The sequence below is a fragment of the Dama dama genome, chromosome 5 (genome assembly GCF_033118175.1).
Source record: "Dama dama isolate Ldn47 chromosome 5, ASM3311817v1, whole genome shotgun sequence".
In the NCBI taxonomy this organism is placed as follows: Eukaryota; Metazoa; Chordata; class Mammalia; order Artiodactyla; family Cervidae; genus Dama; species Dama dama.
In genome coordinates this window covers 115219832-115363050 of record NC_083685.1, presented here as the reverse complement: position 1 = coordinate 115363050, position 143219 = coordinate 115219832, and the positions used below count along the sequence as shown (strand labels likewise).

Sequence of the window (143219 nt, the reverse complement as noted above, 5' to 3'; positions counted from 1 at the left end):
TGAAGTGACATAGCAAGCACACACACACATTTGTATATATACACTGAGAAATGTATGGCTTTATTGGGCTTTCCCTTCACATCTATGAAATCGTAACTTTTACTTTGGAAAAGTTTTCACTTTTGTTCATGTGGATGGAGTGCATTCTTTTTACCTGCTGTATAGTATTTCATGGCTAGAAGAACTATATCATTTAACCTTTCCTCTTGGGTATTTGGGTTGTCCCTGGTTATTAGAAATAGGACTGTGGTCAATACCACTGGACAAGCCTCTTGGAATACAAATGCAAGGTTTTGGTAAATACTAAGCTGTGAAATTCCTGGAACCAGGGGGAGGCAGACACCATGAAGTTTTAATCGATGCTGCCAAAGTGCTCTCCAGAAAGCATGTGTCAGATCACCTTCCCACCAACAGTACATGTTACAGCCTGCTTCTCAGCACCACCACCTCCAATGCTGGGTCTTATTCGTCTTTATAATTTTTGTCACTGTGCTGGGATGACAGTGATATCTGTATTATGGTTGTTATGCATGTGTGTGCCTGATAAGTTACTTCAGTTGTGTCCAACTCTTTGCGATCCTATGGACCTCAGCCCACCAGGCTCCTCTGTCCATGGGATTCTCCAGGCATGAATACTAGTGTGAGTTGCTATGCCCTCCTCCAGGGAATCTTCCCTACTTGGGGATTGAACCTGCATCTTTTATATCTCCTGCACCTGGCAGGTGGATTCTTTACCAACAGCGCCAGCTGGGAAACCCACTGTTGTTATAGTAGTAGTTATTTACCTTTTAATTTTATTTTTGTTATTATTTTTTGGCTACACTGTGAGGCTTATGGGATCTTATGTCCCTGACCCTGGGCCCCCTGCAGTGGAAGTTTGGAGTCCTAAGCACTGGGCCATCTGGGAAATTCCCTATCTTTTTATTTTGAATGAGTTTAGGCTAATAGGAAAGTTGTGAAAATACAGAGTTCTCATAGTCCCTTCCCCTGGTTTCTCCTCCTTCAGCATCTGATATAACTGTATACAGTGGTCAAAATTAAGACATTAACATTGGTACAAAGCTGTTAACTAAACTGCAGATTTTCTCAGATATCACCAGTTTCTCCACTCATGTTCTGGTTGTTTTAAGTTTTGTTTCCCTAATTACTAGAAAGATCGAGCATCTTTCTGTAATTTTTTTTTTGCCATCTGTGTTTCTTCTGAAAAATACTGGTTCAAAATTCTTTGCCCATTTCCCCCGCCTTGAATTGACTGTCTTTTTCTAATGATTTGCAGGGGTTCTTTAAAAACTCTCCTAAGCTCACACAGCTAATTAACTAGTGAAATAAAAACCCAAGTCTAACCTGATTGCCTATTTCCAGTACAAATGCCCAGTCCTCAGTTCTCCTGCCTCTCTCTTGCTCCCCTTCTCCCCGGTCCATGCTCTGTACTCCCCAGCAGGGAGTATTTCTCAGTGAAGCCCAGTGGGGCTAAGGCTGCTTATTCACTCCTCATTTTACTCATCATCTCTGGGCTAATGACATTAGAGGCCGTCTGGGATGTGCCCTTTCTGGACACCAGCTTGCTTTCTCTGAAGTCTCATCTCCCTTGGCCCTGAGGCAGGCTGCAGAGAACGCCAGCTGCTGAGATCCAAGAATGTGCCATTTGGCTGACTGTCCTCTTCTTAATTGTTGTCCTGGCAATCGTGAAACCTCTTGCACTGGCAGAACGGAAGCTGCAGAAGGGATGGTATGTGTGTCTTGGGATCACTGGGGGCCCTGCAATTCCTAGAACACCAGCCAGGGTGCTCTGACCGCCTCTCAGGTCACTCTCTTGTCTTCCAGCTGCTGCTCCAGAAATTGACAGAACATTGCAGGCAGGGGTGGGCACTGCTGTGGGTGGGACTGCTCTGGTTCTACCCAACCATCTGTTCCTTGAGGAGAGGGGCTGTGTCTTGGTATTCTTCTCCCTCTGGCTCTAAAGTGGAGCTAAGCAGAAATCTTGTCATTTGTAGTTACTCTGGATAAGGGAGGAGATGTGGTGGAGACACTACTATTTGTCCCTAGGCTGGTCCCAAATATTTGGCAGGGACAGTGCTGTGAGGTGGTGGTGCCCTCCTTCCTAACTATAGGTCCACCCCAAACCTGTGAATGTGACCTAATTTGGAAAAGGGGTCTTTGAAGATGTAACTATTAAGAATCTCAAGATGAGGCCCTCCTGGGACTTCCCTGAGACCCCAAGGGGGTAGTCCAGTGGGGTCCAGTGGTGGACAGGTGGTCCAGTGGCTAAGACTCCGCACTCCAAATACAGGGGGCCTGGGTTTGATTCCTGGTCAGGGAACTAGATCCCAGATGCCACAACTAAAGATCGTGCATGCTGTGACTAAGAGCTGGCACAACCAAATAAATAAATAAGTATTCTTTAGATGATGAGGTCATTCTAGGTTACTGAGGTGGTCCCTACACCCAATGACAAGTGTTCTCATATGATAAAGATGGAGAGAGATCAGAGATACACAGAGGAGAGGAGAAGGCCATGTGGAAGCAGAGACTGGAGTCATTTAGCCACAAGCAAGGAAGGCTTTGCCCTAGGGCCTTCGGAGGGAGCATGATCCTGAATTCCATCCTCCAGACTGTGAAAAAATAAACTTCTTTGTTTTAAGCTGCCTGGTTTGTGGTAATTTGTTACAGCAGCCACAGGAAACTAATAGATTGGAACCAGTTAGGTCATTAAAACCCATAGTCCTTGAGGGGACTACAGACATCATCAGTTGTTGCCTGAGTAGGGGAACGAGGACCACAGGGAGGGATGACCTGCCTCTGACCAGCACAAATGAGCATCAGTCTCTTTCATTCATATACGACAGCCTGTGAGGGAGCATCTCTCTACCAGCCCCACAGGTGACAGGTGAAGAGCAAGGCGCTGGCTCTTCACCGTGGAAAGACGGTGGGAATTTTCTCTGGAAAACGGAGGGCGGGGGCAGGGCTCCCTTTGAGAACTGTGTGACGTGCCCAGCTCCTTCCCAGGCACCCCCGCCAGGCCCTGGGGTGGGGGCGTCTCAGAATTTGCATTTCTTTTGTTTGTTTGGTTAAGAAGGCATGGATGATTTTTGGGGGGTTTGGGGTGCTGTTCTGAGTCTTCATTGCCAGGCTCTGACTTTCTCTAGTTGCGGCAAGCAGGGGCTGCTTGCTAGTTGCAGTGCATGAGCTTCTCATTGGGGTGTCTTCTCTTGTTGCAGAGCATGGGTTCCAGAGTGGGGAGGGGGATTGGGGGCTTCAGCTGTTGTAGCACTTCGGCTCAGTTGCCCCAAGGCTTTGTGGGATCTTAGTTCCCAGACCAGGGATCAAACCTGCATCTCCTGCATTAGTAGGCGGATGCTTAACCACTGGACCACCAGGGAAGTCCCTAGATGATCTTCTTTTTAATTGAAGTATAGTTGATTCAGAAGTTGCATTTCTGACACATTCTAAGGGAAGCCTCATGCTGCTGGATCAGGGATTGCTCTTTGAGAACCCTTGCTCTAAAGCAATGCTTCTTAGACCTTAATAAGGATAGGCATCATCCAGGGAATCATGTCATAATTCAGATTCTGTTAACCCTTTGTGTGTGCTATCTGACCCTACCCTTCCTGCCATTCATCTCCAGCCATAGCCGATTTGACTAGAGGTAGATGCTGAGTCATAGAGAAGGAAATGGCAACCCACTCCAGTGTTCTTGCCTGGAGAATCCCAGGGATGGGGGAGCCTGGTGGGCTGCCGTCTATGGGGTCGCACAGAGTCGGACATGACTGAAGCGACTTAGCAGCAGCAGCAGATGCTGAGTCAAAGGCCCATGGGCTCACCAACAGCCAATGACAAGACCCTGATCACAGACAGTAAATCTAAGCCCAGTGAAGCTCCTCTCTTGAAAATCAGAATGGTGTCTGAATAGAGACCATTGCCCACTGGTAGTGATCCCTGAGCTGAGACCACGGTGCAGAGTTGCGGCCAGTGCCACGATGAGCCAAGAGGAAAATGAGCTTGCAAAGGCAGCTGGCTCAGGAGCCTGGCAGCCTGGAGAGGCAGAGGGTGTCTTTGCTTTCTGACAGTTCTCTAATCCCCAACTCCCATGAGCCCCAACTGGGCTGTTTGCCCTGGTGTTCTGAGAAACCCCTTGTCCTTCCAATAAGCTCCTCTTTTTGCTTGAGATGCTTTGAACGGGTTCTTGTTCCTTGAAGCCAAAGGACCTGAATTAATCAGAATGCTTGAATCTTTACCCTCATCCACCCGCTCCCGATGGTGAAACCCTCTGAATCATGAACTGCATCTGTGTCCTGCTTGTATCCAGGACCTTGGACAGGGCCCTGAACAGTGGGTGCTGGAGAGTGTGGCCTATCTCTGGATACAATCAATGTGCACAGGTGTTAGGGGAAGGTGCAAGGGCACATTCCAAGTGAGTGGAAGGCAGAGGAGAGGCGTGGAGCTGGGTGAGCACATGTGGAGGACTACAGGCGCAGGGTGGCTGGGGGCTGTAGCAGGCAAGAGTGGCTGTCGGAAGGCTGATCACAGACAGCCTTAAACACCAAGGCTGGTCATGGACACCTTAAACACCAAGCTGAGGAACTGGGGTTGGTTCGACAGGCAGTAGGAAGGCATCCAAGGTCTTTCAGCCAGAAGGACAGGACCAAGAACAGTTGTCCTCTTTTCTTTCACAAGGATCCTATTGGCCTCTCATCACCAGGTGAGAGGTGACATTTTGAAATAAGCCTGTAAAAAATGGAAAGAAGGAGAAAATGGATCCCAGAGATTTTCCTAGCAGAGAATCAACAGGAAATTGTAATTGATTGCACTTTGTGCAAAGCCCAGGGACAGAGAATATTCCATTAATAAACCAGCATATGGAAATAAAAGTCCAACCTCACTACTAAGTAGAGACCTGCAAATTGAAAGTGATATTATTTTTCACCACAGCAAATTGGAAAAGATGCTGTAGAGGGTGTGGTGAAATGGTTACTTCTATAGTTTCCAGCACACACAGAGGATAAATTGACACACACATAATTTGGAAAGTAATTTAGCAAAATGCATTACCATCTTTAAAGATGTTCATACCCTTAGTTTCTCAGAGGTAAAATTACTAGATCTATCTCACAGAAATCTCCTAAAATATGCAAAGAAATTTACTGCCAAAGATATTCCTCCTGCTGCTGTGGGAAAGAGATAAAACATCCAATAAAGAGAATGTGAAGTCTAGAAGTTATATCTGCTATAGAATATTACATAGCCCAGTCCAAATAAAAGTTCAAAGGGTACCCAGAATATTCATAGCAGAATGCCAATGTAAATATCCATTTTTTGCTATGACTTTGTAATTGAAACTCACAAATAAAAAATCCATGAATGGGCACTTCCTTGGTGGTCCAGTGGCTAAGACTCTGCTCCAAATGCTGGGGTCAGGATTGGGGGTGCGAGGGGAGGGGCAGGGCTAGGGTTCCATCCCTGATCCAGTTCCATCAGGGAACTAGATCCCACAGATTGCAACTGAGAGTTCACAGGCCACCACTAAGAATTCTGCATGCCACAACAAAGACTTGGCACAGCGAAATAAATATTTAAAAAAATAAAAGATTAAAAAAAAAAAGTATGAATGGGGGAAAAATGAATGAATGGAAATATACCAAAGTTTAAGAGTAATTGTGCTTTTTTTCTACTTTTCTGTGCTCTCTACTTTTTCTCCAAAGCACAATAAATTAGTGATGGAAAGAAATCCCTGGAGCCTGATAAAGCAGCCTGAATAGGGGAACACTTCTTGGCTGTTGTAACTGAGACCACCAACTCCTGTCTCTCTTTCAATGACTGCCCTGTGAATAGCTCTCCCAGCAGAAAGGACTAGCAGTGTTGCTGTGGGGCTGTGCCTTTCTCTTGTCTGCTCTGTGAGATGTTTAATTCTCAAGCACAGTGCTTGGTACTCAGTGATAGCCCCTGCTCACCACAACTAGAGAAAACCTGCATGCAGCAATGAAGACCAAGTGCAGCTAAAATTAAACAAATATTTTTTTAAAAATGCAGCATTAAAAAATATTCTCAGAACTGTCTCCAGGACACCTTCTTGTCCTCACAATCAGTTCTAAAGAGTTAATCTTAGGCCCAGTATGGGTTTCAGAACTTTTCTGATGGGTACTTTATATTTGTTGAATACCACCCATCTCAAAATTCTCCAAGCCAGACTTCAGCAATACGTGAACCATGAACTTCCAGATGTTCAAGCTGGTTTTAGAAAAGGCAGAGGAACCAGAGATCAAATTGCCAATATCCGTTGGATCATTGAAAAGCAAGAGAGTTTCAGGAAAACATCTATTTCTGCTTTATTGACTATGCCAAAGCCTTTGACTGTGTGGATCACCACAAACTGTGGAAAGTTCTGAAAGAGATGGGAATACCAGACCACTTGACCTGTCTCTTGAGAAATCTGTATGCGGGTCAGGAAGCAACAGTTAGAACTGGACATGGAACAACAGACTGGTTCCAAATAGGAAAAGGAGTAAGTCAAGTACGTCAACCCTGCTTATTTAACTTACATGCAGAGTACATCATGAGAAACACTGGGCTGGATGAAGCATAAGCTGGTATCAACATTGCTGGGAGAAATATCAATAACCTCATATATGCAGATGACATCACCCTTATGGCAGAAAAAGAAGAGGAACTAAAAAGCTTCTTGATGAAAGTGAAAGAGGAGAGTGAAAACGTTGGCTTAAAGCTCAACATTCAGAAAACGAAGATCATGGCATCTGGTCCCATCACCTCATGGGAAATAGATGGGGAAACAGTAGACACAGTGGCTGACTTTATTTTTTTGGGTCCAAAATCACTGCAGATGGTAACTGCAGCCATGAAATTAAAAGACGCTTAACTCCTTGGAAGGAAAGTTATGACCAACCTAGACAGCATATTAAAAATCAGAGACATTACTTTGCCAACAAAGGTTCATCTAGTCAAGGCTATGGTTTTTCCAGTAGTTATGTATGGACTTGAGAGTTGGACTATAAAGAAGACTGAGTGCTGAAGAATGGATGCTTTTGAACTGTGGTGTTGGAGAAGACTCTTGAGAGTCCCTTGGACTGCAAGGAGATCCAACCAGTCCATCCTAAAGGAGATCAGTCCTGGGTGTTCATTGGAAGGACTGAGGCTGAAGCTGAAACTCCAATCCTTTGGCCACCTGATGTAAAGAGCTGACTCATTGGAAAAGACCCTGATGCTGGGAAAGATTGAGGTCAGGAGGAGAAGGGGATGACAGAGAATGAGATGGTTGGATGGCATCACCGACATGAGTTTGGGTAAACTCTGGGAGTTGGTGGTGGACAGGGAGGCCTGGGGTGCTGTGGTTCATGGGGTTGCAAAGAGTCGGACACGACTGAGTGACTGAATTGAATTTCAGTTCACTGAACCCCTCGCTGTAACTATTTCAAAGTTTCCTGATGGAATGCGCCAGCCCTTAGGGCGTGAGCCCGCCTGCCCTTATATCACTGACCAGCAGATGGCAGCAGAGGAGCATGCAATGCTCAACACTGCAGGAAAAAAGAGGCACAAAACCTCCCACCCTCCAGTCTAACTGCTGAGGGTTCTCTCTTCTGGCTCTGCGGTGGTGCCCCTGCTCACTGCCAGGCACCCACCCCCACACCACATCCCCCTGGGCATGGCTGGGCATCCTCATTCCAAGGGGAGAGGATGACTCCACTTCTGAGAGCTCATCCAGGAGGAATTGTAAGCTGATTTGGGAAGGATGACATATGGAGGTGTGCCAAGTGCTATCCTGGAAACTTTCCTTTTGAAACCTGGGCATCAGGTAACAAGATAACATGTGTATCTAGCCTGTCATTAGTGCTTAGCATATGTTAGCCACGTGCACACATACCTTACCTCATTTAACCCTTATGACAAACCCACAATGTAAGTCTTTGCAGCCCATTTCACAGATGAGGATATCAAGGCACAGAGAGGGTGGCCCCAGTGGTCCAGCATCACAGCCAAGTGAATGTCAGTGCTGAGCTTTGACTCCAAGTCTCAATGACTCAGAGCCCAGCTGTGTCCTCCTGTGCTAGCCAAGGAGATGCTTCTTGGTGAACCAAAACCTTATACACACAATTACTTCTCAAAGAGAATGGAGGCTGAATCTCCTGGTGGGGGGGGGGGGTGGGCACAGGGCAAAGGCATGGGTAGACCCAGGGTTTTCCTAGTGGAGGCATATGTTGCAGGTCAGAGAGTGCAGAGAGGAGGGGTGTTGAGGATGGAAGCTGATCCCGGCTGCTGGGCTAAGAGATAGAAGACCAGAGCTGTGTTCTATTTCTGCTGTCCCATTGCTGCGTGACATCAGGCAGTTCCTGGGCCCCTCTGGGCTTTCCTTCCCTCATCTGTGGAATAGAGCATCTCTCAGTCCTTGCTGGTTCTCACTGTCAAGGGAAGCCAGAAGCTCCAGCACCAAACTTCTCATTAACTAAAAAATTCCTAGGCTGTGACTGTTGGTTCTTTCTGGGTAACCTGAGCACAGCCCAGCCCCTGAGCAGGGACTGGCCACATGGAGCCCTGGACATGGCTCAGGAGTTCATTCTTGCTCTGGTCCTATCTTAACTTTTAAAAAATGAGTGAATTTATTTGTGGCTGCACTGGGTCTTCGTTGCTGCACGTGGGCTTTCTCTAGTTGCAGCGAGCAGGGGCTACTCTTCGTTGTGGTGTGCAGGCTTCTCGTTGCAGTGGTTTCTCTTGTTGTCGAGCACAGGCTCCAGGGCACGCAGGCTTCAGTACTAGTGGCACACATGCTTAGTCGCTCCGCAGCATGTAGGATCTTCCTGGACCAGGGATGGAACCTGTGTCCCCTGCACTGGCAGATGGTCTCTTAACCACTGGACCACCAGGGAAATCCCTTTAATATGCTTTTGTTTGTTTTTGTGGGATCTTAGTTCCTGGACTGGGAGTCAATCCTGGGCCCTCAGCAGTGGAAGTATGAACTCCTAACTACTGAACTGCCAGGGAATTCCCCCTATTTTAGGTTTGACTTGTCACAGGCTGGGCTCTGCAGATGCTGAGATGGAGTTCAGAGGGTGAAAGGAAAAGAGGAGGAGCCAGGTGAGGGCAGAAGAGCCATCAGACCGGGGTGCAGGCCTGCCTGCCACCTCTCTGCCAGCCCAGGTAGAGCTGGCCAGGCCCTGGTCCCACTGTCTTGCTCTATCATTATCTGCCTGAGGGTGCAGGATGGATGTGTGTGTATGTTTATGTGCATATACGCGTGTGTGTGTGTGTGTGTGTGTGTGTGTGTGAGTGTACGGTAACATGTGCAGTATCCTGTGTCCCTCAGGTACTCAGGTGGGAGCTGCCGGCTCTGGGCACCTCTTGACAGGTGACAGCTTGGTCCAGCCACTGGATTCAACCCAATCCCTGGGAAGCGGGCTGGCAAAGGGAAGCAGAGCCTGCAGCTAAAAAAGGATCCTGGCCCTGGGGTCAGGGCAGGAGCAGGGGATACAGCAGCCCCGAAAGGTTTCTGGAGCCCAGGCTCAGCTCCTGCCCTGGAGGGTTTAACACTTAGCACAGTGCCCCGAGGTAGGTAGTGTCATTCTCCCCATTTTATAGACAAAATGTTCTCTAAATGCTTGCCTCTGCTGGGTGGAACAGTGAGAACAGGATCAGACTCATTCTTGCCCGAATCTTTTTGGACATAGCTGGGGGGGGGGCGGGGTTGGGGGGCTTCCCTCCTCAGATCTACCCCTTGAGAATCTTCTCCTTGGAGGCAGGCATCACCCTGCTGCAGGGAGCTCTGAACCAGCATCCTCAGAGCCACCCTGACTGCAAGTTCCCGGTACAGAGGAGCTCTCTTGACCATCCCCCAGTCTAGGTGGTGAGAGGGACCAAGAGCCCTCCGCTCTGCCAGCCTTCCCCATTGGGCCTGGCAGAGGGGTGCAGACTACCCTTGGCAGGTCCAGTGACGCAGGTAGGCAGCGGGGAGGCAGCCTCGGCTGGGGGGGTGCCAGAGCCTGCAGAGGCCCCTCTGTCCAGGCCAGATGGCCGCTGACTCCAGCGGGAGGGGCTGCCAACACCTCCGGTCGGTGTCCTGGCCCATGTTCCTCGCTCTGCCCTTGTCAAGGCCTGGCCTTCAGGTGCTGTTTGATGAGGAGCTATGCTTCCTCCCCAGTGAGTGGGGCTTTCTGTGAGATGCCGTTTGCCTGGCCCTCTTCCTCCCCAACCCCAGGGTGCAACCAGACCCCTCAGAGTCTCATCTCCACACTGCCCAAGGCTCTGCAGGACCCCACGGAGGAGGCCTGAGGTCTTCATTCAGGTTCATGCATGTCTGCTAAGTTGTGTCCAACTCTTGGCGACCCCATGGACTGAAGCTCCTCTGTCCATGGGATTCTACAGGTAAGAAGTGGAATGGGTTGCCATTTCCTCTTCCAGGAGATCCTCCTGATCCAAGGATAGAACCTGCATCTCCTGCTTTGGCAGGAGGATTCTTCACCACTGTGCCACCTCTTCATGCTGGATCAACCCATTCATTCATTTGTTACAACAGCTTTAAGAATTAAGTGAGGTGGGTTGAGAACACACCCATCTCGGCTCACACTCTTGCGGTTGCAGAAGGGGATGGCCTGGATGACAACCTGGACTGTGATGGGTGAGGATTCCCAGGAGGGCTGCCTCGCTTGCACAGATTCACTTCATTGTCTGGGTCAAAACTGCAGGCAATGGCCAGGCTTTGCCCAGGATTCACTGATTCATCCATTCAATGATTTATTCATTCATTCCTCCAACAAACATAAATCAAGCATGTGCTACATATAAGCCCCTGTTCCACACAGATGAATAAGGCAGAAGGCCCCCGCCCTCACCAAGTTGATGTGACTGGGATAGACAAGAAAACTCATGAACCGGGTATAGGGTGATGTGATTAGGGCCGGCGTATGCTTTAGGAAAGGTCATCAGGGATCTCCCTGGTGATCCAGTGGCTAAGACTCTGAGCTCCTAATGCACGGGACCTGGGGGTTCGATTCCTGGTCAGGGAACTAGATTCCACATGTTGCAACTAAGACCCAGTACAGCCGGATAAATAAATAAATATTAAAAAAAATTTTTTTTTTTAAAAAAGAAAGGTCATCAAGGAAGGCCTCCCTGAGGCTGGGGCTGGAAGGACAAGAAACTGGTTAGACTTGATTCTGGGGGAGGGAGGAGTAGAAAGGTGCATGTAGAGGACCCAGCAGGTGGGAAGGTCCTGGGGAGAGAAGGAAGATGTGTGTGGTGGAGGCTGGTGTGTGCACCCTGGTGGTGGTCAGGGCAGGCATGCTGGGTGTGGAGGGGAGGAAATTGACACCAGAATTCAAAGGCTTGTAGGAGTTGGGTTTGACTGTTTCTGCTACTTTCACAAAAGGGCATAATATAAAAAGAGTTAACATTTACATCACTCTCCCTACATGCACTGCATTAGTGCTCTTATGTAAGCCAATGCAGTCAGACTTCCCCCAAACCATGGTAGGTCCTATTATTATCCCATTCAACAGGTGAAGAAACTGAGGCACCATGAGTTTAAATCACTTGCTCAGTGACACAGATCAGTGGAATTTCTGGTAGGCTGCTGGCTCCCGAACTCTAACCACTGCCTTTTCCCACACTACCCTTCCCATATAGACTCCTCCGCAAGACTTCCCTCACCTCAGAGTTTGTTTCCTCTGCTTAAGCAACATTTAAACATACTCTAAAGCTTAAGGAATTGTGGGGTCCTCAAGAGGTCATCTTGTCCATGCTCCTGCCTCCAGATACACGGTATTATAAGTCTCATGTTGAGGATGAGACTCCTAAGCCCCAAAGGGTTTAAGAGACCAGTTCATTATCCAAGGTCAGTGAAGGAAGTGGGGGAACTAGAGCCGTGGTCTCCTAAATTCTTTCACTCCGGCTCCAACCTCTCCATCCCCATTTTGAGATGATTCTAAAGTTGTTTCTTATCTGTTCTCCATCCCCCACCACCCTTCCCCCAGCTGGATAGCAGACTCCCTCTGTGCCCACCAACAGGGTGGGGTACACAGCAGCTGCATACTTGATGTCTGTGAATGCAACAGGTGGATGACAGCAGACACACACTGGGTGTGATGCTGCTGTCCAGGATGCTTATAGAGCAAGAATGCTTAGCAGGAAGGGTGGATGTGAGCTGACGCTGGAAGGCTGCTTAGAAATGTTTCATCTGGGCTTCAGCATTTCTGTCTGGGGTGGGAAGGGTTTCTCAGCTAAAGGAAACAGCATGTGCAAAGAGACAAGGAGAGGACATGGCATAATCAAGGAACAGTAATGGTTTGATTGGACGTGAGCATGAGAAAAAGATGGGCAATGAGGTTGGGGTTAGGCTGCAGGGACAGACAGATGTGATCTGTCCCAAGGACCCTGCAGGCTCTACATTAACTGATTCCATGGTCACTGCTTCCTTACAGTCCTACCAAACAAAGAGGCTCCGTGGGGTAGATACAGAATATCTTTAATGCCCCAATTTATTTTTGTCACACGTGGCTTTGCTCTGTGATAGTCTAGAGGCACATGTCCCAGGGCTCCTGGTTCACAAGGGAGCTTGGGTCGACATGCTCTTCTTTACCTTAAGGCCATTCCTCTTGTGGAGGCCAGTCCAGGGCAGGCTGGCCTCGTGGGCGTGGGCCTGGGCCTGGGCCTGGATGTGGCCCAGCTCCCAGGGCGGCGGCCTGAGCGGTATCAGCATAGCTGTTGGCATCAGCTCCTCTGAGGCCCCAGAAGGGGTACTCGACAGGTCATTGGGCTCCAGGTTGGCATCGCTCCAACCCTCAGAGCTGTCACTGTGGCCTTCTGGGCTGGTGGCTTCATCCTCAGATATGGTGACAGTCTCAGCCGTGCCCTCTCCAAGGCTGCTGTCTAAGTCTCCTGCCAGGGTAGAGATGGTGGCCCCCTCGAGCTCCCAGGCTCTGTGGGTGTCTGCTGCATGCTCCCGCTTCTGCTCAGAACCAACGGAAGGGGCACTGCAGAGCCCTGGCACAGGCCGGGTGAGGGCCTTGGCTCTCACCTGGCCTGTCCAGAAGAGGGCGAGCTCTTGGCGGCAGGCGGCCACGGCCAGGCTGGTGAGTAGGGTGCTAGACACCAAGTATAGTAGGGCAGGCTGGCCCATCTGCATGAGGGCCATGGCCAAGAAGGTGACCAGCAGGCCCGCAGCGTAGGCCGCTGTGCAGGCCGCGAAGTAGACCTGCCGCGAGCGGATCTGCACGTCAAAGCGGTGACAGTAGGCCACCAGGAAGCCGGGGACCACGATGTCGCCGAAGCCGAGGATGGAGAAGGGCTGGTCACACAGGGTCAAGGCCGAGAAGCTCAGCCGGGGCACCTTGAGGACCATGGGCAGCCTCTCATGGCTCAAGGAATCTGCCGGGCCCGAGGCCACCCCAACCATGATGCTCTCGCCGGTCCTGGTGAGCAGGGGTGTGATGAAGACGAAGAAGACGTCGAAGACTAGCAGGGCCAGCAGGAAGGAGGCGCAGCTCTGGAGGGTGGGCAGGCGCATGCGCCGCAGGACGAAGAGGCAGTAGGCCACGCCCAGCGTGTCCTGCAGCAGCCACGCCCAGCCGTCCTCGTTCCGGTAGGCGACCCAGAGGGCCGTCACCACCAGGCACAGGCCAGCCAGCAGCAGCAGGGGCAGCTGCAGGCGGGCCCGGCGGCCGGGCAGGGGCCGCTGGTCCCGCCACACGGGCAGGTGGCGCACCACGGGCACCAAGCAGCTGTAGAGGCCGGTGCCCGCGCCCAGCCCGAAGATGGCGATCATGACGTAGACAAAGCAGTCGTAGAAGAAATAGAGCAGCAGCATGATGGAGCAGGACATGGTGACCACCGCGCCCGTCATGGCCGGCGTGAAGTCCACCGGCGCGTCCTCGTCGTCGACTTCGGGCCCCCGCCGGGCCGCCAGGGCTCCCTGCGGAGGGTGACCGCCGGGCCCCCCGCCCCCTCGCGCCCGGCGCCGCTGCAGCCTTTCAGCCTCAGTCACGCCGGCCCAGTAGCCGCCCACGGCCACGGTGCCCACGGCCAGGAGGAAGATGACCACCATGTTGTAGTCGAGGATGGGCTCCGGGGGCGCGTACAAGGCCACGCGGACCCCGTTGCCTCCGTGGGTGTGGCTGAGGATGTCGAGCATGTCGGTGTAGCGGAGCACGGCCACGGGGATGGTGAGGTCTGGGAGGGGCTTGCGGGGGTTCTGGGCCACCGGGGTGATGTCTGAGCACTGTTGGCCGCTGACCCGGCTCACGATGAGCAACCCGTGGGCGCCTCGGCCCTGAGCCAGCCAGCCTTTGTCGTAGAAGCTGCAGTTGCCCCTCATGACCATGGCGGTGGTCCGATGGAGGGGCCGCTGGCTGGCGGAGCCGTCGGGGTGGGCCTGGTGGGAGGAGTCCTGGCCTGGGCACCAGGGCGTGCCCGTGCCGTCGTGCAGGGGCAGGAGCGGGGCGTGCTGCAGGTCCCGGGGCAGGGTGACGTAGTCGGAGCGGAAGAGGATGCAGTAGTCCTTGCTCCAGTTGTCCGACACCACGTGGACCACGCCGTACTCCCCCTGGGCCGCGGTGCTGGCCAGGAGGAAGAGGAGGAGGAAAAAGAGGAGGAAACCCAGGCACGCCATCCTCCTCAGGCACCTACCGCTGCGTCCCAGTGTGGCAGCTGCCCACGGCCCCTGACCCCTCCCAGGGCTGGGTGTGGCCCGCTGTCACAGAGCGGCTGCTTGGCCGACAGTCCAGGAAACCAGGGCCACACCTACCTAGTCACAAAGCTGGGCAGCCTCTGGGGATCCTGTCCCCCATCCCTGCCTCCAGGTGGAGAGGTCATCTTCCTAGGAGGAACTGGACCAGGTCATTTGAAACAAGAGGTGGGGGAGATGGGCTTGAGGATCCCAGGCAGGATTTGGGACCAACCTTGCCCTTTACAGATGGGGCAGGTGCCTGGCCCTCTCTGCCTATTTCTGTAACTTCGAGAAATGAGGACATTAGACCAGACGGTTTCCTGGGCCCCTGGGATCCCTGAGCTCAGCGATGTACATTTTTATCCAGCTCTTCCTGAGTGCCAGGTACTTTTTCTGCAATTGCAGCCTCCTGCAAGAGGGTATTACTACACCCATCCAGCGCGAAGCTGTGAGCCCTCCTTCAAATGATGCCCCTTTGCACAGGCGCGTGACCGGAACTTCGTTCCCAGAGTGACCAGGATTTAGGAAAGGCCATGTGGCCATTTCTCGCCATTGGAATTGAGCAGAAATGAAATGAGTCCCTCAGGAACCTGGACAGAGACCATGGGGCTCCTTGTCCTTCTCTTTCTTTTTCTCACAAGTCACTCGTGGACAGGCCATCATCTGTGGAGAGGGGGGCGATGTCCTAAGAGATGGGGAGAAAGGGAGTGAAGGAACCAGGTCCCCGGATGCTTGCATGGAGTATGGGATACTCATCGTGGACTGTTAACGTATATTATCTTCCTTAAGCCACAGGCTTCTTGTGAGTCTGTTACAGCAGCTTTGTTGTTGTTCAGTCAGTAAATGGTGTGTGACTCTTTGCGACCCCAGGGACTGCAATGTGCCAGCCTTCCCTGTCCTTCACTATCTCCTGGAGTTTGCTCAAACTCATGTTCATGGAGTCAGTGATGCCATCCAACCATCTCATCCTCTGTCATCCCCCTCTCCTCCTGCCCTCAATCTTTCCCAGCATCAAGGGTCTTTTCCAATGAGTTGGCTCTTTGCATCAGGTGGCCAAAGTATTGGAGCTTCAGCTTTAGCACCAGTCCTTCCAATGAATATTCAGTGTTGATTTCCTTTAAGATTGACTGGTTTGATCTCCTTGCTGTCCAAGGGACTCCCAAGAGTCTTCTCCAGCACCACAGTTTGGCTGAACCTTACCCAAATACATCCACTTTGTGGATGAGTACAGTGAGGCTCAGAAAAACCCACCCTGTAGGCCCTAATCCCAGCCCCCAGATCCAGCTCTCACTCTAGACACATGTCGCTTAGGTGTTGCCCTGTGCTGGGAACTGCCCTGGGTCAGCCCGGCTCCCTGACTGCTTGACTGCAGCTCTAATCTCTGCCCCAAGGCCTTCCACACTGCCCATTCTTGACCTTCAGGCCCTGCCTCCAAGGACAGCACCACCACAACATCCAGGAGACCAGAGGCCCATCCTTAACATGTCGTGATCACAATTCAGATTATCTTTTCTCTTCTGTTTTTTTTGGTCACGCCTCGTGGCTTCTGAGATATTAGTTCCCTGACCAGGGATTGAACCCATCCCCATGATAGTGAAAGTGCTGAGTCCTAACCACTGGACCACCAGGGAATTCCCAAGCCTTACTTTCCTCATTCCCTGGAGGAGAGGATGGTAACCCACTCCAGTGCTCTTGCCTGGAGACTCCCCTGGACAGAGGAGCCTGGCGGGCTGCAGTCCATGGGGTCGCAAAGGGTCGGACAGGAATGAAGCGACTTGGTATGCACCCACCTCGTGAACTCCACATCAGTGGGACGGCAAATCTCCAACACCCAGCTTTGGGTGCCTTGTGGAGGGTGAGCTTAAGGGACCTTTGCCAAGAGGTTGATGAGCAGAACCTTTTGGACTCTGACAGTCCCCTCCCACCCAGTGGGTGACATTTGTCTCACCCACACCTGACTTGACAGGTGTCAGATATTCTGTATGATTCAGATTGTGTCTTTCAAAGCATCAACTGCGTTTTTGTAAGAAATAACAACCCTGCTTGTTTGTGCATTTCTGTTTTATCCATTCATATAACATTTAATTAGATTACAAATAGTAATTACAATGACAAATTAACTGTCAGAAACACTTTAGGGAACAGAGACAACTGACTGCTGAGCAGATCCCCAGCCAGTGAAGGTGAAGTGTCAGGGCCAGTGGAGGAAGCTGCCAGCTGCCCCTCCCTGGGCTCCCCTTGCAGAGAGAGGACAGATGTATCAGTCAGGGGCTGATAGGCAAGGGACGGTCGGCTTGTGTAGTTCTTATGAGTGGAGCAGTGTCTAGACTGGGCTCACCTCTCTGCATCTGAGCACCCAGATGCTTGGTAAAGCAGGGCTGTGATAATAGAAATCTCTCCAAAGGCCCCCCCTCCCAACCCCAGCCCCACCTTCCCGCCCCAGCTACCGATGTTTAGCTAGACTCTACCTCAGGTAGAGTCCTGGGTCTTATAAAACCAAAGACTAAAATGCTTACTGGGCGTAGCTGTTATAAAAATAACAAAACAGATAATAGCAAGTTTTGGGGACTTGCCTGGCGGTCCAGTGGTTGAAACTCCAGGCTTCCACTGCAGGGGGTGCAGTTTCAGTCCTTGACTGAGGATCAAGATCTGTGCAGAGCAGCCAAAAAATAAATAAATAAATAAAATAAAAAGTAATTTAAAAATGGAAAAAAACCCACCAGATTTTGGCATGTATGTGGAGAAATTAGGATTCTCATACGTTGCTGGTGAGGATACTGTAAATGGTACAGCCGCTGTAGAAGACACTTGGTGGTTCTATGGTAGATTATAAACAGAAATTTATCACAAGACCCAGCAGTTCCACTCCTGGCGTATACCCCAAAGAACGGAAAACAGCTGTTCAAACAAAAAATTGTACTTGAATGTTTGTAGCAGCACTCTTCATAATGACTTGGAGTAGATGAAAAGAACCAGACATCCTTCAGCTGATGGATGGCTAAAGAAAGTGTGGTGCCCCCATAAGATGCAGCATCATTCTGCCCTACAAAGGGATGAAGTTCTGATCACGCTACAATGTAGACGGACCTTGAGAACATTAAGCAAGGGAAAGAAGCCAGACACAGGAGGACAGATCCTGCACAACTCCACTTTTATGAAATATCCAGAACAGGCAGATCATCAAGACAGAAAGCAGGTGGTGGTGGCTGGAGGGAAGGAGAGTTGGGGGTCTGGGGTTTCATCAGAGAGATGAAAAAGTTCTGGAGCTGGATGGTGACAATGGTTTTATAACATCATGAGTGTCTTTAATATGCTGAATTGTACACTTGGTTGAAATGGTAAGTTTGATGCTGTGTGTATTTTACTGTAATTTCGTTTTTATTTTTAATTTATTTGGTTTTTGGGCTGCGCTGGGTCTTCGTTGCTGCGTGCGGGCTCTTCTCCAGTTGCGGTGTGTGGGCTTCTCACTGCAGTGGCTTCTCGTTGAGGAGCCTGTGCTCTAGGGCAGTTGCAGGCTTCAGTAGTTGTGGCTCACAGGCTTAGTTGCTCCTTGGCAGATGGTATCTTCCTGGACCATGAATCGAACACATGTTCCCTGCACTGGCAGGCAGATTCTTAACCACTGGACAACCAGGGAAGTCCCCCAGTTTTCTAAAGAACAAAACAAGGAGCAACTTCAGTCCCCCCCCCCCCGCCCCAAGAGCACTGTGCTCAGGATAGGCCTTGTTGTACCTGTCCTGGAGTTCATCAGACCAGCATGTGCCCTGATGTGGGGTTCAGAAAACACCCCCCGAAACCCGAAACAGAGGCTGCTCCTGCCTCCCGCTCCGCCATCTACCCTTGGGCTCCTGGCAGCCATGGGATCAAAGGAATTCTCTGGACTCATTTCCTCCTCAGCTCTCGCCAGGACCCAACTCATGGAGGCTTTCAGGCATCTTGTCTAATTGCTGCTTCCCCAGATCCCCCATCTTGCCTCCCAGCCCCAGCATCAGCCCCCAGTCCTGGATTGGCTCCTCTCCATGGCCACTCTGTGCCCCTACAGACCCCTGCAGGAGGCCTGGTAGGGGCAGTCACATGAATGGCTGATGCCCACTCCCCAGCCTATGTTTCTGCTTCAAGACTCTGCAGCACCCTCTCCCCCCATGCCCCCCAGATTTCACCCCTTTCCTTGCGGGCATCCCGCTGGTCTCCAGCTTCTGGTCCCTCCCGGCTGCCTCCCCTTAGCTATGGCCTGGACTCTCAGGGTTGCCGCCCAGGGCAGGCTGGGACAGTGTCCCTGCCTTCTGTTTGGGGACTTAGGTGGTGCCTGGAGTTATTTCCAAGTGATGGTCATCGGTGTTTCTAGTACGCCGAGAGCTCTGAGAAATATACTTGGTCCAGGCCTCTCTTGACCTGAGTCTGCCCAGCAGCATCTGCAGGGGGTGTGGGAAAATAGAAGGAAAAGAATAAGAGGCGATGCTCTGAAATGAAATGGAGCTGGGACAGGGCTGGGGACTCGGGGAGGGTGGGCTGGTTCAGGGAGAGGGCCACGGGAGGCCCATGGCTTTACAGGCACAAACTCCTGCATCCAGCTTCGTCTCTGAACCCTGTTTGTCCACAAACTGGAGAAACTGGAGAATTTCCTTAGAAGAGGGTTGGCAGGAGCAGTGGGGCAGGGAGGGGAACTCCACAAGAAATTCTGCTGTTTAGGGTTTAAACACCATGGGGGCCGAGTGAGGCCGGCCGGGGTTCACATCTAGCTGGGCCACTGCTGGGCGCTCCCAGGCACATCCTTTAACCTCTCTGGGCGTCACTTCCCCCATCTGTTAAACGGGGATAACAGATCTTGCCTCATAGGGTGGTATGAAGGGTAGATGAGATCGGTGTGTGGGGGGCTTAGCAGAGGGGCTCCGGGTGAGCACTCACTGATGGTACTGCTTATGGAAAACTGCAGGGAGCACCCCTTCTGTTTGAACCAAAGGTGGGAAGGTGAGTTTGAAGTCAGGGGGCTGCATGAGGGAACCCCGAGCTGCAGGCCAGCGGCACCCTCACATGGGCTGGGCATGGAGACCCTCAGAGGCTTCTGGTGGATGTGGGCTGTACTGTTTGCAGTTAAGCATCATTTTAAGGAGTGGAGGGGTGCGGGATGTTGGGAAGGAGTTGCTGGATGTAGAGAACCCTCATGGCTCTCACCCAGTTGGGCTCAGCAGCCCGACACTGGCTGGGCCATCTCTGGGCCGGGCTGGTATTTGCCTGGGACTTATCCCCCATCAGACAGTCTGAAACCCCTAGTCCTCCTCGCCCTCCCCTCCCCCCAGAACCGCTTTATCAGTCCTGGCCTCCCTAAACCCAAGCCCAGTGACTCCAGTTAACTGACGGGGTGGAAGGAGACCTGGATTTGGAGGAGACCTTTGATTTCAGAGTCCACTTGGCCTCAGTTTTCTCAGCAGGAAAATGGGCTGATTCCATTTTCTCTTAATATTATAAAGGATTTTGTGGATTGCAAAGCAATCTACAAATGCCCACAATTATTGTCTGGATTCTAAAACCTCCCTTCCTCCTTGATCTGCACCCTCTGCCCTCTTCGGGTTCTGGGGTGTCTGTTGGGGTCCCACGCTGGATCCTAATAGCAGCAGCAGGGGGCTGAACAGGCCTGGAGAAGCCGGGGACCCCAAAGCAGGGGCTATGCTGTTGCACTCAGGGAGGTGGGGAGCCAGAACTGGAAAACCCAAACCCCAGGGTGGTTTTTGCTCCACTGGTGATCTGAGCCCGCGAGGGAGGGTCTCAAGGAGAAAAGGGCTCAGGTGGGGGAATTGGAGGGAACTGCAGCCTCTGGGTGCGGCATGGAGAAAAATTCTTCCCGGTTTCATAGAGGGGCCTGTCCCGCAGTGACTCCCACCCTGCAGCTGCCCGGCCCTTTCCCACAGTGTGGTGATGGCATGTCTCCTGGCCCATCACACCTCCCACAGCCCCAAGGGACCTCCCTTCCCACCCACACACAAGCCAGTGCTCCGAGCAGAACGACCCTCAGAAACCCCATTGGAGGGCTTGCCTTGAGCCCAGCTCTGGAGCCCGTGGAAGGGTTAAACACCGCACACCTGCCTCTGGCTGTTCTTTGCAGCCCAGATGTTCCCAGCTGTGCCCTAGCAGCCCCTCCACCCTTTACAGTGTCTGAACAAGAGGGATCTTGAGGTCATCTGGACCAGCCCCCTGCCTGCCCGGGGACCCCCTGCAACTTCTGTGATGACTGCCAGCCTCACTTGGATGTCCTCCCATGACCTTCCAGCATTGGCAGCTCTAAACTTTGCAGCCTGTTGCTGGCATATGTCCTGGGGCTGCCACTCGCCTCCCCACCTCACAAAGGGCTGAGTGCACAGCAGGTGTGTGAATGGCTCCCATCAGCTAAAACAGCCAGGAGGGGGACTTCCCTGGTGGTTCAGTTGCTAAGACTCTTGAGGTCCCAATGCAGGAGGCCCAGGTTCAATCCCTGGTCAGGGAACTAGATCCCACATGCTGCACCTAAGGATCCCACATGCCACAATGAAGAGCAGAGATCCTGAGTGCTGCCACTAAGACCCTGTGTATAAATAAATAAGTAATAAATATTATTATTATTATAAAACTCAAATAAATAAATACTAAATATTAAAAAACAGCCAGGAGGACAAGCAGGAAAGGGGGCACTGCCCCAGCTTGGTCCCCTGAAGATCCCTTGCCTATAAACTCCTCCCACAGTCCCCTAGCCCCTCTTGGGCTCCTCTGCCCTTGGACTCTCCCCTGACTCCACATCTCGACACCGTTTAAGTAAAGCCTCGTTTTCTCACTCTCCTTCATTGGGTGGAAGGCATCACTGAGAAAGATGCCTTCCATGGGCCTCCTTTGTGGCCATTTGAGATCAGCCATCAATTCTGGTCCTTCTTTTGGGGGACTCTTTATGGGGTTCCCCCCAGCTGCTCTGGAAGCTGTCAGCCTGTCTCTATCCTGGTGGCCCCTGGTCTCCTCACAGCCTCCTCTGATCAGCTGGTCCTCCCAACTATGTCCTTAAGAGGACAGTGCCTGGGGAGTCGGCAGAGCAGGGTACCCCACTTGGCTTCAGGGACACCCTGGCTCCTCCCTCCGGGAGCAGCCAGACCCTCACCCACTGGAGCCCCCCTCCCCCAGCAGACACTTCCGGGCTCCCAGCACCGCAGTCATCTGTCCTGGTGTCCTGACGCCACACGCACCCGTGTGCACGTGTGTGGGTGTCCCTGATTGTGTGCATGCATGTGTGTGCGCACACACACACACACCCCTGTGTGGCCCTATTTCCGGGTCAGAGACTCAGAGGCAAGGCCCAAGCCTCAGAGTGGTGGGTGGAGTTTCTGTGTCCCAACCACCTCCGGTCCTGAGGACAGGGCTCACGCTGTGCTCAGCTCGCTCCTGGCCTCCGCAGGAGGTGTGGAACTACTGCCCCTGGAGGGGTGGTGGATAAACTTCCTTGGCCCTGCGGGTGGGATGATGCAGGTGTGGGTCCCACCTGGCTGCCCCAGCTTCCGCGGCAGGACTGAGCTACCGTCGACCATGGTGGTGGGCATGTGCGCCCCTGCCCTGGAGCTGGTTCTCGAAGACTTGTCTCCCGGTCTGCTTCGGGGGTTTCCACGCTAAGGCAGCATTCAAGCCTGTACAGCCTCCCCTGCTTCTTAACCCCTTTCTGTTTCCAGCCCAGCTCCTCCCCTGGGGCTGGGACGCAAGGCTGCCTGGTCCCACTGCCTCACCTTTGCAACCCTCTGTTTCTTTGGGATGCCCTCCCAAGCCAGCCCTGGCACACACAAGGCCTTCACAAGTGCTGGTTGAAAGATAAATATTGTAATTTACACCAGCCACACCCATCTCCCAGCCCCAGCCCCTCAAAGTCCTGCTCCAGCTGTCCATTCCCTCTGGATGTGGCTGGCTCCTTACCTGGGGTGTAAGTGGCTAGCTGGCTGGCGCTCTGGGGAACTCGGGGCAGGGAGGGGCCCAGTGCCCCACCCCCTTCTATTTTGGCTTAGCTAGTGATGCCGCCCCAGAGGTCATCCAAGGGCCGCAGGACCCCTTTGGCCAGCAGAGGGGTTGTCCCAGAGGCCGGGTCACTGAAGCCAGCGGGCTGGGTGGCCCCAGCATTCTCTGCCCCCTTCAAAGGGAGGCTGGCTTTGGTGGGGGCACACACTGGCTTCTATTCAAGGACACTCGGTCACCCTCCCATGTCCCCATCATCTCACAAAGGGGGGACACCTGGGGCAGGAGGCTGAGGAGGGGGAGCCTGTGTGGGCTGGGCAGCAGTAAAGGTCCAAGGGTGTGAGGCAGCGAGGCAGGCCGTTTCCGGTGGCAGGGCCATGGGGTCAGATGACGGGTGTTTGGGAGGATTTCAGTGATGCAGCCTGATATCTGAAGATGCCATCTGATTTCTAACAATGTCTCCAGGGCTTCTGACAACAGAGCCTTGGTTCCCAGTGGTGCCGTTAAGCGCTGCTAAGGCCTGGAGGCATCCTCATGGTGGCTCGGATGCTGTGACGAGAGTTTCCCATGATGCCCGTGGGGCAGCCAATGGCCCCCTACAGTCTCTGAGGACATCCTGGGGTCTCCAGTGGGCTCTCTTGTGCTCTGAAGGGACTCATGTGCAGCTTTGGATTCCTCACTGTCTAGCTCCCACTCTGTGTCCAGTCCATTTTCCAGGGAGGATGGGGGCAAAGAGAAGCCAGAGGCCCTAGGCCCAGCCCAGTCCTATAGGCTATTTTTTACTCATCTCATGACCCTGACTGCTGCCATAGGCCTGGAACTTCTGCTCAGCTGGGGGTTGGGGAGGGGCCTCCTGGGCTCTCAGCGCCAGCTGAGCCTGGGGGTAGAGGGTGTGGGAGGGAGCTGGTCCCCTCCACAGACAGGGTGGCCGGCTAAGCCTGGCGGCCATCTCCCCAACCGTAGGTCTCGGGGGCCGGTCCGTGGTCCTCCGGTTCACACTGCTGTGGACTGCTTGATGCTGTGAAAGCTGACACGCGTCGGGGAGGTGGGGATGGACATGGCGCGAGCCACGCGGGCACGGATTGAGTGCTTGTCCTGCCACCGGTGCCACCTCTTCCGGATGGCAGAGCGGACCTGTGGGCACACAGCAGAGAATAGGGTCTGATCTCGGGTTTCAAACCCCCGCTCCCACCCCCACAAGCAACTATCCAGGGAGCCACCTTGGAACTGCAGCATTGACATCATCACCATCGTTGATTTGTGTATTTGTTAGGACAGTTTTCTCAAGCGTTATGAGGAAGGGGTGCCTTTTTCAAATCCACCCAAAGGTGCCATATGGCCTTTGCCATGAAGAATCTCTACCCTCAACCCACACACATCTGCCCTCAACCTCCTGCCCTAGGGCTCAGCTTCCTGGTTTTCAACAACCCATTTCACAGACTCATTGATGAGACTGGAGTCCCAGCTTCTGGGCTCATTACTGCAGCAGCTGAGTGGCAAGTGGCAGGGACCCTCCCAGAACTCCCAACAACATCCCTGTAGGGGCTGGGAGCTGGGAGGACGGAGCGGGGAGGACGGAGTTGGTGTGTGACAGGCAGGAGGCGGCTACAGACAGCCTCTGGTCCCAGCAGGCCTCCTGCCATCCTGAGTTCTGGGGCCCCGGGTCCTTACCTCGCTGTTGAGGAAGCAGTAGAACACAGACACGAAGAAACCCTGGGGCGGAGGGGAAGGCGGGTCAGGGGGCTGGGGCAGGCGTGGCCTCACCCAGACTCAGAGTTGCCCCCTTTCTGTCCCCAACCTCCCGCCCTTCCAGGCCCCACCTGGGAGAATCCCCACCCGAAGAGGAGCAGGGGACGGGCAGGGGGACGGGCCGGGGCCGGGAGGCTGGGGGAGGGGTGGGTACCTGGAAAGATTCCAGGAAGGAGTTGAAGTAGATGAAGACGACCCGGGAGACCTCGTCCTCCCCGGGGTTCACGAAGAACAGCATGTACGTGATGCCCAGGAGGGGGAGCAGCACCAGAGTGGCCTTCACAGCCTTCCTGAGGGTGAGGGGTGGGAAGGAGGCCCAGAGTCACAGCCCATCCCAGGAAGGAACTCGAGCCTGCCACTTGGTGAACAGGACTGGGTCTGGGGGAGGGTTGTAGCACATCCTTGGAATGTCTGAGACAGGGGCGGAGCTGGGGTTTCAGGAGGGACTCTCAGGCCTGGGGGGAAACCCTGGGTCAGACGTGGGGTCTCTGAAGCCCCCAAGGGGTGTGGGAGGCAGGTGTGGTTACCTGTACTGAATGGTCTCAGAGGTGGTGGATGCCCGGAGTTTGGTCATGAGGATGCGGACGATGTTGAAAAGGAAGATGAAATTGATCTGTAATTTGACACACAGTGGGATGGCCTGGGCAAGGTGTGTGCGAGATGCTGGTGGGAAGGTGGGGGACAGGACAGGGACTCAGCTGTCCTGGGTCTGGCCTCTGCAACCCTGCTGTTCTCCCTCTATCTGCTTGAGCCCAGCACATTCCTGGCCCCGTGACCCCCACCTCTAGGCAGAGGAAAACTTCCAGTCCACTGTAAGTACTGCCTGCCTCTCCCCACTGAGCACCATCCCCCACTGCCCTCCTACCCAGGTTCTTACCAGCAGGACCAAGATCATTGGGCCCTGGTAGATGTAGTCAGTGTACACCCCAGGCCTTTTGCCAAACCAGCACCTAGAAAGCCACAGAAATAAGAGAAGGGTCATCTGGAACCAGTTCAGTAGCATGAGGGAGAAGCAGCGCTGGGCTAGGGAGGAACTGGGGCCAAAAGCCAGGATCTGGGTGTCCCACTTCTAACCCGGGCAGAAGATCAAGATCCCACCACAATGCCTCAGTTATTCCATCTGCAGAATGGACAGCATCCTTTGAGATGTAAAGCTGGAATCGGTCACTGTGGCAGGGAGGGGGATTGTGGAAAAGCCCACTGAATAGAATAGGCATGGGCCTACACATATGGTCCCCACTGTAGCTCTGGCGCGTGCCCAGAAGGGGGGGCCTTGCCCTGTGCCTGTCACACAGTCACTCCCCACCCCAGTAGCTAACACCTGCCACGAGAGGCAGAGTTGCTTTGCATTTTCTTGATGTCACCTCCAGCAAGATCTAGGGAGGTCTGGGGAGTGGGTTGGTGTGGGGCACATTGGAAAGTCCTAGGTCCTTGTGCAGAGATGCTACAGTCTCATCACGAGAGTCCACAGTAGCTAGAAATCATGATGCTTCCATAAACAGGAAACTGAAATCCCTTGACTTTTTCAAGATTGGAGACAAGTTCAAGTTTTCAAAAGGACCAAAGGCAAACTGTCCTGGGGCCAGGTCCAGTCCTTGGCCCTGGGGTCCGCAGGTCTCCCACCTGCATCCCTTCTGATGCAGTGCCAGCATCTTACCACAAGGTGGAGCTCCAGAGACGCTCAGACGGACTTTCCTCCAAGCTCAGCCATCCTTTTGGCTCCAAGATGCGCCCAGATGCACACACTGGTTTTGAAACTGGTCCTTTCTCCCCTGTGCTCACTTGCACACCTTCAGGCACAGGATTTACAATGCTCCTGCTCTGGGACCCAGGTCGCCATCCTGGGAATCACTGTCAGGCCCCCCAGTTCTGTCTGTCAGCTGCCCTCGATGCCCAGCCCAGGCCCCCACCCCATCAGTTACGCAAATACAGAGAGAGCCACAGCCTGGCTGGGCCAGAGTCAGGAAGGATCACCTTGATAAATGTGGGTGTAATTTTCCAGGCTCCTTGTCAGGGTTGGACAGGAACAGCCATGCTGATGGAGGCAGCCTGGAACCCCAGTCAGACAGTGGGTTCCTGAGGACACTTTGACAAAGAAGATTCTGGCACATCCCCTGGCCGCCTCTGTCCACTTTTTCTGCCTCCCTCTTACAGTGGTTCTTAAGTTTAGCTTCATATTAGAGTCTCCTGGGCAGGTTTAAAAAATCCTGGTGCCCAGATCACACTTCAGACCAATGACATCCAACTCTCTGGAGGGCAAGAGTGGCCATCAGTACTTTTCAAAGCTTCCCAGGTGATTCTAATGTGAGCCAAGGCTGAAAACCATGGCACCAGAAGTGGAGTTTTCAGGGGCAACTGGGAACACCTGCTTCTATTTAAACACAGCTCCTCAGGACTTGAAAGATGGAAGGAGTCTCTGAGATTGGATCAGTTTCTATTAAATCCATGGAACCTTTTGCTAAAACATGTCTTTAGTAATAGAAAACATTTATACGCATTTCCTATGTGCCAGACTCCATTCTAAATGCTTGATATATATATTAACTCATGTCATTCCCCTAACAACTCTGAGGGAAGGCACTATTATGAGGATGCCCATTTTGCAGATGAGAAAACTGAGGCAGGAACTACCCCAAGGTCATAAAGCTACCTAATGATGGAGTCACAATTCATAACCTGGGTGGTTTGACTCCAGGGACTTCCAGTAACCTTTAGTCTGTTCTGCTTGTCATGAAAGCCTGAGACAGGTAAAGAGCCTCGACCCACCTGTCCAGCCCCACCTCAGGCAGAGCATTGCTAGGGATCCGCAGATTGAGTCTGACCCCCAGGAGCCTCCCCACGTGGATGAAGAAACTGTGGCCCTGATGGGGAAGGTGACACGGCTGAAGGTCCCTGGGGAGGGTCAGGCTTGGCTGGGCTGGGAACCTGGGCCTTGGGGCTCAGGGGGCCCTGAGGGCAGTGAAGAGGAGGTGACTTACTTCTCATTGTCATAGTACAGCTTCCCAATGGCCCAGGCCACAATGATGGGGAGAGGCACACCTAGGGGAGAGACCAGTGTCACAGGACCTGTCAGTGGAGTCTGGGGGATGCAGACCCGGAGGCCCCCGGCGCAGCCCAGGGCCTAGAGGCAGGCAGGGGTCCCCCAGGTACTCACTGGCTCATCACGCCTCCTTTGAAATATTCCCACTGTCCCTGTCCCCAGGTAGGGACAGAGGGCTGTGTACACACCTCACCACCCTCATCTGGCCTGGGTCTCAGCCCCCAGCGAGCTGGCCCAGGCCTGGGTTGGGGGAGGATGGCCCGATCAGGGCAGGGGGCTGGCCCGCTCACCCCAGCCGATGCAGATAAACATCCACTTGCGCAGCCGGTCCGTGGAGTATGTGAGCACGATGGCTGTGTGCAGGTAGCAGCCCTCGCCGAACATCCAGAAGAAGTTGGTCACGTGGAAGTAGTTGTAGGCGGCTGTCACCAGCCTGCACCAGCCCTGCCGCCCACCCCATCAGAGGTGATGATTAACCGAGGGGTGTGGGGATGCGAGGAAACAGCAGCCCACTCCAGGCAGGATGGGGGCACCCCTGGGATCCACTCTGGCACTGTGGGCTCCAAAGCCTGGTTCCCGTCCCTGCTCTGCCAGGGCCACCCCACCTAGACCCTTCCTCTGACCCTGGGCCTGCCCCCCCGCCCCCAGGACACACCACGTTGCTCTGATGGACTTCGGGGCTCATGGTGAGCTGGACCACGAACCACGTGGCATTGCGCAGGATGAAGGCTGAGATGAGGTTCCAGTGGATGATGTTTCTCAGGCATCGGATGCTCCTGGGGGCAGCAGGGGCGGGTGGGTGACAGGAGGCAAGGGGGGGAGGGAGAAGATGAGGGACCGGCTGCCAGCATCACTCCAGCCCAGATGTATGGAGGGGAAGCTGAGGCTCCGAGCAGGGCAGGCTGGCTGAGTCACACTGGGGGGTGGCAGCAGGGGCTCTCCTGACGTCACAGGCCCCTTCCTAATCGTGGCCTGCCCAGACCTAAGCAGGGGCTTCCCTGATAGCTCAGTTGGTAAAGAATCCGCCTGCAATGAAGGAGACCCTGGTTCAATTCCTGGGTCAGGAAGATCCGCTGGAGAAGGGAAAGGCTACCCACTCCAGTATTCTGGCCTGGAGAATTCCATGAACTGTATAGTCCATGGGGTTGCAAAGAGTCGGACACAACTGAGTGACTTTCACTTCACTTCACTTCACTTCAGACCTGAGCTCTGGAACAGAGCTTGCCACGTGGCCAGTGCTGAGGGGACCAGGGGCTGCTTGCCGACTGGGAATGCCCTTCTCCCATGGGCATCCCTCTCTCCCTGTAGCTCCAGGTTTGAGGCTCAGCCTCCAGCGAGATGCCTCCCTCCGAGCTTTAAGCCCTGATGCTCAGCCCATTCTCACCCCACATTCCTGGCACAGACTCAGCCGGTGCTGCCACCTACATCCTTGGCAGGCGTGCTGGGCTTAGGCAGGTTCAAACCCAAAGTGGGCTCCACCTTCCTGGTCGGCCAAATGAGTGCAAGTAGTCTGGACTCAGTGTGGGGGACACCAGGCGAGCCTGGACTTTGGCCAACCCCCTTCCCCTCCAGTGACCCCAGTCACTGGCAGGGGTATGGAAGTGACGCTACCAGATGCTCCAAGAGACCTGGGACATCTGTATTTGTCACCTTGTCCCATGAAGTGAGGGGGCAGGACTCCCCTTCCCCAGCAGCCCCCCACCCCAAACTGCCTCTTGTTATCTTACTTCTCTGCCCGCTAAAGGCCCAGGGGGCTGGGCAGGGGGCAGTGCCAGGGCCTCCTCACCTGAGCCGCAGAAAGAGGACAAAGGCCACCATGAGGGCCACCAGGGAGACGCAGTGGCCCAGGTAGTTGATGATGACAGCAATGTGATAGTGCACCTTGCTCTTCTTCTGAGATAAGAGAGAGGGGAGGGGCAGAGGTGAGATCCCCGCACCGCTGCACCCCTCACCCATTGGCGGCCAGGACGGCCACCCGCCCTCCCTCGGGTGCCCGTGATGACAACAGTTAGCCCTTCCTGAGCCTGCGTGGCATCAGGCGTGGCCCTAGAGCAGTGCCGTCCCGTCTGAGTCTTGTCTGTCTGTCTGTCCCCAGATCCCACGATCTGTGTGCTGCTCTGGGCTGTGGGGAGAATATCAGTTAATGTGAATCTCCACCTAACAGAGGGTTCCCCACTCCGCGTGCACAAACGCGCGTGCGCAGATCACAGCTGCGTTCTCACACTCACGTTTCCGTTCAGTCTCAACACTTGTGGGTGCAGACCCCAAGCCCCTAGGACTCCTCTCCTCCCATTTCGGAGTTGAGTCACCATCTTCTCCATCACCCCTAAATCCCTCCTGCTGCAATTAAAGCCCGCTCCCATCAGCAACCAGTGGGGAAGGCAGTCGCTGTGGATTAGCGTCCACAGAATCATTTGAAACCTTAACAAAACATCTCTAGGCGCTGTAACTTGCTTCCTGGAGAGGTCTGCTCCGAGTCACTGGGGTCCTCTCTCAGGACCTCAATGTTATTACTTAATTCATTTCATTTACGCCACAGTCCCCTTTCCGATTGACGTACACTCCCTGAGCACTGAAGCCTTCCTGTTTACAGAAGATTTTCACATCTGTCATCCTGTCAAATCCTCAGGGCAATGCTGGGGAAGAACTGGTAGGAGGTCTATATATTATTTTGCAGAAAAACAGGCCTAGAAATACATGGACTTGTTCAAGGTCTCTCAACTTCAAACCACCTCTCACCTTCACACACAGATTGGCAAGGTGTTGAGGCAGCAAATGGGTCCCCACCCATGATGGGGATCCCCACTGGAGGTCCTCAGTGCCCAGTGTCTGCAGACTCCTGACCCTGTGATAGCAAAGACCCCTTTCAGCCTTTTCTAGGTCCCACGAGGAAAGAGGCTAGAAACCAGAGCGTGGCACACAGTGGAGCCCAGGAACGGTGTGTCAAGTGCAGGAAGGAAAAAAATGGATGTTGGAAAGTGAAAGTCGCTCAGTCATGCCCAACTCTTTGCAACCCCAAGGACTATACAGCCCATGGAATTCTCCAGGCCAGAATACTGGAGTGGGTAGCCTTTCCCTTCTCCGGGGGATCTTCCCAACCCAGGGATTGAACCCAGGTCTCCCGCATTGCAGGCAGATTCTTTACTGCCTTTCTGAAGAGGGGATCCCTGTTAACCTCTCCCTCCCTCACCCTTCCCAGGTTCTGGGGTGGGGCCTGGGCATTATGAGGCATAGAAACCAGCAAATACTGAGAAAAAGACGAGCTCAAAGGAAGAGTTCTTCACCCTTTCGAAGCCACCAGAGCTCCTCCTGGCGCTCTCGGGACCCTCTTGTTGGAATTCCAGAATCCATGGGCATCAAAGCTGGTCCCAAGGGATCAAGTCCAGCTGTACCCATTTTCCAGATGAGGAGACTGAGGCCCAAACTACCCCCCACCCACCCAAGGACAAGGGTACCTCTGCAGCAAAATACCTAGCAGGCATCCAAGAAGGGGCGAAGCCCTCCCTCCCTTGCTCTCCCCAGCCCCTTCTGCACTGAAGGAGCGCCCTCACCGAAGAAGGGGCTGGGCAGCTCTGTTCTAGGGGCTGGTTTTCCTTGAAGAGGTTTTCAGGAACATGACAGAAGATCACATTACCAGCTCAGGCCCTGAAGGGCTGAGACCCACCGAGGTGAAAATGGATGGGGGTGGGCAGAGGGTATCCATTGCCATCATAAAAATGTGTGTCAGGCAGGGGGGGGCAGTGCATTTCTGAGTGCCTGGAGGTAGATGCCAAATCCAGAGACTCAGCAGATATGCACATATCCAGGCTGTCTGGAACTGATATTTAATTTCCTTTTATTAAATTTTCCACAAATCCATGCTGCAAAGCCCCTGGGTAAAGACAGCGTCTGTGGAGCCCAGGAAGGGGTGATGCCTCTGTTTCATGTACCACCTGGGGAAGGGGGCAAGCATGTACAGGCAGGCCCTTCACTGCCCCCCAGAGCAGGCTGGGCCAGAGTGCTTTGGCTTGAGGTGGGGTGCATCATTTATTAATCACCTACTGCATGCTGGGCACCATGCCAGGGGCTTTACAGACGTCACTGCTTTTCTTTCTCACAACTGCCCTCTGAGATTGTTCTTCTGTCCCCATTTTTCCAGTTGAAGAGGCTGCATAATTGGCCGCTGGGCCAGCATCAGCATCCAGGTCTCCTTGGCCTTACAGACCCTCCTTTCTGTCCCCGCAGTGTGTTCCTTGGGGGATAAGCATGGACTGCACACAGAGCCACTCTCTTCATCCTGGACTCAGAATTCTCGGGGAGCTTCTACGGGGAGGCTGGGGGCTCATGAGGGGTTTTCTCCACTGAGGCTGAAAGGGGGAGAACTCGGCCAAACCACCTCTGGCTGACTCCTGGAGCTGGGCCTAGGAGGGCCCAGGCTGGGTCTGAGTCCTTCTTCCCACCTGCCACATCAGCCTAATGTGCTGTGAGAAACAGCAAAGCAGTGGGGGCCGGGGGCGGGGTACAGTGCAGAGGGAGCCTGAGAAGACAGCTGGAGAGATGACAGGGTCACCCTGAAAGATGGCCAGCATCACTGGGAGAAATGGCCAGCCATCCCCAAGAGCTAGTCAGTGATACCCCGAGAGGTGTTCAAGTTCACCCAGAGAGAACAGCCAACACCCTAGTGACATCCAGTGGGACTCCAAGAGACCCTGATGACACCCTGAGAGATACCCTCCTGAGAGAAAGCTACCATCAACTGCAGAAGCAGCTGGGATGCCCGAAGGACAGGTGGACACAGCCAGCCCCTGGGGACTTGAGCGATACTCTGTCCTGTCCAGTTTGGGGACCTGAGCCTGGCAGGTACCCTGAGGAGGGTGGCACTGGGTGGAGGCCACTCTGCTGTGCCCGCATGACCAGACTCTCTGCAAGATACACCTGGTCCAGTGTCAGACCTGAACTGATGCCTTTTCAGGATGTGTGACGGGATCTCTCCACTGGGTGCCCACTGCCCCGGCTAAGTACCCTGCCCGCCCTGTCTCCCACCCCTCCTCCCCATTTTGTGGCCCCTCCTCCCCACTGCCGAGGGTCTCCTGAGCTGCTCTCTGACTCCACCCCTGGGCCCTCCAGCCCCTTGCTCCCCAAACGGTGGTCTCCAGACCTGCAACATCAGTATCATCTAGGAGCTCACAGGAATCTTAAGAAAAGCAGTCTGAAGCCCCACCCCAGACCCACTGAGTCAGAATCTTCATTTGAGCCAGAAGTCCAGATGATGCCCACGCTTTTCAGAAGCCCTGGTTGAACCAACGCCCTCTGTGAGCCGTGAACCCCGGCCCACAAGCCTATACCCTCAGAGTCCCTTTCCTGGCCCATCAAAGGCTGCGCCCTCCCAGGATGTGCTGGACTGGGCTCCCGGTGCTCAGCTGAGTGTGGGGGAGGGAAGCAGGGTGTGTGCAAGTGTCAAGAGAGGTGGGGGAGGGGATGTGGACGGGAGAGTTGTCTGGGGCAGTGGTGGGGGGTGGTGGTGTCTGCAGTGGAGGGAGACAAATGTGTGTGTTGCGGGGTGGGGGGCGGCTGCGGGCGGTGCTGGCGTGGGAGGGGGCGGGGTCAGCGCAGGGGCCAGCCCATGCTTGAAGCAAGCTTCCCAAGTGGGGGCTTGTCCCTGGTGGTGATGGCTGTGGGCAGGTCTCAGCCCTGGTCTGGCCTCTGCGCGCCCTCGCAAGTCCCATTTCATAGGCAGTGGTTCTGCGAATCCATTATCTGCAGCTCCCCCGGGGGCGCTGGTGCTTAATTAGGGCTGAGCCCGGCCCAGGGCTGAGAAACCGGCGGCTCCATTTAATTGGCGATTTCTCTCTTCCTCTTTGCAGTAGCTCCAGGAGGGGACGGGAGTCTTGGGAGTGGCAAGGGGTCTGGCGAGGCTGGGGGCGGGCAGAAGGGGATGGCGTTTTCACTAATTAAATTAATTGATTACCCAGAGTGCTAGGCAAAGGGGCCAGCAGGGCCTGCCACGGAAAGGGTGGGCGGGGCAAGCCGGGCGGGGGTGAGCGCTGCCACCAGACAAAGGGGGTGCCCGTGTCACCTATGAACTCATCACCCCCCTCTCCAGGTGAACACTACAACCTTCCCGGAGCGCAGGTGATGAGAGCAAGCGGGTGGCGGATGGATGGAGCGCCCTCTACAGGCCAAGGCTCAGGCGGACACCAGCCTCCCTCCCCTAGGAGGCAGAGATGGTACAGGAGAGTTCTCCCGCCTTTCACACCAGGAAGCTGAGACTTAGTGAGGCTGAGTTACCTGCCCAGGGTCACGCAGCACAGGTATTCAAACCAGAATCCAAATCTCAAAGCTCCTGCCGCCACAGCCTCCTGCGGTTCCCCTATACTGCCAAAGAGGGGCGTGATGAGAAGCTGGCGCTCCCTAATTCTCCGTCTCCCCTGAACCCACTGGTGGAGAGAGCCAGAGGCTGAGTCCTGGCAGAAGGGATGGGGGCCGCAGGATGGAGAGAAGGAAAGGCTGAGGGCGCTGACCTCTGCCCCTGAGTCTTTGAAGGGTGCTGGGAACAAGGGAGTTGCTGGGGGTCCCCCATCAGCCAACTAGAAGGAAGGGGCTTAAATAAGAGGAGAGATTTGGGGGACTGTGGGTGTTCATTGGACTGAGGCTGAAGCTGAAACTCCAATACTTTGGCGACCTCATGTGAAGAGTTGACTCATTGGAAAAGACCCTGATGCTGGGAGGGATTGGGGGCAGGAGGAGAACGGGACGACAGAGGATGAGATGGCTGGATGGCATCACCAACTTGATGGACATGAGTTTGGGTAAACTCTGGGAGTTGGTGATGGACAGGGAGGCCTGACGTGCTGCAAGTCACGGGGTCGCAAAGAGTCGGACACGACTGAGTGACTGAACTGAACTGAATTGAACTGAATGTCCTCTGACATTCAGGAAGCTCCCATGCAGGGGACAGAGCGGGAGGCTGAAAGCAGCGGTGGCGTCTCCAGCTTTGCAGACTCCAAGAAGGGGACAGATGCCAGCTCCTCTTGGGTGGGAGAAGGTTGCCTGTCCTCAGGCAGGAGGCTGGTGACCTGACCTTGGAGACACTTGGTTAGCAGACCCAGTGTGTGTGTGTGTGTGTGTGCGCGCGCGCGCGCGTGCACATGCATGCGCGCCAAGTCGCTTCAGTCATGTCTGACTCTTTGTGATCCCGTGGACTGTAGCCCACCAGGCTCCTCTGTCCATGGGATTTCCCAGGCAAGAATACTGTGGTGGGTTGCCATGCCCTCCTCCAGGGGATCTTCCTGACCCAGGGATCGAACCCGAGTCTCCTGAGGCTCCTGCGCTGCAGGTGGGTTCTCTACCGCAGAGCCAGCAGGGAAGCCCACAGGACAATTAAAGCGCGGGGCGGTACTGCATGGAGTACTGTGGAGCTGCATGCAGCCTGGTACTGAGCCCGTGTACCACAACTACCAAAGCCTGTGCGCCCTAGAGCCTGCGCTCTGCAAGAAAAAAGTAGCCCCAGCACACCGCAACTAGAAAAAAAGCCTGCTAAGCAACGAAGATCCAGAGCGGCCAAAAATAAATAAACTTTAAAAGTTATTCAAAAAAGATGGGATGGGGGGTCCACAGGTCTCTTTCAATTTAGATCATTTAGGCACTGGAATTCTCCAAACTGCCTAGACCAGCCCCTCTCTTCCACACCAGTAGCCTGGGATCTTTGGACAACTTGGGGGCATCTTCCATCTGCCCTTTGCTCACTTCTTCTTCTAGCTCCATGACCCCCCACCTTCCTCAGCATCCACTGAAGGATGAAGATGCAGGTGAGGGGGTCAGGGCTCAGAGGTAGCAGCAACACCAGGACAACAGACATACCTGTGTGTCTGCCAAACGTCACCCTTGAAAGATTATTCATTGCAGCGCTGTTTGTCATAACCAAAGACTGAGAACAAAGACGGGTTAAATAAGCTATCTGTACATCTGTACAGTGTGATATTATGCAAATGTGAAAAAAAGAATGAAGACGCTCTTTAGGCACTTCATACGGAACAATCACCAAGATGGATGATTATGTGAAAAAAGCAAGGTGTCGAACATGTATAATCTACAACGTTTGGGTGGAAAACGCACAAAAAAAGAATAAATATACATAATTGCATGTCTGTGAAGAGACTGCCTCTGAAAGAATACTTAAGAAACTGGCAAAATGGTTACCGCTGGGTGGGGTAGAGGGAACCCAGTGACTGGGCCACGGCTGGGAGGGAGACTTTTATGTTTTCCCATTTGTATCTTTTGAATTTTGTATTAAGTGTGAGCAGCATCTTTCTCAAAAACATTTAAATATTGAAAAGGCTCTTCAAGGGCTTTTTCCAAGTCCATGGCTCCCCCCACCCCCATCCTGGATCCTGAGGCAGGACCCTGGCCCGACCTGGATGTATCGCTCGGGTGGGTGGGGGAGAACACGAATGAGAACCGGCTCCAATGAGGAAGGAAGGAACAGAGACTCAACCCACCGCTGTCAGACCCCACCCGCTGCCCTCTAGGCTCACCCTCCCTCGGGCATGCCCGCTCACGGCTGGCCTAGATCTGGCTCCCCAGTTGGCTTCTCTCCGCAGGGCACAGACACCAGCCTCTGGCTCCCCACCCCGATGGGCGGTGTGGGGGGCCCAGGCCTCAGTGGGCAGCTGGCTTGGAGCCTCACCTCCTCGCTGAGTATCTCTTGGCACTCGGAGTAGTTCACGCGGGCGGCCCATGTGCCATTGGCCAGGCACTCCCGGTAGCCGTTGTCTGGAAAAAGAAAAGCGAGTCAGAATGACCCCAGGCTCCTCTCCCAAAGAGGAGTAACCCGAGCATCATCTACCTGCCATTTGTATGTCCATCTACCCATCCATCTGGGGCAGCCCAGGAGCCAGCTTGCTGGGGGGCCCTAGGATGACGCTGGGGAGGGGGCTTTCTTATTATTTCCATCTTCCTGCCTCTTTCTGCCACTGGCCCCCAACAGAGGTACAGTGGCGACCCCAAAGCCTGCTCATGGGGCCACGGCTGGGCCCACCCACACTGGCAAGATCACGCCCATGGGACTGGCCCAGGGGCAGAGGCCTGACTGGCTACTGGGCTGTCTCCTCGCAGGCCCCAGTGTGAGGCAGATTACACGGTGGGTGCCCTTCTGAGAAGTCTCCCATTTTGGGGGCAGCAAAGCTGAAGGGTGAGTCCTGATAACTCAGTTCTCGCTCATGAGGCCGGGTGTGATGCGGAGGGGTGTGGTGACGGCTCGCGTGGCACGGTGTGCTGACAGGCTCCGTGGGGCAGGACTCACCGTGGTAAGGTACCCCCGGGGGGTCCTCACATGGCAGGCTTTTACAGGGCGTGGGGCTCACGGGGCAGGGATAGGGAAGGTCTCCAGGACGCATTCCCCTATAGCAGGCCTTATGTTGGAGAGTCGCATGGTGGGAGCATTGCATGGTGGAGAGAAAATGACAGGTGGCCGGAGATGAGGGATGTGCTGGGGGATGTCATGGGAATGGGTCGCACATAGCAAGTATTTTATTATTAAGATCTGCTCGAACTGGCTCCCAGTCTGGCACTTGGGAAAGAAGACAGGAGAGTGGCCCGGGGAGAGGCAAAAGGTCCAGGCTACCGCCAGCCTGGAAGCCAGAATGGGTCACTTCCGAAGGACATGGGGAATTGCCTGAGGTCTAAACAGAGGCTGGCTAAAGGGCTCTGGGACACTCTCCTTCCTGCCCGCTCTCTGGGGACACGGGGGCCCTGAAGCCCAGGTGGGAGGGGTCCAAGGGACATTCACATCTTGACCTTTTTCTCCTTTGCCTGCAGAGGTCGCTCTGCCCCACTCTGGACCCCTCTTAGGCATTGGTGGCTCTAAATATATTTTCTTGAGTGAATTCTGGCCCTGACTCCAGGCAGCGCTGGCTGGAAGAGCCATGAGCCATTTCCACCAGAGCGCCTCCCCTCTGGAGGCCTCTCCATGGCTCACACTGACCTGCATGTCACATCTCCACCCCAGCAGGGCTGGCGGAGGGTGGGGGAAGCTGCTGGGATCCCAGGCCCCAAGCCTGGAGCCCTGCAGGGGCAGAGGACTCCATAGGAGGCAGATGGGGGCCCCTGCTGCATGAGTGACATCAGTCAGGTGGCCTCCCGGGACCCTCTCCTCATGTGCAAGAGGGAGGGCCACATCAGCAGATCCCCAGGGTGCCTTACAGCCCAGACGTGCCTCTGCAGGCAGCACCAGGCAAGAGAGAATGGGGGGTGTGTTTGGGGGGTGGGGCTGGGGTTTGCTGCTGCTTGCCTGGGAGCGGAAACCTCCGCCTGGCTCTCCCTCCTCTCTAAACCCCGCTCCTCGGCCCTTCTGCTCAGAGGCTGCTCGTCTACAGCACCAGCGGGGAAATGAGGCTAAATGGATTTTTAAAGCTCTGCTCAGCTTCCCTGCCATTGGACCCAAGTCCCGGCAGAGCTGAGCCCTTGGGCAGAGTTGAAAATGCTGCTCATTCTCTCCTAATTGCTAAATGAGAGAGAAGCTAGCAGAGGGCTGAGGGCTCCATGGCTGTGGTTTCAGGGAGGTTTGGGGGGAGGCAAGAAAGCTGGGGAATCCTATGTGTCTGTGGTGGATGGGAGGTGCCTGGGACCAGAGGCTGTTCCCAGATGTCTGCAAATAAAGGGACTTGGTGCTAGAGAATCTGGTGGGAAGGAGCATGAGGGAAGGGGAGGGGGCGTTGCCTTAAGGGAGGCAGCACACTATAGTGTTAAGAGCTAGTCACCCAGACAGGGCTTCCCAGGTGGTGCTAGTGGTAAAGAACCCGCCTGCCGATGCAGGAGATGTAAGACACGTGAGTTCAATACTGGGGTCAGGAAGATCCTCTGGAGGAGGGCATGGCAACCCACTCCAGTGTTCTTGCCTGGGAAATCCCATGGACAGAGGAGCCTGCTGGGCTATAGTCCATAGGATCGCACAGAGTTGGGCATGACTGTGGTGATTTAGGACAGCACCCAGATAGCCTGGGTTCAAATCCTGGCAGCACCCTTTACTAGCTCTGTGACCTCAGTCGAGTCCTTCAGTCTCTCCGCTTCCTTGTCTGCAAGATAGGAATGATCTTAACAAGAGTTCCTGCTCAGTGGTTGAGGGGCATTTTTAGTTGACACATACAGGGTATGTGGAGCTCTACTTGGCACGTGGTGTGAGCTGTTACTTTTATTATTATTGTCTTGGAGCTATATTTATACAACCTTACATAAGATTCAGAATATGTCACTTGTCACTATCAAAGGAGGAACAGGTCCAGGAGGCACCCCCTTGCCTCAAGCCCCCCCTTTTGAATCCTGCAGGTGGGGCAGGAGCCTGGAGTCCCTCCCAGGCCGGATCATCCGGAGGGAGCAGGCTCTGGTGGGAAGTGAGGTGATCCCGCAAGAAAACAGGCCCAACAGGCAGCATGAAGTTTCCAGGAAGGATGCGACCTCCTTGTCTTTAATTGCTGAGCTGAGCAGTCCTCCTAGAGAATCATGGGAAAATTGATATTTTTGGAAATATTTCCCATCCCTTTCAAGATCAGATGCAGCGGGAAGGAGGGCATTCTGGAGAAGGCCTAGACGTCCTGGCAGCACTTCCTCAGTAAACAAATTAATTGGTGCCTAATGATTAGGTACTAATCTGGGTTCCCAGTCACCCCTGATTACTCGGCGTTTCTCATCATTGTGACAGAGGAGGCACCTGGAAAGGGGAGTCTCCTAGCCCTGCCCCCACCTCAAGGGACCGTCACCTCCTCCCGCTCTTCTCCTGGGAGCACCGACGGAAAAGCAAAGGAGAGAACACTTCACCCAAAACTCCCACCCATCCTGCAGGTGGAGAAACTGAGGCTCCGGGCAGGGCCAGTTGCAGAGGGCTCCTTAACCAGTTGTGGGTGGAATTGGGACTAGAACCCAGGACTCCAGGCTTCCACTCAACGGCAGGGCTGACAAATCAAGTAGCATGTATCTAGGCACCAAAGGTGGATTCGGAGGGGGTGTCAAGTTGTCCTTGGGGACAAAAGTGGGGGCAGTTCATGGGGAGTGGCCAGGGCTGGCTACAAAGGTAGGTCGTGCAGTAGCCACAGAGAATGGACTTGACCTTGGGGGCAACGGGGAACCACAGAAAGGCTGACTCCGAGCAAGGGTGTGACAGGCTCAGATTAGGAACTAGGACTGGAGAGTGAGGTACCTTGAACCAGGGCAGTGGTTGGGGATGGAAGGCAGGGAGGCTCAGACGTGAGAATCACTTTGGAGGTGGAGCTGACAGGGCCTGGAGCTGTCATGAGCGGGGATGCAGGGCTCCTTCTGGAAGTAGCCCCCCACCCCCCAACATACACCAGCCTTAATGCTGCCTCCCTCCAGGGAGCTCCCGGGCCGGGCACCCGGCCGGGGGAGTGGAGGAGCAGGAGGACCCTGCTTTCCCATCTCCAGTGCCACCTCTGAGCTTTTCGACCTTGGGCGATTTCAGCCTCACTGCCTCCATTTCTGAATGGTAACAGGGGTCCAACTAAGTTGGAGGTTGACAGCATGAGCACCCAATACTTTTCTTCAGGTCTTTCGGGGTGGGGTTGCAGACACACAAGGCGGCATGGTCTGGTTGTTCCAGCCTCCTGCCCAGTCCCAACACCTCCCCAGGGCCCTGCCCACCCCTCCTTGACTGTGGCCTCTAACCCTAGCCCCCTTCAACCAGCTGGTAAAAGAGGGGAGGGGCAGGAGAAGGAAACTGAGAGTTTTGAGCTGGACAAAGTCTTAAGAAGCCATGTTGTCCAGCCCTCTCCATCCTCAGATGAGAGGCCAGAGGACCATAAAAGAGGGGGAAAAATGTGCTAAAGTTCACACAATTATCTGGTGTCTGAGGTCACCTTCTGTCCCCTCTTCGGACTCTAAGCTCAGGCCCACCAGACCCCAAAGGCTCACCCAGGGAGCCCCCCTCTCCCTCAGACAGGTCAGGGCCCCTGGCCTGCAGCTGTTGCTCTCTTGATAAGCAGGAGCTGTGAGTCATTGACAGGGGAGAGCAAATTAATTCTGAGGGTGACAGGTGGCATAGCAAGAAGCTGCAAAGCCTGGAGGGGAGGCTCAGGGCCCAAGGGGAGCAGGGTGTTTATGTGAGGATCAAGTATCTGAACAAGCCCTGCCCGGGTCAGTTCTCCTCTGTCCCCACCCCACTTGTGGGGGCCTACCTGCAAGGACAAGACCCCTGCCTGTGGATCTAAAACCCTGAGTCCCCTACCTCGTGGCTGGAGGACACTGGGTAGGCCTGGGAACTTCTCTGAGCAAAGTTGGGGCTACTCTGATGACCGCTGCCCTAACTCACGGCTCATGCCAACATTAACCCAGTAGGTCAACTGCAGAAGAAAGTGTCAGACAGAACTGGATGCAAATTCTAGCTTCACCTGTTACCAGGTGGTGATCTTGGGCAACTTCCCTGACCTCTCTGAACCTCGGAGGCCTTAATTATATAACATAGTTACATGTAGCATCTTCCAGGGTATTGCTGAGTGTCAGCAGTAAATAGCAGAGTGCCCGGGAAAGCACAGAGCTGGCCTTTGGTCAATGGCAGCTGTACCCATGAATGGTATCGGTATTATTATTGTCACTGTCAGTATTATTTTCCCCACCTCCAACAAGCCCCCAGTTCTCTGCATCCTGTCCCACCTCCCAGGAGATGGTCTACCTTTCTCAGGCTTCCTTACTTGTGGTGTTGTAGCGGACACCGTAGAAATAAGCGGGGCAGGGTCGAACCACCAGCTGCCCTGCAGGACTCTGAGGCCAGCAGGTACCAATAAGGTCCACGGAAGCATTGCACTGCAGTCCTGGAGGCAGAGACAGCTGGTGAGACAAAGCAACATCCCCACTCCAGTGTCCCCCCAACTGGTCCACATTCATACACCAACTAAGGACAGGACAGCAAAGACCCCAATGTAGAGATGAGCTCTTTTTCTGCAGAGGAGATACCAAGGGAAGGAATCTGAATTTGATGCTATGGTGCTAGGGAGCCAATGTTGGTTCCAGAGCAGAGGAGGGACAGAGACACTGGGGTGGTGTTAAAGCTGAGGTCCTGGCTGGCATTTAGAGGAAGGCTGGACATGCTCCAGGTCCCCTGCTCTGTAGTCTGAGGACACTTCTCTTGGCCCTGCATTTGGTGTAGACTGGAGCGCCTAGAATTCACAGCCTGGAAGAAACCCAGCCAATCCCTGACTCAGTCCCCTCACACACCTCTAGAACCAAACCACATCTGCTCTGAACCTGTAGGAATCAGTTAAAAGACGTTGGCCCACCTTCCAGCTCACCTGATAACCACAATCACTGAACATCTGTGCTCTAATCTGTGCTAGAAAAGGACCTAGGAAAGGGCTGGCTGAGAGGGATCATGGAGAAAAAAGGGAGAGAGACACTATGTGGGGAATTACTGAACTAGTAATCCGGAACCCAGGCTTCAGATGGGGCTCTGCTACTCATTTGCTGTGTGAGCGTAGGCAAGTCACTTGCAGCCTCTGGGCCTTAGTGTCTCTTATCAATAATGAGGTAGTTGGATCTGATCAGAAATTCTTAATCTCAGTCCACTGGAAATTTTACAGGTTCTTACAGACTTTGAAATTTAATGAAAAATTTGTTCTATACATGCATTTTAATTGGGAAAAGGACCATGGCTTTCATTAGATTCTCAAAGGGAGTCTGACTCTAAAAAGGATGTAAACAACTGGACCAGAAAGAGGATGTCAAAATCCCCTTCCAAATGTTTGCCCTTAATTAAGAATTAAGAGCTTTTGGAGTCGTGTGTGTGTGTGCACGCACGCGCACACTGGAGCAGAGTGGAAGTCATAGTAACACTTCTGGAGGGCAGGGGGCTTTTGGTCTCCAGCAGGTGGGGGCTGGGCTGAGGACAGCCCTGGCCCCCCTCCTGATGCTGCCGCTTCCTTCTCCCCCTTTCCAGGCCCCTCTCCTCTCAAGGCTGGCACACCAGTCCTATGGAAGCCCAGTGTGTCCATCACGATGGGAGTGGGGTTAGTAACTCAAGACTGGCCTTAGAATGTACAGACAAGCCAGGGAGAAACACGAACCAGTGAAGGGGCAGCATTATCAGTGCCTGCACTGCAGCTGCATCAGCAGCTGCCAAGCCCTAGAGGGGCCCGCCTGCCATCCCCTCCCCAGCCAAGCCCGTGCCCAGGCTCTCAGGAAACAGCACTGGTTAGACTGGCGTCTCTTCCCTGCTGAATGCAACACAGTGCTGGGCAACCCTTGTACCAAATGCTGGTTTTTCTTTCTAATCAAAGCTATTCATAGGGTGTGTGGGCAAGTCCAGACTCAAGGGACAGAGGCCTCGAGGCCAAGTGTTTTAAATGAAAGAGAAAGAAATCGGAATTGGGGCTTCATGGACACAAGGAGACGGCTAGCCAGGCAGTGGAGGTGGGTCAAGCCCTGGCGCTGTGCCGCCATGGTGCCTCCATGAGTGGCATCACAGAGAGGTGCTGGGGGTAGGGGACTGAGGAAAGCAGGTTGAAATTTTAACCTGCCTCGGGCCCTGCGGATAGAGCTGAGCCCAGAGAAGGGGAGAAGCCACAGGTGTGTGGCTGTGGGGAGGCAGGGACAACATTATGGACCGTGCTCTGTTTTTTTCAAAGCCCTTCTTCATGTATTTTGTTTGCTCCTCACCCACCCTGCAATGTCATTATCCCCCCCTGTCTAAAAATTTACAGGTTTGTTATTCCCTTTTTACAGATGAGAAAACTGAGGCCCAGGGAAGTTAAGTGACTTGCCCAAGGTCACGAGCCAATGAATGAAAGAACCAAGCCTCATCACCAGGTATTTTGGACTCTAAATCGAGTACTCTTTCTATTATACCACACTGCGTGCCAATCTGGGGGGTGGGACAATCGAGGAGGCAGTAGGGAAAGAAGCAGTATTTACTGAGAGCTAAGTGAGTTCCAGGCACCTGCCGAGTGCTTCACATCTACCTGTATATCTACAAGGGCTTCCCTGATGGCTCAGACGGTAAAGAATCTGCCTGCAACACAGAAGACCTGGATTCAACCCCTGGGTTTGAAAGATCTCCCTGAGAAAGGAATGACTACCCACTCCAGTGTTCTTGCCTGGAGAATTTCATGGACAGAAGAGCCTGGTGGGCTACAGTCCATGGGGTTGCAAAAAGTCTGACATCATTGAGCGACTAACACTTTGACTTTTCATATATCTACATATACCTATATCTGACTTAATAACCTTCCTCAATAGATGGTTCATTCACTCACACATTCACAGTTTAGGCTCTGGGAGCATTAAATGGAATGTCACGTGTGGCACCTGGGACTTGCCTAAGGCACACTCTCAGTGTAGCACCTGCTTTTTCTCCCCGACCTCTCTCTCTCTCCGGCCCTGGACAGTCCCCCAGCACCCCTTCAACACAGGTTAGATCACGACTGGGCACCAGCCACAGCCAAGACCAGCCCAGAGCCAAGGCAGAAGCCTACTGCTCAGCTGATGGCCCTCCTGGTCTCTAGGACCAGGTCCCAGCCAAAGCCCAGAGGCCTGACTCCGCCCACAGCTAGTCGGGGAGATGCGAGTGGGAGGGGCCAAGGGAGAAGCCTTTTGCCCCTAGTCTTCCGTACAGATTAGGATTCCACAGCACCTAATATGGGTCTCACACCAACTGCCATCGTGGGTGCTCATTCTCCCCATTTTACAGATAAGAAAACTGACGCCCAGCATATTGTTTATCCTTAGTCACACAGACACTAAGAGGCAGAGGTGGGCTCTTCCCACTGCACCACAGCGGTCCCCAGGCTGGGCAATGGGCTCCCACAGCATTTGGTTACGCCCGTCCGTGTGCCTTGGGTTCCTCCGCTGTCTCCCTCCCTCCCTCATCCTGCGAAGCTCACAAAAGCCTGCACGGAGCTGGCACGGGGGGTAACATTGCAGCAGACGTGACCTTTACATTAACAGCCCAGAAAATCCTTCAGGGAATGAACGTCTGTGTGCGAGACGGGGAGAAAGGGAGAGAGGCAGCGAGAATGAAGAAGAGAAACCAAATGCAAGGGGCCAGGAGACGATGTTGCCCCTACCTCCGGAATAAAAGGCCCCGCTAGCTGGCCTGGGGTCCGGGCGGGGGTTGGGGGTGGGGTTGGCGGGGGGCGGGTGAGGGTTGGGTGGGCGGGGCCTGGGGGAAGGCGGAACCAAACAGGGGTGTGGCTAGAAGCACAGGGCCAATCAGGAGCGGCGACCAGCTCTGACTCCCAAATACAGGCCAGAAAGTTCAAAGCCCGGGTTGGCCCCTTGATTTTAGGGAGCGGATGGAGAAGGGAGAGGTAGAGAGCGAAAAGAGAAAGGAAGGAAGAGAGCTAGGGATCCAGAGATCGAGGGACGGGAGAGGGCTGCAACCTCTGAAGGGGAAGGGTGTGCAGGATTTGAGGGGCTGGGGGAAAAAACCTTTGTCAAATACTGCTTCCTTGTGGCTCAGCTGATAAAGAATCCTCCCGCAATGCGGGAGACCTGGGTTCGATCCCTGGGTTTGGAAAGATCCCCTGGAGAAGGGCAATGTGAAAGGCACTGATGAAATTCATACCACCCATTCAATTCACTTCATCACTTTGAGAAGAATAGCGCGTGGGGTGGGAGGGAAGGGGGGGAAGAAGTGCAGAAGGAGAGGGTGAGAGAGGAAACAGGAGACAAGACACTGAGAATAAAACAGAGAGAAGCAGACAGAAAGTCAGCAGAACAAGGTAAAGAGAAAAATAATTCCAGAGGTGTGGGGGTGGGGAGGACCTGGATCTTCTAGTTGGGAAGGGGAGAAGGAAGGAAAGGAAGTCCTGGTGTCAGCATGGGGGCTATAAGGACCTCAAGGTCAGGGCTGTTGGACTGTGATTACTGGAACAATATCCATCCCCTACAAGTCCTACTGGGCTTTGCTGGTGGCTCAGACAATAAAGAATCTGCTTGCAGTGCAGGAGACCCAGGTTCAATCCCCGGGTCAGGAAGATTCCCTGAGAAAGGAATGGCTACTCACTCCAGTATTCTTGCATGAAGAATTCTATGGACAGAGGAGCCTGGCAGGGTTACAGTCCATGAGGCCCCAAAGAGTAAGACACGATGGAGACTTCAGGAAGCACAGGTCCCACTGGTACAAATGCCCAATCTCTCCTGCACTCCTGGGGGATATTTTCCCACTTTAATATCATAGTTCTGGGGTGAGAAACAGTTTGGACCAGAGTAAACCAGCCTTGCAAATAGCCAAGCAGAATTACTAGTCAGCAGCATGAAGCCTGAGTTACTTTTAGGAGCCAACTCCTCCCCACTTCAACCCATCCCATGGAGCCCCTCCAGGTCCATAAGGTAATGGATGGGGAGGAATAAAGACTTTATTCTTTATTCACAAGTTTTTACTGACCACCTAAAAAACACTGTAGGAGCTGGGGATCCAGTGTCTGTTCTAGGAGCTGGGATACAGTAATGAATAAAATAAATACCCTTCCATCAGTCTATGGGGTTGGAGGGTGGGATTGTGTGTACATACAGATGCAGAGTGGGGCTTCTCTGGTGGCTCAATGGTAAAGAATCCGCCTGCCAGTGCAGGAGACCTGGGTTCGATTCCTGGGTCGGGAAGATTCCCTGGACAAGGAGATGGCTACCCACTCCAGTATTCTTGCCTGGGAAATGCCATGGACAGAGGAGCCTGGCAGGCTGTAGTCCCTGGGGTCTCAAAGAGTCAGACATGACTTAGGGACTCAACAACAACAACAATAGACATAAACAGATAAAGACTGACAGGAGGGGAGTTTCCTGGTGGTTGAGTGGTTAGGATTCAATACTTTCACTGCAGGGTCCAGGGTTCAGTCTCTGGTCAGGGAACTGAGATCCCACAAGAGTTCCCACAAGCCAAGCAGCAAAAAGAGAGAGAGAGAGAGAGAGAGAGAGAGAGAGAGAGAGAGAGAGGGAGAGAGAGAGAGAGAGAGAGAGAGGGAGAGGGAGAGAGAGAGAGAGAGAGAGGCTGAGAGCTATTTTAATTTGGTGCTAACATTTAAGCGGGGACCCAACAGAAGTGAGAGAGGGAACTTTGTGCATAGCTGGGGAGTGGGGAGGGAGTCTTCTAGGAAGAGGGAACAGGCATGTGCTCACTGTATCTGAGGTGTTAACATTCCTATCACGTGGTGACTCACCTCCTCACTCATGGGGTACCTAGATCCCTCAGTTTTTTCTGGAGACAGGGGAGTGGAGACAGGTAGTACGTGAAACTGGTCCTACATCTTCCTCCTTCCCCACACATGCCCAGAGCAGACACGGCGGGGGTGGGGGCCTGTGGTCAGCCTGCCCCAGATCCTGCGAGTGGAGGGAAGAGGAGAGGGGAACAGCATCCCACCAGCTGAGTCAGAGTCCTCGGGGAACTGCTTTAATGAATAGATAAGAACCCTTTGAAGGCAGCCTATTTAAAGCTAGTGCACAACTGGGCACTGGGTTCTTCCCCTAGATGGATTATTTAGTTCCCTTTCCATTGTGTTCAGGAGCCGGATGTGCTCAGCAGATCTTTCCATGGTCGGTAACTTCCGAGGAAGACTGGGACCTGGTTCCTGTCTCTAGTTATGTCGAGTCTCCCATCGGGGGCTTCTGAATGAGCCAGGTTAGGTGGGCACTTGGCAGGAGGCGCGGCTGGGAAGCCCAGCCCCCTGTTTGGTTTAAGCCCAGGAGAGGAGCTCAGCCAAGGCCGCCCAGAGGGGTCAGCAGGTGGCCCAAGGGCAGCCTCTGAAACACACGTGCTTGCCCTGTCTGGGAAGCTGCTGCTAGGATGAATGGGCAAGGGCTCTGCCTGGGTCACCTGGCAGGGAGAAGCCAGGCGTAGAGTCTTTTGCTCTTTGCTCAGCCATCTTGTCATTGGGCTGTGACCTCCTTGACTGGGCAGAATAGAAAGATGCCTTTGTATGGGGTGTGATTCCTCAGGACATGTGCGTGGGAGCCTCCTATCCTATGGGCTCTTCATTTTTGCATTCCTGGCACCTAGTACAGTGTCAGGAACATAGCAGGGCCTAAGGAAGATTGGGGGCTGTGTGTAAACCCTGTATAGGTATGGGACACGGCAGGGGTGACTCTGCACCCCAGATAACTGACCAAGTAGGCCCTGGATACCATGCCTCTCTGGGTGACCATATATATAGTGGTGAAAATGTCCAGAATCAGGCCCATTTGATTAAAATCTTAGGGCTAGTGCTTAGTAACTGTGTGTGCTTGGGCAAGTTACTTAACCTCTCTGAGCTGCAGGTTCCTATCTTTAAGATGATGATAAAAATACATGCTAACAATATTGTTGTGATGACTGAATGAGATTAAAGCACTTAGAATGGAGTCTGACACGTAACAGCCACTAAGTACATCTTTGTTGTTGTTTTGTTTAGTTGCAAAGTCGTGTCCAACTCTTTGGAACCCCATGAACTATAGCCTGCCAGGCTCCTCTGTCCATGGGATTTTCCAAGCAAGAATACTGGAGTGGGTTGCCATTTCCTTCTCTAGGGGATCTTCCTGACGCAGGGATCGAACCCAAGTCTCCTGCATTGGCAGGTGGGCTCTTTACCACTAAGCTGCCAGGGAAGCCCAAGTAAATATTAGCTATCATTATTTATTATTATCACTCATGACCTTCAGACAGGTGATTACCCTGGGTCCTTGTCAGCAATATGATTTCCATGTGTCTCTGATGTTCACTGGTCAATAATTCTATTACTTTCTGGCATCATCATATTCATACCATTATTTTATACGTTTCCAAGTCTGTGGTCTGCCACATAATGGAGCCTTGACCCTGGGGACGCACTTTCTCCCTGCTCCTGGCATGTGAGAGGCCCCCCAAAGGGCCCCAGCTCAATGCCAGCCACCCCAGGCCAGACGCCCATCCATCTGTCTCAGTCCCTCCACCCCACCCTCACCATCTGTCTCTACCAGTGCCCATCGGTCTGGGTAGGTCTTAGCGCTGGAAGACAAATAGCCTGTTTTCAGAGGCTGCTGTGGAGGGTGATGGACTGCGTGCCTTGAAGCCAGGCAGACTGGGCTGGGGGCAGGGACACGGGGTACAAATCATCAGGGAATGGATGACATTCATCATGGCCCGCTGCCTCCGAGGACTGATGACACCGTCATGGGCTCAGGAATGTCACTGTGCAGGAGCACAACAAGCAAGTTAATGGAGACTGACCTGCCCCCCATCACCGCCCACCCCCCCACCCCCGCCATCAGTGCTCAGGGCCTGGGACAGGGAGAGGCTCCATCTCAGGCCAGGCCTCTGAGTAGGTCTCCTCCCTCCCAGGCTTTCTCCTCTAGAGCTCCAGACTCTTGCTCCAGAACTTTCCCATTCCTCAGGGCCCAGCTTAGCCAACTTTGCAGCCAGATGTTCTGGGCTGTCAGTATCTCCCCAGGCTTCCTGCCCTTCCCGTCTCACCCTTCCCCTGTTCTTCCACCACACCCACCTGCTGGTCCTCGGTCAACTCTAGCTTTGACTCAGGACATTGACTCTTCTCTGCCAGTCTCTGCTCAGAATCTCTCAGAGACTCGCCTTGAAACTTCCTCCTTCAGGAAGCCTTCCTAGATTCACACCACCCCTGATCTAACCTTCCTGCCGCCTCCACTGTAGTGAGCAGTTCATGGCCAGTGTCTGCCTCTCATTCCAGCTACAAGGTAAGCACTTTTAAAAGCCTGTTCTAAAATAAAAAAAAAAAAAAAAGCCTGTTCTATGGAGAAGGAAATGGCAACCCACTCCAGTATTCTTGCCTGGAAAAGTCCATGGACAGAGGAGCCTGGCGGGCTGCAGTTCATGGGATTACATGGTTGAGCATGTGTGCACGAGGGTGGAGGGAGATGGGTTGGTAGCAATAAACTGGTAGAACTAAAAAATAAATAAATAAATAAAAGCCTGCTCTTACCAACAATAATAAATAATACTCAGTAGTGGTATGGCACTCTACAGTTTATGAAATATTGCCATTAAATGTAGTGCATTTAATTGCAATGGATCCTTGAGGCAGTTATCAGCCATCCTACTCTTCAATTACAGAGTGAGGCTTAAGGAACTCAAGGGCATGCTCATCCCTGAAGTCAAGGGCTACCAGCGGGGACCCCTAGGGCAGACAAAACAAGACTGAGTTCCACTATGAGCACGGGAACACAGTGCTCCAGGTCCCATTCTTCCCCTACCACCCGCCCCGTGCCACCCCCACCCCTGCCAGTAGGGAGGGAACAGTAGGCTTGGGGGCAGCTGCTCGGCACTGTGGAGTCCTCCTCTCCCCGCAGGCCCAGAATCAGAAACTCCCTGCTTCCCTGTAGCACACAGCAGCCGTTTCTCCACCCGCATGCCTCTTGTGCTCCTCACAGCACATGGGTTTATGGACTTGATCCCTAGACCAGACTGTCAGCCCCTCTTTGTTCTGCCAGGGAACATGGGTCCTGGCACACAGTAGGTGCTCAGTTAATGAGTTGGATTAAATCAAACAGAGAGACCTGCAGAGAAAAAGAAATTACCAAAGAAGATTCCCTCAAAGACCCTCAGGTACCCCTCTCCATCTTCACTGGGCAATAGCATCGCCAGGACCCTAGTTAAAGGGGTCAGGATGAGGGTTCAGGGACCACACTCCAGATTAGAAAAGGTGTGGCCCCAGAGCCCCCAAACCTAATTCTCCCATCCCAGTTTCCTCATGAGTATAAATTGTTGTTTAGTTGCTAAGTCGTGTCTGACCCTTTGCAACCCCACGGACTGCGGCACGCGTTTCCTCTATTCTCCACTGTCTCCCGGAGTTTGCTCAAACTCATGTCCATTGAGTCAGTGATGCTATCTAACCATCTCATTTTCTGCCATCCCCTTCTTTTGCCTTTAATTTTTCCCAGTGTCAGGGTCTTTTCCAGTGATTTGGCTCTTTGCATCAGGTGGTCAAAGTATTGCATCTTAAACTCTTGTGAAGATGAAATAGGATTATTATACAAAAGCATTTTGTAAATGGTGAAATTATACAAGTATTATTAATATTTACAATCCTTTCTGTTGAGGAGGGGTAGAGTACAGTGCTAAGGGATGTACGTGGAAGCCAGGCTTCCTGGGCTCAAGTCGGCTCAGCACTTACTAGTTCTGCTCCAGGCCTCAGTTTCCTTATGTGTAAAAGGGATATACCCGCAACTGCCTCAGGAGGTCATTGTGAAAACTGGGTTAATACACAGATAGTCTCGACTTACGATGGTTCTACTTAATGATTTTTTGACTTTACGATGGCTTGAAAGCAATATGCATTCAGCACAAACCACACTTCTAATTTTGAAGTTTGACCTTTTCCCAGGCTAGTCATGTGGTGCAATCCTCTCTCCTGATGCTGGGCAGTGGCAGTAGCCACAGTCCCCAAACAGTCATGCGATCATGAGAGGAAACAACCGTCAATGCACTTACAACCAGTCTGTACCTACACAACCATTCTGGTTTTCACTTTCAGTATGCCGTAAATGACATATAATACTTTAATTAAAAAAAAAAAAAAGGCTTTGCGTCAGATAGTTTTGCTATCTATTTGTAGCTAATATAAGTATTCTAAGCATGTCAAAATAGATGAGTCTAAGCCATGCCTAGGTTATGTGTATTCAATGCATTTTCGGCTTATGGTATTTTCCACTTACGATGAGTTTATTTGGACATTACCCCATCGTGAGACAAGGAAGATCTGTTCTCAAACACCTCAGACAGTGCCCCACACATAGCTGTTGTTCAGTCACTTGTCTGACTCTTCATGACCCCATGGACTACAGACTTCACTGTCCCTCACCATCTCCTGAGTTTGCTCAAACTCTTGTCCATTAAATCGGTGATACCATCCAACCATCCAGCCATAGTTAGCACCCTACATATCCTGCTCCGGGCATTTTTAGCAGCAGAACAGCAGACTCTCTTCCTCACTGACGCCTGAGTCACAGCTCAGCCTTCTGCTCTGTTGATTCTGACAGCAGCAAGGGCTGGGGTGTCTTCCTCTGTTTTCCAGCCCAGAGCCAGAAGATAACACCTGGGCACACTTGCCCCAATCCCCTCTGTCACCTAATCACAGCTTTCTTTCCCACCACTCCTACATCCAGCTTCAGGATCCTCCTCAACACGGCTCTCTGTGGACAAATGATGGATTGCTCGGAGCCCCAGAGAAGAATCTCCCACTATCCCTGCCATCTCGCGGGCCATGTGCAGGTGTTGGAACCCTGGGGGGAGATGGGTGGTGAGGCTCTGGGGACCTGGAACCTTGCAGGAGGCAGATGGGCATGCTCACCAGAGACGTTGCTGGCCACGGACAAGCTCTCGCAATGCTGGTCCTGGAGGGAGGCGGAGATGGAGTTCAGCCCCAGGAGGAGAAGGGCCTGTGGGCACAGAAGGCGAGGGACTCGGTTAGACCGTGCCAGGAGCAGTCTGGACTGCAACTTCCTGCCGCCTCCAGTCTCCTTCCTCCTCCGTATGGTCTTATCCAGACACACGCCCTTCTCCCACCAACCCAGCCTCCCTGCCCTCCTGCCCCGTCTCCTTCTTGCCTACAACGTCCGGGGCTGCCCTGCTCTTGGAGGAACGTGAAAAGAAGGCAGGTGAGAGCAGGAGCCCAGGTTCCCGGGACAGAGGTGAACTCTCTCTCTGAGGGCAGGGAGGCTCTGTCTGAGAAAGCCACCTCCATCCTCACGGGATCAAAAGGATGGCATAGCTGTGTCCCAACACACAGACATACAGACACACGGAGACACACACACCCTCCCACCTGCCCCCTGAGCACCCCTCCCCTCCCCTGGGCTCACAGAAGCCCCCCAATAGTGAGCCTGCCTCCCTGCCTTACTCCCTCCCTAGCTGCAGAAACTCAGGGCTCACTCACCGGCCTCATCCCTGTCCAGCTAATTACTGGTCACTGCAAATTGTGCCTGAACCATCTACCAAGTCCTTTTACGTCCACGATAATACTTCATTCTCTGTGGGGCAGGTGTGGCTGTCCCTGACGAGGAAGCCGAGGCCCCGAGAGGTGAAGGGATAAATGTGTCTGGAAAGATGGGTGCCTTATTCCAGGGAGAATCTCTGCCTCTTACATCCCTGGGTACTCTGTATCACTCTGATTCCAAAATTTCGGCCTACTTGGGGACAGTAGCAGGGGCTCCACACCTGGAGGGCTGTCCCTCCTTCACCTAACACCCCCGCACAATCATTGTGCTCCGTCCCTTGGGTCAACACCCTCCTGTGGATTTAGAGTCAAGACACCTGGCGTCCAGCCCCAGTTTCACTGTGTTGCCGTGGGCAAGCTACTTGACCTCTCTGTGCCTCAGTTTCCTCACCTGTAAAGACTGGCATAATAGCCTCCCCATCTCCCCAGGCTAAGGATGCAAGGTATGTAGGAGTCCTTTGGAAGCAGCACAGCTTGCTCCAAGAGGGCAGGGATTTTGTTTTATTCATTGCATTCAAATTTGCTGAATACATTAATGGGTTACATGGTGTTTCAGGTCTACAACAGGCACTCAATAGGTCACGTTGAATGATTTGAACTTGGCAATTCTCATTTAGTCAAGGCTTGGAGGCTAGACGATTGTTTCCCTAGAGATTTGATTTGCGAAGGGCTAAGAAGCATGTGGGGGTTTGGGGTAGGGAAGGATGGTAATCAGCCCCTCCCCCAGTTGTCAGGCATGGGAGCCTGATGACCTGCAGAGCTCTGTCTCCCTGACCTCATGGGAGACTCCTCTCCACATCACCACCCCTGCTCCCTGCTCTTTATTCCTGGGGTCTCCCCTCCCTGGGATTCTCTCTCACCTCCCTCCACCCTCCATGGGGTCTCGGCCCCAACCCATTTGCAAACAGTTCTGCAAAATTCACTGCAGAAGTATTAGGGGAAACAGTGACCAAAACCTCCTGCCCTGTCCAGGCAAGATAGTAACCACTTACATGAGTTATCTTACAACTCGGAACTCACAAGTGACCACCAACCAGCAGAATTCAAGAAAGTCAAAAGGAGAGAGAAGACAGACACCAGTACATATGTCCTACTGGCTGCCCAGAATCCTTCTTGCTGGAATCCATCGTGGTTGAGCAATGTGTGTGCCACCAGCAAGGACCCTGAGTCAGATGGATTGGCCCCAGACAACCTGGAAACTAATCCCATCACCATAAAATCTGGGACTGAGCCACATGGCAGAGCAGTTCTCCTGGGTTCTCTCACCCCGCTGCTCTCCGCCTGGGGGCCCCTTCCCAATAAAGTCTCTTGTTTTTTCAGTGCATGTGTCTCCTTGGATAATTCATTCCCGAGTGTTAGACCCACTCTCGGGCTCTGGAAGGAGTCCCCAATTCCTGCAATAGGACTTCAGACAGAGACACATAGATCTGGAAATAGCCTGAGCCATTTTACAGAGGAAAATGGGATTGGGAGAGAGGTAGGGGCTTGTCAGAGTCCCACAGTGAGCCAGTTTCGAATTTAGACCCAAGCCAGGGTGGCAGCCAACGCCACCGGCAAGCATTTGCAGCCTTCGCTGGCAGGGCTAGGACTAAGGTGAGGAGAGCAAGGCATTCCTTTCAGGTGCAAAATATAAGGGGTGGGGGCTGGGCACCAAAAATCTTAGTAGTCAGATACATCATATTTTAATGCAATATTTTTTTAACATTCTACGTCAATGCCATACAGATGGCTAACACAGGAAAAGATGCTCAACATCACTCATTATCAGAGAAATGCAAATCAAAACCACAATGAGGTACCATCTCATGCCAGTCAGAATGGCTGCTATCAAAAAGTCTACAAACAATAAATGCTGGAGAGGATGTGGAGAAAAGGGAACCCTCTTACACTGTTGGTGGGAATGCAAACTAGTACAGCCACTATAGAGAACAGTGTGGAGATTCCTTAAAAAAACTGGAAATAGAACTGCCATATGACCCAGCAATCTCACTGCTGGGTATACACACGGAGGAAACCAGAATTGAGAGAGACACGTGTAGCCCAATGTTCATCGCAGCACTGTTTTCAATAGCCAGGACGTGGAAGCAACCTAGATGTCATCAGCAGACGAATGGGTAAGAGAGCTGTGGTACATATACACAATGGAATATTACTCAGCTATTAAAAAGAATACATTTGAATCAGTTCTAATGAGGTGGATGAAACTGGAGCCTATTATACAGAGTAAAGTAAGTCAGAAAGAAAAACATCAATACAGTATACTAACGCATATATATGGAGTTTAGAAAGATGGTAACGATGACCCTATATGTGAGACAGCAAAAGAGACACAGACGTATAGAACAGTCTTTTGGACTCTCTGGGAGAAGGTGAGGGTGGGATGATTTGAGAGAATAGCATTGAAACATGTCTATTATCATATGTGAATCAGATCGCCAGTCCAGGTTCGATGCATGAGACAGGATGCTCAGGGCTGGTGCAGTGGGATGACCCAGAAGGATGGGACAGGGAGGGAGGTGGGAGGGGGGTTCAGGATGGGGAACACATGTACACCCATGGCTGATTCAGGTCAATGTATGGCAAAAACCACTACAATATTGTAAAATAATTAGCCTCCAATTAAAATAAATTAATTCATTAAAAAAAAATTCCAAGTCAATGCAAAAAATTCCATGATGAACAACATATAAAAAGCTTTTTTTTTTTTTTTTAAGGCAGGCTCACTACCAGTGCTGGGTCCTATTGGAACCTGGGGTAAAAGGAAAAATCAGTGATAACATTAAAATATTATTTATCTTGATTGTGTGATTTCAGGCAGCTTTTTAAATCCCATGCTTGAGGAAAATGTCTCACTTGCCTGACCTTAGTCCTGGCCTTGTTGCTCATGTATCTTCTCCCCAGACTGGCCTCCACCCACTAGCCCAGACTCTCCCTGCCCACCACTAGCACCACCCACCTTCCCACTCCCTTCGGATGACAAAGGCGGATGACAAAGGCAGATCCTGATCCTCTCTCTCCCATCCTACATTCCAAGACAGAACCGAATACTCCCCACTCCTGGTCAGGGCCTGCCCAGCACCCCGGCCTCTGGCAGGAAGTCCCCAGCTCCGGCGTTCACCCTGATGGTTCGCCCGCTTCGTCCCCTCAGGGCTGAGCCTGAGCCCACAGGGGGCTTTGTTGATTCCCTCACGGGCACACTCCCCCTGTCACATCATGAGGGTCTTTCGCTCTAACTGGGCCAAGCTCCAGGCTCCGAGCCCACCCCGGCCCTGTGCCCCCACCCCGTGCCCAGAGCTTGGCCTCGACCAACAGAGGTGGGGTCAGCTAACTCACTCCCGGGACCCAGGAGTGATTAGAACAAACCCAGTCATATCTCCGGCCCCATGGAACTTCCAACACTTTATTAATCAGTAATTAAACTTCACAGTCCCCAGAGAGAGGGCGAACTATCTTTACCCTCATTTTCCAAATGAAAAATGCAGAAGCAAGAGAGAGGTGGAGGCCACCAGGCCCGCCAGTGGCTCCCGCAGGCTGAGCAGAGAGCAGTGTCCATGCTGACAGACGTGCTTGCTGGGCACAGTCAGCGGGCACCCGGCTGTGAGCTGTCCTCGGGGAGGGCCGCTCCATTGGGATGGCCAGAGACCTCTTCTAGAAGCGGACTAGGGACCCCTAGCCCTTGCTTGTCACTCACCCCTGCCTCTGCCACCTCCCAACACGGACACAAGTATACACACACACAGAATGGAAATGGGGCTCCCATGGCCAACTCAGCCACAGGCAAATTAAAGAAACCGGTAACACCCTGTATAAAAATATCAGCCCTGCTGCCTGGCATTCTACCGCTATCCTAAGCCTGAAGCTGTGCTTTGTGCTTTGGTCTTTCAGTTCCTGCTTGAAAGCACGCCACGTTTTATTCACACTGAATTACTTATGGTTTCCCCAGCACACGGGGTCCTGCTGGGGTCTGCCCACTCCTCACTCTGGCTCACCCCTTCCCCTGGTGAACTCTGCAGCCCTCAAACGTCAGGCCCAGAGCCCCACCCCTTGGCAGCATCCTCCCCGACCCTCCAATGCCAAGCAACTCTGTGACCCATCCATGCACCCAGGTCCCCTCCATACACACACTAGACCCTGGCAATCGGAGAGCTCAGACTAGTGCCAAATGCACAGAATTGCCTCCGAAAAGCACTTATGCACCAGGGTTCTAAGTAGATAGCAAATACACCAGCCAGAAGGTCTTAGCCTCGACTCTCAATGTCTTAGGGTTCCACAAGGAGTGGGCAAATCCAGATTCATCACGAAACCAAAGCAAATGCCACGGCACGACGCCTGTCCTTGGCTGACTGCCTATAACCCCGATCCTCACCTCTCATGGATGCGCTGGTTCACAAAGTCATTTTCTCCCAAAAGAGGGCTGGGTTTGCATTATGCCAAGAAATAGGTTTCTTGAAATTCCCCAACCAACTTCCCCTCTCAGGAAATCTCGGCTCTGTACAGAATCTGGATCTAAGCCACCTCTGGCTCCGCGGAAGGGTTTGTCACGCTCCTGGCTTATTCCTGAATCATACTTTTGTGAAAAGTGCAGAGCTTTCCCGTGTACTTCCTTCCACCATAATGCTGATCTCCTCTTCAACATTCACTAGTTTTCAAAATCTGCCAACAGGAAATTATTGCACCATAGAGACAGACAGGGCCCTGAAGTTTCAAGGATGTTGCTTGTTTTCTTCTAAAGCTGAGAGTTTTTAATCTGGGGTCCACAAACACATGAGGCAGGGTGGGGGGCATGAAACCCTGTGATTAATGCAGAATGTTATGTGTAGGGACTTCCTTGGTGGTCCAGTGGCTGGGACTCTGAGCTCTTAATGTAGAGGGTTCGAGTTCAACCCATGGTCAGGGAACCAGATCCCAAATGCCGCAACTAAAAGGTGGTCCAGTGATTCAGACTCTGTGCTTCCACTGCAGGGACTACAGGTTTGATCCCTGGTCAGGGAAGTTCTGTGTGCCATGGGTTGCAGCCAACAAAAAAGAACCCTCAGACTGCAACTAAGACTTGGTACAGCCAAATAAATAAAAATTAAAAAAAAAAGAAAGGTGCATCTAAGGCCAATGATTTTCAGGGAGGGTACAGAGCTTCCTCCACTGCTCAGTGAAGTCTAGCACCCCAAAATATGGCCAGAGCGTGTGATGAGCGGGGTCACATCAGAGGCCTGGGCCTCACCAGACTGGACACGTCATCCTCTTCCAGAGCTACCAATGGTGGCTTTGACCAAGAACCACGTTCTTGGGCGCCCCTGTCATCAGCCCTGGCCGCGGTGGCTCCTCCTTTCAGAACCATTTTTGACAAACCAAGTTTTCAGGACTTCGTGAGGCGGGAGAGAAAACCAAAATGGGGCTGAGGATCTGCAGCTGGCAGGCGCTAAGCTCGCTAACGAGGTAATGCCTCACCCTCTCTGCACCCGCCTGGCAGGCCCAAGGCCCCCAAATAAAACCCGCACCTCAGCTACAAAGCTCTCCACCCGCCAAGGAACCAGACCTTGAATGTTAAATCTGGGAAGGCCGAGGGCATGCTGTGGCTCAATCATAGCACCACATAAAATGACACGGGTTCCCTGACAAGGGAGGAGCCCTGAGCTCCGGAGAGCAGACAGGGCAAGTCTCCTGCCCCCTATTTCACAGGGCTTGTGGCTCAGTGGTAAAGAATCACTGGCTGATGCAGGAGGTACAGGAAATCTGGGTACAATCCCTGGGTCGGAAAGATCCCCTGGAAGAGGAAATGGCAACCCACTCCGGTATTCTTGCCTGGAGAATCCCATGAACAGAGGAGCCTGGTGGGCTACAGTCCATGGGGTTGCAAAGAGTTGGATATGACCGAGCAACGGGGCACGCACGCACATGCACATATAGTTGAACTGTTTTTAGTGGCTGAGTGGATGTTGGGGTTCAGTAAGCAGGCGTTCTGGGTCTGTCTTTCAAGTGGATGAAAGACGGAGGAAGACAGATCAGGGCAAGGCATGGGAAGAAGGGATGCAGAGGAGAGGGGAGGGCGAAGGAGCCCGTGGAGAGGGCGGGTGGGCGGGCCGCGGTCTGACAGCTGCCCGCTCCAGGCTGCTCCAGCTGCTGCCGATGCCCCACCCCCTGGCCAGTGCAGAGTGTGGCTGGAATTGAAGCTGCCACCCCAATTCCCAGTGTGACTTTGGCATAAAGGTTAATCACACCCAGAAAATGCTTATTAGAGACCATAAATAACTATGCTGCTGAGGCTCAGTTTGGTCTTTAAGGGACAAAAGCACAATTTCCTTTGACGGGATGATCTGGTAATTAACCTTTCAGGGAGAGTCCTGAAGGGCCACTGGAGGCAACAGAGGCCACCCTCACCTCTCCAAAGTTCACGAGGAGCAAGGAGAAGGGGGTCAGTCTTCCTTCCCCTTCACAATCTCTGATGCTCAGCCTGGGAGAGCCCCAGAGGCCCCAGGAAAACCTCTCCTAGGGGCCAGGGACTGAGATGGCTGTCCAGCAGAATCACAGCTTTAGCATTTGAGAGTGGTCTTCCAGTGAGATTCTTCCCCCTTCTGCTGGGCTCTGAGGCCAGTCTTGCCACTGTCTGTGTGGGCAAGTCACCGCGCCCCTCTGGGCAATACCCTCTTTCTTACCTGCATTATAAGGATGTAGGCCACCAGAAGGGTGGGGAGAAAAAGAAGAGAGATGCTTTCTGTGATTCACAAGGCGACAGTGTGGGCAGGCTTCCTGGGGGAGGTGACTCCTACAAGTACCCATAAGGGCTTCCCAGGTGGAACAGTGATAAAGAATCACCTGCCAATGCAGGAGGCACAAGATATGTGGCCTCAATCCCTGGGTCAAGAAGATTCCCTGAAGAAGGAAATGGTAACCCACTCTAGTATTCGTGCCAGGGAAATACCATGGACAGAGGAGCCTGGCGGGCTATAGTCCAGGGGGTTGCAGAGAGTTGGACACCACTGAGGGACTGAGTGTGCACACACACACACATACACACACACACACAAGTGCCCATGGAGTCAGGATCATGACTGGGTCACTCTGGGCCCTAGAATCTTTCTTGGTTACGGAGAGGGTTGGACTAGAACAAGCCGTCCTGGTGTTCCTTCCAAGCCCTGGGGGAGGGGCTGCAGTAGGACCAGTGTTCTCTCCTCCACTCGGTCAGATTGTTCTGCCTTCTCTGTAAGCTTTCCTTTCTGCAAAGGAAAAAGGGGGTTTTCAGCTTAAAAGGAAAGTTGTTTTGATTTTTGTCTCCTGTTTTTTTTTAAACCAACCAACTAAGTGATCTCACCGAGCCCCTTGTTGAACTGGGATTCTACATTCGAGTAGTCCAGGATTCCTTGATTTGAAAAAAAGGAAACAAACTCAGAAGAGGCGGGGAAGGACACATAGACACACACACACAGACCCAGATAGACACACACAAAGGAGAATGGCAAGGCAAGGTGTGCATGAGTGCAGGGGATTGTGGGATTACAGGAGGGGTCAGCCCAAGGCGACGGTGTGGGCAGGCTTCCTGGGGGGGTGAGCTGGAGGAGGGCAGAGCGGCCACAGACAGTGAGAAGGAGAGAGAGGGCTTTCCAGGCGGGGGAGTCGGGTGGGAGGAGGGCCTGAGCTTTGGGGGCAGCACAGACCGCCTGTGGAAGGGCTCAGACACCAGGTTGAGCTGGATCCATCCGACCTGGCGTGCCGAGGTGGATTCCTGAGCATCAGCTTGTCATAGCTGGTCAGTTTCATCATTAATAGGTACAGACAGACCCAGACAGCGGAAGAGACACAAGCTCAGTGGAGACCCTTCAGTAACCGGGGAAGAACCTGGGCCTGGCTGCACCCCGCCCCCTCCCTGGAGACCGCCGGAGGCAAAACACCCTCAGCGAAGACTGCTGCCTGCTGGCCAAGGAAGGAAAGCCCACTCCTCCTGGGTTCTGGGGTCCCCTGGCTCCACAGCCCAAATATCTGACCATCCTGACTCTGCTTTGCGTTGCGCTATGGTCTTTCTCAGCTTTATTGAAATAACATATAACAGTGTATAAATTTAAAGTATACATGATGATTCAATACACATATATATTGCAAAATGATTACCACAATTAGTTAACACATCCATTATCTCACATAGTTACAATTGTGTGTGTGTGTGAGAAACTATTAAGATCTACTCTCTTAGTAATTTTCAAATACTCAACACAGCTATCGTCAACATGCTGTCCACTGCACTCCCAGAATGTATTCACCTTATAACTGGAAGTTTGTATTTTTGACTACCCATTCCCACATCTCCATTTCACTCATGGCAATCACCTATCTGTTCTCTGTTTCTCTGAGTTCGAATTTTTTAGATTCTACATATATGTGAGATCATAAGGTACTTACTGGTTTTTGTCTTATTTCATTCAGCATAATGCCCTCGAGGTTCATCCATGTCATCACAAATGGCAGGATTTCCTTCTTTTTATGTCTTAATAATATTCCACATTTTCTGTATCCATTTATCCATTGACAGACACTTTTGTGTTTCCGTATCTTAGCTATTGTATTGTTGTTCAGTCACTAAGTTGTATCTGACTCTTTGCGACCCCCAAAACTGCAGCTCGCCAGGTCTCCCTGTCCTTCACTATCTCCCAGAGTTTGCTCAAACTCATGTCCATTGAGTCAGGGATGCCATTCAATCATTTCATCCTCTGTCATCCCCTTTTCCTCTTGCCCTCAATCTTTCTCAGTAACAGGGTCTTTTCCAATGAGTTGGCTCTTTGCATCAGGTAGCCAAAGTACTGGAGCTTCAGTATTAAGTCCTTCTAATGAATATTCAGGGTTGATTTCCTTTGGAATTGACTGGTTTTATCTCCTTACTGTTTGCTGTCCAAGGGGCTATTGTACACAATGCTGCAATGAACACAGGATTCAGATATCTCTTCAAGGTAATGATTCATTTCCTTTGGATACATACCCAGAAGTGGAACTGCTGTATCATATGGTAGTTCTATTTTTAACTTTTTGAGTAAACTCCATACTAGTTTTCATAGTGGCTGTACCAATTTACATTCCGACCAACAGTGCACTAGGGTTCCCTTTTCCCCACATCCTCCCCTGCACTTATCTTGTCTTTTTTATAATACCTATTCTCAGATGTGAGATGATACCTATTGTGTTTTTTATTTGCATTTCTCAAATTTCATTGGATTATTTGCAGGGCTCACTTTTGTTTGGAGGGGTGCTTTTGCTAATGAGTTGTATGGGTTCCCCTTATATATTTTGGATATTGACCCTTTATCAAAGCTGTGGTTTTTAAAGTAACAGCCTGTTTTAAGCAAAGCCAGGGGAAGAAAATCTAAATATGAAGAACAGGAGGGATCATAAATCAAGATTTCTTTAGAAAGCTGGCTCTCCTGTTGGATTTAAAAATCAGGATCTGGTGTGCAGGAATAAAACATATGCGCAATCAATTCTTTGGAAACCTGTGTGCCTACAGGGGATACATCTGTAGAGACAGAATGACAATACGGGGGAGGTGCAGGGCCCACACACAATTGTGAGATTTCCGCCCTGCACAGAGGTGCCAAGTAGAGGGGTCTCTGGGGGCTAGAATTGCAGGCTGCACCTCAGCAGAGCTGGGACCCCCGGGGTGGGGTGCATTTTCTGATTCATGCAGTAGTGCTCTAAAGATTAGCCAGAGGGAAACCAGACTTGGGACAGAGGGTGGTGATGCCGGATGCCCCTTCTCAGCGCTCTCAACTGACCCAGCACTTCTGCCCCTCCCACCACCCCTCCCCCCTCCATCCTGCCCCAGGTCAGCTCCTCCCCCGACAGCCTCTGTCTAGGACAGCCACAACCTCAAAGCAAAGAGACTGTGCTTTCCCCAAAGGGGGTGAACAGTGAAAGATTATTCTATTTTAGGCCATTGAGAAATAATTTATTGTTACATTTAATTAACTTAAATTGCTGTTGTGCAGAGAGGAAAAAAATGGAAAGGAAAATCTCCTGCCTACACTTCAAGGAGTGGGGCCCACCTGGGTGTTCCCGCCTCCAGGCCTTCTCCCTGGGGCTCTGGGCTCAGGATGCACCCTGCCCCACGTCCCTGCTACATCACTCCTTAGCTCCCATAATGAGCCCCCCACTACCCTGCACGATTCCTCCAAAAGAGGAGGCGCAGGTTTCCTTGCCCTCTTGACCTCTAGCTCCAGGGCATACCCTGGCTCCCTGAGAGCTGGCAGCGGGAATTGAGGGGTAGACACCAGGGCAGCCCTATCAGCTGGGGGCCCAGGAAGGGGGCAGCTCGGTTCTCACAGGGCAGTGGGGCTCACTGGGGCTCTGATCCAGCCCCTGCCCCTGGGAGATGCTCAACTGGGAGCCGCTCCCAGACACCAGGAGCCCAACCCTGAGGGGGTGGGAGAGGCGTCTGCTACACGGGGAGACAGAGCCGAGGTGTTGGGGACAGCACGGAGACATCAGCCACGCAGGTGCCACTATCAGCTGTGCTCTCGCTCGGCCCACTCTCTGACAAGTGTGAGGTGAGGGAGATCTCGGTGTTGGCAGGAAAGGGATGTCCTTTAAGAAGCCGCTTTTTAAAAGAGACGTGAACATGTATATTACCATATGTACAATAGATGACCAGTGCAGGTCATGATGCATGAAGCAGGGCGCTCAAAGCCGGTGCTCTGGGACAACCCAGAGGGATGGGGTAGGGAGGGAGGCAGGAGGGGGGTTCAGGATGGCGGGACACATGTGCACCCGTGGCTGATTCATGTCGATGTATGGCAAAAACCACGACAATATTGTAAAGTAATTAGCCTCCAATTAAAATAAATTAACTAATACAATTTAAAAACTGAAAGAAAAAAAAAGAGAGAGACATGAAGCAGCATGAAATCATCAGACAGCAGGCAGTTAACTTCCGTGAGAAAAACCTCTCAAGGATCCAAGGCTGTTTTTTTTTCTGGAGAAGTGACTGCCTTCCCAGGCCAGAGGGGTGGTTTAAAGGGGGCTGCTGAACCACCAAACCCCACTCAGCAGGGAGATTCAGGGCAGAGATTGCTGCTGCTGCTGCTAAGTCGCTTCAGTCGTGTCCAACTCCATGCGACCCCATAGATGGCAGCCCACCAGGCTGCCCCGTACCTGGGATTCTCCAGGCAAGAATCCTGGAGTGGGTTGCCATTTCCTTCTCCAATGCATGAAAGTGAAAAGTGAAAGTGAAGTCGCTCAGCCATGTCCGACTCTTTGCGATCTCATCCAACAGCAGCCTACCAGGCTCCTCCATCCATGGGATTTTCCAGGCAAGAGTACTGGAGTTGGGTGCCATTGCCTCCTCCAAGGGCAGAGATTAGGAATAACCAAATAATCCTCCATAAGATGGGCAATGGCCCTGCCTGTTTCTCTATCTGTAAAAGAAGTGAGTTAGACAAAATCGGAAGTTTCAGACCGGTGCCTGGCAGCCAGGAGAGAGAAAATTCTGTTTCTCAGGCTTCCCCTTAGAGATCTGGGCCTGCGGGGAAACCTGGGAGTGACTCTAGTTTTTCATGTTCTCCAAGTGATTCTGAAACTTCACCAGAATTGAAAGAGAACTGCACTGGCCCAGCGACTCTCCACGGGGTGGGGGTGGGGGGGCAATTCTGTCCCTTGGGGGACAGGAGGTACTATCTGGAGACATTCTGGGTTGCCACAACTAGGAGGGGCTACCAGCATTTCATGGTTAGAGGTCAGCGATGCTGCTTAGCATCCTCAGATAGACAGAGCAGCCCCGTAACAAGGAATTTGTTGTTCAGTTGCTGAGTCACATCTGACTCTTTCGAGACCCCAAGGACTGTAGCCCGCCAGGCTGCTCTGTCCATGGAATTCTCCAGGCAAGAATACAGGAGTGGGTTGCCATTTCCTTCTCCAGAGGATCTTCCTGACCCAGGGATTGAATCCGTGTCTCCTGCATTGGCAGGTGGATTCTTTAACACTGAACCATCTAGGAAGCCTCAACAAGGAATTACCCGGTCCCTAATGTCAGAGGTGCTGAGCAGGGGAAACTCTGGGCTGGAGGGTTTTGCAGCTCCCTCTCAGTTCTGGAAGTCCTCACCTGCAGGCCTATCATGGAAGTTGGGAGTGTGGAAGGAGGATGGTTACTGGGAGGAGAACCCTGGAAAAGAATGGGAGGACAAAAGGGGGGAGTCTGCAGGACAAGAAGAGGCCCTGATCTCACTCTGTGGACTTGGACTGGTCATACCCCAACCTCCTAGCCTCAGCCTGAAGGCAGGAGACTGGTGAGAAGGACCCCTCTTGACCAATGGATGGAGGTCCTTCCGCTCACTGCTGTCCTGACACAGCCAGGCAGCCACCTGTGAGTGCAGCCAACGCTGGGGATCAAGCAGCACAGGGAGGGCATGGATGGATGCAGCATTTCCCAGAGCCAGGGGGCAGGGCTCTGCCAGCCTGCTCCCCACCCCCGGTCCAGTTCCTCGAAGCGGGAGACAGAGCTGACCCTGCAGAAGTCGCACTCCCTTATCTTGGGTGAGCCTAGCGACAAGGGCTAGAACCAGCGTGGGGCTAAGTCCTATGAGCTCTGGGGTGAGCCCACCACAGAGGAAGGGCCTCCCTCGTCTCATCTGAGCTCTGTGAGTGTCAAGGGTCATCCCCCTTCCTGCTCCCCTCCAAGCTTGGTGGGTGATATAAGGTGCAGGTTGATGAGTAAGAACAGGTAGGGGAGAGGTCCATCCAGGACCTGCCAAGTGGTAAGGGTTCTGAATGATGGAAGGCTTCCACCTTCCTGGACAGGGGTTCTTCCTACTTCTTCCTACTTGGCAGCCCCGACCAGTGGCTACAGCACTAAGTCTTCCAGCAGGAGGCACACAGGGGCAGGGCTGGTTGGCAACCAGACTCCCTTAAAAAGTGAACCAGGGATTCTGGGCTGTGCATCCTGGCTCCAAAGAGGGCTTTAGATCAGCGCTGCTCTAAGAGTGGTGGGGACCAGTGTGGAGCTGCAGACTGACACAGAGAGTGACATCTGGAAACGCTGGTGTGAAGTTGTCTTTGCCGTGATCTCACTGAACAGGGTCTAGACCCAGTTCAGACGTTGTCCAGCTCTGCAGGAGAGTCATGTGGTACAGGCTGCATGGTCGTCATGCACAACAAGCCCAAGTGCCATGGACTGGAAAGACCCACGCGGTTCTTCCCCATAGCTGGCTTGAGAAGCCCCGCTTTAGCTGGGGGAGAGAGTGCAATGGCCAACTCATCAGGGAAGGCTCCATGGTGGAGGAGAGTCTTAAGTACCTGTTGGGCTCAGCATTAAGGAGAGGAGTGGATGGGGGTGAGGGGGACAGTCGAGGCTGGGGGAGGGATCTCACCGGGGAAAGCAGCAGGTCCCACTCAGGAGCTTTGGTGGGGTCAGGTCTTTTGCCACGCAGGCATTTCCTCCTTGATTTTCCATCGTGGACCAGAGGAAGGCCAAGCCCAGAGAGGTTGTGTGACTTGTCCAAGGTCAGCCAGCCAGGCCTCCTGCCTCCTCAACTTTAGGGACAGTTGAGGGAGACTCCCTTAGGGATGCTCTGCTTCTCAGGAGTGCACATGTGTTACTACCTAGGCCCAGAGCTTCACAATCTGGCAGCAGCATTCATGATAAGACCACTGAGGCCCAGCAACCTAGAGAGAAAGACACCAAAGCTGCCCCACCCCCACCCACAGGGAGCTGGAGGGGAGGGATGTGGATGGAGAGATGGGATCCCGTGGATGGAGCCAAGAATTGGCCCATTCCCTTTCACCCATGTCCTCTGCCACCTCTGCCTCGCCTGGCCTTTCCTGCCTCATAACCAGCAGAAACTGGGACAATGGCAGGCAGGGAGCCCCAGACTGCCCCCAAACCTCCTCCCCAGCCCCCTCCTTGGGGACTAAAGCACCCTGACTTGCTCTTTCAAGACCCCAGGTTCTGAGAAGGTTCTTGCTTCTCTGTCCTCAGCTCAGCTCCAAACCTCCCTCTGGCAATGTCTCCTACCAGCCCTGCCCAGAACCCCTCATGGAACAAAATGCTGTCTGTGCTTTTACACATGGACAAACGCCTCCGGTGCTATGGGGATCGGGGATGGAACACAGGTCAGGACCAGAATCGCTAAATGTTACTAAGTGATGCCAACAGTGTAGCACTCGATAAGCCACCGAGTCATAAATGCACATGCAGAGCCGGGGGGATTTATCCATCTAGCTTGTCATTTCTGCCTCCTGTCGCCATAGCACCTCCACGCACACAGATAAACGTTCACTGGGAAGTGGGAGGGGCAAGATGCCCTCCACTGAATTCAGTGTCTATTGTATGCCTACAGTGCTTGGAGTACTGGGCTAGGTGCTGGGGACACAGTCCTCTTTGTTTTTTATTTTTAAGGGAGTCCTCCTGACCCAGGCTTCCTGGTGGCTCAGATGGTAAAGCATCTGCCTACAATGTGGGAGACCTGGGTTCGATCCCTGGGTCAGAAAGATCCTCTGGAGAAGGAAATGGAAACCCACTCCAGTACTCTTGCCTGGAAAATCCCATGGATGGAAGAGCCTGGTAGGCTACAGTCTGTGGGGTCGCAAAGAGTCGGACACGACTGAGCGACTTCACCTTCACCTTCATCCTGGCCCAGGCAGAGCTCAGAATCTACAGGAGGACAAGGGCTCCACTTAGATGAGAGAGACCAGGGGTCCATGCGGGATCTGGTTGGTAAATGTTTTGAGCATCCTGTGGGGGAACACACCAAAGAGTTGCAGGTCCCCTGTTGTTGGGGAACCCAGGCTCCACCATGAACTAGAGGCTCACATGAGGGGCGGGGAGAGCAAGCCAAGGAAGGACCAGTGAGATTAGCCTGGAGGGCTTCCTGGAGGAGAGGGTATTGATGGTTCAGGAAGAATTTGGTGGTCCTGTTAGACAGGACTGATGCAGATAGATTGGTGGACAGGGCTTCCCTGGTGCCTCAGTGGTAAAGAATCTGCCTGTCACTGCAGGAGACATGGGTCCGATTCCTGCTCTGGGAAGATCCCACATGCCATGGCTAAGCTCACGTGCCACAATTTTTGAGCCTGTGCTCTAGAGGCCAGGAGCCACAATTATTGAGGCCATGTGCCACAACTACTGAAGCCTGCATGCCCTGGAGCCCGTGCTCTGCCATAGGAGAAAGTACTGCAATGAGAAGCCCGCACACCGCAACTAGAGAGTAGCTCCTGCTTGCCGCAACAAGAGAAAAGCCCCTAAGCAACAAAGACCTAGCACGGCCAAAAGTAAAACTAGTAAATAATAAAATAAATAAATGTGCCTGCGTGCTAAGACGGTTCAGTCGTGTCCGACTCTGTGCAACCCTGCGGACTGCAGCTCACCATGTTCCTCCGTCCATGGGATTCTCCAGGCAAGAATACTGGAGTGAGTTGCTGTGCTCCCCTCCAGCAGATCTCAAAATTATATTAAAAAAAGAGACTGGGGAACAGAAGCCCTTGAAGGAGGAACAGTATGGCCAAAGGCAGGTGGCTGGCAGAAATGAGTATTCTGTGGGGGTAGAAAGGAGGGAGGGCTGGGGCAGAGGCCCAGAAGAGCGGATGGGGAGATGCAGGGGTATCTGGTTCTTTCACACTTGGAGTAGGACAGGAGGACGCCGTGGGGTCGTGCGTGTGGACACTGGCACAGAAGGAGCTCAGTGAACGGTGCATCTGGCCAGAGAAGTTGGGCAAAGTGGAGGGAAAAGGAAGGAGTGGACAGGCAGGAGCCCAGACCAAGTCCAGGACACAGGCCTCCCTCCTCGGACCACCTCTGGGCCTCCTGGCCATGCATGTGTGGCCTAAGGCATGGCTACAGAGATGGTCCAACCTACTGCCCACTCCCACAGTTGACTCTATGGTCCCTGGGGGCCCAGCTGCTCTTCTGGGTGCCAGCCCTCCAGCCCTGGCCCCGAGTAGGTGGGTGCCTCATGCCTGTCTCACCGGTTTGACTGTGCAATAGCCTCTGAGGGGGTAGCAATTGGGGGGATGCTGTTATTAATGCTGCAAAGGACTCCCTGAGGCTCCCAGCGTGTATGTGTGTGTGTGTGTGTGTGTGTGTGTGTGTGTGTATATAAGAAAGAGACAGACTGCACACTGAGGACCAGTTAGAACCTCAAAGGCAACAGGCTTTGTTCCTTCTGAACTGGGCACTGGGAAGCCCAGCCCAGGGGGTGCTGGAGGGTGTGGGGTTGCTCCTTCTCTTGGGCAGGGAGCTACAGCCTCCATACAGCGTGGCTCAGAGCATCCTGACCCTGGTGCCTGAGGAAGGTGTTCCCTGCAGCAGGTTAGAGAGGGTGAGGGCAATTCTTGTAAGAAATAGGGAGGGGGGTTTCCAATAAAAGCCATCTCTGGCCTCAGTTCTCCTGGCTGCTAAAGAGAAAGCAAGAAGCAAGAAAGGCCAAAAAAACCATGCACTTCTTTGCTTCACCTCTTCCTCTCTCCTTGTCTCCCTCTCTCCCTCCCTCTCTCTCTCCTCTTTTCTCCCAGCCTTTCTGTCCTGATCTCTCCCTCTCATGCCAACTTTAGCCAGCGGTTTCCATCTCTATAACATCTTTGATTTCTCTCTGTCTGCATGTTCGAATCTTACATAATACAATTGTCAATCCTGAGACGGCCCACAGGTGCCCAGCTGGGCCTTTGTTTCTGCCTGTGGGGTCAAGACCCTCAGTGCAGGGGCACATTCTGCTCCTTAGATAGCCTGGGACTTTCCCTCGATCCTTCCCCAGGGTAGCCAAAGCCCTTCTGGGCCTGGTTTCTGTCTCCAGCGTGCACTGTTCAGCCCTCTGATCCCTGGTCCTTCCTCTGTACCCCACCCAGCTCTGCACAGTGGGGGGCTGCTGCAGAAACAGCTGGGGCCTCTGGAAACCACACCTGCCAAGGAGTCTGGGGAGACACAAATCAAAGCTGGGGAAACCCTCTCTGTCAGTGGAAATGTCACAGCCATCTCTTGACCCAGCCAATCACCCTGGGCAGCCTGCCCTCCAGCTCTTCAGCTCCATGGACCTGGCAGGGATACTGAACAATACATTGTCCCAAAGGCCTGACCTCCCAGCACTTAGAGGTTCAACGAAGTCTCCCATAGTGCCTCTGGGTAGCCCGACTACCTCTTAAAACTCACTATGGATTGGCTCCAAATTATAGTCTGCTCAGGAAGATCCTCTGGAGAAGGAAATGGCAACCCACTCCAGTATCACTGCCTGGGGAATTCCATGGACAGAGGAGACTGGTGGGCTGCAGTCCATGGGGTCACAAAAGAGTTGCACACGACTTAGCGACTAAACAACAACAGCCTAGCAAACGTGGCCTCCCTGGTTCTGCAGGCACAGAAGCAGCTGGACCAGTCTGGTCAGTTTCTGTCTGGGCTTTGACCTAGGCATCCTGTCTCCTGGCCACACTGGCTGGAGGATGGGAACTGACTGACAGGTGAAGGGGAACAGGTGTGTACCCCACAAACCCTACCTCTAAGCACCTCGCTGGGGCTGCTCCCTGGGGCCAGCAAATCCAGAGGTGAGATTGAGATATTACTTGTGTTTATAGGGAAGATAGAGCATCCACAAAACACTTCATCTGTCCCTAAAGTGCTTCCATGGCTGCTGGGTGGGGAGCTGCCAAAAAACACATTCAGCGAAAGCTTGTGAGTTGGTGGTTCTGTGTTGAGGGGACCCATCACCCAGACCTGCCTCTCCCCCCACCCATTTCACAGGAATAGGAAGGGCATGTCCATATTCCCCCAACTCTTCCTCTTTCCCTTGCTCCATCCCTCTCCGACCTTCCAGTTTCTTAATGTTGTGGAAGCCGACACCAATTACTCTCAAAAGAATGTTTAATAATCTGTTGCTTAATAGAATCCAATTAGTTGTTTTCAAAATAATTGTTTGCACCAGTGAGTTAATCATTTTGTATTATCCTCCCTACATGTCTCTAGCCTTATTGTCAAATATTTTCATGTCAGAGATGCTCAGAGGGCCAACAGCAGGCACCTCCATCCTTCACCCTTCTAGCTTGGATGAGGGCAGGGGCCCCATCCCTTCTCCCCAGGGGCTGTGAAGAGGACCTGGGGCAGGAGAAGATTTGACATTGCTAAGCATTCCTTCCTCTACCTCCCTTTCCCTCACCACTCCTCCTTTCGCTGTTATTCCTTGGATTGATAAAATTCAGTAAAGATTTATTAAGTGACTATTACACTTAAAATTTATTGAGCACTTACTGTGTGCCAGACAATGTGCAATTGGGCTTAATTTCACACTTGATATCTCATGAAGTCATTATGATTATCCCATAAAGTAGTTTTCCTCTTAAAATTTTTTTTAAAATATTTATTTATCTTTGATTGTGCTGGGTCTTCCCTGGTGGTCCAGTGGCTAAGACCCCATGCTTCCAATGCAGGGGACCCCGGTTCAATTCTTGGTCAGGGAACTAGATCCCACATGACGAAATGTAAAGATCCCACGTGCTGCAACAAAGACCCAGCACAGCCAAATAAATACCAAAATAAATAAATAAAAAATATGCAATGATGCCACTTCCAAGGGACTCTGCTGATAGCGGTCCTGGAAGATCTAAGCAGACAGGAGTTATTTGTAATTAACAAGTTCACTCATCGAATATAAAACTACAGCTCAGACTTGGCCTTAGCTCTGAAGTGGGTCTTCACTGTTGCACAGGTTGCAGTGATCACTCTTCGTTGCAGTGCGAGGGCTTCTCATTGCGGTGGCTTCTCCAAATCACCAGGTGCTACATTGGCTGTTTGGTGCTTCCTTTTCCTTTTCTTTTAAAAACAACCATAGTGGGCTTAGGGGGAAGTTTCCATTTTTTTTGCAGCAGAGACGGTTTTCTGCGAGGGTGATTTTGGCATCTCTCAGTCTGTTTGAACATGACGACTGCATCTCGTGGGAACAGCAGTGGGTCCTCTGTGATCACACAACACTACACTGAAGGAAGCAGCAGCAATACTATCCAGCCAGCCAACAAATATTTGTGGAATGCTTTCTACATGCAGTTGATTCTAAGGCCCAGTGCTGTGAAGGGTGAAAGGTACAAAAATGCTAGATACTGAATGTCCAAGAGGTTTTTCTGGTTGTTTTCTTCCTGCATCAGCTCATTTTCTAGGAAGAGTAGTCAACTTGCAGCTTTTTCTGAAAGCAAACTCTGCGCCAGGAGCTGGTCCAAGCACTTTGCAGGTGTTGATGCATTTCATCCTTACCTCAACCATATGAGTTAGGGATTGCCTCCATTTCACACATTTTTCACAGAGATGTGAAACGTAAGAGGGAATCTAGTCAAATACTCCTGTTTACAGAGAAACTGAAACTCAGAGAGGAAAAGTGACTTACTTGAAGTCACACAGGCATAGCTGTGAATGATGTCAGGTTTGCCGACTCTGAGGCTGACGGTCTTTCCACCCCAAAGGCTGCTAAAAATGATCAATCCTGTGCCTAACCCCTTCCTTCTAGGTCACATCATGGCTGGGGCTCAGGCCCATGGGCTCATAGCATTGTGGGCATGTGGGGTGCTGCCAAGGGGCACCTTCACCCTCCAAACTCCTCCTTTGCAGCTGAATCCCACTGGCTGCTGATGCTCTCCAAGGAGCCAAGTGTTAGAGAGGGTGAGAAATGGATTTTCCACTTGAGTTCATCCTCACTGGTCATTGGTCAGTGTCCTGCTCCTGCCCAGTCACACAGTTCTGTCGACTCTTTGCAACCTCATGGACTGTAGCCCGCCAGGCTCCTGTCCATGGGATTCTCCAGGCAAGAATACTGGAGTGGGTTGCCATTCCCTTCTCCAGGGGATCTTCCTGACACAAGGATCAAACTCAATTCTCTTGTGCCTCTTGCATTGACAGGCGAATCCTTTACCACTGGGAAGCCCCTGGTCAGTGTCCTGCTTTTCCACAAATCTATGCCTTCCTTAAGAACTGGATGGACCCAAGACATGCCCCTACGCAGGGTTGGGCATATCAAATCCTGATGGCTCCCCTCTCCTCCTTTGTCCCTGGACTGTGGCCATGCCAGTTGTCCCCACGCCCCATGGCTCACTTTAAAATATATATATATATATATATATATATATATATATATATATATTTGGATATGCTAGGTTTTAGTTGCAGCCTGCTGGATCTTCAGTCACAGGATTCTAACTCCTAGTTGCAGCATGTGGGTTCTAGTTCTCTGACCAGAGACCAAACCCAGGCCCCCTGCATTGAGAATCTTAGACACTGGACTACCAGGTAAGTCCCCAACACGGCTCACTTTTTTGCCCTCAATTCCTTTCCTGCCCAGGCTCCCCTCAAAACCTGGTTCCACATTATTTGTCAAAGAAGCAATTGGGAAATGGCCCCAAAGTGCCAGGATACAGACATGGCAACAGAGCATCCCCTCACAGGGAGCATGGAGATGTTGAGGTTCTCCTTCTTGAGACCCTGGAACAACACGGGACGGACCTGGGCTGTGACGGTAAGTGAGAGGACTTTCCCAAGGGCCACAGCTGTGCCCAAATGTGCACTTGAAAAAAAAATGCCTGCAGGGATTATTTTTAAAATGGCAACAATAGCTGTGTTAGGACGGAAAGATTGTAATAATTTTCCCCTCTGGTTTTCAAACTTTGTGTAATACTGTTAGATTGCTTTATGACAACAGCCATAAAACCAGCTTTCTCTGTGGAACTCACTTTCCCCAATAGCCCACCAGGCCTTGCCTTCTCCACTTTTCACACTCAATCAAACCTGCTGTTCTGAGCCACACTCGAGTCTCCCTGTGAGGATCCGTGGCTGTTGGGTAGGAGACTCAGAGGTGCTCGGTCCCTGGCCCTCTCCTGGGGATAGAGACCATATTTTACCTGTCCCCTTGGCATCCGCACAGATTCATGCTTATCTTGTCTCCCTCACTGACATACACAAGGCCCCTCCCATACACACACATTCTCACTCACACACATGTGCATACACTCTCCCCAGTTCTCTGTAATCAGTACAGTGTGATACTCACAACAGGGGCCCCAGAGCAGATCCTTCCCACCTTTCCTGATACTGGCTGACTTGTTGAGGGCAGAGCCACATTTTGGATGAACCCCACCTAGATTCAGGTTTCCCTGGCAGCTCAGAGGTAAAGAATCTGCCTGCCAGTGCAGGAGACGTGGGTTCGATCCCTGGGTCAGGAAGATCCCCTGGGAAAGGAAATGGCAACCCACTCCAGTATTTCTTGCCTGGGAAGCCCCATGGACAGAGGAGCTTGGCGGGTCCATGGGGTTGCAAGAGTCAGACACAACTTAGTGACTAAACCACCAAACACGACCACCCACCTAGGTTCAGATGTTCATACTAACAAAACAACCTGAGTTATCCCTCATCTGGCAGAAGTCAAGGAGATTTTAGTGGCTTCAAATATTTTCTGGTAAAAGCTAACAAAAGAAAGTCTTAGAGTTGAAGTGCCTGAGTTTGAATTCCGGCTCCACCATTCACTGGCTGCATGACTTTGAGTAAGTTACTGAGCCTCTCTATGCTCAGGAATAATTTCGGCTTCTCAGAGCTGTTAGGAGGACAGTATGACTTAATATGTGTCAAGCAGGTAGAACACTACCCAACAAGTTATATATATCATACACATAAAAGATGAAAGTAATTATTTAAATGAAACTGCATTAGCTGACCATTCATTCACTGAGTCTTGCTCATTCAGTATGCATTTACTGAGCACCTACTGAGCTCATTAGGCCAGACATAAAGGGCACACATCTCATGACCTAGCAGGAAGCATGCTTGCGCGCGCATGCGCGCACACACACACACACACACACACACACACACACGCATGACAGCAATAAGAGAAAAATTTTTTTCTTTTAGAAAAGCATCATAATTCTAAGCAGAAATTTGCACATGATTCAAAGAAAGTCCAGAGAAAGAACATTTACCTATTACCATGTAAACTCAAAAATAAAAACCTACAGTTCAATCCTTTGAATCTGTTTGAAACGTTGAATTTTTTCTGTTCTGTAAATTTAGACCCAGGTTTGGTACACAATGAAGTGAAGTGAAGTGAAGTCGCTCAGTCATGTCTGACTCTTGGTGACCCCATGGACTGTAGCCTACCAGGCTTCTCCGTCCACGGGATTTTCCAGGTAAGAATACTGGAGTGGGTTGCCATTAGCCTTTGGGAAACTACTCCCGTTCAGTACTGTCTATTCAAGCTCTCTGGATGTTTTTCCTCCTGCTTCCCTCCCTGGGTCTCACTGATCACCCAGAAAATAAATTCTGGGTTACCCCTAGTCCTCAGTTAAGGCGTGGGGGAGGGGATATGGGTTTAATCAGACCAACCTTTACTCATTTTTAAAACACTAACATAACTATTCGGGAGAGGGACTGAGGGAATAGAGGAAACCTCGGTAACTAATAACGTCTCAATTGATGACCAAGCAGCAGTTGCAGTTTTAAATCTTGGTGCTTTAACTCAGATCACTTTGTGTGCTACATACGTACAGCTGATTTAATAACTGATGGAAAAATGAAAATCAGTCAACCCACACCCCTCCCCCAAATCCATTCTTTTGAGTGTAATCGCTTTTTAAATGAGCTGAATCCTGTCAAGCCGCTGTCTGTGCTCAGGCTGTTCACTCTGACTCTGCGGAGTCGGGATCCTCAGGCGAGAGCCTCGCACCGCTCCTCGGCGGCGGCGGCGCCGAGGCCCACCCACCCCTCTCTCCGGCGGCTGCCTGCGCGCCTACACCCCGCAAGGCGAACCGCTTTGGGAATCGCCCAACACCTGCAAGTGGCGGCTGTCACTAGCTGCGGGCCGGGGTGTCGACCCCCCAGACCTTCTCTGGGGCCCAAGGGGAGCCCTCGTCACCCCCCGAACTTCAGCGGACAGACGTGAGATCTGTCTGGACGTGAGATCTGGCGACTTTCCTAAACTCCGGGAGCAGGAATTGCGTCGCCAGAGCCAGGACAGGAGCGAGCAGGCACGGGGACCCGCGAGTGCAAAGGACCGCAGAGCGAGCGCTGCGCTCCCGCGGGTGGGCCGGCAGCGGCGGCGGAACGGTAACTACCGCCGGATGCTCGGTCGGCTCTCCGGAGATTGCGATATTGACCCAGGGCTTGCAGGCGCTGGGGACATTTATCTCCCCGGACTTTCAGGGGCAGGGAGGAGCTCCCAGGAACAGGGCGGGGGCGCGCTGGGGCAGATGCGAAACCCTCCGCCCCCTCTCGAGCTTCCTGTCCCGGGACCCCGGTCTACACGGGACGGATGGGAGGAGGAACCCTGAGTCGGTTCCCAAAGCCTAGAGCGATTCCCCTCGTAGAGCTGGTTGCCCGGGTGGGCGGACCCCCCATCCCCACCCCTCAAGACCAGCCAACATCCCCGCAGCTTCGCCACAATGATTTCTCCCCCCGCCCCCCGAGTTCTCCCCCTACCGCGCAACGCCGGCTCCAGAGGTCCAGGAAGAGGGAGTTGGCCTGACCCTTAAACCCCGGCCGCCCCCGGACCTGGACACAGTTCTGCTCAGTGACACCCAATCCCCCCACCGCATCACACCCACGGAGCCAGCCCTGAGCGCCCGGAGCTGGGGGGCCCCGGTGCTCGAGGGCTGACTGGCTCACTCTTACCTTGACAAGCCGGAGCTGCGGGCGCCGTCCCATCCTCGGGCTCACTCGGTCACCGTGCTGGATGCCTGGGTCCCCGGGACATCCCGGCGGGGGCGGGCTCGGGCTGCGCGGGGTGGGCGCCGGGCTTCTGTGTCGCCGCCGGTGGCGGAGGTGCCCGGCTCCGCGCTCCCCGGCTCCACAGCCCGGCCCGGCGGGCTCTCGCTCTCCCCTTCCCGGGCAAGTCCAACCGCCGCTTCCTGACTCAGCCCGGCCCGCGGTCGCCTCTCGCCCGCCGGGAGCCCGCCTAGCCCCCGCCGTCTCCCCCTCTGTCCGCGCCGATACTCGCCGCGACTCCCCGCCCCCTCGCCTAGGCGTCCCCTCCCCTCCTTTCCTCTCCCTTCCCCTCCGCTCCCTCCCCCGCCCCGCCTCCTCGGCCCCGGCCCGTTCCGGGGGCGGCTCCCCGCGCCCTAGCGGCGCTGACCCCCTTTCCTCGAGCCGGGTTTGCGGCAATCGGCGGGGCGCACTGGCAGCGCTGGCGGCCGCCGCAGCCCGGGGAGAAGCTGGGGAGGTGGCGGCGGGGGGTGGGGGGTGGGTGGGAGAGGAGGCAGCCTCCCTCCTCCCGCCGGATTTCAGGTTGGGGCCCGAGGAGTCCAGGGGAGTCTGAGGGGGTCCTGGGGGGCTCAGGTGAATCTATAAGAGAGGAGCTATTGGAGGCTGGGGAATAGGGCAGCCCGGACTTAGCAGTGCCGCCGCGGAAGCCGGGTGAAGCTGGGCGCTGCGTTCGGGCAGTTCTCTCCCTGCCGCGGGGCGGGGAGAAAGTCCCCGCCGCTCCCACCTCAGCGGGGCGAGGGCCAGACCCCCGCGCCTTTGGCACTTCCACGCCAGGAGCGCGCTGAGGTGTGACAGCTCTGAGGGAGGAACCCTTCTCTTTCATTCATTCATTCGTTCGTAAATTCATTCTACTAACTAAGCGCCTGCCCAGTTTGGTCCCGGCAAGGAGCTGAACCTAGGAACACCAAGAGCAGGCGAGATGGCGGTGCCGGGCAGGACTAGCCGCCCTCTGACAGCCCAGGAGTGGGAAAGGCGAGCGCGCCTTGCGCTGCAGAAGGGGATCGCGGCTGGGAACCCAACGAACTGGGCGAAGAGGAGGCCACAGCGCCCCCTCTCGGCCGAGCGCTCAGGGTAGGGTCAGCCAGACCTCCTGGCCTCCATCCAGCTTGGCTCCGTGGCTCCCCATCCCGCCGGCAGCATTGGGAAGCAGCTCCCGACTTCTCCAGCCCCTTAAGACTTTCCCCTCCAGCTCTTCCAGATGGACAGATTTTTGACTTCGATGTCTTCCTTCCTTCCACCAGAGCCGAAAGGCGGGTAAAAAAATGTAACTACCCCGCAGATCCTCCTCCTGCAGCGCCAGGAGCAACCCCTCACCAGAAAGCTTGAGCACCCAGGGTGGACCACACTCCCAGAATGGTGGTCAGCTGACTTTGTAACCCAACTCAGAATCTAACCTCCCTGGAGATTCTGTGCACTGCCGCGCCCACCCGCCTCCTTCCTTCCACCCACTTCTCAGCACATTCATGGGTCCAACTGCTTCTTCATTTAGACAGAGAGTTATTGTAAGATGCCTTGTGAAGAAGCTGAGGCGCATAGACGGGTGGTGGCCTGTCCATACTCACATAGCTGGTAAGCCTAGTTCTTAGCCTCCTGATTTCCAGCTCAAAGTGTCCCCAGGGCTGGGACCTGATAGGTTTGGGGCTCTGAAGTGGGGAGGGGCAGTGCCCAGGAAACCAACTGGTCACACTGGCTTAGCTACACTGGGTGGCACTTTCTAAATGAGGCACGTGGTCCCGAGTCTCGAAAACCCCTAGCTGGTTGTGTGTGTGCTTAGTCGTTCAATTGTGTCTGACTCTCTGTGACCCCATGGACTGTAGCCCACCAGGCTCCTCTGTCCATGGAATTCTCCAGGCAAGAATACTCGAGTGTGTTGCCATTTCCTTCTCCAGGGGATCTTCCTGACCCAAGGACTGAACCAGGGTCTCCTGCACTGGCAGGCAGATCCTTTTCCATCTGAGCCACTGGAGCTGGTCGTGCTGAGCTTGACACAGGCTCAACCCAACCAGTCCCAAAGAGATGCATGCGCCAACTACGTTGCCAATTTATTGTTTTCAACAAAAATGAAATGCAAGGTAGTCCAGTATCTTGCCTGGAGAATCCCAAGGACAGAGGAGCCTGGTGGGCTACAGTCCATAGGGTCGAAAAGAGTGGGATAAGACCAAAGTGACTTAGCACGCATGCACACACTAGATTCTGGAGTCAGCCTGAGTATGAGTCTTGGCTCTTCTGCTTACAAGCATGAACCTGGAAACTTATCTAATACTGCCTCAAATATCTCATCTCTATAATGGAGCTAAGAATACCTACCTCATAGGTTAAATGGTGGTTTAAACAAGTTGATATTTGTAAATGGCTAGGAATAATGCCTGGCTTAGTGAAGGTTAGCTGTCATCACCACGGTCACCACTACCATGATCATCATCATCAAGTGGACCAGATGCTCAAATGCACGGGCAGCGAGGTCCCTCCCCCAGGCAGTTCTTTGTGGAAAGTTGAATTCTTGATGAGAAGGTCACAGCAGCGATGGACTGTGGAATCAGAGGAGAGGAAGCTGGCAGGTCCTAAGGGAGGTTTGCCCAGCCCTGCAGAGCCCTTGCTCCCCAGCCTTGCCTGACCTTGGAGCTGACTCTCCAAGGACCAGACAGCTCCAGATTTCCAGATTCTGTTTCTCTGTGCTTAATAAACACCATTTTGCCTTTCCGAGCCCCTTCTGTCCTCTCCTTGACATGATCTTTAAATATGCTAATGCCATCGATCAGGCTGTAATCAAGTCTTGCTCTTCCGGCCTTTTTTGGCTTGGGGTTCAGACCTTCTCTCTCTAAAGGGGAAACTACAGATGGCACGTTTCATCCCCCTGCCCCTTCTCCTCCAGTTGATTGTGTTGATTTCACTGACTTAACCTCCACACTGACTCCACCCCTGAGTGGAAAGAGGGGGCCTTCTGAATCTCTCCATGACCTACTTATTTATAGTTTTGACCACCTCGGGGGGATTATGACAGCCTGAGGTTTAATACTCCTTCTGTAAAAGGATTCTATATCCCTTTTCATTTGTCCTGAAATTGCCTCCTCCCACTTTCAAGGGCCTTTTCTGCCCTTCCCCTCAACCCCAGCCGCTTCAGCCAGTCAGCCTAATGGCTCAGGGTGGTCTCCTTGGCAGCCTTTCCAATCCTCCTTAGGGCTGCCTTCTGCTCCATTCTAGCATCTTCCCAGCCAGACCTTCCCCAAACTCTCTTTGGACCCCTCCCTTGCCCTCTCCCTGTCCGAGCCCAGACCAGAGTCAGCTTTCATCCATTGAACCAGCCAGTTTTGGAAGAAAAGAGAAATATGAGGAATCCAAACAGGAATAAAAGACAATGCCATGTCCTTCCAAACAGTAGGAGAGACAGATATGAAAATAGGTAGTGATGGGTGGGACCCAGTGAGAGGGGACTGAGCAAGCCCTCCTCTGCCGTTGGCTTAACCAGTGAGGTCCATGGTCTGGAGCTGTATGTCTCAGAACACTTGTGATGAAAAGCCAGTTCTTGATTTTTAAATTTCTAACCTGTTGCAGAATTATACGATTGTAAAATATAGTAGGAATTGGATTATTCGAAAAAGGAAGCAATGAGAAAGACATACAAACCTAATATTCAGAACATAGTAAGAACTTAGTAACTGTAATCTATTATAATTTCTGATCTCATGACTTACAAAAATAAGAAAAAAAAATAAATACAAAGGAAAAGCCCAATTTTAAAAATTATTAGATCCAATAGACATAAAACTACTCTATCAAGTTGCTTAAAATTTTTTACACACTTACTCCCAATTTCTACATCCACCTTGTCACGACTGGCAACAAATAGTTTGCAGGCAGATCATGCTTGGATAGCGCTAGAATGCTTCTGAACTATGAGGTCAGGAATGTGGCCTCATGGAGGGAGCAGCTTATAAAATTACATGAACATCAGGGGACATGGTGTTAATTACTCAATTCATCTGTGCATTCATTCAACAAACATTTAATGAGCAGCAACTATATGCCAGTTGCCATTAGATGCCAAAGCTAATAAAGATGAATATAACAGGGCCATAGCCCTTAAGATGTTCAGACTGGAATGGGAGACAAGCTGCTTTGATGAATAATTAAAACCTAGTGAATTTAGGTCAATAATAGACCAGGAATCATGGGCATAGAGGGAGAAATATGAATTCTGCTCAGGGCCAGCGGGGAAGGTCTATCATGTAAGTGATATTGTGTTGGGGTCTGAAAACGGAGAGGCAGATGCTGAATTCCATGTAGCCTGCCAGCACTCAAGGGATGGGGGTGCAATGACTGGGTGAAATTATTCATTCTCTGGTTTAGAACAACAGATAATAACAATACTAATGAAGATTTGTGGGACAGTTTGTGCCATGTAGCTCTTTTAAAAACACTTTCTCATTTAATCCTTATCTGAGCTCAGAGGTTGATAGCTTGCCCAAGGTCACATGACAGGATTCCATCCTGTGTCCCCAGCTTCCACTCCACGGAGGGGTTGACTTGAGCCTAGACCTTCGGGGAGCTGTGATATCACCTAGAGGAGGCCCTGGCTCCAGGAAAACAATGCTCTAAGACCAGTCTTTCCCTTTTTCTTTTCCAAGTGGATGGAAAAACAGAGGCAAGCTACATGACAGAGCTTAACAGTGACACAGACACTGTCTGCCAGGTGGGGCGCTGGGTCACAGAGGCTCCTCAGGTGACCTGCCTACTCCTCCTCCTGACACTGAGTTTGTATCAATCAAGGGCAAATGTGCTGACCGTGGACACAATTACCATATTTTTGCATGTATTAAGTGTGGCCAAGGGGGCCATTGAAGTTGTTTATTTTTAACAGAGGTTTTTTTTTAAGGTGCACTGAAGTAAGAAGGGTTGACACCCTGGGAACATTCTGGAAGTGGATACAGATCAGAGGTGCCAGTCAGAAGTGCAGAGTCAAAAGGAAAGGCACATACTGGCATATCTTTACAGAAGAATAGCATCCCTCTGGCCTAGACCAGTGGTTCTCAGCTCGGAGGGCTCCTGCCTCCCAGAGGACATTTAACAAAGTCTAGAGGCATTTCTGGTGGTCACAACTGGAAGACTTGCTGACATTTGGTGGGTAGAGGCCAGATATGCCACTAAACATCCTACAAAGTTCAAGACAGTGTCCACAGCATAGAAATGCCTCATTTAACACACCCATAGTCCTAAAATTGAGGCAGTGAAGCCTAGACAAGAGTTTGGTACCATGGACAGCAGAAACAAGGCTTTCCACGGGGCTACCCTCCAAATCCAGACATTTGACTCTGTCTGAAAATCACTGGAGGGCAAGAGTTTCCCACTCTACACTTCCTGAAGTCCATCATTTCCAAAACACTGAGGCCCCAAGGAAGGCACTGGGGTGAAGCCAATGGTGGAGACATCCTGCTCAAGGCCACCTGGCTGGTAATTAGTAAACCCAGGATTTGAGGACTCTGGGGTCTTTGTGAATATTCCTCATCCCTCCACCAGGTTGGCAGCCAGCCCTCCTTCTCCTCCACCTCCCCTAATTAGGGGTTAGGGTCAGGGTTAGGGTTAGGGTTAGGTGTTAGGGGTGAGGGTTAGGTATAGTTTGTCCCTTTTTTCCTGTTCATAAAATCCCATTTATACCTAGGAGAGTTCTCATAGAAACCTGCTGGTCTAATAAGTAAGGTGGTATTATTTCCATTTTACAGATCACTAATTGAAGTCTAGAGGTTAAATATACAACGTGCCCACCTGTCCGCTGAAGAGCTCTGAGCTCCTGGAGGCAGACAGCTTCCCCATTCATCTCACCCATCTCAGCCTCCAGCAAAGTCCTGTGTTCCAGCAGATACCAAAGGAAATGTTTTCAGTTAATGGTCAATTTTACCAGTGGATTAGACCCCAGGCTCCTGCCTCCAGGGACTCTGTAGCATCCATCCTCTTCTGGATCCTTCTCATCACCGGTGAGGCACCCGCTCTTCTGGAGTTTGACCTCACCATTCCCCCTCCTCTCACAAACAGACAGTTACAGCTTCTTGGTGGGAAGCCACAGAACTGAGCCTCAGTCTGGCTTTTTCCCTTAGAGGTTCAGGTCAGAAGAGATTCTCCCTCAGGGTTCCTGGGAATACCTTCACTGTCCTCAGAGAAGCACATAAAATCTGGCCACCCTGACCTTCACTGGCCACTTGAAATTCACAGAATAAGACAAAATGACTTATCAATCAACTGCAATATGTGGACCTCATGTGGACCGTGATTCTAACAAACTGAACAAACACCCTATAAAAAAACAATTGGAAATATGAATTATGATGAGATATTTTAAAGTGTGATAATGGCACTGTGGTTATATACTTAAAATGAATCCTAATCTTTTAGAGATACAAACTGAAATATTTATAGGGGAAATGACCTGATGTCTGGGATTTGCTTTGAAGTACTATGGGAAAGGAGGAAATGGATGAGGATAGTAATGAAACCAGACTGGCCATGAGTTGTTCATTGTTGAATCTGCGTGATGGGCACATGGCAGGATATGGTAACAATTTTGTCTATTTTTCTGTATTCATAGTATGTGAGAGCTGCCTGCAACCTCTGAGGGACTGTATGGGCCAGAGTTTCCAAACCATTTTCTGTGCAACTCCCAAGATTCTAGAAAGTTGCCCCAAGGACTGATGCTTGAAATGGGGTTGGGGGAGAAGCTGGTGATAAGGAGACTGGATGGGGGGATCTGAGACTTCACTTTTGCTTGAACCAGTTTTATATTGGGGAAAGGATTTCGTTTTGGGGAAAGGATTCCACCCAGAAGAGGAAGCAATTTTTCTAAGACGAGCTATGTTAGGACAGGGCTGGACTGAGCCCGGTATCCTGCCTCTTGGCCTCCTCGGCTCTGTATTGATGCCCCACAGCCCCTGCAAGATACGGGGGCGGGGGTGGCGGGGGGGAACCTGAAGCCTAGGTTTAGTGAGCCACAGCCCAGATAGGGGCAGGGCTGTACCATCCATTCCCCAAGGTGCTCGTGGGCATGCAGCTTCCGTGGGCCACGCATTGCTGGATTTCCAAAGCCAGGCCTGTGGCTCTGAGCCAGCCTCAGCTTGCCGGCTGCCATCTGGCCAAGCCCCAGTGGCTCAGCTGGATGCGAGCCAGCACCTCCAGGCATGCCTGAGCCGGAGAAGTGCTGACCAGGGCACAGCCCACCGGACACACGGCAGCAGCTCATTCCAGAAGAAGGCCTCACGCTTGCTCCTTCCTGAGCCCCTACTGCGTGAGAGGACTGGCCTGAGACTCGCCAGACTGTTCTATCCTGATGTGGTCAGGGGGAGGGGTGATAAAGGCTGGAATTATTGGATCCCACCAGCATGCTGCTTCCCTGGTAGCTCAGTGGTAAAGAATCCATCTGCAATGCAGGAGATGTGGGTTTGATCCCTGGGTGGGGAAGATCTGGAGAAGGAGATGGCAACCCACTCCAGTATTCTTGCCTGGGAAATCCCATGGACAGAGGAGACAGGTGGGCTATAGTCCGTGGGGTTGCTTAGAGCTGGACATGACTTAGCAACTAAATAACAATAACAACAACAACAATCATCATCATCAGGCCATACGGGAAAGGAGAACAGAGGGCTCCTGAGTCATGAAGCAGAGGAGGGAAGAAAGAGAAATTACCTGTGAGACAGGTAGGAGATCCTGTCATAGGGAACAGAGCCTGGGAGGACTCGGGAGGACATGAAGGAAGGTCAGAGATGAATGAGGCCATGGTGGCTGCACAAGGGATCTCCCATTTGCTCCTCCACACCCACCCCACACTTTTCCCGGCCTGCAGAGCAGTCCAGGGCTGACTAGTGTGAACTGCACCAATGGGCTTCCTCACCCTCCCACTTCCCGTTGGATTTGGCCAATAGGAAGGCCCGGCTGAAGATCAAAGGAAAGGAGGGGGGTGAGTTGGGATATTTAGCCCAACAGCTTTCTCCCTGTGGGGAAGCTATGGGCTGGGTATGTCCCTTGACTAAGGGTCTGTGTTGGCTCTCCTAGCAGCCTCTCTCCATGACTTTCCTTCAGGGTTCTGGTAACCTCTGCCCACGGTTAACAACAAGAAATCCTATGGCTCCCCCACTCTGCAAATTTTTGTAAACAGTTCCTTTAATAATCCTTCTCACTTAACCAGATTCGGGTGGGCCATTCATTTCCCGGCTAAGACCTTGATCGATGCAGGCTGCTCAGAAGCTGACTTTGCAAACGTGATTGCACAATGTGCCTTTTTCTGCATGTAACCCTAGTGACCTGGAGGGGTGGCGAGGCCTCCCCAGGGCGCCTGACTGGACCGAGGAGAGGGCAAAGAGTGAAGGGATGTGAGACAACCCAAAACAAAGGAGCAGAGACCCCAGTGGGAGGCATCTGATTAGAGGTGTGGTTGGTGGAGGTGTCAGGAGCAGACCTGGGGGGGTGGGTCTCCCCAAACCTCAATGGAAGGATGTTACGGGTCAGGGGAGGGCAGGAGGAGGAGGGGTCCAGGACAAAGAGCCACAAGGCCAGGCTTGGCCCATCCTTCTCCAGCTGTGCTGAGGAAGACAGCTGTGCATGGCACAACTCCAGGAGTGCCCTGGGTGTCTGGGCCCGTGGCTGCTGGATTCCCAAAGATAAGCCCGTCTGGCTGGACAGGAAACTCCAGCTCAACCTACCTCCCCACCTGGCTCTGGATTCTCCCTGGTAAACATCTGGAGGAAGCCAGAATGAATCCTGGACACTGCCAGGCTCCCTACCTTGGCACTTTTACTCAAGCTCTCTCTGCCGGCTTCCTGGAGTGCTCTGGCCCTCTCTAGGATGGCTGGATTCTCCTCTTGGTGGCCACAGCACTCCAGGCCCACTTCTCTCCTCCATCAGTTGCCATCTTATCTTAGGGTTGTGTCCCCAGACTTGCCTCCTAGCCCTGGACCAGCCATTCCCTTGCTGTGTGATTTGGGGCAAGTCACATTTCCTCTCTGGATCTTAGTTTCCTTGTCTGTGAAAGGGTAGTGGTAGCGGGTAGGTGGTATGATAGGAGACCTCTCCTGTCCCTTTTAGACTTGCATAAATCCATGGACCTGTGCCTTTTGTCCCACTGGTAGATGATGCGAGAGAGGAGAGTATGCTTCACTCACTCATCCTTGTATTCCCCACAGCACTTAAGAGAGGGCCCAGCCGGTAAGGGTTGGCTGGCTGGCTGGATGGGTGGGTGGGTGGGTGGTTGGATGATAAATCTCCCTGGAGTGGAGGAAGGCAATTCATTCCACGGCCCTAAGTGGATAGAAATGTCCCCTGGGAACTTCCCACCACCTCTGCCCACTCCCTGATTAATCCTGCACATTCTCATTTGTAACCTCTCTGAAGAAAACATTCCTTGAAAGGTGCTTTGGGAACCAGCAGTAATTGTTATCCTTTAAAGAAACACAGGCTTCCCAGGTGGCACAGTGGTAAAGAATCTGCCTGCCAATGCAGAAGACTCATTTTACTCCCAAGCTGCCCAAGCCACTCAAGCTTGGGCAGCTTGGGAGAAAAGAAAAGTATTCTTTGTATTTCCTTGTGTTCTCTCTGGATTATTTTTAAATCCACAAGTTGCTGTTATAACAAAATCTTTTTTAAAAAGAGACTTTTAAAAAGTCATGATTTTTTTTTAATGACTTAAAAAAATCTTAATTCATGATAATTTTTATTTTGCTTCCTAGGAGGGGAACTGAGTAGGTGAGAACTGAGGCAAAGGTGGGGAGAAAGAAGAAGACTTATTGTTAATTTAAAATTCTTTGGTACCTTTGGACTTTTGTACCATGTGCGTTTACCATCTATTAAAAGATAAATACAAATGTAAGAAAACACTAATTTGGGACTTCCGTGGTGGAATGATGGTTAAGAATCTGCCTTGCAATGCATGGGACATGGGTTTGATTCCTGGTCTGGGAACTAAGATCACTCATGCCAAGGGACAGGTAAGCCCATGTGCAGCAACTCCTGAAGCCTGCACACCACAGCGAAAGAGTCCGCAAGATGTAATGAAGATCCTGTGTGCCCAACTAAGCCCCCAAATAAATAAATAAATAAGATAGATAAAAAGAAGCATTAACCCATGTATAGATATTCTTACAGAGAAATTAAATGGTTGGATGGCATCACTGACTCAATGGACATGAGCTTGAGCAAACTCTGGGAGATGGCAAAGGGCAGGGAAGCCTGGTGTGTTGCAGTCCATGGGGTCACAAAGAGTTGGACATGACTTAGTGACTGAACAGCAAAAACAGAAATGAGGCACTTTGACATGCAATAGCTCACTTAATCCTCACCACAACTCTAAGTAGCCATAACTATTCCTGTTTTTAGATGAGGAAACCAATACTCATAGAGGATTAAAGGTCTGCCCAAGTTCCTTAGTTGGTATGATGTGGCACCAAGACTCAGACTCTGAGTCTCTGGTCCTAAAGCAGGATGCCAGTGAGGCTTAGTTTGCCAAATATACTTCCCTTACAGAAAAACAAATTGGCATTTTGATGTATGACTCAGTCTCTGGGAGGTTTGTTTATTGTGAGTCAGCCCCACTGAGTTCTATTCCATTGGAGGCAAGTGAAATAACAAAGTTCCCAATGGTGCAAAGTTGAGGCTGAGACACAGGACTGAGGATACCCCACCAAACCTCAGACACGGCACTCCCCATACCAACCATCACACTTCAGCTCCTCACCTGGACTCTTTGGAAATTTTACTTTAAACCTCATTAGCTCCAGGAACCCCTCACCAGTACCCTAGGCTAGCTCTTTGGGCTTCCTCTGGCCACTCAAAACATCCCTGTCCACAGTCTACTCTCCCTGCTCCACCCTCAGTTCTATGCCTGTTCACAAGTCCGCTCCGGTGCTCCTAGCCCTGAGCCGAGAACACAGCAAGGACTCAATAGGTATTTGTCAAATGAATAAGCCAGTGGCCAGGTCCCTTCTCCTGCCAGGTCACCTTTCTTGTCTCCTTTTCTATGTCCTGCACCTGTGCTGGGATGCAGGAATATAGGAGACGGGTCCAGATGACACCGGAGGACTCTGTGCTTAGAAACTCCAAGTCTATCTCAGGCCAGCATGTGGCTCATCTGGTCAATGAAAGTGTCCTCTTTCCCAGGCTGTCCAGCCCCCGGTTCTAATTTCCCACAAGGCCCAGGGCCTTGGGAAGGGGGGCGTTCTGGGGGGTAGATGAGCCACTGGCCCCTCTGTTCCCAGGGTGGCTGAGCTCCGTGGGGTCGGGATGGTGGTGGAGTCGGGGTAGCGGTGTAGGGGGAGGGTGCTGTGGGAAGCCTCAAGTGGCTCTAGGCCACCCCTGAGCGGCGTCGCCTCTGAAAGCCTCCAAATTGCTTATTTCTGCGTCTTCGCCTTCTGTCATCTCTTCCTCTGCACCTCTTTGCCACTCCTCTCCGAACTCCCCGCCCCAACCCCCCAAGCTGAGCCACTTCTCCCAGGATGACAAGAGGAGACGAGGCAGAAGGAGACCGAGTTCCTTTCTGTCTGGAGCTTGTTCAGATTTTCCAGAAGCCGAAGACCCGACACCCAGCCCCCGCCCACCGCAGCCCCTGCCCACCGTCCCTCCAACTTCCTCTCCCCGAGGGCTCCTCCCTCCCTTCCACCCTCCTCTCCTCTCTCCCCCACCCCCACCTCAACCGCTCCATCCCAATTTGGCAGAGGAATTTCTGCACCCCAGCAATTTCAGCATGCTAAAACCCTGGGAAAGCCCTGCGCCGCTAATGAGCTCAAGCTGACCTGGTCTCCCGGCCGAGGCTGCTGCATTTAACAACCCCTCGCTCCAGCAGGGCCGTCATTGACTTCCCAAACACTTTTTCATCATTGTTCCATGCAGCCTTTCATTGGGCACCTGCTATGGACGAGACCTTCACTGGGGGAGGGGGTGGCGGGACTGGGGACACCACCGTCTTCCTCGTGGATTTATAATCTTGCAGGAGCAGCTGCAATGTATGTGAGCGGAGAGGTCACCCCTAGGAAGCCAACACAACCGCAGTCTGGTCTGGGTCATGTGGCCAGCCAGCTTTGCGACCTTGAAATAGTCCCTTCCTCTCTCTCTGGACCTTGGTAATTCTATTTGTAAAACAAAGAGTTGAATTACCTTGGCACCTTCCAAATTGTAGTTTTGTGATCCTTTACAAGATTGGTGAAATAAATTTAGTGAGTCAGAACCAGCATTCAAAAAAAAAAAAAAAAAGGAAGCAACAACTATATTAGAATCAGAGTGATGCACACAGTAGAGGTAAGTATTGCGTAAAGAACTGGTCATATGTACATGCGTGTATTTTGTATCCATGTGTGTTTACATATCTCTGTAGTTGAGTATATACTTGTATGCATTGTGTGCATATATGCACTTAATGTATGTTGAGTGTGTGCATGCACGCGTGTGTGTTGGGTCATAATACAGAGTGGTTTTCTTATAATAGGTCACATCGAAGTATTTTGGGAAACACTAATGTATATGCTCCCTAAGGCTCTTCTGGCTTACATGGTTCCAAATGCAGTTAAAAGAGGAACCTGAAGGATCACCACGGGACAGGGAAGGATTCACAAAAGAGACTGTGAAATTTGTACTTTGAAAAATGAGGGAGAGACCAAGAGAGCAGGCTGGGGAAAGTCTGGAAAGTCTGCTGGACTCGGTGATGCAAGATCAAGCCCTGAGCCTTTGGATAGGGAGCATTGACTCCAAGACCCTAGACTACCAGAGAACTAACCCTAGGGAGTATCAGATAGTGAGAACTCACACAAAGGAAACTACTTGAATACAAGACCCAGCATCACCCAACCACCAGTAGCACCCTGTGCAGGATGCCTCATCTAAACAACAAACAAAATAAAAATACAAACCCAATCATCAGCAGACAGGATTACCACCTCATTCAGCCTTGACATCAGAGGAAAAACAAACAAACAAAAATTTGGCACAAATCTCACCCTATAGGAAGCTTACACAAACCACTAGACCAGCCTTAGGAGGGCAGAAACCAAAAGGAAGAAAGAATTCAACCTTAAAGCCTGGGAAAAGGAGACCTCAAACACAGCAAGTTAAAAAAAAAAAAAAAAAAAAAGAAAAGACAGAGAAATACTACACAAATGAAGGAACAAACTAGAAACGCAGAAGTCCAAATAAATGAAGAGGAAATAGGCAACTACCTGAAAAAGAATTCAGAATAATGATAGTAAAGATGATCGAAAACCTTGAAAACAAATGGAGAAAATGCAAGAATCAATTAACTAAGACCTAGAAGAATTAAAGAATACACATACAGAGACAAACAACACAATTACTGAAATTAAAAATACTCTAGAAGGAATCAATAGCAGAATATCTGAAGCAGAAGAACGAATCAGTGACCTGGAAGATAAAATGGTGGAAATAACTTCTGAAGAGCAGAATAAAGTAAAAAGAATGGAAAGAACTGAGAATAGTCTCAGAGACCTATGGGACAATATCAAACTTACCAACATTTGAATTATAGCAGTCCCAGAAGAAGAAGAGAAAAAGAAAGGATATGGGAAAAATTTTGAGGAGCTTATAGTTGAAAATTCCCCCAACATGGAAAAGGAAATAGTCGGTCAAGTCCAAGAGGCACAAAGAGTCCCATACAGGATAAACCCAAGGAGAAACACACCAAGACACATACTAATCAAACTAACAAAGACTAAACACAAAGAAAGAATACTAAAAGCAGCAAGGGAGAAGCAACAAGTAACATACAAGGGAAACCACATACCTTAACAGCTGATCTTTCAGCAGAAACTCTGCAGGCCAGAGGGAATGGCAGGATATATTTAAAGTATTGAAAGGGAAAAATCTACAACCAAGATTACAGTACCCGGCAAGGATCTCATTCAAAATTGATGGAGAAATAAAAAGCTTTTCAGTCAAGCAAGAGTTAAGAGAATTCAGTACCACCAAACCAGCTTTACAACAAATGTTAAAGGGACTTAAGCAGTCAAAAAATACAAGAAAAAAAATCTACAAAATCAACCCCAAACAACAAAGAAAATGGCAATAGGAACATATATATCAATAATTACTTTAAATGAAAATGGATTAAATGCTCCAACCGAAAGACACAGACTGGCTGAATGGATACAAAAACAAGACTCATATATATGCTGTCTATAAGAAACCCACTTCAGACCTAAAGACACATATAGACTGAAAGTGAGAGGATGGAAAAATAAATTCCATGCAAATGGGAAGCAAAAGAAAGCTGGAGTAGCAAGCCTCATATGAGACAAAATAGACCTAAAAGAAGATTACCAGAGATGGGGAAGGACACTACATAATGATCAAGGGATTGCCGGATCCCTTGATCCGGCCTCAGCAGGATCCAGTGGGTACCCTCAGGATGAACGGCGTCGGTGAGAGAGAGAGAAGACATGTGAGACTAGCCTCGATAGGGCCAAGTCTGTGTTTTACTTTTTGACAACCGGTTTTATACCCTTTCACAGAACGTTTTTAAGGTACAAGATGCTTACTCATGATTACACAGGATTAGCATTACATCATTTTGATTTTTAGGAAAAGCAGGATTTTTTTGTTTTCTAATTCTATAGTAATTCTTAGCACATGATCTTCTGGCCTTGGGGCTATTAACATTTTATGCAGGTCAGGTGATTGTAAACCTATTTTCCATTTTTATGCTGACCTTAACTGAAAGGCAACAGTGTCATAGGGAAATAGTACAGAGTAGAATTATATTTTTGTTAATACAAAAATTAGTCTTTCTGCAAAAGTTGTCAGTTGCGTTTATCTAAGAAGTTTACCCCATACTGACTCTGTGACTTTGGTGAGGCGGCTTCTGCCTAGCACTCCTGACTGACAATTAACAACCATCTCATTGTTACCACACTAGGGCTAAGTTCTTATTTCTCTAGATCTTTAACTGTATTAACAATGGTTTTTATAACACAATCTTAGCACATTAAAGGCAAAAATACAGCAAGCAAAAACACAGCAAGCAAATCACAACCCAATAACCACCTATAGAATAATTTTTCTTATGTTTTCTAATAGGACTCCTTTACCCCTTAAAAGGGCTCTATATCTATTAGGGCTTTTATATAATCAGGTTCTTTATGCTATTTTATGATTAGGATATTATAAGCAATCATGCATATTAGTACCAAGGGCATAAATGCATTTGGCTAACAAACTATCAGCAAAGGAGTTTAAATTAAAACACTCCTTTCACCCTGGATAATCTCATAAAATACCACCACCTGGGAAACTTATTGATTAAAGTTCTAAATTGATTCTTATTTGGGAAGAGATCGGGGAAGGCCTTCTGCCTGTGTCACAGAAATTAGGGAGTAGTCCATTGAGTCAGGCATCAGAAAGACAGATATCATCTTTAAGGTGGGCGCTGGGGGCAGCTTTTCGAAGTCCCTGAAAACCTGATCTGCCTTGCCTGTCAGGCTTTCTCCTCGTGACCTTGTCATGGGTGGGATCTCATGAGCTGGGCTTTTCGAAACCCCTGAAAACCTGATCTGCCTTGCCCATCAGGTTTTCTCCCTCATGGCCTTGCATGGGTAAGGTCTCGTGTGTTGGCTCCCGGCAAGGGATCACCCCAAAAGGAAGACATAACAATTGTAAATATCTATGCACCCAACATATGAGCACCTCAATACATAAGACAAACACAAACAGACATAAAAGGAGAAATTGACAGTAACAATAATAGTAGGAGAAATAAACGCTCCACTCACACCTGATGATCTGTTTTGACAGATCATCAAAACAAAAAATTAATAAGGAAGCACAAGTCTTAATTCATACATTAGATGAGGTGGATCTCACTGATATCTTCAGGACATTCCATCCAAATGCAGAGGAATACACCTTCTTCTCAAGTGCACATGGAATGTTCTCCAGGATAGACCATATCTTGGGTCACAAATCAAACCTCAGTAAATTTAAGAATATTGAAATCGTATCAAGCATCTTCTCTGACCACAAGGCTATGAGACTAGATATCAATTACAAGAAAAAAACTGTAAGAAACACAAACACATGGAGATTAAACAACACGTTTCTAAATAACCAACAGGTTACTGGAGAAATCAAAAGGGAAATAAAAAAATTTCTAGAAACAAATGACAATGAAAACATGACAACTCAAAATCTATGGGATGCAGAAAAAGCAGTTCTAAGAGGGAAGTTTATGGCAATACAATCCTACCTTAAGAAATAAGAAAAACATTGAATAGACAACCTAACTTTACACCTAAAAACAACTGGGAAAAGAAGAACGAAAAAAAAAAAAAAACCCAAAATTAGTAGAAGGAAAGGAATCATAAAGATCCGAATAAAAATAAATGAAAAAGAAATGAAAGAATAGTAAGTTTAATTAATCTTTACAATAGTAAAGATTAATAAAACTAAAAGCTTGTTCTTTGAGAAGATAAACAAAATTGGCAAACCTTTAGCCAGACTCATCAAGAAAAAAAGAGAGAAGAATCAAATCAATAAAATTGAAAATGAAAGAGGAGAGGTTACAATAGACAATGCAGAAATACAAAGGATTATAGGAGACTATTATGAACAACTATATGGCAAAAAAAAAAAAAAAAGGATAACCTAGAAGAAATGGACAGATTCTTAGAAAAGTTCAGTCTTCCAAGACTGATCCAGGAAGAAACAGAAATTATTAACAACCCAATTACAAGTACTGAAATTGAAGCTGTGATCAAAAATCTCCCAAAAAACAAAAGCCCAGGACCAGATGGCTCCACAGGAGAATTCTATCAAACATTTAGAGAAGAGCTAGTGCCTATCTTTCTCTTTCAAAAAATTGCAGAGGAAGAAACACTTCCAAACTCATTCTATGAGGCCACCCTCACCCTGATACCAAAACCAGACAAAGACAACACAAAAAAAGAAAACTGCAGGCCAATATTACTGATGAACATAGATGCAAAAATCCTCAACAAAATTTTAGCAAACAGAATTCAGCAACACATCAAACAGCTCATACACCGTGATCAAGTTGGGTTTATTCCAGGAATGCAAGGATTCTTCAGTATATGCAAATCAATCAATGTGATACACTATATTAACAAGTTGAAAGATGAAAACCATATGATCATCTTAATAGATGCAGAAAAAGCCTTTGACAAAATTCAGCATCCATTTATGATTACAACTCTTCAAAAAATGGGCATAGAAGGAACCTGCCTCAACATAGTAAAGGCCATATATGATAAGCCTATAGTAAACATTATTCTCAATGGTGAAAAACTGAAAGCATTCCCTCTAAAATCAGGAAAAAGACAAGGATGTCCACTTTCACCACTATTATTCAACATAATTCTGGAAGTTCTAGCTACAGCAATCAGAGAAGAAAAAGAAATAAGAGGCATCCAGATCAGAAAAGAAGTAAAGCTCTCACTGCAGATAACATGATACTGTACATAGAAAACCCTAAAGATAGTATCAGAAAATTACTAGAGCTAACCAGTGAATTCAGCAAAGTTGCAGGATACAAAATCAATCCACAGAAATCACTTGCATTTCTATATACTAATAATGAAAAATCAGAAAGAAATAAAGGAATCAATCCCATTCACCACTGCAACAAAAAGAATTGAATATCTAGGAATAAGCTTGCCTATGGAGACAAAAGAACTGTACATAAAAAATTATAAGACACTAATGCAAGAAATCAAAGACTACATAAACAGATGGAGAGATATTCCATGTGCCTGGGTAGAAGAATCAATATTGTGAAAATGACTATATTACCAAATATCCGAATCTGCAATTTACAGATTCAATGTGATCCCTATCAAATTACCAATGACATTTTTCACAGAACTAGAACAAAAATTTCACAATTCATATGGAAACACAAAAGACTGTGAATAGCCAAAGGAGTCTTGAGAAAGAATGGAGCTGTAGGAATCAACCTTCCTGACTTCAGAGTATACTACAAAGCTACAGTCAACAAGACAGTATGGTACTGGCACAAAAACAGAAATAGAGACCAATGGAACAAGATAGAAAGCCCAGAAATAAACCCATGCACCTATGGGTTTTGGCATTTTTGACAAAGGAGGAAAGAATATACAATGCAGCAAAGACAGACTCTTCAATAAATGGTGCTGGGAAAACTGGACAGCTACCTGTAAAAGAATGAAATTATAACACCACACACAAAGATAAACTCAAAATGGATTAAAAACCTAAATGTAAGACCAGAAACCATAAAACTCTTAGAGGAAAACATAGTCAGAACACTCAATGACACAAATCAAAGCAAGATTTTCTATGACTCACCTCCGACAGTAATGGAAATAAAAGCAAAAGTAAACAAGTGGGACCTGATTGAACTTAAAAGCTTTTGCACAGCAAAGGAACTATAAGCAAGGTGAAAAGACAACCCTCAAAATGGGAGAAAATAATAGCAAATGAAACAATTGACAAAGGATTAATTTCCAAAATACACAAGCAGCTCATACAACTCAATCAAAAAGTGGGGAAAAGACTTAAACAGACATTTCTTCAAAGAAGACATACAGATGGCTAACAAATACATGAAAAGATGCTCAACATCGCTCATTATTAGAGAAAAGCAAATCAAAACTACAATGAGATATCACCTCACACTGGTCAGAATGGCCATCATCAAAAAGTCTACAAACAATAAATGCTGGAGAGGGTGTGGAGAAAAGGGAATGCTCTTGCACTGTTAGTGAGAATGTGAATTGATACAGCCACTATGGAGGACGGTATGGAGATTCCTTAAAAAACTAGGAATAAAACCACCATATGACTCAGCAATCCTACTCCTAGGCATATACCCTGAGGAAACCAAAATTGAAAAAGACACATATATCCCATTGTTCATTGCAGCGCTATTTACAATAGCTAGAACATGGAAGCAACCTAGATGTCCATCAACAGATGAATGGATAAAGAAGTTGTGGTACATATACACAATGGAATATTACTCAGCCACAAGAACAATTCACTGGAGTCAGTTCTGATGAGGTGGATGAATCCAGAACCTATTACACACAGTGAAGTGAGTCAGAAAGAGAAAGATAAATATTTTAATGCATATATACAGAATCTAGAAAAATGGTACTGAATAATTTATTTACAGGGCAGCAGTGGAGAAACAGACATAGAGAATAGACTTACGGACACGGGGAGAGGGGAGGAGAGGGTGAGATATGGAAAGAGTAACATGGAAACTTACATTATCATATGTAATATAGACAGCCAACAGAAATTTGCTGTCTGGCTCAGGAAACTCAAACAGGGGCTCTGGATCAACCTAGAGGGGTGGGATGGGGAGGGAGATGGGAGGGAGGTTCAAAAAGAAAGGGCATACATGTATACCTATGGCTGATTCATGTTGAGGTTTGACAGAAAACAACAAAATCCTGTCAAGCAATTATCCTTCAATAAAAATAAATAAATTAAAAAAAATGGGTAGAGGGACTTTGTTGGGGGTCCAGTGGCTAAGACTCTTTGCTCCCAGTGCAGGGGGCCTGGATTCAATCTTTGGTTGGGAAAATAGATCCCACATGCCACAACTAAGAGTTCATATGCTGCAACTAAAAAAAAAAAAAAAATTCCACATGCCACAGCAAAGATTGAAGATCTCGAGTGCCGAAACTAAGAATTGGCACAGCCAAAATAAATAAACATAATTTTTTTTTAAATGGTAGGATTTCTACCAACTGAGATATAATTCAGGGACAAAGGGGAGAAGGGGAAATGGCATTCCAGGTAGAGACATCCTTGTGAACAAAGGCCCAGCAGATAGATGGACTCTGCTTGGTCTGTGTGGGGAACAGAGAGTCCTGTGACAGTGGAGCAGAGCATGGTTGGGGGGTTGTGAGGTTGGACAGGAGGGCAGGGGTCATAGCTTGCGGAGGTCCCTGGCTTCCCCATGGGGGTTTCTCATAGGGGTGGTAGGGAGCCCAGTGAGGCTTTCAATACCCTCACAGCCCCAGGAAGGATCCCAAGACCCCATGTTCCTCCTCCTCTTCCAGGAAAAGACTTTACGGACTGAGTTATACTAAGATGTGACTAACTGACAAGACTTTATGAACAAGCTGTTTCATGGCATAGTTGGTGTTTTACTGTTGGCAAGTGGCCCTACGACAGAGGGACTTCAGAATTTTTAGGATCTGGATAGGACTTTAAAGGGAATGTTAAACTTGTTTCTTTTTTGTCTCCCTTCAGCGAAAAAATTAGTACCAAGGGTCTGAAAAAGAATTGTCACTCTGCCTGATGGTCCCTAAGGGGATTTGCAGGGGGGACAGAAAAGCCTACTGTGCTTCAGTCCATGGGGTCGTAAACAGTCGGACATGATTGAGCTACTGGACAACAAAGGGGGTTTGCACGCTGAGGAGTTGGCATTTCAGGAACCTTGATGTTTGTGAGGATATTTGGGATAAAATGCTGGAAACTGTGAGTCCACAGTGTCTGAAAATCCAATACCTAAACAATGGACTCATTTAATTTCTCTTTCTGCAAATAAGGAAAGCAAACTGGAGAGGAGGGACCAGGCCAAGGTGACCCAGTGGGTTAGAATCCTTTCCTAGTCCTCTGAATGGTGGTGTCTGCTGGGGGATGGATGGGAGCATGAGGGTGGAGGAAGGGGTGGTATTTCAGGAGGCCAGACCAGGGAGTCCTCTGAGAAGGTGGCTGCCTACTCAGAAAGCCTGCACACTTGAAATAGCTCAGCCTGGCTCCCCTCCCTCACAGAAGGCGGCCCTGCTCCTGTCCTATGGCTAATTCTTTGTCACGTTAGTTAAAGGTAGGTGACAAGGGTTCGATCCCCAGATCAGGAAGATCCCCTGGAGAAGGAAATGGCAACCCACTCCAGTATTCTTGCTGGAAGAATCCCATGGACAAAGAAGCCTGGCAGGCTACAGTCCATAGGGTCACAAAGAATCTGATACGATTGAAGAGACTTAGCATAATCCTTAAGACCCACCCTGGCACCCACCAGGGCAGGCCCTGGACCCCAGGCTTGCTCCCTCCCTGGCCCCAGCAAAGATTGGTTGTAAGACAAGGAAAGGTGAACCCCCAAGCTAACTATTTTTAGTCCAAGAATTGGTTGCCAGGCACATTAAGCTAATTCCCTGCCGTATATCAGGGAGGCGACAGGGAAGCTGTTTGCAGGGTCTAATTGCAGGGATTTATTGTAAAATGCCACTTGTCAGCTCCACTCCCAGGATTCAGTCTCTTAGCTCTGGGAAATCTGAGCTTTTTGCCGATTCCTTGGGTGGAGGGGAAGTACTGGGGTGGAGAAGGGGCAGGCCCTGTGCCCTAGAACCCTGGGCAACCATCAGCTGACTTTACACCAAGGTTCTTAAGCCCAGGAAGGGGACAGAGAAGTTGAAACAGATGGGTCAAGCAAGAGGGGCTGGGGTTGCTGGGCCCACAGATAACAAGACTCAACCTTGACTTTCTTTGTGCCTTCAGATCTGGAAAATCCTGTAGGGACCACACTGACAGCTTTCCCTCTTGCCAGTGGACCATAGCACAGGAGGCCACAGACTTGGGTCACAGTGGATGGGTTTTTAGTTAGACAGAAGGAGGATCCTCTTGACATGGGCGTGATTGGAGGCAAAGAAGTGACAATGTCTGGTCTCAATGGTGATTTTTCTTCTGCCCAAAGGAAGGGAGGGGGAGAGAATACACCCAGCAGAGCCCACTGCCAGACACATGGGGGGCACCCGGACAGGGTCTTGTTTAATCCTTTGCATGCATTACACATTGCAGAGATGAGGAAACTAAGGCTCGGGTGAAGAGACTAACCTGAGATCACATGGCAGCCAGAGGAGAAGAACTGAAATTTTAAGCAGACTGTGTTCAATTCCAGAGCTCTGCTCACTGACCTGGGATCCTAGGAGCCAGAAGGAGGGGATCCTTTTCCCTTTCGTTCCTCCATACCTGGAATTCTGGGGCAAAAAGACATCCATCCATCCATCCATCCACCCAACAAATGTGTCAAGTGTTGTGCCAGGCCTCTGGAATATAGAAATAGAACATGGCAACAGCCCACAAGGATTCCACATGAAGAGGTTGCTTTTTTGTTTTACTTATTTGTTTGGCTGTCAGGTCTTAGCTCTAGCTTGCGTGATCATGAGGCTATTTCACTGTGACACATAAACTCCCGTGCACAGTCTCTAGAGTGCATGGGCTTAGTTGCTCCTCAGCATGTAGAATCTTAGTTGCCTGACCAGGGACAGAACTCATGTCCTCCACACTGCAAGGAGGATTCTTAACTGGTAGACCACCAGGAAAGTTCCCAACAGGTCATTTTATCTAGCCTCCCTCCTGGCTCATCTCATCCTCTCCAAAGAGAGCAGCCTGCATTTCAAATAGTTCAGGAAAAGGGCTGCAGATTTCCTTATGTCAGGAAGATTTAGGAAGCTTCTTTATCCCAGGTAAGGGGTAGGGGAAGGATAGCTTGGACACTTGGCATTTTGGAGAAGGCTGGACTCAGGCCCGCTTTCCTTATTTAGAATCATGGACTAATGATGCAGAACCACCTTATGGGAATGCTAAATGAGAAAAGGAAGGTTAAACGCCGCTGGTCATGGATTCAACTTTCCTGAGGCAAGCTAAAATCGGGTTGATCATTATAGCAAAATTCTGTGATCCAGGGGTATGGTTATTCTTTACAATTATTTTTAAGTTATACATATACATATATATATATATTTATAGCTACCATAGAACTTCTTTTAATTTCTGCCACAGTAGAAATCAAAGGGTATACAGGATACACTCTGCCACTCTTTCCCTGCTCTTAGCCTCCTAATTCCTCTCTCCAAAAGCTCCCAGGTTATCCATTTCTTGGCACACTTCCAGAGCGTGCCTGTCTATCTACATAAATAAGCAATTATGGCTATATATTCTTTTCATTTCAAACATGATTTTGATTCATACAAACATGATTATGTTATGACAAGCATGATCACCTTGCTCTTTTCCACTTTATTTATCTTGGAGACTATTCTAAATCAGCCCGTAAAAGATGTCCCCATTCATTCCTTTTTATGGCTGCATAATATTCCACTGGTTGAATGCACCATGATCTATGTGTCTTGTCCCTAAAGCCAAATATTTCTTACTTTTGGGCCTTATCAGCAGTGCTGCCAAAAAATAATCTTGTTCGTAAATCTTTTGTCATTTATGAGTATATCTATAGGATAAAATTCACGTCCATGGCCCACGAACAGGTGTGTTTGTAATTTCGGTGCTTATTGCCAAATTATCCTCCGGATAGATTGTACCAATTTACAGTGTCTTTGGGAGGGTTACCCCAGAAGCAAACCCTGGGAAGGATTTAGAGCAGGTAGTTTATTTGGGATTGTTCCAATGAAGCTGTAGGAGGGGAGGTGGTGAGTGAGACAGGAAAGGGAAGGAAGTTGAACAAATAACTCCTGGTGACTGAAGCTTAATCCCACAGAGGAACTTGGGGAGCCCGTGTGGGATGCCTGCCTCAGAGTTATCCCAGTGGGGATGTGAGGGTAAGATTCCCCCAGAAACGCTGGTGTCTCATTGCCCCACCCCTTCACCAAAGGCACGTGGCTATTCTGGAAACCCAGTCCTATTTCCCTGGACATCCCTCCCTTCACCCCGTCTTGCAGTCCTATCCCAGGCTGACACTTGATTGTCTAACCTTGCAGGGTCCCTCCCAGCTGCTGAACCCTGGAGAAGGTCCAGAGGCCGATCCCTAAAAGGAAACTACCTCCGGCCCTTCCTTTCTGCCACCTCAGCATTTCTGAACTGCATCCTACAAACTCTAGTACCTTCAAGCTGTAAACTAAGTGCCTGCAAGGGAAAAAACTGTTTCCATAATGGAAAAGGTTTGGGAAGCGATGAGTTCAAATTAAACAGGTTCCCTTGCTGCAGGACTCCTCAGAGCCTTTACTGCGTGCACCACAGCGAGACTGTCTAGGGAGGGGCTAGAGACTAAGAATTTCCCTTCCGCCCCCTCCTCATCTTGAGGAGTTCTATGGAGTCCAGTCTGGAAAGGGTTCTCCTGTGGGATTTCCAGGTGAATGCAGATTCTGGCGGTACCATGGAGGCCTGGGCTGGCTCCCAGCCCCCTGCCTGCCACACAGATACAGCAGCATCCAGGTGGTGGGCTATCCATCCAGCCAGACAGGCCCAGTAATCTCCGGGGGGCTCCTGGCCTGCTTCCCTCCCCACCTGCAGCCAGGCAGGAGGCCCCATGCATGCTAAACAGGCCTGTCCCTCAGTAAGGCCCCACGATGGAGAGCTGCGAGCCAGATAGACAGCCGACAAGGAAGGCAAAAGCATCTTTCACCAGCCAGGTGTCCATATCCAGCCTGCTTATGTCAGGAGGGCTGCTTTCTGCGGTCCAGGTCCCATGCTGCACCTGGCCGTGGGTCATTCCTGATTCTAATGGGCAGCACAGGGCCTCTGGAGTGAAGGTCTCTTACCTGGAAGCCCCACCTTGCCTCAAGGGGAGAGCAGAACTGGGCAGGAAGGGAAGTCCAGACCAGGAGAAACACAGACTAACGCCACCTTCCCTCCCTTTCTGTTTCCCTCCCTCCCTCCACCCTCTCTCTTTCCTCCCTCCTTCTCTTCCCTCCCTCACTCTTTTCTTTCCTCCACCTAATCATATCCATCCATCCATCCATCCAATTCAAAGTGCCTTGAGGCCCTGTTCTGTACCAGTTCCTGTGGGATCCATCAGATGTCTATTGCTGATAAAGGATTCCTTCTTTTCTTCCCTGCCCGCACGATTTCTTTTTCTCTCCTCCCTCTATTGTTTCCTCTTCTCTTTCTCCCTTCTTCCTTTCCCTTTCCTTCTCCTTCCTTTCCTTCCCTGCCTTTCTGGTCCCAGTTCCCTTGGGCATTCATCGAGTGCTCATGACAGACAGAATTCTAGCTCTGACCCTCCAGATGGGAACTCAAGGCCCACCACACTGGATGCCCCAAATAGAGGGGACAGGGGTAGGATGCTTGTTCCCAGGGTAAACGCTCTGGCATTTAAGTGCCCAGAGAGATGGAATGAAGGAACAGATAGGGCATAGATAGGCCCAGAGAAAGGAATCAAGCATTAGTGAACACGTGCTAAGGGCTGTTACATACACTAAGTAATTTCCTTAGCTCAAAAATGCCATGGAAGAGGTGCCTGTATCCACACGTTTACCCTTGAGGTATCTGAAGTTCTGAGGCTCAGGACTTGACCCAAGGTCACACAGGAGTGAGAGGAGACCAGAGGCTGCTGGAGAGGCTGATGAGCTGAGACTGAGGAACAAGTGTGAGTCTGAGGAGGCTGGCTTGCCTGGGGCTGTGGGAAATCAGTCTGGTTGGGGAACAGATATGTAATGGGAGGAGAGAAAAGCTTGCTGAGCAAAGCTGTTGGCAAGGCCAGGGGGTGGAGCTGGCTTCACTGGAGACCCCAGGACAGAAAGTTTTCTGGTCCAGGGAGTAGGAGGGACACCATGGAATCCTTGCAGAAGACACTCAGACTGTGAAAAGTCAGCTTCTCTTATTTATCTGCTGCAGGTTATGTCATGGGTATTGATTCTCTTTTAATAAAATTTCATTCTGATGTTTTAAAAAAGGAAAATGAGGAGGGTGCGTGGGGAGAGAGGGAGCCTGGCTGTACAAGGTGTGAAGTGATGCTTCTTCTTGGGCAGTTTGGCACCTTTCCCAGGAGGAAGGGGGTGGTCCCTCCACCGGTTGTGGGAGGTTACTGAGGGCGGCCAAGTGGGCCTGAGAAAGACACAGGGATCAGGAAGATCCCCCGGACTTCAATCCCTGCCTTCTCCCTTCTCTCGCACAATCCAGACTGGGTCAGATCAGATCCCAGTCACGACTCCTCTGCTCAAAGGCCTGCACTCACGTCCCTCTGCCTGATGTGGGGGCTCTTCCCTGCACCACCTGGGACACCACATCACATCTGCTAATCAAGGATAATGCCCCTTGGTGGATGCTCTTCCTGCTTCACAAGCCTGTTGTGATCACAGAAAATAAAAGCACTTTGGTGAACCTGAAGTTTCCCCTAAAACGCAAGGGAGGGAGGAGCGGATGTTGAGTCCCACCTGTCTGCAAGGCATTCTCCCCCATCAGATCCCTCCCTCACTCAAACTCTCTCCACCGCCCCCCCCATCTCCACATCCTACCCATTTTCTGTTCCTGGAATGGGGGTGGCATTGGCGAGGCAGGACTATGCCCTGGAGGGGCTGATTAGTTTCCCTTTGGTCACTAGTTTCCAAATCAAGTAGCCACCCTCACAGAGCATAAATGAGAGGGGTGGTTTGTTTCTCAAGGACTGCCACAACTCAAGCATTTCTATTTGTATTTAGATTTTAATTTTTAAAATTTATTTTATTTTTGACTGCGCTGGGTCTTCATTTCTTTGCAAGGGCTTCTCTCTAGCTTCGGTGAGCAGGGGCTGCTCTTCGTTGCGGTGCTCAGGCTTCTCATCGCATTGGTTTCTCTTGCTGCGAGGCACAGGCTTAGTTGCTCCAAGGCAGGTGGGATTTTCCCAGGCCAGGGATAGAACCAGTGCCCCTTGCATTGACAGGCAGATTCGTACCCGCGGAGCCGCCAGGGAGATCTTAGGTTTCTTTTCCATAAAGCAGCAACATTAAAACAATGATGCAAATACTTATCTAACTCCTTTCTTTTGCCCATTAAATTTAAAATAAAATCTCATTTGGAGCAAGATTTAAAGTACCCTCCACCCCCGAGTAGAGATGGGTGCCTTCTGTCAGCAAAACTCTTATCAATCTCTGCTTAAATTAAGTCTGGCCTTTCCCTTAGCCTCTCTGGAAATACTTTAGTGTTCACAATCCATGGTCTGGAACTATTCACGGACATTTGTAATCAGTTTGCTGCTCTTCTTTTAAAAAAGCCTTTCCCAGTCCCTCAGCTGCCATGTTAAAGGAACCATTGAGTACTAATTATCCAGGCAGGAATTCACCTGCTTTACTCCCTTCTGTATCTAATTCTGTCTTCTCAAGAAAAATTTGGCTTTATAAAAAATAATCGTAATATATCTGAAAGATCTATCATCCCAGGTCTACAGTCTTCTATTATTCAAGCCTTTCGGCTGAGAACCCTCATGGGCCCGTAAGATGGCTTTCTTCCAATCCTTTGTGCAGAGCTGGAGCCCTCTCTTTTCCAATCTCGTCTCCCACCGCAGCCTTCTTGGGTCAGCCTCACCAGCTCCCTGCCACGCCATTGCCTCTGCAGTGTCCACAGTCTGGAATGGCCCTCCCCACCATGCCCCATTCAAGGCTCAGATAAGAAGTCACTTCCTGCGTAGAAATTTCCAGAGCCCTACAAATGACCTCAAATCCTCCTTCTGTTGAGTTTCTTTATCCTGTTTAGTTAAGTGGTTAAGGATCAAAACCCCTGGGTCACCATGCCCGCTCGGCCACTGCTCTGTACAATCTTCATGAGCTGCCTAACCTCCACCAGCCTATTTCCCCCTAAAAGATGGGGGATCATAGTAAGAGTACTGACCCTATAAGGCTGCTGTGAAGATTAAATACAGAAGTTCATGCCTCTGACCTGACACATGGCAAGGGCTCCACAAATGTTAGCTGGCTGCAGTGGCCCTGGCTATAGATAACGTGTAACTGTCCATGCCGTCCACTGCACAAGGAGTTCCTTGAGGACACAGATCAGTCCTTGTTCATCTCGCAGTCCGTTCGTTATCCATCAGGACAGCTCAGGTCCCACCTCGCCTGTACAGTCGTCCTTGAACACTCTAATCCTCAAGGTCCTTCTGTTCCTACCATCATTCCTTCAGCTCTATTTATTAGGATTAAGTTTAAGTACAAATAACAAAAAACAAAAATAGCAGCGGCTTGAAGGAGATGAACGTCTATTTCTTATGCAGAAATTCATGCAGGTAGATCAGGGCCCATTCCAGGACCTCACATCCTCTTGCTCTATCAGGTGTGACCTCCATTAACTTATGACTCCCAACTTCATGCTCCAATATGACAGCCCCCCTCCCACCACGTACTCCTGGCAGCCAGTGGAGGAAGGGACAAAGAGGAGGCGTAAAGTGTGCACTTCTGCAATCTCTTAAAAAAGTCCCAGAGGCTCTCACAGGACCCTTCCACTTATATCCATTGGCCAGAACTGTCACGTGGCCACACCCACCTGCAGAGGATGTTGGGAAATGTAGTCTTTATTCTGGGCTGCCTTGCACCCAGCTAAAATTTCTCTATCAGAAAAGGGGAGAATGCAGAATATGTAAAGCAATTATCCTCCAATTAAAAATTTTTCATTAAATTAAAAAAAAAGAAAGGGGAGAATGGATCTGAGGGGAAACTAACAATCTCGACCAGGTACCTCCATATAATCAATGTAACACAATTATTTTCATATAAAAATTTTTGAAGACTGTTTTAATTGGGGTATAATACACATAACCTGTAATGTAAATCTTACCCATTTTTAAGTGTATAGTTTAGTAGTGTTAGGTACACTCACATTGTTATACAATCAAGCTTCAGAACGTTTTTAATCTTGCAGAACTGTACCCATTAAACAATAACTCTCCATCCCACCCCAGCCCCTGGTAACCACTGTTTTACTTTCTGTCTCTGTAAACTTGACTACTCTAAGTACCTCGCAAGTGTGAATCATACAGTATTTGTCTTTGTGACTGGCTTATTTCACTTAGCATAGCGTCCTCAAGGTCTATTCATGCTGTCATATGTGTTAACATTTAATTTTTTTTTAGTACCAATAGTCATTTCTGCTGTTCCTTTTTTTTCCCCTGGCCACACCATGTGGCTTGCAATATCTTAGTTCCCTGATCAAGGATTGAATCTGGGCCCCCTGCATTGGAAGCTTGGAGTCTTAACTACTGAACCGCCAGGGAAGTCCCTCTTCTGTTCCTTGATATTGCACTTGCCCTCCCACTAGAACTGAAGATCATTATTCATTTGACAAAATTGTCTAGGAAGAGTAATAAAACAAGAATGGTAGGTACTAGAATGGAAGCTTGGGGCAAAGACAATGTTTATGCTCCTCTCTGCCCTATGACACCTTTCCAGGACAGTATTAGTTCATATTACTGCTTAATAAAAATTTGTTCAATGATTGAAAAGTCATGCTACTCTACCATCACTATGATAGACCAGAGACCCTCTAGATCACTTCATCACCTCCTCTCATGCCTTCCAACTGTCTGGCTTCCAACTTTAGACATCCTGTCCCCAAATCCCTCCTGTGTTCCCTGCAATTCTCAACGGTGTTTTTCCTGCTTTTCCTCACTGTGGGGTGCAAGGTAGGGGGGCCGGGTGGTGGAAGAGGAGGTGAGCTTGAGAAGGGTTTGGCTTCTGGCTCTTGACTGAGGAAAGGACAGGTGGGGGTGGGGCTAGGGAGTCAGCTGTGCCCCTCAGGGAGACCTACCCCCCTCCATTATTCACTTCCATTTCCCCCCCACCAGCCACTTCCTCTCTCTGCCTTCTCTCAAGAAGATTAAGTGCACACCTACCGAAGGTGTACCTGCCTACACCTGGCCTTGTATCTGAACCTCCTGAGGGAACCTGCTAAAACAAGCAAATAAAACCAGATTCCTGAGCCCTTCTCCAAACCTACAGAATTAGAATTTCTAAGGATGAGTGACCAGAAATCTTAATTTCTAACAAGCTCCCCCGATGATTCTGGTGTAGCCAGCTTGGAACTGGGGACCACTCATCTACAGAAAATAATGTCTGTGGAATTGGACCCTGCCTACGTCTAACGTCAGTCCCAGCTGTTATTTGCTATGCAGCCTGGCCAAATTATTTAACCTCTGTGAGCTTCATACCAACACCTGCCTTGTAAGGTGGTAGTGAGAATTGCGTGAAATGATGCATGTAAAGTATTTAGCACAGTGCTTGGCATGTCCAGACCCCTAATAAATGGGGAGCTGATGTTATTGTTATTATTACACTATTAATTCATATTAATAATATTATTACTCAAGCACCTGACATAACCTAATTTTGAAGACAGTAGTTCCAAAGAGTGCTGTTGCCAAGCAGCGTCCCTGGAGAGGGTGTCTCAAGTTGAAAGCCAGCCAGATAAAAGGAGCTATTTGCTAGATGCTTGGCTCAATGATAGTAAAAGCTCCAGGGAGATCAGGGAGATGAAAGGAAGAGACTCACCATTTGGCGATATTACCCCATACAGTATATGTGCGAATTTCATTCGCCTCAGGTCACTCCAGCGGCTGCCACCCAGCAGCTTTCAGCAGCAGCAGAAGAGAGTGGGAGGAGCTTCAGGGCAGGGAAATCATCTGGGGGTTGTTCCTCTGGGCTGGAGCAGGGTGCAGCTGATGCCACTCCAGAGGCCCATGCTCTTGGCAAGAAAAGGGAGGGAACTGGAGCCAGGTCCATGGATAGAAGGATGGAGGGCCACGTAGGACTGGAGAGAGATTTGGGGGTGCAGTATCAAGATGTGGTGCTAATTTGTCTCCTCCAGGATGAGTTCCAGGCTTCCCTGCCCATTCCCATCTCCATCACAGCATTTCCCACTCTGCTCTCAGTATCTGCTTGTCTGGCTTCTCCCACTGGAGGGCAGTGACTTCTCCAACCTCATCTTGCCCTGCTGTCCTCTCTGTCCTGCACTCCTACTGGGCTCATTTCCTTTCTGTTCCTCAAACCCACTGAGCTGTTCCAGCCCCAGGGCCTTTGCATCTGCTATGCCCTTTCCTGGCTCTTTCTCTTCAGTCTTCATGTGCTCAGGCGAGCTTGTCCCTAGACTGCCCCTGTGCAATTCGGCCACCTCACTGCTCTCCATCACAGCACCTACGTATTTCCTTTACAGTACCTACACAATCTAGAATCATCTTTTTAATTTTAAAAAATTATTTATTTATTTATTTGACTGCAATAGGTCTCAGTTGAGGCAGGCGGGATCTTTTTAGTTGCAGCATGCAAGGCTTTTTAGTTACAGCATGTGGAATTTCACTTCCCTTGTGGCCCAGCTGGTAAAGAATCTGCCTGCAATGAGGGAGACCTGGGTTTGATCCCTGGGTTGGGAAGATCCCCTGGAGAAAGGAAGGGCTATCCACTCCAGTATTCTGGCCTAGAGAATTCCATGGACAGTATAGTCCATGGGGTTGCAAAGAGTCGTACTTGACTGAGTGACTTTCACTTTAGTTTCCTGATCAGGGATCAAACCCAGAACTCCCTGCACTGGGAACACAAAGTCTTAGCCACTGGACCACCAGGGACATCCCTTATCTTGCTTATTGATTACGTACTTGCTTATTATCTGTCTTCTGTGGAGGGGAACATATGAGCTCCATGGAAGTGGGAGCTCCATCTATCCTGTTCACCTCTGTGTCCAGAACTCTGCACAGGTTTTCAATATCCAGGATGTTCCAACATGCTGTGGTTCCAAATTGCTGTGGTTTTGGTTTGGGGGTTTGCTGATGGGTTTTGAATGTTGGAGGAGGAACCCAGGGAAATTACTCTTTGCAAGCAGAATCAGAGCAGGCAAAGCTCATTGACAAATCTTCTCCCCCTCCCTGTCCCTGCCCCTCTGCTTCTGCCCACCTACAATCCAGGCTGCAATCAGGCACCTTCATTACAAAGACTGATGGTACATGGTTAGGGATCTGAGAAAGCTTCTGCTGTGTCTAACTTTCATGATGTTAATTTAGAGCCCTCAGTAACCAGGCCGGTGCAGCCCTGTTAATCCATACCAATCGGCCAGGCTGAATCAAAGGGTTCCTAGCAGGGATTGGAATGGGTCCTGCGAGCCAAGGATAGCCAGCTGGATGAGATGTCTCAGAGTCCCAGAGCTGGGCTTCCCAACCAGCATGTGGGACACTGAGAAGCAGACCCCAACCAAACCAGCCCATGGTGGAAGGGAAGCAGGGAAGACAGGGCAGGAAATGGTACCAGAAAGGGGAGCCTTGTAATTGCCCAAAGACATAGTCTGCCTTTGGAGGGGGTGAGGAACCAGGAAGGGCATCCAGTGATCCTAAGTGCTCCAAGGGCTGAGGGACAAACCACTGTCTCCAAAATGCTAATGCCAGAGGCTATTTGCTATAGACTGAATGTTTTTGTTCTCCCCCACTAACAAATTTTGTATGTTGAAACCTAATTCCCAATGTGGTGGAATTAGGAGATGGGATTTCTGGGAGGTGATGAGGTCATGAGGGTGGAGCCCTCATGAGTGGGATTAGTGCCCTTATCAAAGAGAACCCATGAGCTCCCTCACCCCATCCACCAGGTGGTAGAGGTGGTTTAGTGGTGGTTTAGTTGCTAAATCGTGTCCGACTCTGCAATCACATGGAATGTAGCCCACCAGGTTTCTCTGTCTATGGGATTTCCCAGGCAGAAATACTGGAGTGGTTTGCCATTTCCTTCTTCAGGGGATTTTCCAGGAACAGAACCTGGGTCTCCTGCATTGCAGGTGGTCTCCTGAAGTGCAGGCAGATTCTTTATCGACTGAGCCACCAGGGAAGTCCCAGGTGAGGATCCAGCCAGTAGACAGTCATCTGGGAAACAGGATTTGCTAATAATTTGATCCCAGACTTCCCAGCCTCCAAAACTGAGGATAAATGTTGCTTAAGCCAGGGGTCCCCAACCTTTTTGGCTTCAGGGACCAGTTTTGTGGAAGCCAAATTTTTCACGGACCAGGGTGGGGGTGTGGGGGAGTGGTTTCAGGATGATTCAAGCACATTACATTTATTATGTGGCTGCCAGTCTGACGGGAGGCGGAGCTCAGGTGGTAATGTGAGCGAGGGGGATTGGCTGTAAAGTGGAAAATTCCCCACTAACCTGCCACTCACCTCCTTCTGTGAGACCAGGTTCCTAACAGGCCACAGACCAGTACCACTCCATGGCCCAGGGGCCCGAGACCTCTGGTTTAAGCTGATCAGAATGTAATACTTTGTTATAGCAGCCCAAACAGACTACGCCACTGCTGCTGTGACTGGTGCCTGCAAATCTCTGAGATAACAACAACCAAACACACAAATCCCACTTGAACTGATCCCCCTGCATTTCAGGGTCATCTCATTCTTGGAAAGCAGGCTTTCAGCCTGTGGGAGTTGGTGATAGTGATGCCCATGACCCTGGCATCCTTATGTGTCCCCTCACCCCACTATAGTGTCCGAGCAGCCCCTGGGCTCTAGGAAACGACCTCTATCTGGAAATGAGAAAGATTTGCCCAGAAGATCCACCTTGAACCCTGACGTCCCAGAACTGGAGGGGGGCTTGAGATCTTAAGTCCAACCCCCTCATTTTACAGAGGGGAACTGAGGCTCAAAGAGAATAGAGACCTACCTAAGGGCTGGTGTTGGAATCTGGTTTTCCATACTCTCGCCTCACAGTTCTTTTAATTTATTTATTTTAAAAAATATTTCTGTATTCATTATTTGTATTAATTTATTTATTGGCTGCACTGGGTCTTCGTTGCTGTGGACGGGCTTTCTCTAGTTGCAGTGAGTGGGGTTTCTCTTGTTGCAGAGCACAGGCTCTAGATGCACCGGCTTAACTGTTCCAGGCATGTGGAATCTCAAGCATCAGAGGTCAAACCCATGTCCCCTGCATTGGCAGGTGGATTTTATCCACTTCACCACCAGCAAAGCCCACAGTTCTTTTTATTCTTACACACTGCGCACTACACAGTGGGTGCTCCGTATTTATTGACTGAACAACTGAATGATTCAGAGGATGAATGGGTGGCTGAATGAATGGATGATGGAGGGAAAGGTTGTTTCGTATCTTTAAAAAGGGAACAAGGACATCCTCCTGATTTCCTGTGGTGTAGTTAGCACCACAGACTGTACCTTGGAAATTTATCAGGAAGCCAACTGATCAATTAGACACCACCCAGAAGTGTATAACGCAGTACACAGCGGTGACCAAATTGACTCTGGGAACAGCAAACTGTGCCAGACCAATTTAATTTCCTTTCCAGTGATAGAGTGACGGGCTTCATTGGCGAGGGGCGAGAAGGAGCTGTCATCTATCTTGATTTCAGGGCGGCTGTTGGTTCTGTCCTACATGACATTTTCATCAACTTGCCAAGGAAACGCTGTCTGTTCCAGCAACCCCCGGCGTGGGGGACAAGCAGCCTGAGGCTTCACGCCCAAGGTCTTGTCCCCACATCAACTCCTCTGAGGCCCTAGGTTCCCATCCAGACACTGGCCTGAGAATAGCTTCACACAGGGGCCCTCCCAGGTGTTTCCACACTGAAGGCATAGAGAGGTGTGGATGCAGATGTGCAATGTACATACCTGTGGGTAGGGACACGTGTGCACCCGGCCTCACAGATACACACATGTTCTTTGCAAACATGTGTGTCCTGAAGAGATCAGCATGTCAGGCATAGACCATCCATAAACCCAAAGTCGCTGGCATTTAAGCCTGAGGGGTAGGGGAGGGGAAGATAGGGTGGGCCGAACTGTCAATCAAGTGTTAGATCAGTGGCTTACATAAGTGCTGTCCAACAGAAATAGACTTCAAGCCACATGTACAATTTTACATTTTCTAGTGAATTTTAAAGTTAAAAGAAAAAAAAAGATGACACTAAACATTTTGCTCTCTTTGATCTCTGTATCAACTTAATATATTCTAAATACGATTATTTCAATAGGTAATTAGTTTTTAAAATTTAGCTATTTTATTCTTTTGAAATTTTTGGATTCTTCAAATCCAATGCATATTTCACACTTACAGCACATCTCAATGTAGATGCTAAATTCAGACATAAATGTAGTTCACTGGCTATGTTAGATGTCTGTTTGGATTTCATTAAATGTACAGTTAAAAAGGTAGTTCACATACCCAAATTGTTCCAAACATTAAAGATTTCCCAATAACTGAATCCACTATCAGTTTTTAAAGTTTAAATTGATGCAAATGAAATTAAAAATTTAGTTCCTCAATTGCACTAGCCAGTTCCAACTGTTCAACAGCCATTGTGGGTAACTGGCTTCCAGACCGGACTACAGGCCTGAAGCCCCAGCAGACTTAGGGTCTGCAAAGGCAGGGGCTACTGCACAGAGGGGGTCAGGGGCCTTAAGGGGAGGCCGGAGTGGCAGGAGCCAGGAGCTCGTGCTGGGGGTCCATGGGAAGGACAGGCAGGGGTCAAGGCTCTGGGACCACTGGGCCATGGAGGGGCTTCATCCCACAGGCAGTGGGAAGGGGTTGAAGGGCTTTGACAGGTGGGGAGGGATGAGAGGGAGAAGGGTGATGTAGAGGCAATGCCTGGGCTAGAGGGGCCAGGGGACCAGAGAGGGACCAGAGCAAGGGATGAGGTGATGACAAGCTGAGCTAGGGTCTAATAGGGCAATGGAAGGGAAAAGAAGGGGTCAGGAACCCCAGAAGCAGGAGCCCTCAGCATTGCTTGATGGCTGCTCCAGAAGCAGTGGGAGGTAAAGAGAGGAGATTCTAAGGCTGGAGATGGCATTGTAAGCCTCCTTCCAGTCCCTGGACACAGCCTCAGGACCCCTTTCCTTTCCAGGAGGAACCCTATGACTTTGACAGGGTTCTGCCCAGATCCTGAGCAAGTCTTCCCATCTTGGTCCATATTCAGAAGCCCTCCCCACCCCCACCCACATTTTGGGGTTCCTAGAACAAACTTCCAGCCATTTGAGCAACCTCTTGCTGGCTCTAGCTCTTGCTGGGCAGGTCCTGTCCCTGGAGGGTTGGCTGCCCACCCCTGACTGCGCCCAGGGACTTCTGCATTCCTGGCAGCAAGGGGAATTTCCTGCCATGGGGCAAGGCAGGAAATAGTCTTGGGGTGGGGGAGATTAGAGTAGACACTGGTTTGGGCTGTGCTGAATTTGAGGGACCTGAGGGAGGTTCTGAAGTCTTCCTAGTTGGCACTAGTGGTAAAGAACCCACCTGCCAATGCAGGAGATGGAAGAGACTAGGGTTCAAACCCTAGGTCAGGGAGATCCCCTGGAGGACAGCACGGCAACCCACTCCAGTATTCTTGCCTGGAGAATCCTGTGGACAGAGGAGACTGGTGCACTACAGTCCTTGGCATCTCAGAGTCAGACACAACTGATGCGACTTAGCAGCAGCAGCAGGAGTTCTGGAGGGGAGGCAAGAACGAGCTTTCATGATTGAGGAATCATTTCCCTGGAGGAATCACACAGCCACTGTGCATACAGGACTCACTTTCTGCCCCCATCCACTGGCCAGTCCATGGGACCAACCCCAGAGACAGGCCACAAAATCTCTGCCCTTCCTGTGTTCCCTAGTTCTTCCCCAAGAAGCAAATTAATTCCCAAGTTGGGCTTCTAGAAGGAAATTTGGTAGGAATCGGGATTGGTCCTGGGGATGGGAGTTCCAGGGCTTAGGAGGGCCATGGCAGAGGAGGGCCATGGCAGAGGAGGGCTAGGGATGCAGAGGGGATGCAGACTGTCTTAAAGAGGGATGATTGGGTCAACAGAGATTCTTGGCACTTACACATGTCCCCTCCCTGGGTTCTTGTCATTTATTGATGCAAGACAAAATAAAAAAACGCAGTGGCTTTAAAAAACAATTTACTGTTATCATATCTCACAATTCTGTGGGTCAGGAATTTGGACGGTTGGACAGGGCACAGAGGGAATGGTTCGTCTCTGCTCCAGAAGGCTTATGGCTCAGGACAGGTGACTCGAATGGCTGGGAGCTGGAACCTGTGAAGATGGCCTGGCGGGTCTCCCTTTTCCTGCTCGGTCTCTCCACATGGCACCTTGGGCTTCCTCCCTGCATGGCAGCCTTGGGGAAGCTGGTCCTACAAGACAGCTCAAGACCTCAAGTCCTTAGAGGCTCAGACAAGAGCTGCAAGATTCTTGGTTTCTTGCCTTAGAAATTCTGAGTGTCGCTTCTGTCACATTTTATGGGTCAAGTAAATCACTAAGGAAAGCTCAGATTTAAGAGATGGGGATGGGACACAGAAAAGGAGAGATGGACTGCAGCCATCTTGGGGACAAGCTACCTGCTACCTGCCTGTCCACTAGGGTACCCCAGCTGCGTGTTTTACCAGCTTACACACATTTGTCAGCCCAAAAACCTTTCTGTTACTGTCACTGCCTTCTGCACAGAGGTCATAGCCTCAGTGACACGTTGAAAAGCTTGTCTTACATACTTACCAGTTCTTTGAGGGCTTACCTAGAACGTAAGTCCTCAAAGAATTGAGATGTCTCTTTTATGCTTTGCAGCCCTGCCCTTGACATTTTGAGTTCTTCGCTTCCCAGATCAGTGCTCTTAATCCGATCCCATCAGCCTTCTGCTGCCAGCCACACACCACTCCTAGGAACATCCGTCTTTATTAAGTATCCTGGGCCTCCCCCCGCCTCCCCCAGCCCCGGGGTGGAAAGAGGTCTTCTTGGCTCATCGTCACAGCTCTGGTGCTGAGACAGAGGAGGAGGACAGAGAGGTGGATGGAGGGAGAGGAGAAGGACGGAGGGAGCTGTGACCGTCACCGTGGCAGGCCAGGTCTGGGAGAGACGTAGGTGCTAGTGGCCACTTGGACTTGTGCTCTTGTCCTATACACATGCCATCTCTGCCTTCCAGGCTTTCACTTGGTATTGTTGTTTAGTCACTGAGTCGTGTCTGACTCTTTTGCAACCCCGTGGACTGTAGCCTGCCAGGCTCCTCTGTCCATGGGATTTCCCAGGTGAGAACACTGGAGTGAGGTGCCGTTTCCTTCACTGCTGCATTTCAATGCAATATTGTTGTGGCTTCACATTTGTCGTGGCTTTACAATGCAAACTGTGTTGGAGAATTACACCCTTCCCGGGCAGGGGGGAGTGGGGGGAGATTAACAACAAAAGGAGAGGAAGGGAATAGCCATACCTTTAAAGAATTATTTATAAAAATATTTCTAAATAATGATGGCTAGAATAGATCTGCATTCAGATCCTTGTGCACTTGCACTGAGAAAGTGGCGTATCCAAATGTATTCTTCTGGCTCCCGGTGGAATGCAGGGGAACAATGAGGCTGGGCCTCGCGCAAAGCAGAAACTGGTGATGGAAAAGATGATTTCTGTACAGGAGGGCAGAGGCTCGCCTCTATCTGGATCCCTTTCATTGCTCCACAAAGAGCCCTTTCTTCCTTCCAGCCTGTACTGAGTAATAACAACCAGGGACTTTTTCTCACCTCGATTTCTGAGCCTCTTCAAGTGTCACTTGGTTAGCAGTCAAATTCATACCTGGAATAGTGTCTTTGACCTTGGATGAGTCTGCCTAAGTACTTCGCCCTTTTGTGGGATTCTGGGAGAAACAGCTTGGTTTGGAAATATGATGAGATTGAGAGCTTCCTAAAATATGGTCAGTCATGCCTAGGTGTTGGGTTTTTGTAGAGCAAATAACTTTTCCTATTGACTGCTGTCAGATTGGAAAAACGTGTTGTCGCATAAGCTCCCTGCCCTGAGCTCCCACCAGCCACCACTGCCCAGGCCTCTCAGTGTTTCCTCACTCCCACGGTCACAAGGGGCTGTTTTGCTTGGCTTTCTCTCTGCCTGTCTTCTGATCCAGTCCAGGATCCGATCTTGGGTCCCAGGGGCTGTTTGCCCGGCTACTGGTCTCTGTTCACCTGAGCATGCCTCTCAGCCCTAGCCTTGCCCTTGGGGTATTTTGCTTCTAGCATCAGTGCTCCTCACCTGGTCTCACCAACCTTCAGGCCCCCACTGTTTGAGTGACACTGTCTCACAGAGGGGGTGGTGGGTGGAGAGAACCCAGCCAGCTTGGAAACGGGCACTGGATTCGAATCCAGAATCTCCCTCTCACTACCTCTGGGACCTGGGCAGGGGATTTAGGAAGGTAGAACTTCTGTTTCCTTGTCTCTAAAGCAGGGATAATAAACCCCACCTTGCGGGGCTGATGTGAGGTTTACATGCTGCAAGGCAAGGGTCTGGCCCTCGAAACAGTTAACTGACAGGTCCTGGTCCCTCCTCACCTCTGTCGCTGATGGTGGAAGCGGGCAATGGCTCTGTGTTTAGCTGCCTGGGAGGGCCTTTGTCAACAAGCCCACTCATCTGCACAACCCAAAGAGCTGATCTGGAGGAGTAAGGGAGTCTGAGCATTTTGCTGAGAGCTCTGGTTTTCTCATTTAATCCTCAAAGAGTCCTGGGAGGGAGGCACTATTGTTATGATCATTTCACAAAAGAGGGAGGTGGGACTCGGGGTAGTTGTAGAACTAAAGGCCGTAGGGCTGGAATCCAAACCCATGGCTGGAACCTGGCCCAGGATGAAGGTCGGATTTCAGTAGAACCAAGTAGATAAGAGGTGGCTTGATTTTGAATCTGGGGACCCTCTAAGACCCTCAGCCTGGGAGCAGGGTCAGAAGCAGAGCCTCGGGAGGGGGCAACCTTGCAGGTGGAGGCTAAGCAGCCCCCGTGATGGGGTTGGGGGATGCTGGTGATGCAACAGGATTTTGGAGGCCTGGGGGGCCTATTTCACAGTGGTTGGCACAAGTCCTATACATCAACCCATCTGTCAGCTCAGAACAGGTCCCCGGACAGCAGCACCCAGGCCACCAGGAAGGAGGGGGAGACAGTGCTGGAGGCCAGTGGGAAGGAGGGGTCCTCCAGCCTCTGCCAACCCCACACTGGAGCCTGTCCTGTCTCACCCACCACCAACTTCTCAGTCTCCCTCCTTCTTCCCTCCAACCTGCCACCACCTCCCCGGTCACTCTTACCTCTCTCCCCAATACTCTGTCCCCTCATCTTCCAAAATCACTCCCTCCTTCCTCCCATTAGGCTTCGAGGCCCAGAGAGGCGCCTCACTGGCCTGGAGACACACAGCCAGTCCACTGCCAGGACTGTCTCCAAGCACCTCGAGACCCTGTTTCCCACCCCAGCACTGTCTCATCCTGAAGTGGGAGTCTAAGCCCGTCTTCTTTTTCTTCCCCTGCAGGGGAGATGGTTCAGCCCCATAAAATGACAATGTCTGTCCTCAACTGATAGGCAGGGGCACTGCCTGGCTTTTATAGAACATTCACAACCAGTCTGCTCAGGGGAATGTGCCCTATCTCCAATCTCCCCAAGCTGTGAAACCAAAATGCAGAAACAAAGGCCTTTTCTCAGGGGCCCTTAATCTCCCGGCCAATCGGCCAATCGTGGTCACGAAGGCCTCTCTCCCTGATCACACTTGCAGGGCTCGGGTTTAAAGCCGAGGGCATAGCAGACAAAGAGGGCAGCAGAGCAGGTGAAGACAGAGCGATTGTGTTGCCTGTTTAGTCTTGCAGTCCCAGCCAGCTGGGAGGGACGGGAGGTTCTGTTTCACTGAGGTTGGCACAAGGTCTACACATCAAGGCTTGTTAATCCACCTGCCAGCTCAGCACGAGGCTCCCGGGCCAGGGGCACCCATCCTGGAGGAAGGAGTGGGAGACAGTGGTGGTGGTGGGAGGGAAACATAAGAAAGTAACAGCTTTAGGGGACTTCCCTGGTAGTCCAGTGGCTGAGACTCCAAGCTCCCAACGCAGGGGGCCTGGGTTCGATCCCTGGTAAGGGAATTAGATTCTACATGCTGCAACTAGGAGTTCGCGCTGTTGTGACTAAAGATCTCACATTCTGCAACAAAGATTAAAGATCCTGTGTGTTGCAACTAAGACCAGGAACCGACAAATAAATAAATACTTTTAAACAATAAAATAACACCTTTAGCATCATATGGTACCCACCCCACCCCCACATTCCCTGATGGCAGTGGGGCTTGGAAATAGAGGACAGAGACACTTCAGTCTCGGATGCCCTCCACAAGAGCAGACCCCAAGCCCTGGCTCTCCCACCCTGCTGCCTGGTGACTGGGCAGGCTTCCCTGGAGTCCTCTGGGAGTTCCCAAATGAGCACGTGGGCCTCCTGCGTTGGGTTAGGCGTTCTGCTTTGGTATGCGTTATTAATGAGGATGTCACAGCTGGAGATCCATCTTTGGTGCTGAGAAACTCCCAGGCTTGAGAACGGTCATTTGTCACTCTCATTAACAAGTGCTGCCTGGGCTTGGACACATGTGACAAATACGGTGGGTATGCCCACCCACAACCCTGGGCAAGGAGCTTCCCGTGGGGCTGGAGGGGAGGGAAAGACAAGACTTTCAGCTGGATGAGTTCCCACCCAGCCCCGCTGTCCCGCCTGGCCGGCACTTGCTCTTAGCAGAATGTGTAGGGAGGCAATATGGCTGGGGGGTTAGCAATGGGCTTTGATGTTGGATGATTTGGGTTCAAATCTTGGCTCTGCCACTTCTTGCAGGTAGCTTGATCCCTCTGAACTGCCATGTCCCCATCTGTAGGAAGGTGAGAATAAGAACAGTTTGACAGAGTTTCCAGCAGATCAAATGAGGACACCCTGTAAAGTCCCCAGTGCTCAGGGCCCTTGGCATACAAGGAATCACACAGGGCAGAGCCAGAGGGTGTCGGACAAACGTTGCCCCGCAAGGATGAGAAAATTCTGGGCTGATGGCACTGCTTCTGACAACCAGGGCAGCCTCTCCCTCTATCACTATTTTCGGAAAGACCCTCAGAGCATCTCTGGAATTCCAAAGCACCTTACCTCCCAATGCAGAAAGGGAGACAAGAAAGGGCTCGGCTTCGTGCACTCAGGAACCCGGGCTCCCAGCAGGCCCCTAGCAGTGGCAGCAGGGGCGGTCTGCTGATATGCCCTGGGCAGGACATGGACACTCCCTTGGAGGTCCTGGAAACTGCCAGGTTCCTCTCACACAGACTCTGTAAGGATGTCTGGAGCAGATGGCAGGGGTGGGTGTTCCCAGCTGGGGTGACAGAGCCTCATTTGCCTGGAAATTCCCTCCAGTTCCAGGGAATCCCTTCCAGATGTTCTAACCCACAGCCTGGCTGAACCAGAGCAGTGGGGAGCCAAAGAGCCAGGGCTGGAAAACTGAGCCAGCCTTCTTTGCAGAGAAAGCAGCCACCCATAAGGTCAGGTCAGTGGCTCTACTGCCCTCAAACACTTGCCTACCACCACTTATACCAATCCCCAGGGCTATTAGATAGCCATACCTTTGGATAAGTCATTCTGTCTCAGGGAGTCCTCTTCTAGACTTTAATCCCCCTGCAAGGGATACCTTGCCAGCAACACTGGACCACACTCAGGCCACCCCAGGGCCATTGAATGAGACTGAATTCTAACAAGATGTTGCACGAAATCATTATTGCCCCTTAACTATCCAGAATGCAAATTCTCAGGAGGCAGGGGGTTTTGTTTGTTTTGTTCACTACCATATCATCAGTGCCCGAAGAGTCCCTGGCTCAGAACACGTTGAAAGTTTTTTGAATAAATGCATTAACACTATTCAGAGCCTATTCCCCATAGCCCTGAGGGAGAGGAATGCAGAATGGCTAAGTTTTGACGTGGGGGGAAGGGGGAGGAATTAGAAGGGGACAGTACCAGGGAGCAAGGCATTAGGAGGAGAGGGGGGCTGGAAAGAGGGAGAGGACATGTCAAAAGCATGCTGTGCTTAGACCCTCAGTTGCGTCTGACTCTTTGTGACCCCATGGATTGTAGTCTGCCAGGCTCTTCTGTCCATGGAATTCTCCAGGCAAGAATACTGGAGTGGATTGCCATGTCCTCCTCCAGGGGGTCTTCCCAACCCAGGGATTGAACCCAGGTCTCCCACATTGCAGGTGGATTCTTTACCATCTGAGCCATCAGAGAAACCGAAAAGTGTGGGGGCTTCTAAATAATCTTGATAGACACTCCCAGAGCCAGAAGGGAAAACACGACTTGGGAGGAAATGAGACAGGAGATGAGGAAATGAAGTAAGTCCATTCTCCCGCTTTGAGGTCCACCTCCTCTGTCTCTACCCTCGGTCTGATGCTTCCAGGGCACTCTCCACACGTGGCTTCCTTCTTCAGGAGCCTCCCTCGAAATCCCTGATCCCCTCAATGCCTGCTAGGCACGCCCTATGCGCTTTCTTCCTGGGAAGTTATGTTTGGACCTTCCGACCCCCTGTGTAGGCTGCTCACTCCGTGTCCCCATGAGGGGCCTTGGCCAATGAAGGTGGGTCCTTGGAGGTGGCAGGCCCCACCACTGACCACCTAGTGATTGCCAAGTGGATCCCTTCATCAATAGCTGGAACCACCAAGGCCCAATGAGATAAAGCAACATGGCCAAGTTCATTCAGGTGGGAATGGCAGCCTAAAGGCCCAGGGCTCTGCCTCTTGGACTGGTGCTACTCCTGTCCCACCTTTTTTGCTGTTGTTTTGTTTTTGTTTTTGTTTTTAATATTTATTGGTTTACTTAGCCGCATCATGTCTTAGTTGCAACAAGCTGGCTTAGTTGCTCCGAAGCATGTGGGATCTTAGTACCCCAACCAATCAAATCCACATCCCCTGCATTGCAAGGCAGGTTCTTAACCACTGGGCCACCAGGGAAGTTCTTGTCTTACCTTTGGACAGCTCAGGTGTCTCTCCTCTGGGTACTCTAGCATCTAGGACCGGGCAACTAGTAGATGAGAGAATTGTAGAATGAATGAGTGAGAAGCAAAGAGCCCCACGGGAAGCCAAGAAAACGACAAGATGGGTAAAGGCCACTGTTTATCGACTCTTCCTCCACACCAGGCACAGGGTAAGTGTTTTTCTCGGGTTATTTCTCTGAATCCTCAGAGCAACTCCATAGGGGAGCCACTATTGTTAGCCCCATTTGCAGATGAAGAAACCGAGGCAAAGGGTAATTAAGACATGAACCTAATCTTGTTGGGGCTAGGATTTCAAAATGGCTCTGCCTAAAATTCTAAAGCCCCCGTCCTCATCAGGAGGCTCTGCTGCCCTCTTTTCTGGCAAATTCTTTTCTTTGAAAGAGGCCACTGCTGCCCAGATGACTTCAGCACAGGCTCTGAGCCAGATGAGTTTTTAATTCACTTTGATGGTGAGCAGAGTGTGTCCCCACTGGCTTGTCTGGGAGTCTGAGACTTCAAAGAATTTTTCTGCATCCCGCGGGCCACCTGGGATGCTTGATTCACTCTCAATGGCAGTTTTCGTTCAAATACCACCTCTTTTGGGGGGCTTCATGGACCCTTCTGTCTGAAATAGGATCCCACCGACTCCACCTCTTTCCTGTCCTCTCCCCCTGCTTTATTTTTCTCCATATTGTTGTTCAGTCTCTAAGTCGTCTCTGACTCTTTGTGACCCCATGGACTGCAGCACGCCAGGCTTCCCTGTCCAACACAGTCTCCCGGAGTTTGCTCAAACTCATGTCCATTGAGTCAGTGATGCCATCCAACCATCTGATCCTCCCTCATCCCCTTCTCCTGCCCTCAGTCTTTTCCAGCATCAGGGTCTTTTCCAGTGAGTCAGCTCTTTGCACCAGGTTGCCAAAGTATTGGACCTTCAGTTTCAGCATCAGTCCTTCCAGTGATTTTTCTCCACAGCATAGAGCATTGCCTGAGTGGTATTTTCTTCTTAACTGTCTCTCCACTAGGACGTGATCTCCATGTGATCAGGGACATTGGCTAGTTTCCTGCTCTCTCCCCCAGGGTCCTGGCACATAGTAGATGCTCAGTACATATTGATCAACGAATAAATCATCACAACATGACACTGAAATTTCTAAATTGGAAGTCGCAGTGATCTGGTCAGAGCCATGCCTCTAGGAACTTGTTAGTAAGAGTAAACACCCGACATTTGCCAGAGATATACGTTAAAGAAGGCTTCCCAGGTGGTGCAGTGGTAAAGAATCTGCCTGCCAATGCAGGAGAAACAAGAGACTCGGGTTCAGTCTCTGGGTTGGGAAGATCCCCTAGAATAGGAAATGGCAACCCACTCCAGTATTCTTGCCTGGGAAATCCCATGGACCAAGGAGCCTGGCAGGCTACAGTCTAGGGACCTGAAAAGAGTCAGACACACCTGAGTGACTAAACCACACAACCTGCGTTTTGGGACCTTGCAAAGTATGTCATCTGCTCTGATTTCAGACAAAGGTCCTTGACCTTCATCTGAAGGGGCAGGGCCAGTGCTATTACAACGGGAGGATGGCCGCCCCAGGGCTTCTCTGGCAGCAGGGCCTAGGCTCCTTCCTTCTCTCCCTCTCTGGCTCACTTTCGCTCTCCTTCCCACCGGCTATGGATGAACCAGCAGGGCCAGGCACAGAGGACGCTCCCTCCATGCCCTGAGGTGACAACGCGCCCTCAGGCTTCCTTGACAGCCTCTGGCTTCTCACTGACCTTGCCAGGATTATGACTGAAAGCAGCCCCTCTGGCTGCCCTGGGACAAGAAAAGACACAAGGAATCTCCAAGATCAGGCCAAACAGATAGCATGTGGGAGAGACAGGCAGTGAAACGCTGCATGTCAGATAAAGGGGTGACCTAATTGGATCTTAGATGTAAAATCTGGAGTTAAAACATCTTGCTGAAAGATATGCCACTGTGACACTATAAAATGAGCCGTACACACACACTCACAAAATACTGTATATTTTCCATAGGCTCAAATATTTTTAAGTGTGGAAGGACCACACCAAATTCATATAGTAGTTGTTACGCCTGAAAGCGTGTGTGCTCATCACTCAGTCGTGTCTGACTCTTTGTGACCCCATGAACTGTAGCCTGCCAGGCTCCTCTGTCCATGGGATTTCTCCAGGCAAGAATACTGGAGTGAGTAGCCATTTCCTCCTCCAGGGGATCTTCCTGACCCAGGGATTGAACTGGCACTTCCTGCGACTCCTGCATTTGCAGGCAGATTTTTTTTTTACCACTGAGAAGCCCTACCCTTGAAAATGGAGCGTCAAAGGGGAGATGAGCTGTGACTATATAACAATGTACCAGGAGTTGGCCTGTGTGTATTTTTATTGAAGGACAGACACTCCAAGTATGGAGCCGAAGAGTGAGGTCAGTTCCATCTCTCCTGGGGTTCCGTCAGTGCTACTCCCATGCGTCCCACACACAGCACTATTACCTCTCTTATCGTAGATGGTGCCCACAGTAACGCCACGAGGGGTTGGGCAGGTGTAATTATTGTTCCCATTTTACATATGAGGCAACAGAGTCAGAAAGCTTGAGGGACTTGCCCACAGTCACAAAGCCAGGAAGCAGCAATCCAAGACTCCTGGGTCCTCTGAACTGAGTCAGGTACTGAGGGCGAGCTGGTCCAAGCAGCCATTTATTTCCCCTGGGCTATTTAGGCTTTGCAGGATTTAGAGAGTCCATCCAAGCAAAGGCAACTTCTCCTTGACTGGCTCGGAGTCTCCAGGCAGACATGCATGGTGCCCCCCCCCTTGCCCTTCGTTCCCTGTCCTTCTCCTCCTGAACCCCAAACGTGATTCCTTCTTACTGTTTCCTGATGCTAGAAAGTCACATCATGACAGTAATAGGCAAAGTACTTTGGTTTCTCTTTGCAGCAACTTCTCTTTCTGGGTGCCCAGCCAAGCTGTCCTTCCATCCAAACTAAATCTTCCTTTTCTCTCAAAAGATGAATCCTAGTCCTGACATATCTGCTTCTCCTGATTGGCTCCCCGCTCTGGCTCCTTCTCCCTCCTGGTCAGTGATTGGCTTCCCTTTTCTGGCTCCTCCCACTTCTTTGGACCGCCTCCCTAACTTCTGACAGAGACTGCTTCAGGCTGGAATTCCTGGTCTACAGGGTCGTGGTTCTAGAGATGTTGGCGCCTAACTGGCCATGCCAAAACCCACCAGAAGAACCTTTAAACACCTGAAGTGCTGACTTATTAAGTCTGGGGTGGGGTCCAGAAATCTGTAGTTTATTTTAAAAATCCTGGGTGACGCTGGTATTCAGTGAAATTTGGAAATCACCAGAGTCCAAACCTTTGAATCAGAAGTTCAGGGAAACCAAGACCCAAAGAGGTTAAGTTACTTGTCCAAGGTCACACAGCTAATAAACTGAAAGCAAATATTTGGAGGCTACTTATCCCTCTCCCCTGCACCAGGCCACCCTCCTATGCTGCAGATACAGATCACAGACACACCTATACGCCCCACACATCCTGTCCAAAACCAAGTTTCTGGGCTCCTGCCCTGGGGCCTTGACTTAAATCTTGTCTCTTTTCTTCTAGGCCACAGGACCCAAAGTCAGGGCCGGAGTGGTCCCTGTGGAGCAGGGAAAGGATGGCGGTTTCTTGGTGAAAGGTATCACTCTGCAAGGGCCAGGGCCTGACATCATTCTGCTGCCCAGTCGGGGCCCAGGTAACTCACTAAGCAGTGGTGAAACCTGAGCTGCCTTTTTCTGTCCCCAGCTGTCCTGGGAGGCTCCAGTGGCCTGGTCCCTCAGCCACCTTCTCCAAGATTCGGGTGTCACACAGCTGGGCCCCAAGCCAGGCTTCTGGTTCCCAGATGCCCTCCCCCTCCCTCTCAAGCCTGTGGGGATCCCAGGAGATTTCGGGTTCTCTCTGTAGGAAATGACTGGGAGGCAGGGAAGGCAGTGGGAGGGTGTTGAGACAGTGGGGCCTCCTCCTGGGCCCCAGGAGACCTTTCTATCTACCAGCCAGCCCTGAGTGGACAGGCTGGGTGGTCTTCCTGATCCTGTCACTTTGAACTGCTGCCCCCAGGCCCTTCACTGTCCCTCCCACCTTGGCCCTTGTCCTGATTTTCTCCTTGACATACCTCCTGCTGCTGGCAGTCACACCTTCCTAAAAATTGCAGTCCTGGTGGTCCAGTGGTTAAGACTCTATGCTTTCAATGCAGGGGTTCGATCCTTGGTTCGGGAACTAAGATCCCACATGCTCTAGGGATGGCCAAAAAAAACCCCTGCAGTCCTGAACTTTCTGGTGTCCAGGGGAATTCTGAGATCTAGTCCTTCTGTTTCTCTGCATTGTGACCACACCTGTTCCTCAGTGGTACCCAGGTAGGGGAGAGGGAGAGAGCAGGCAGCAGAGACAGAAAGAAGGGCTATAAAATTCTGAAACTCACAGCTTCCCATGTGGCACCAGTGGTAAAGAATCTGTCTGCCAATGCAGGAAATTCTGAGACTCATACAGAAAAAGAAAAGAATGGCTAAAATCACAACAATAATAATAATAACCTACAATACCAAGGCCTGGCTGAGAGAACCAACTAGAACTCACATGCATTGTTTTGAGGGGATGCAAAATGGGAAAGACTGAAGGCAGGAGAACAGAACGACAGAGGATTAGATGGTTGGATGGTATCACCAACTCTATGGACATGAGTTTGAGGAAGCTCCGGGAGTTGGTGATGGACAGGGAAGCCTGGCGTGCTGCAGTCCATGCGGTCTCAAAGAGTCAAATATGACTGAGCAACTGAACTGAACTGAAAATGGTAGAGCCACTTTTGAAAACAATTTGTCAGTTTCTTATGAAGTTAAACATACACTCAGCATACAACACACTGAACAACTCATAGGTATTTATCCAAGAGAAACGAAAACCTTGTAGATACAAAAACCTGTGCGTGAATGTTTATAGTGATGCTATTCAAAGAATCAAAAAGCCCCACCAAATGTCTTTTAACTGGTAAATGGATAAGCAAACTGGCATAACCATACAATGGGCTATCCATGCGTGCGTATGTGCTAAGTCGCTTCAGTCCTGTCTACCTCTTTGCAGCCTTGTGGACTATAGCCTGCCAGTCCATGAGATTCTCCAGTCAAGAACACTGGAGTGGGTGCCATACCCTCCTCCAGAGGATCTTCCTGACCCAAGGATGGAACCCGCGTGTCCTGCGACTCCTGCATTGCAGGCAGATTCTTTACCACTGAGCCACCAGGGAAACCCTGGACTATCCATATTCAGCAATAAAAAGAAATGAAGTCTCGATTCATGCAACAACATGGATGAATCTCAAATGCATCTTACTAGATGAAAGAAGCCAGATCCCAAAAAAGTACATGTCATGCGATTCTATTTATATGGCTTTCTGGAAAAAGCAAAACTGTAGGGATGGATCCATGCTTGCCTGGGCTGAAGATGGGGGAGGGATTGACTACCAAGGTGCAGTCAGGAATTGTGAGGAGAAGTAGAAATGTTCTGTGTCGTGATTGTGGTGGTGATTACATGACTGTGTGCATTTATCAAAAATTGTTTAGAGTTTATTTTTGGCTGTGCTGGGTCTTCGTTGCTGTGCATGGGGTTTCTCTAGCTGCAGAGAGTAGGGGTTACTCTCTAGCTGCGGCATGCGGACTTCTCACCGCGGTGGCTTGGGGCTTCGGTGCCTCACGGCATATGGAACCATCCCGGACCAGGGATTGAAGTGTCCTCTGTATTGACAGGTGGGTTCTTAACCACTGGATCACCAGGGAAATTCTGTGTGCATTTACCAGGATTCAAAGACACGTACACTATAAAGGCTGAATTTTGTTGATGTTGTTTAGTTGCTAACTCGTGTCCAATTCTTTTGTGACCCCATGGACTGCAGCCCGCCAGGCTCCTCTGTCCATGACATTCTCCAAGAAAGAATACTGGAGTGGGTTGCCATTTCCTTCTCCATGGGGTCTTCTTGATCCAGGGTCTCCTGCATTGGCAGGTGAGGTTTTTTGGGGTTTTTTTGTTTGTTTTTTTTTTGCTTACCACTGAGCCACTAGGGAAGCTCAGCCTAAATTTTACTGGACATAAATTACACTGTAGATTTTTTTTTTAAAGTCTCTCTCACTTCCCCACCTCACCTCCACAGTAGCTTTCTGCCACACACCTGAGGCCTTAGTGTAAAAACCATAAAACTAAACCATGACTAAATCCGATGTGGGATCCAAGATTGGGTCCTGGACAGAAAGAAGGATATTAGTGGAAAACCTGATAAAATCTGGAGTTTAGTTTTTTGTTTTTTTTTTTTTGGAGTTTAGTTAATAGCAGTGTACCAGTGTCATTTCTTTGCTTTGACAATGTGCCATGGTAATGGAAGGTATTAATATTAGGGGAAATTGAATGAGGAGCATAAGGAGACTATTAGTATTATCTTTGCAACTTATCTGTAAATCTAAAATTCTTCCAACATAATTGAATAGTTAAATTACACATCCAATATAAATCATATATTATACATATGTAATTTTTAATCATTTTGGAGTCATTAGTCCTAGCTTCTTTGCATAGAGAAATGAAGACATAGTCACACAAAAATCCGTACACAATTGTTCATAGTAACTTTAAATATAATAAGCCCAAACTGGAAACCACCCTGTTGTCCTTCACAGGGGAATGGTTAAATAAATTATGTCATATCCTACCATGAAATACTAAAAATGAATGAATTATTGATACACACAACAACCTGGATGAATCTTTAGAGAAATATGCTCAATGAAAAAACCAATCCTCAAAGGTTACACACTATATGATTCCATATATAACATATATGATTCCATATATAACATTCTTGAAACAACAAAATGATAGAGATGAAAACAGTGGTTGCCACCCATTAAAGAGAGACTAGGGTGGAAAGGGATGTAGGTGTGGTTATGAAATGACAACATGAGGATCCTCGTGGTAATGGAGATGCTCAGTGTCTTGACTATAGCAATGTCAGTATCCTGGTTGTGATATTCTAATATGGTTTTGTAAGATGTTACCATGGGGGGAACTGGATAAAGGGCACATGGGATTTCTCTGTATTCATTCTTACAATTGCATGGGAAGCTATGATTATCTCAACATTTAAATTTAAGTAAATTTAAACTTGGGAAAGGGAAAAAAAGGAAAAAACAGCTGCTGCTTTTCCAAGATGAAATAAGAATGGGTAAGGCAACCAGGCAGGCACCTGGACTGACTGAGGATGGACTCATTGAATCAGGAGAAAGATCTGCTTCCTCATTCTGCATCCGGTCTCTTCCTTTCTCCAAAACAGCCTAAAGCAAGTCCTCTCCCTCCTTTCCCCTTTTCCAAACGGGAAAAAGCGAATAAAGCCTCTAGTACTAAATCACAGATAATCGTTCATTGGTCAGTGCCTGCTCACAAGAGAATGTGCATTTTAATGGAAACAAGCCCTTTAAGGCTAAAAAGCAAATCTCCAATAGTGAAATTGCTGATGCAGCAAACAAAAGAGGGAAGACATTGAAGACAGTTGGAAGACAGGGAGGACTCAGGAAAACCCATTAGGTTTGTCAGCTAGGCTGATTCATAAGGTTAGCTGTGCCCAGCGAGCTGAAAGCAGAGACCTAAGCATGAGGGTAGGGAACAGGAGGTGACAGAATGTAAATTTCATATAGTGGTACTTCTGTATTGGATGGGAGTGATTAGCAGCAGATAGAACTGGGATTTAAAAAAATAAAATATATTTATTAATTTGCCCAGAATCACCATTCATTTTTGTTTTACTTTTTTGACCAAGCATTGTCCATTCCTACTCTAGGTATGGGATCTAGAGGGGAGTGGCCATCTTGCTAAAAATGATTGGCCAAGGTGTGATCACCTGATCCAAGCCTGGCCATTCATGGGAATTTTCTACTTCTGGGTCTCAATGATTGGTTGAGAGGTGATGGTCAGTTGGACTCCTTCCTTGTTTGTGTTTTTGGAATTGGAGAGAAGAGTTTGGTCCTCAGTGGAATATTAGGTCTTGGAACAGCAGCATGGGAAGAGAAATCGAGGAGATGGAGATGAACAAGAGGAGATACCCGCAGGTTCAGAGATAAGACAGTAGGAATGAAGCTGGTGGCCCCTGGTTCTAGTTGCCCCTGAAGATGGCTACATTCCCTACCCAGCCAGCGGTTGGGCTACTTGAGCTGTTAAGTGCCCTTCCTCCCCGTTTCCAGAAGCTGGAGCAAAGCTGGGTCTATACTGGGGGGAGTGGGCGGCATGTGTGGGTGTGTAGGTGGCTTCGCATCAGAGAGTTCTATCCCAGGCAATGAACTCTAACAAAAAAGTTACCAGGAGCCACACTGAGGCTCTGAAAGCATGCACACTGGAGAAGAAGGTGCTGAGGAAGCCATAACGTAGGGACAGCCTTCCCATTTACTGAGTGTCTGAGCTGAGCCAGATAGATATTATTCATCCATTTACAGACAAAAAAACCCCACAAAAAAACAAAAAACTGAGACTCACAAAAGTAAAGCAGTTTGCGCAAGGTAGCACAGTATAATAAGAGGCAATGCTAGACTGGTAATCAGTTTTTTCTGACTTCCAAGCTAGTTTCTTTCCAGTTTGCCATCCTATTCTCCATGATTACCAGGATCACTTATCTAAGCAAGTCTCACTTGCTTGGATTAAGCTTTTTTTTTTTTTTTTTTTTTTACTGTCTCAGACATCTTGGTTACTCTGAACCTCAAAACCAGGGGGGCCCTGATAGCCCAGCAAGCCTTAGTGGGTAATATTTGGTGTCAGATGGATACCAGATTGGGCTTCTCTGGTGGCTCAGATGCTAAAGAATCTGCCTGTAATGCAGGATACACAGGCTCAGTCCCAAGTTGGGAAGATCCCTTGAAGAAGGGAATGGCTACCCACTCCAGTATTCTTGCCTGGAGAATCCCATGGACAGAGGAGCCTGGCAGGCTACAGTCCCTGGGGTTGCAAAGAGTCATCAGATAGTGTCCAGCCTGAATATGGGGCCCTGGGAAAGTTCGTTTACCTCCCAGAGCCCCAGTTTTTCCCTATCTTCCATTGAGTGAATAATAATAACGCCATCCTAGGGTTGTCATGTGGATTAAACACGACGACAAATATAAGGTTCTTAGCAGAGAGCAAGTGCTCTGGCAGAGCTCTGGGAGCGACCTCTGATCATTATGAAAGAGGAGCCCAGGGCTAGAATCTCCCGTCACCCTGTCAGCCGTCTGACGTCCCTGTTCCCCCAGGCTCTGACCTTCTCCCTCCTCTCAAGCTCAGCCCTGCCCAACCCCTTCTTGTCTAAACTTCCCCAAATGTCACTGTTTGGTTTTTTTTTTCTCTTTCGTGCTCTGTGTCTTTATCTAGGTGACATTTTTCTTTCCTTCCACAGGGACTGTTATGAGAACAGGAGCGAAAATAACAGCAGAGCCTCTGGTCAGGCTGCCCCCAAAAGCCGGAGGATAATTTGACCTGGAGGCACCCAGAGGGAGTCCCCAGGGAGAGGAGGGGCGGTGAGGGGAGGGGCTGAGCTGAGGGAACACTGTGGGCAGCTCCACAGCTGAGTCAAGGGCAGGCGTCCCTCTCTAAGAGAAACTCCACTGGCAGAATTTATTTCTCTTAATTGCAGAATAACTGCTTCACGATATTGTGTTGGCTTTGCCATACAATGCGAATCAGCCACAAGTACGCACATGTCCCCTCCTTTCTCAGCCTCCCCCCACCGACCCCATCCCACCCTTCTAGGTTGTCACAGAGCACCGGGTTGAGTTCCTTGTGCCTGTGCGGTAGCTTCCCACTGACTCTTTTAGACATGGTAGTGAATATATGTCAATGCTACTCTCTTAATTTGTCCCACCCTCTCCTTCCCCTGCTCTGTGCAAAGTCTGTTCTCTATGTCTGCCTCTCTAGTCACGGCCTGCAAATGGGTTCATCAGAACCATTTTTCTAGTTTGCATATGTATGCTTTAATGTACGAAAATTGTTTTTCTCTTTCTGACTTACTTCACTCGGTTTCGCAGGATCTAGGTTCATCTACCTCACTAGAATTGACTCAAATGTGTCCCTTTTTATGGATGAGTAATATTCCATTGTACATATGTACCACTTCTTTATCCATTCATCTGTCGATGGACATCTAGGTTGCTTCCATGTCCTAGCTACTGTAAATAGTGCTGCTATGAACATTGGGGTACGTTTGTCTTTTTCGATTATGGTTTGCTCAGGGTATATGCCCAGTACTGGGATTGCTGAGTCATATGTAGTTTTATTCTTAGTTTCTTAAGGAATCTCCATACAGTTCTCCATAGGGGCTGTATCAACTTACATTTTTGACCCTGCTGCAGTTTGCAGGATCTTAGTTCCCCAAGCAGGGATTGAACCCGTGTCCTCAGCAGTGAAAGAGCAGCTTCCTAACCACTGGACCACCAGGGAATTCCCTCCACTGACAGAATCCCAATATGGTGAGTCAATAAAATCCAGCTCTGGAATTTCTGATAAATCTGACACCTTCTATAGGAACTTGGGGAGCAGATGAAGATACCTTCCTGCACTTTCTATTCACACATGACTGTGCTGGCTGGCTCAATGCTAGCCTCCCCTGGCTGGAGGAAGGAACGCTGGTGTGGAGTGGGAAAATGCAACAGGGAAAGGAAGACAGCAGATGAATGAGCTCAAGCCCCAAAGAAAATCCCAGTAATGTGGTGAGGAACCTGCACACTAAGGGTGAGACCACCTGGGGCTGAGAGAACTGGGGTATTTATATCTCAGCTCCCCAGTCATTGATGGAGACTAATGGGGCTGAAAAAGTGAAAGTGAAGTCGCTCAGTCATGTCCCACTCTTTGCAACCCCATGGGCTGTAGCCTACTGGGCTCCTTCATCCATGGGATTCTCCAGGCAAGAATACTGGAGTGGGTTGCCATTTCCTTCTCCCGGTGTGTAATTTCCTAGGCACACAGACCTGCTGAGAAGGCAGGTAGGTTGTTTTTCCTGGTATAAAGAAAGTGCTCAGGCACCGAGATGCTGACCCTGCAGGTGAAATTTGGCCCCGAAAGATCCAGGGAATATGGATGGACGCTGATGGAGTTCACCTTCGTGGTGAATCATACTGGCTCTTCGAACTTCCATCAGGAAGTGATGCTATCATTTTCACGCACATGTCATTGGCCAAAGTCAGTCACAGGACCACACAGAGCTTCAGAGGCATGGAGGACACAGTCCTGCCTTGTACCTAGATGGTGAGACAAGAGAGTGCTGGTGCACAGCCCACTGACAGCCACGGGAACACAGTCTGCCTCTTACCACTTCCACAGAAAGCAGCTGGCCTGACTCTGCCTTGAGACCTCAGAATCTTCTTCACTGGCTGTATCTTGTCTCTTGCTGGAACCATTCTCTCTTCCCTTCTCTTTACCTCCCTACAGCCCATTTTGGGGTTTCCTCTCTCACTTCTCAGCAAAGTCATTTCTGGGTTGATCCTTTGGCCTCCCATCTCAGCTGCCCTGGGAGAATTTCTCAGCCATTCCTGTCTATCTCTCAGTTCAAATAATTACCAAACACTTTGCAATTTTCAAACTGCATAGGCATCCACTGTTTCTCCTCATCTCATATGACAGGGTCGATCTTCAGTCCAACAGATAAGGAAATTGAGGCACAGAGGAAATAAATGACCTGCTCAAGGATCCAGGGTCTGTGGCAGGCCTGGGATGTAAAAGGCTGGTCTCCTGGCTCCTAGTCATGGCTTTTCTGAGGTCAGCCCCTGACTCCACCCACCATCCTGTTGTTCAGTCACTCAGTTGTGTCTGACTCTGCGACCTCAGCAGCACACCAGCCTTCCCTGTCCTTCATCATTTCTCAGAGTTTGATCAAACTCATTTCCATTGTGTCGATGATATCATCCAACCATACACATCTGCTACATTTCCGATGGTAAAGAATCTGTCTGCAATGCAGGAGATTCAAGTTCAATCCCTGGGTTGGGAAGATCCCCTGGAGAAGAAAATGGCAACTCACTCCAGTATTCTTGCCTGCAGAATTCTGTGGACAGAGGAGCCTGAGCGACTAACACTTTCACTTTCAACCAGCAAGAGCCTATTCTATAGCACAGAGAACTCTGCTCAACATTATGTAGCAACCTAAATGGGGAAAGAATTTTAAAAGAATAGATACATGTATTTCAAGATCATTTTGCTGTATACCAGAAAATAACACAACATCGTTAATCAACTGTTTCCAATAAAAAATAAAAAGTTTAAAAAAGAATGTAAAGTTCACATTTTCATATGTTTATAGAAACACAATAATAAATAGTAGTTATGATAGTAAAATATTAAAAAATAAAAGAACTAAATAAATGGAAAGACACATATCTCATATTCTTGGATTAGAAAAGTTAATATTGTCAAGTTATCATCAAGATGGCGATATTCCCCCATCCTGGGGCCACCAGTGCTGCCTCTCTCCTGCCATCCTAACCAGCAAACACTCCATTATTCTGTTATCTCATGACCCCATGCCTTCGTGTGTGCTATTCTGTCTTTGAAAGCCCATCTCCATCTCCAACAACCAGGGGGCAACCTTGAAGTTGTCATCTCCCTCAGGCCACAAATGCAAGAGGCCTGGGTCTCCTCTCTGCAGGCTGGGAAGGCTGGCAGGTGAATTCCTTCCACCTGTGGCTACAGCTGATCAGATGCCAACTCTGTGGCTTATCACCTAAAATGCAGCCGAAACCTCCTCCTTCCTGTCCGCTTACTCCATTAGTTCAATTACCTGCACGGTGAATAGCCACATGCCTGTCAGCATCGGCAGCTGGCAGCCAGCCCAAGGATCCCAAGCTTGCTGGCTCAGCCCCACTCCCTCTCTCTTGGGAGGGCCAGGACAGGAATCTTTCTGTCTAAAGAACCCTCCTCGGCCCTACTCCAGGTTGCCCCCAGCATGGGTCTGGGTCTCCTTGCACTGGGTCTATCTGGATTCTCCATCCTCACCTCGAGGCTCCAGACCTCTGATAGCCATGCAGAGGTGGGGAGGGGACAAGACAGGAGTCGGGGTGGGCCTGAGTAAAAATTTGAGAGTCAAGGAGGAATTGGGTCTCCTGCTGCCATCTGCACCATTCAAATCTTTCTTTCTTCAGCCTCCACCTTCTAGATCCCTAAGAACACTAGAAACTGCACTTTCTGGGGCGTCTGTGCACAGATTCTGTGAGCACGCGTAACCTGCATCGTCTCCTAGCAACCTCAACATGCAACCGCCATCCTATGGACGAGAAAATGGAGAATGAAATAGATAAAGAATCAGAGAGAAGAAAGTCCATTTATCCACTCAAAGTGAAAGTGTTAGTTGCTCAGTCATGTCCAACTCTTTGTGACTCCATGGGCCATGGCCCGCCAGGCTCCTCTGTCCATGGAATTCTGTAGGCAAGAATACTGGAGTGGGTTGCCATTTCCTTCTCCAGGGAATCTTTCCGACCCAGGGATAGAACCTGGGTCTTCTGCATTGCAAGCAGATTCTTTACTATCTGAGCCATCAGGGAAGCCCCATTCATTCAAAGACTATTGATTAAGTAATTATGATGTGCCAGTTGCTGTTCTAGGCACCAGGGATAGACAGGCACAGGAGGAAGATAGATAATAAATGTCAAGTGATGATAACTGCTCTGAAGAAAAATAGAGCAGTCAGGAGATGGGGAATGATGGCAGAACTGCTTTAAAAGGGTAGACAGAGGTTCTCATGCTGAGGAAGTAATATTTGATCAGAAACCTGGAGAAAGACATCATGCAAAGCTTTGGGAGAAGAACATTCCAGGAGACTGGAACAATGCATAACAAAGACAAAGGGACTCAGCTATCCATATACATGTGTCTATTCTCCCCCAAACTCCCTCCCATCCAGGCTGCCACATAACATTGAGTAGAGTTCTATGTTCCATACAGTATGTCCTTGTTGGTTATCCATTTAAAATATAGCAGTATGTACATGTCATTCACAGTGGGAATGATCCTGGAGTCTCTGAGGAGTAGCAGGAAGGCTGGTGGCTGGGATAGAGTGAGGAAGAGGGAGGGAAGTGCAGAGGGTGGAAGGGGATGGGACGCACAGAGTCAGGGTTAGCCAGCGACTATAACACATAGTCACCCAACTTTTAATAAAGATTTTCTGATGTGGACCGTTTTTAAAGTCTTTAATGAATTTGTTACAATACTGATTCTGGTTTTTTTTTTTTTTTGGCCCCAAGACATGTGGGATCTTAGCTCTCCAACCAGGGATTGAACCCACACCCCTGCACCAGAAGGCCAAGTCTTAAGCAATGAACTGCCAGAGAAGCCCCTCACCCAAGTTTTAATGGTATAACAGAATAAAGGTCCATTTTTTTGCTTCTGTAACAACTCGGTATCATCAGAGTCAGGGTAGATGGTGCTTGTTCCACACACCCAGGGACCCAGGCACCTCACATCTGAGGGCTCTGTCAACTCCTCAGACACCTTACCAGATACCCAACATCCAGCTGGCAGATGGGGGAAGTGGAGAGAGGGCACATCCCTCTCAAATGCCTCAGCCGACAGTTGCACGTGTCACCTCTACTTGATTTTGTTAGCAAAAACCAGTCTTATGTCCTCACCATGACAGGAGGCTGAGGAAGGCTGCAGTGCTGAGTCTAGGATCAACAGAAGGAAGGAGACTTCAGTGAGCACTGGCAGCCTCTGCCATGAGCCCTGGGGAAGCGCTCTGATTTTATTTTAAAAGTGATGAGAAGCTGTTGGAAGGTTGAGAACAGAAGAGTCAAATGATCCAGTTTGTGTTTCAAAGGCTCACTCTGGTTACTGGCAGGGACAGGCTAGGGGAGGAGCTGGAGTAAAAATTATCCAAGTCACTTGGCTAGTTCAGAGCCTCAGCTGGCATTTAAACTCAACTGCTCTGACGCCAAAGCCCTGGAGCTTCAGCCCTGTGTCTGCTGCCTCCTAAAGGCTGGTACACAGATGTCAGCTTTTACCTGGATGGTTGCAGGAGCCAACCTGCCCATCCATCTTTCGGCCTCCTGGAAACAGCTCAGCACGGAAGGTAGAGGCCAGGTTTTAGAGGAAGTCAGGACATGATGTGATCTTTGTGACCTCGCTCAGTCTTGGTTTCCTATAAAATGATGATAACATCATCTGTTCATATGAGCTTTAAATGCAGAGACGTTGCATATGAAGTGAGGTGCTGGGGCACAGTGACTGCAGTTACGCATCCAGAATCCTGTAGGTCTAGTCCTAGTATCCTTGGGAAGAGGGTCTCTGATCCCCATTGTTTGACTTTCCTTGTCCTGGAAGTCTGGGATCCTGTCCCCTGGTGTAAGGCTTAGCCTCCTATTACCATGCAAAGTCTCCTGAGAGAGGTGGCATGTTCCCAAGTTCCTGTCAGTTCCCCCTGGAGTAACAGCTTCAGCAAATCCTTCTGGAAGCCTGCTTGTCTGAGGGTCTCAGGGCCCAGTCTTGGGGAGAGGGCTGCCAACCAGAAGGAAAATGACCCTCAAATGTGGGCCAAAGATCCTCTTTCCCTCTCAGGCAGTTTGCCTGGCTCTCCCATGCCAGAATTCACTTACATTCCTCAACTCCATTCTGAGGAGGAGAAATTGGCCAAGTTCTGGCCCCTCTGAACCCATAGTTGGACCTCACTCCCTAGGACCTTGCCCATGAGATGAGCTGGGACTGAAGGCTTGGTTTTGATGTTTGGAGCTCTGAGGCTCAAGACTTTTGAGTTTTTCTGATAGATAATGCTCACAGAGATTCAAAGGAGGAAAGCTCCAAACAGATTATAAAAAGCTCTAGCCAAAACCTGCTCCTGGCGGAGTGCATTTTGACATGTTGAATAGTGATGGGCTAAAGAGCTCTGAGTGAATAAAGAGAGATTCTGACAAGTCTGTGCAGAAGATAAAGCTGGAGGGCACCGATGGGGGCAGTGGAATGTCTTGGGTTGTTCACTGGTCACATTAAGGAGCTGGAGTTAGAAAACCAGAGGGAGGAGCTGGGGAGAGTCAACCAGGAGCGTTGAAGACAACCTGCCAAAATGTCCCCTTAGGACATGCAAAGCTAACCATTGAGATCTAGTAGACAAGTGTGCCTTCAATGTGGAGAGAAGGAGGGAGCCAGAGACTAGAAGGAAGACTAGAGATAAAAAGGGAAAGAGGAAAGGAGAAGGGATTGCTTAAAAAAGAGGTGAAAGATGTGGCATTTCAGAGTCCACTAGAAAGTGAAAGTGTTACTTACTTAGTTGTGTCTGACTCTTTGTGAGTCCATGGGCTGTAGCCCACCAGGCCCCTCTGTCCATTGAATTCTTCAGACAAGCATACTGGAATGAGATGCCATTCCCTCCTCCAGGGGATCTTCTCGACCCAGGGATCGAACCCAGGTCTCCTGCATGGCAGGCAGATTCTTTACCATCTGATCCACCAGGGAAGTCTACTGGCCATCCTAAAAACTGCTCCCACTGCACAGCAAGTATGTGTGGGGCAGAATACCACAAACACCCTGTCGATGAAGCATGGAATTCACAGGCAGGTGAGGTCATTCCTCAAAGGCCTCAAATGAAGACAGAATAGGAAGTAAGAACACTGAGATGACATTGAAGGTGGCAGCTTCCCTTAGGGCATTAGCCTAACTCCTTAACATAGGGTCTTGAGTTTTTAAAATCCACATGAGGACCCAAGCAAGGTGGGAAATTTTAATTGAGATCCTAACATAAAAAGGAGAAAAGGAAAGATATTCCCATTTGAATGCAGAGTTCCAAAGAATAGCAAGGAGAGATAAGAAAGCCTTCCTCAGCGATCAATGCAAAGAAATAGAGGAAAACAAAAAATGGGAAAGACTAGAGATCTCTTCAAGAAAATTAGAGATACCAAGGGAACATTTCATGCAAAAATGGGCTCAATAAAGGACAGAAATGGTATGGACCTAACAGAAGCAGAAGATATTAAGAAGAGGTGGCAAGAATACACAGAAGAACTGTACAAAAAAGATCTTCATGACCCAGATAATCACGATGGTGTGATCACTCACCTAGAGCCAGACATCCTGGAATGTGAAGTCAAGTGGGCCTTTGAAAGCATCACTACAAACAAAGCTAGTGGATGTAATGGAATTCCAGTTGAGCTATTTCAAATCCTGAAAGATGATGCTGTGAAAGTGTCGCACTCAATATGCCAGCAAATTTGGAAAACTCAGCAGTGGCCACAGGACTGGAAAAGGTCCGTTTTCATTCCAATCCCTAAGAAAAGCAATCCCAGAGGATGCTCAAACTACTGCACAATTGCACTCATCTCACACGCTAGTAAAGTAATGCTCAAAATTCTCCAAGCCAGGCTTCAGCAATACGTGAACCGAGAACTTCCAGATGTTCAAGCTGGTTTTAGAAAAGGCAGAGGAACCAGAGATCAAATTGCCAATATCCACTGGATCATCGAAAAAGCAAGAGAGTTCCAGAAAAAATCTATTTCTGTTTTATTGACTATGCCAAAGCCTTTGACTGTGTGGCTCACAATAAACTGTGGAAAATTCTGAAGGAGATGGGAATACCAGACCACCTGACCTGCCTCTTGAGAAACCTGTATGCAGGTCAGGAAGCAACAGTCAGAACTGGACATGGACCAACAGACTGGTTCCAAATAGGAAAAGGAGTACATCAAGGCTATATATTGTCACCCTGCTTATTTAACTTATATGCAGAGTACATCATGAGAAACGCTGGGCTGGAAGAAGCACAAGCTGGAATCAAGATTGCCGGGAGAAATATCAATAACCTCAGATATGCAGATGACACCACCCTTATGGCAGAAAGTGAAGAGGAACTAAAAAGCCTCTGGATGAAAGTGAAAGAGGAGAGTGGAAAAAGTTGGCTTAAAGCTCAACATTCAGAAAACTAAGATCATGGCATCTGGTCCCATCATCTCATGGGAAGTAGATGGGGAGACAGTGGAAACAGTGTCAGACTTATTTGGGGGGGCTCCAAAACCACTGCAGATGGTGACTGCAGCCATGAAATTAAAAGAGGCTTACTCCTTGGAAGGAAAGTTATGACCAACCTAGATAGCATATTTAAAAGCAGAGACATTACTTTGCCAACAAAGGTCCATCTGGTCAAGGCTATGGTTTTTCCAGTGGTCATGTATGGATGTGAGAGTTGGACTGTGAAGAAAGCTGAGCACCGAAGAATTGATGCTTTTGAACTGTGGTGTTGGAGAAGACTCTTGAGAGTCCCTTGGACTGCAAGGAGATTCAACCAGTCCATCCTGAAGGAGATAAGTCCTGGGTGTTCATTGGAAGGACTGATGCTGAAGCTGAAACTCCAATACTTTGGCCACCTCATGTGAAGAGTTGACTCATTGGAAAAGACCCTGATGCTTGGAGGGATTGGGGGCAGGAGGAGAAGGGGACGACAGAGGATGAGATGGCTGGATGGCATCACCGACTCGATGGGCATGAGTTTGAGTAAACTCTGGGAGTTTGTGATGGACAGGGAGGTCTGGCATGCTGCGATTCATGGGGTCGCAAAGAGTCGGACACAACTGAGCGACTGAACTGAACATAAAACCTGCATCCTTGAAGGGCTAAATCTGGAGTGAAAAGGTGGCCCTATCAGTGAAGACAGACTAAAGGAAGCAAATCTGTCTTGGCCTCGGCTCTGGGTTAAAAAGAATCAGTTTCTTCCAAGAATTTAGAATTGGAACTCCTCTCCTCTGCAGGTTGAACTTCACATATACACTGGTTATATGATTTGGAAAGCCCCAAACCAAGTAATTTACTGGAACCAGATTAGTAGCACCTTGGGGATGCTAATACTGATCCTCTTTGGAAATGACACTCTTAACCCAGGCCTCCCAGGATTCCCACAGATAAGGGAAGCCCAGGTGAACATGAGCTCACAACCTGCAATTATAAGATATATAAGAAAATAAGCTGGTGCAAGTGAAAATCAACAGATAAAACAAACAGCAGACTAGATGTCCAGAGGACCTCAGATGCTGGAATTGTCAAATTCAGACTATAAATAAGCATGTTTAATTTACTTAAAGAAATATACTTTAGAAGATATAAAGCTGTCAACCAAATATAATTTTGTATTAGGCTCACAAAACCTCTTTGGGGTATGCAGGTGAAGTTGCATTTGCCTACTTTTTTTTTTTTTATAAAGATTCAGAGCAGAGGCCAGGAGACCTGCTTAAGACCCCACAATTAGAACTGGCAGAATCAGGACATGAAATTCAGGTCTCCTGCCACAAAATCAGTACTTATTTTTCATATAGTCTACCTGTTTCTCAAATGCATCCTCAAGGGCCTTTTGCATTGGGATGGCTAATCACAGGTGAAGTGGTCATGGGCAAGTGTAGACAAGGAAGCACACTAGCATCCTTAGCTCTGATCATCTGGACATGGTTGTGCAATCTGACCCATGGTAGCTGGAGCTCCATCCTACTTATTCTAGTTCCGAATCAAACGAGGAAAGAGTGAGGGGGGGAGGTGTGGTGAGGATGAGGAGAAGGAGGAGACACAAGAGCCAGGAAGTGGGAAGGATAGTGATAAATGGACAGATGATGCAAAAGGCAGAATCTGACATGAAAAGGACTGTCAGAGGGGAAAAAAAAGTTTAGCTTGACATCAGTTTCAGACATCCAAAATCTATTTGTGATCCACTGAATTGTATATTCCCTTCTTCCTTGGTAATAAAGTTGCATTTGAGCACGAGAGCCTGGCTAGGGATCACCATAACCAGCTTCTCTTGCAGTTAGGTGTGACCTTGGGGCTGAGTTTTCATCAATAGAATGTGAGCAAAAAGAGGGGTTCAGTTCCAAGATGGAGCCTTAAGACGCAGGTGTTTCCAGGAAATCGAGTCTTTGTTTTTGACCCTAAGCCCATGGGTCAACAGAGGCACACCACAGAAGGAATCGGGGTTCCCATATGCTGTGTGAATAGAGTTGCCCACTGACCTGGACTGTTCACCTCATTACAGGAGAGAGAATTAAACTACCATCTTCTGAGTTTTTATTGGGTCTCTTTGTTACAGCAGCCTGCCTTACCCTAACTAATATACCCAGGCAAAAACACAGACGATTACCGCTGCAAACAACTGAGGGAGAATCAGAAATGTGTGTGCTGAGTGATGCAAAATTCTGCAATACTTTTAACATGAACCAGAGTTCATGCAGGCAGCTGCAAGGTCTAGCAGAGATGCTGTAACAAATGTTTTCATGTTTGTTATGCTGCAGAGTTCATGGTTTTTCTTAGTTTGGGTTTTCCTTGAATTTTTTTTTACACAATTTCATTACAAATGGAACTTTGGCTTTTGTTTCAAAACTTACATAACTGATTGAATGTACTTCTGACAATGCTCATGTTTCTGTGATGAAGCATATTTTTCCCTCTGAGGAGTTGCAAGGGCAAATGCTGTTTCTGAGGCACCCCATGCTACATTGATGGAAGGAAGTGTTGGAGGCACTACCTGGCCTGGCAGTGAGGAGTGTTTCTGCTCACGGGCAGTGTCCATCCTGGGCTGTCTCCCCCTGCTGGACTGTGCCTCATGCCTGGTCCCTGGGAACCTCATCAGCTGCTATGTTCCTTCTAAAAATGAGTAGTGTGTGATGTGCCTGGTGAGTAGACAGTAAGCCCCACTCCCACGACCTGCTGAGAAGAAGGTGCAGGAGTTGCCCCCTAGGGAGGCCTGAAAGCGTTCCATGCAAATCATGCCAACCCTCTTCCCTGGGGAAAAGACTTTGAGTACCTCACCTCTGTCCCCACTGGAGGTTTTGGGATCCAGTGTTATGGGATTTTAGCCCTTTCAGAAGATCAGATCACATCAGAGCTGGAAGGACCTTGAGAGACTCCTTAATCTAATCCCCTCCATTTACATAGGGGGAAACTGAGACCCAGAAGGAGGAAGTGACTTCCAGATGGAGTTTAAATCTCAGCTCGTCAGCAAGAATTCATGTTCTACTAAACCCCACCAGCTCCCTACAGGTTTGTATTGTTGGCCTCATATCCAGGGCATGTATTTTGTATTAAAAAAGCAAATCGCAAACATTCTATCCATTCTAACTGAAAATAAGCACAACCCCTCAAAACACTGAACCCTAAACTTTTTTTTTTGCCATGCAGTATGTGGAATCTTAGTTCCCCAACCAGGGTTTGAACCCACGCATCCTGCACTGGAAGCATAGAGTCAGCCACTGGACTGCCAGGGAAGTCCCAGAACCCTGAGCTTTTTGAAACTAAGGTGTCCTAGCCCTCTAGAAGGAAGACCACCCCCCACCCCATGCCTAGAGCAGGTAGATTCCTCCAGGATGGGCTCCTTGGTGGGGAGGCCCAGAGTAGGTGGGAGACCTGCAGCTAGAAGCCAGTAATCTGGATTCTGGTCACATCAACAATGACTTCGTTTGCTGTGTGGCTGCAGAACTCTCATGTGCCTCCTCTGGGCGTCGGTGTTTCAGGTGGGGGCTGTTGGATCTGAGGACATTCTGTGATTTGAGCTGCTACGGAAAGAAAGGATCTTGTTGTGTCCTCAGGCAGACAAGCAAGACTCTGGTCCCTGGCCAACCCAGCCCAGAAGGGAGCAGAGAGAAGAGTCGGCTTTAGGAGGAGAGCAGCAAGTGGTGGTCCCAGCCACCTTGGACAGGGGCTCTGAAGGTGGCCACTGTAGCAGGGCAAAAGCAGCTCACTGCGCAAGTCTGCAGCAGTGACCAGCCTGCTTGGAGCCGAGAGAGTCCTCACCCAGGGAGGTCTTCCGGGAGTGAGAATTCCCCTGGTTGGGGGTGAGCGAAGCCTCGAGCAGAGAGAGAGCCCTCTGGGCTCATTCCCACCCATGCATTTATTTCCTTCCTCATCCAACCCCTTCCGGGAAGCTGAAAAGGCTGTGAGGGAGGCCCAAGCTCAGATTCCCCCTGCCTCCCTGTTTTCCCCAGCACCAGCCATCTCACCATCGTGGGGCATTCCCTGCTCCCAGGACTGAGCTCCTGCTGCTTACTTTGGTCTGGAGAATCACAGTTTCTAAATAAAACTGACAGCTTTTGGTCTGGGGAATCACAGCTTCTAATACACCCTCGAAGTGCCTCTGTCATAGCCCAGGACACACAACCCTATCACAGGTTCTCAAAATCCAGCTTCTAATTCCCCTCCAAGAGCAAATGCACCCACTTGTTCACAGCAGTCAAGCCCAAACCCCGTGTCTGGTTCCCCTGGAGGGAGGGACCCTGTGTCACCAGTGGGAATGGGAGTCAGGGCCCCTGGGAGACAACGGGCCTGCAGGGGCCACTGGGGTTTCTGGCTCCCCTGTTCCATTTCTGTCCGTCGTCTACGCAGCCTGGGCAGCTGGCTCACTGAAGGCCTGCCCCGTGACTCAGAGGCTGATCACCTTTCTCTAACCATGTATTTCATCAATTCCAGGCCACCCCCGACCAAGCAAGAGCCTCCCAGCTGGCCCCCACCTCCTCGACCACCCACTCCTTTCCAGTCTCCCTGTAGCTTTGATTTTAGCTCCTCTTCCAAGAAGCCTCCTCTTGCTGTTTTCTTCTCCCCAAAAAGTAGTGCCAGGAGGCCTGTTATTTCCCGTGCTCTGAGATTCCTCTTCCACCTTTCCTTTTCCTCCTGCTCCTCCTCTGTCTACTTTACCTCAACTTCCTCCAGAAAGCCCTCCTCGATGAAGGGAGAGAAAGGAAAGAAGAGTCACCCGTAACTGTTCAGCACCATTGCATCTTCTCTGCTGGGCAGCATGCCCTGCCACGCACGCCACCACCAAAACACCTTCCTTTGTGGAATCAGTGAAGCTTGTTCTAAAGTTTATACAGAAAAATCACCAAGCAAGAATAGGCTGAAACCTAAAACAGAGTAGTGAGGGGGCTTAGACCTATAAGATACTTAAAATAGTATAAAGCTACAATGGTTAAAACAACACAAACAGGTCAATGGAACAGAAAAAAAAAACTTTATAATGAAAACAAATTGCAACAGCAATTTGGTATGTGGTGAAGATCGTGTTTCAAATCACTGGGGATGAAATGGATTACTTATTACATACCATGGAATAGCTGGGAAAAAAAGTTGGATCCCTGTCTCACACCTTATAGTAAAATAAATGTCAGGTGGATCAAAGGCTTAAACATTAAAAAAAAACAAAACAGAAAAATAGTATTAAAAGATTTAGAAACTTAATTTGGAGGTTGTTATTGTTTAGTTGCGAAGTCGTGTCTGACTCTTACAACCCCATGGACTGTAGTCCGCCAGGCTCCTCTGTCCATGGGATTTCCCAGGCAAGAATACTGGAGTGGGCTGCCATTTCCTTCTCTAGGGGATCTTCCGGATGCAGGGATCAAACTCGTTTCTCTGGCATTGACAGGCGGGTTCTTTATAACTGAGCCGCCTAGGAAGCCCAATTTGGAGGTAGGAAGACCTTTAAAAATGTGATACAAAACCTAGAAGTCATAAAGAAAAGATCAACGATTTTGACTACATAAAAGTCAAGAATTTCTGCCTTGGAAAAAAAATACCATAAGCAAAGAACAAGCTGGCATCTCTTAGCCCCAGGCAAAGGGGTTGTTTTCTTGATATGTAAAGATTCCTCCAAATCCATATGAGAAAAAAGCAACAATCCAGATGCAAAACTATCAGGTAAAGAACATAAACAGACAGTTTGCGAGGAAGAACAAATGGCTCTCAGACACATGAAAAAATGCTCAACTTCACTCATGAAAGAAATGCAAATTAGGCTACAAGAAGACAGCAATTTTTTTTTTCACCTATCAAATCAGCAAAGATAAAAAACATTTGCTAACACATCTTTGTATATCTCCAGGGAGAGTGTAAATTGGTAAGATCATTGAAGAAGGTAATTTGA

The 143219-nt window shown here is 50.2% G+C and overlaps 2 protein-coding genes across 2 annotated transcripts; both read right to left on the bottom strand.

The window, feature by feature from the left end:
• Positions 1 to 12541: 12541 nt before the first annotated feature.
• Positions 12542 to 14605, bottom strand: SPPL2C (signal peptide peptidase like 2C). Its single transcript, XM_061141237.1, has one exon. It carries the CDS (start codon positions 14603 to 14605, stop codon positions 12542 to 12544), a length of 2064 nt encoding a protein of 687 aa, XP_060997220.1.
• Positions 14606 to 23541: 8936 nt separating this feature from the next.
• On the bottom strand, positions 23542 to 75911 carry CRHR1 (corticotropin releasing hormone receptor 1). Its single transcript, XM_061140775.1, has 13 exons — positions 75879 to 75911; positions 51647 to 51734; positions 41078 to 41197; positions 36070 to 36155; positions 29191 to 29297; positions 28060 to 28180; positions 27695 to 27848; positions 27343 to 27403; positions 25242 to 25314; positions 24892 to 24977; positions 24519 to 24654; positions 24287 to 24328; positions 23542 to 23749 (listed from the first exon to the last, which is right to left on the bottom strand). Exons 1-13 carry the CDS (start codon positions 75909 to 75911, stop codon positions 23609 to 23611), a joined length of 1248 nt encoding a protein of 415 aa, XP_060996758.1. The 3' UTR covers positions 23542 to 23608.
• Between the last annotated feature and the right edge of the window lie 67308 nt (positions 75912 to 143219).

Coding starts and splice junctions, on each gene's coding strand:
- CRHR1 (XM_061140775.1), bottom strand. CDS start 75,911: ATGGGACGGCGCCCGCAGCTCCGGCTTGTCAAG. Junction 41,198..51,646: donor CGTGGCCAGCAACGTCTCTG/GTGAGCATGCCC, acceptor CTCTGCCTCCAG/GACTGCAGTGCAATGCTTCC. Junction 24,329..24,518: donor CCTTCCTGGAATCTTTCCAG/GTACCCACCCCT, acceptor CCTCCGCCCCAG/GGTTTCTTCGTGTCTGTGTT.
- SPPL2C (XM_061141237.1), bottom strand. CDS start 14,605: ATGGCGTGCCTGGGTTTCCTCCTCTTTTTCCTCCTCCTCTTCCTCCTG.